Raw genomic sequence first — 144,179 nt, 5'->3', positions numbered from 1 at the left:
TATGCTTTGCATATGTCTTTGAGTCCTAACAAACAAGCTGAATGCATTAGAGAAGGCAATTTTCTGCACAGTTTCTTCATGGAAAGATTTTTATTCTTGGAACTGGTATGGTTCACATTGGCAAACATTTTTCTTTCTTCCCGCCATTTGCTTGCACATTGCTGTTTCTTGGCGCAGTGGCACCACCAACTCTTGACTTTATCCACTCCTGCTTTCAATCCTGCTTTCAGGCTAACTGTACTGTGCTGTTTCTTTCAAAATAGCACAGGATTATCAAGCAAAAACCTGGATGACCGTTTGCCGGACTGTAACCGTCATTTGGCAATGTGGTGGCAAATCAAATACAATCGAATGTATGCAAGCACATATTCTTGGTAGGTTACTTTGTAAAATGAATGCTGTATTTCTATTGTTATGTCATGCAGGAAGATAAAATAGTTTCAGATGTAATAACTTTCCACAGCAGTAAAATCCTTCTTCATAATATTATAAACGTCTGTGCAGTATTTTGACACCTTCAACCTTAAAACTCATGGATCTGTTGCGTGACATTGACTTTGTGGGTGCAGGGCTGTTTTCGGTCTGAATGTCCATGCAATTTCTCATCTGCATCTTGTCTGACCTGTTTGTCTTCTTAGTGTTTTGTGGCTTGCACACACAACACATTTGCATGCACCACACACCCTCTGCAGTCATCAAGAATATGTATTGAGTCACCCACATCCTACTGTGTGTGCCAGTAGAGCAACATGCTTATCAAAACATTGCATCATAGTGCCGCCATAGGGTACCTTTAGTTTACTTTTTATATGTATGTGTACATATGTTGTCTGACCATGGCAGCATGAAGCAGAGAGGCTGCTCTTATAATCTCTCAGACAGTTGCCAAACCAGACTTTGGTTGATGGCAGGTCATGACGTCAGGCTGACCAACTATGCCTATGTCAATAGCCCTGTACTCCTTCCCCATAACACCTTCACTATCACCATATCTGTTACACTCTTCTCTATATTCTCTTGCTGTCACTGGGTACAGTTTCCTCTCTCTGTTGCCCTCTCTTGACACTCACCACTCACTCCTTCCTCTGCTCTCTCTTTCCTCTTTCCCTCCTTGTGTTCTTTCGCTCCACGAGGGGGGAACTTCCACTGCAGCTTCTATCCAGGAACAGGCTTCCACTTTGGAAACACAGCTACATAACACTGCTCCAATTCGCTTTCCACACCAAGCTAGGCTTTGTGTAACTGCATCGGTACACGCACAGACACACACAAATTTCCACAAATTTCCACAAATTCATGTGTACACAATACACACATACATCTCTCTTTTGTGACTCCCAAAATGCTGTGACATTATTCTTTTTGTTGCATAATTTTTTTGTTGTTGTTACCGTGCAAAATAATATAAAATATCTTGGCACCCTGTGATTTTATGGACATTAGAGGAAAGATCCTGTTTTATCTCAGTATCAATCATTAGCGACACTCCCATTCAAATGTTCAACATCCAGTGAACAACTGAAAATGACTGCAGCATGCAAAACAGAAGTCTATATCTGTCACCGTGTGCGTGTTATCTTGGATTTTCTCCCGAAAGACATGTGCTATAATTGGCTACTTATCAGCATTAATGGATAGACAAGACACGAAGGTAGGTGATTTAGAAAGAACACACACATGCATACACACACCCAGGAAACGCAAGGAGAGTCATCATATTCAAAGCAGACAGGAATAGAAACAGACTACATGAGGTAACCACAGTGGCGTAAGCAGTAGCCATTACCTCAACAATGACCATGACCAGTAGTAACCTTCATTGTGTCTTTGTATGTGTGTCTGAGGGTGCGTGTGTGTATGCCGGCATATAGTATGTGGCTGTCCAAGATGCCTTTTCCATGGTCAAGATATTCCTTTTCACCATGAACATCTCTGATCTATGCCTGGGACTTACATAATTCTTGGCACTTTAAGTTTCTGTGTGTGTATATGTGGAAAGCTTGTGGAATTGCAATTTTCTGTGTATGTGTGTGTCCCCGACACCTCGGAAGCTCTCCTGGCCAGACCTGTGGAAATGCTCCACTGCCCCACTCTGCTCATTGGAGTCCCTGGTTGGAGAGGCGGATGGATGGATGGATGAATGAATGATTGGGGAATGGGGGCTTTGATGGTTGGATTAAGAATAGGAGCTATTAATCTGTGGCACTGCCAGAAAGACAATGGCAAAATGAGAGGCGGAAAGTTTGGCTTATTCCCACGTTTTGTGTCACTTGGCTTCAGGGTTTGACAGACTTATGTCATGTGATTATCACAGTTCCTTATGTGTTCTTGTATTTTGTTTTGCGTCTGTTTGCCTCGTTACATATCAAACAGTGCAACATGGTGCTATATAACTAGTCAAAACAAGCAGACTGAACTTCAAACTCTCTTATTGAGAGGCTATATATACTGTGAATTATGATTTTTAGTGGTTGGTCCACCAGTTTAGTCGAGACTGAAATATTTTCAGCAACTATTGGATGGATTTCCTCTAGCAGCACCATGAGGTTGCCACATTTGATTGTTAGTGATACGTCTTTGCCATTAACTTTGTACAGATATCCATGGTGCCCAGAGGAAGAATTCATTTAACTTTTGTAATACCCTGAATTTTCCTCCAGTGCCACCAGCAGGTCAAAGTTTTCACTTATTCAGTGAAAATATTTCAACATCTACGGCATGGATTGACATAAAATTTGGTACAGACATTTATGGTTCCCAGTCGAAATATCCTAATGACTTTGGTGATTCCCTGACCTTTCCTCTAGCGCCACCGTGTGTGTGTGTGTCTTTACAACTATTGGAAGGATTAGCGTGAGATTTGGTGCAGACACTCCGGATGAATTGTGAAAACTTGTATCATCATCAGATCAAAATTTTAATACGTCTAATACTTTAGTTTATGGCCAAATACCTGCAAGACAAATGACGTTCCCATCAGTTGTGCTTTGTGTTTAGTGCTAATCGGCAAATGTTGGTGGATGGCTTGTGTACACTGGAGGACAGTTTGTTCTTTTTGAATAAACAGTAGGTTTGTAAGTTTAAAGTGTTTCGATTATGAAAGGTCTCAGTAAATGTTTAACTAATCCAATGCAGTATGTAAATGTAAAAAATTAAAAATAGTTATGTGTATTTGTAATAGTTCCTCAATACTTTTTTTTGTGTGTTTGAAGTACATTATCTACTTAGTACTATACTTGCTGTGAGTCTCGTGGCAAGTCATATGACCTTGCCCTACTGAAATGTAAATAAAATATTTGATTAACTGCATTCAATTTTCTCTCTTATCTTCTGTTTGATGAAGCATGATGACCTTGAAACTCAAAATTTAGGTGTTAATATATTCATATATTTCAGTGAGCAGAAGTAACTTTTTCTTCTGTATCGGAGGGACTGCCCTCACTTTGCATTATGGGAAGCCCCATTTGGAGCTGCGTATCGGTAGGGATTTGCATGTTAGGTACAGGCTGCAGTAATATGAGCTAGTCAACTGTTACAAACTGCCTGATTTAGTGCTTACCTGCCACTCTTCATGACACTAATATACCAATAGGTTATTAGTTGTCAGAGTGTCTGTGCTGTGCCTCTCTTAAGTCCTTGTCTTCTGTTTCCCATAGTACATTAGATAGGAATTTATCCCGAGAGGCAGCATGTGTGTGTGTGTGTGTGTGTCTTACTTGTAGTGGAAACTCTTCGGGAATCTGTGCCATGGAATGTCTGGGCAGGATTCCCTCTTTTCCCCAGCGGAGTGGACCATTCACACACCACTATCTGTATGCAACATGAACACGTAGCACTGCACAGCATGGAAACACATGTCGTTTTGTGTGGACTTAAACTAATCGCACAGTCAATGAGATCTTTGCTTAAGGCTACTCAGTCCAAAATTTGATTTACATGTTACTGAGGATGTGTTACCAGATCACTAAAACATAAACTGCCTCTGTCTGTCTGCCTTTCCCCCTTCTCTGTCTGACTTCTGTCTTCTTCGCTCTCACTTTCTCTGACTTGTTCTTTTCTTCTCTCTTCCTCTTCTTCCCCCTGCAATGGAATGTAGCTTCAGTTTGACCTCGTGACTCATCTCTCCCACGCTGACCACACCAGTGCTGTCTGTCCTATACAGACGCAGTCCTGACCTAGACTCTCATACGGAACACACATGCCAACACATACGTACACACACACACACTTCTACACACACACACACACACAGACACACGCACGCACACACACTGTTGCGTCACCCTCCTGTGGTGTGGCCTGTAACTACTAGACAGCTGTTCCTGCTTAGCTGTCATGTCAGCCATGATGTCAGAGCTTTGTTGTGTGTGATTGGCTGACGTCTGATTGTGTCCTCTGTATGTGGGAGAAACTATGTGGGAGACTGTCACTCTTTGTGCCACAGAGAGTCGTGGTCGCAGACCAAATGGTCAACTTCTCTGCGACCTCTTACCCTACAGTGGAACACTTACGTCTTTCTTGTCACCACAGTGTGAAAATGTGTTACAGTTCTGTCACAGAGGCAAGTTACACTCCGGCAGATACACTAGTGACCCAGAACTCACGTAGGCATGTGTGCAATAAGATGAAAACATTGTGCTTTAAAGTTGAACCCAGTGCTGTCTGTAGCCTTAAAGATGAAAGATCAGAACACAGGAGAGAATGTTAAACCTACCGTTAGGTTTTGTTTTCCAGTTTCATACAATTTGGGGCTCATTTTGTAATTTTGGCTATAATTTATATCAGTCATGGTAAAATTGTACTCACTAAAGTAATTTCTGAGTAATTTCTTTGGTAATTGGTGACATTGCTCTCATGAAACCTGATCAGACAATCAGACAGGTTGCAAAAAAAGCCAGTTGTTTAACCAAATTGTCTAAACCTCTTCATCAGGATGTAAAAGAATGCTCCAACAATTTAGCATTGCAGTCATATAACATTGTCATGATAGACAGTTAAAAAGGATCAAAATTGATGCAGCACAACCAGATATATCAGCTTTGTTCATTCTTTTTACTCATAAAAACCTGGCGCCTACATTACCCTGAGTGAAACGCAATCAGTGACAGTTTGGTTGGAGATAAGGGTGTGGTATTATAGTATTAGATAATATAGCCTCGAGCCAATAGCCTCAAGCATGAAGAGATGAGGAGTGGGCTACAGAGGTCTGGTTACTTCGCTTCTTTCTAACTCCACACTCCTGGATTTTTTTCATTGGCAAACTTGTCTTCTACTCTTCTGACCAGCCACCAATTAAAGAGCAGCTGTGTTGAAAGGAGCAGCAGCATTGTATGTGCCATTTTCCCCTGCACCTCAAACTTTAAACTCTGTGATCAAAGCTGATAGTGAGTCCACTTGGATCCACTCAGGTACTAGATTGATACACACAGACCTGAAACCGCAGCAATACAATGGGATCCAATTAGGCTCAGAATAATTTGGACCTGGCTCTGACTCTGGTCCTGGGTCAGGTGTCCATAACTAGGAGCTGAGTGGGCCAGTTAAAACCTCCAATTCATACCCAAAGGTTTATATTAAAAGCAGCTTTTAATCAGGGTTTTTTTTTAAATATCAGTGGTAGCTACTGAAGTAGCAGGAGCTATTTTGACAAAAAAGGGGCACTGCTTTGTGGCTGCCCTTCTGCATTCTCACGCTTGGCATTTGTGTGTGTGTTTTTTAGTGTTTCATCATGTTGTTTATATGTATGTGAATGCTTTTTACCCCACACCTTGTCCACACTGAAGTATCAACCATGGATTTCGCTTCATGGTGCGTGATTGAACGGTTTGAATTGATTTTAAACACCTTTCTTACCGAAGGACACAACCATGGCTATGTTGCTAGCAGTGTAACCTGCGAAAACCAGTATAGTGGAGAATTTTTACTGCTGTTATACAATCACATATCATCGGACTATACAACCATTATAGACTAAATACTTAATTGTCTTAAAACACATCCAAAGATAGGTACCACATCGACGAAATGATAATGCGGATGTAATGGAGGTATTCGTCTGAACTGAAGAGGTTGAAAAAACAAACTCCCCCTGTTTACTATCCTGCTCATCAATGCACAGTCCCTGAGAGCAAAGACAGATGAGTTGTCAGCCAACACTCACTACCTGTATGAGTATGGGAGTGCTCTTGTCTTGGCAATCACTGAGACGTGGCTAGACAGCAACATCGTGTCCAGTGAGGTGGAGCCTTCAGGCTTCTCAGCGTTTAGGACTGACCGAGACCCCAACATCACCGGGAAGACTCGTGCTGGCAGCAATGTCTCCTCATCAGGGACAATTGTTGTTGGGAAGTTGGGGTGAGAGAGCACCTGTGTACACATGACATTGAGCTTCTGTGTGTCTCTCTCCTTTCTATCGACCGAGGGAGTTTCCTCAAATTTCCTCACTCTGGTAGGCCTTGGTGAGTCTCCTGTATGATGGAGAGGAGGAGCATGGGCCGGTTCTTGAATACTTGTTAAACTGGTCTGAGAAGTCAAACCTTCTCCTAAACACCACTAAAACAAAGGGAATGTCCATTGATTTTAGAAAGCTGCAATCCTAATACCCTACCTACATCAATGGGGAACCAATACAAATTAAAAGGACCTTGGCATTGTGCTAGATCATAAGCTCAAATGGGACCTGTGGACTGACCTAATAAGCACTAAGACACACGAAGAATGTACTTTTTAAAAAAAGGGTTTCTCTTTAATTTCCACATCAAAATGCTTCAAATGTTCTCTTGTGCTTTTATTGAAAGTGTCTCAGCCTTTTGCATCATCTGCCCGTTTGGCAATGCCACTGAGACACAGAAAAAGTCTGTCAAATACAGAGATGTAAATAAAAATAACAACAGCCAGTAAAATGTTACCAAGTATGGAATGCATTGACAAAGGCAGACTGATGAAAAAGGCAAACAACACTGTGGGTGACAAGAGGCACCCCCTTGCCTCTTCATTGAATCCGTTGCAATTTGGACGACATTATTGTCCCCCTCTAGTCAGCAAAAACAGATCTAAATTTTTATTTGTTCCACACACCATTACATTTAAAAAAAAGTAATGCACATTATAATTAAGCAGGATGTCCCGCTGGTCTGGCCAGACTTCTTTGGTGCAAGGTGCAAGACATGGGTATGGGTGCATGTGTGAGTATGTCTATTGGTATGTCTTTTGCTGACTCTTTATGTGTGTGTCTATGTGTATGAGGATTGATGAGTATGTGATAGTGGTTCTGTGATTTTCAGATAAAATGCTTTGTGATTATGCTGCAAACCAATTTCCGCAAAGGGAAAAATAACTATCTATTTTTGTTTTCTTCTTTAAAAAATGGGTCAGAGACAAAAGTCAGAGACAAATTTCATTATTTAATATTACATCATATAAAAGTAATTAAAGATTGTGTGTGTGTGTGTGTGTGTGTGTCCATGGTCAAGTCAGTGAAAAAAAAGTAAAAACGTCACAACATCAAACAATCAACAGCCATGTTAAACAAAAAAACAAAAAATCTCCATCTCTCATCACACACCACACACATTCACATGCACACACACAGCGCGCGCACACACGCACACACACAAAATAAAGACACCCACACGCACAACGACGTATACAACAGATTTAAAACTGAGTGTCAAAATAGAGTTACTTGTTTATGAGATAAAATTAGTGCGTTGTTAACCCTGCTCAGACTGATGTAGGAAATGAGAGGTCCTGAAATACAGCTGTTTTGGCTTCTTTTTTATGTAGGTTTTTTATGCTGTTTCTTTAATAAACAGCATAAAAACTTGTTAATGTAGGCATTAATAGAATATTAATCAAAAGCCAAAAGATAATAATTCAGAATATTTGAAAAAAGGCTGTTTTTGTCTTCAAAACACATCAAACTTTAAGAGAGAAGTACTAGCAGCATGTGCCTGAAGGTGATGACATCCTGGAGGCTCTCTCCACCAGCTCACCCCAGTCATCTTTAAACACACAAACACAAACACACACACACACACACACACACACACACACACACACACACACACACACACACACACACACACACACACACACACGCATACACACCCTGCCCCCGGCATGTACACTGCTCGATGATCAAGATAGAAGCCCCCCGCTCCCCATCCATTCCTGTATCTGACCCATTTTTCTGTGCATACCGTAGACGCTGGTGAGCAGCACTGCCAACCACCCCTCCTTGTTTCCACTGGGGTGGAAAACACTAGTGGAGTGAGAAAAAGAGGGAAGTGGGAGGAGAGGGGCAGTGGAAGATGAGCTGAAGGGAAGAGGAAAGTATCAGGGTGAGTGACTATGTCCATTTACCCTCCCAGAGGAACACCCCAGGGGTGCTAGGGGATTGGCCCTTGTGCTTGTGCTAAATGTGTGTGTGTGTGTGTGTGTGTGTGTGTTTATGTACGTTTGCTTACATGTTAGTGGAAGATTGGAGTTGGTTCTGAAAAAATGCAGTTCTACATTGAAAACATCCTCTCTCTCTCTCTCTGTCTGTCTTCTGTGCCCAGAACATTAGAAATCCCCTCTATTCAGAACACCCCAGTGTCCTCTTTACTTCTATTGGTATCACCTTGTTGGCTACTAACTTACATTCTACATTCTGCTGTTATTCATGTTTTACTCCATTAAAGTGAATAGTCCAGCGATTTAGAAGTTTGGGTCCCTGTGTGAAAAAGATTTTTAAAAATGAATGGTCAAAATTGTTGCAGAAGAGACTGAGATATTATGAATTTTAGTCCTGAGTCTGTGTTAAGATACCATAAAACTTTGTCCTACATTTCCCATAATGCAGCTAGATAGTGTCATTCATTAGACCCTTTATGCCTGGTAAAACCCCAGGTCTTTCAAACTCCTGGTTTGTTATGCAGGCTTTTAGTCTCCAAGCCCAAGCCGAGATACTCATGTTAGGTCACTTAAGTAATTTTTCTCAGACTTGACAAAGCTCCCCCAGAGCCACAGAGACTTATACAACTGTTTCCACAGGCTGCATGGGTACTCTCCATGTTGCTTAAGTTTAATTTTTTTTCCATTTATTTCGTTATGCTAAAAAAAAAAATCACCTCTGGTTTCTTAGATGTCAGAGCTTCCTTGAATGCAGTATACAGACCATTTGAAACAGAATCTGCTTGGAACTCTGCTACCAGCCAATCTTTACTTTGAAAAAGACAGAAAAATAGTTTAATTTTTATTGTAATAAATTACCTGTAGTACGTAGGGCAAATAAAGACAATTTGATTTTCCTTTTGTCTTGAAATAAATGGAAACAAATGGCTGTGTAGCAAGCAGGAAATTGATCTGAAAAATATAGTATGCTTTGACAGAAGCTCTTCAACAATTAAAGAATACGTGATTGGGACAGCAGATGAAGGCCTAAAACACGGTGTGGTCCTTTTTTAAACAATAACAAGGCACCATTCAGTGCATTATTGAAGCAGAAAGTTGAACTGTATTTTTTTCTTCTAACGCTAACATTAAGTTTTGAGTTTCAGTGGAAAATGAAAACAATGAACAGACTGGATACCACCTACGTTTCACAAATCACTTTGTGTGAGAACCTAAGCCAATTCTATCGATGCTCACACAGTCCTGTGGGAATTGAGGTTTAAACTTTGGGACTGCGATTGCCCCGACAATGTGCCATCTTTTTCTCACATAGTGAGCAGGTTTGTGGTCCATTGATCAAGGTAGTGAAAACGACACCCACTTGTATCTCACTTGATGGTTTCATCACCATGTGATGTAAATGGAAGTGAAAACACCTACACTCTTCTCAGTGCCATGACTATCATATGACATCAGTATTGCAATGACACAGCTTTACTATCACCTGGATTGTCCTGCGAGCCATTTCAGAAGGCAGTGTTAAAAAGTTTCTGATTGGCTGGTTAGGCGATGGAGATTTGAAACCGTGTGTGGGTTTGTCTCTGTTTAGCTACACATGGAAGCAAGCTACTGTACCTCATGACCTTATATACAGTATGACATATTGACTTGTTTTCACCTCTTAACTACATGAAATACATTTTGCTGTTCTGCCTTATGAATGAAATGAGTGGAAGTTTGTTGGCTGCAAGTCTACACACTGTTGGAAGGACATTACCTGCAAGTGATGATTTTGTTTTTTATTTAAAACTTCTACACATGGTATCAGACCTACCACTGTGTGCCACTGGAAGACTGTGTGGGTGTTTGTAGAAAGGAAGTGTGCACTTCCACCGGCTCTGTGTGTGTGTGTGTGTGTGTGTGTGTGTGTGTGTGTGTGTGTGTGTGAGTGTGTGTGTGTCTATATTTTGTGTATGTGCCAATCCTGGAAAGAGAAGTGAGATGGACACTTACGCTCTTTTCTAAAAATAGACCTTCCATTGCAGCTTGCATCACTTCCTCTTTCTGACACACTATGCACTCACTCACACACACACACACACACACACACACACACACACACACACACACACACACACACGTATACATGCATGTAACATAACAATGCTTAACAATTTTGTCATCTGGCATTGCCTGGTAACCATGTTGTGTGTGCGTTTGATTGTGAGTTTGTTTGTTTGCGTGCACACGCGCGTGCGTGTGTGTACATGTGTGTGTGTTTCTGTGCGTGTGAGTGGAAAGTGGTTTGGTGTAATGGCACGACGTGTGGGCTGGCTAACAGCTGGTGAATCTAGTTAACGTGCATCGATGCATAGAGCCCTATCTTGCAAAGGCTTACTATGTATATATATCCTTGATAGCACATATGCATTTACATTTATGATTGTGTGTGTTAGTGTGTGTATGTATCATTGTGTGTTTGAATTACTGAGAAAGAGTGAGAGTTGGAAAGTGGTGTCTCACCATGGGACGTAGGTTTCTGGTGTTTTCCAAACCAAATAAGTGGAACCAGCAGTGACGAGTATGTGATGTCATCATCAGGCTTTCTTTCTCACTCGAGCTGTGGCCCCGCATCTCAAGCTACTCTTTTGTCACTTTCTTGTTGTCCATGTCTATATTTCCGTCGATCTTTGTGTCTGTCTGCGTGCAGTATCTGTCTCGCTGTGCAATTGTCTGTCTCTTTCTCTCCCCGTCTCTATCTCTTGCTTCCCCGGTCGTTACATTGTAGGGGAGTAGGCGTTCACTGTCTGATTTTTTTTTTATTTTTATGAATGGGATGTGTTGTTTACTCTCTGACAGAGCTATTTCTGTCAGTGCTGATGATGAACACATAGAGTGTGACCACACTAACTTCCTCCTCTATCGCCCTCCTTCCTCTGATTGGCTAAGGATTTCCTCTCAATGGCAAAGGCTGTGTGTCTTTGAGGTAGCTTTGAATGTGTATTTCTTTGTGGGTGTATTTGTGCTTGTATGTGTGTGATTGTGTGCATGTGGGCCAGAGTTTACAGGGGTCTCAGCTCTTAGCAGGCTTCTTTTCAGAGATAATTGATATAAAACATCCTGTTTCCAGGGGAGAGAGAAACAGTTCATTTTTTTTCCAAATGATGTCACGCAGCCCACACCAAAAAGAACAAATTTATATTTCAAAGTATGAATGCACAGCCTCAAAGTTATGAAGTGATTTGCGTTTTTCTTGATAAAAGGAACAGATATTTTCACCTAGACAAAAAACATTACATTTTGCAACCATGAAAAAAAATTCAAGCGCTGTTGTTTTTTGACTGTATGCTTTTCCCTGTTGCAAATTTAAGGTTGGTTGTCTTCTTTTTTCCCAATTCTCACTGAAAAAACTTTTTCTAAATTTTTTAAATGGGGATTCTTTTAAATTGATTTTCATCTAGATTTTATGTTCCCAATTTAGCATTTGTTGTTTCCTGCAGCAATAAGACACTGTTCTTGTAAACTGCATCACAAGGTCATCTTGGGCCATTATTGCCAAAGTGTTTGAGAAAAAAACCAGCAGGTGAGGTTTGTCCTCTAAATTGTTTTTTTTTATCCAACTTTGACTAGGAATTTTTTTTTTTTAATTTGACTTTCACCTATGTTTATTTTCGTATTCTAAATAAATGAGTTCTTAGCTTTCCTATTTTCCTGTTGTACTCATGAATCTGACATGGTTTGGATAATGCATGCATGCAGAGCCAGGGGCTGTAATTTTTTGGATGAGATTATCAAAAGACAGGTGCAGTCCTGTACCTAATTACCCATGTACTGTAATTTCGCACATGAATCGTGTGCTTGTGTGTGGGTGTGTACGGTAGCCGTCTGCCTTGGAGGATGTATATGATTGATGTGTGAATGAGTGGGGCTTGTAGGGTTGGATTTAAAGGAAGAGTAAACGATTCTGGAGAAAGACTAATGATATTTGAACTTTTCACCAAATCAAATACCCCCTTCCTTCAGTGCTCTTTCAGAAGCGCCACCCCTCAAATTCATGGATGTGTATTACCAAGGCAATGACATAATGGCAGAATCCAGAGTGTCTTATACAGCATGGAAGTGGATAATCTCTCTCATAACTGGAGCAAAACAAACATTATAATATAAAACTTGATAAAACAAATGACATGCACACAAACACAGCATCCAAAACACAATGGAGTAAAAACTAGCAAGAGTTACTTGTTTACATTATTCTTACAAAACTACAGTGACAGAAGAAAGGACAGTAGGTTTGTAGCTAAGCTAACGAGGAAATTCATGTTGCTTGGCATAGCATTTCGAATTATGCATCAATCCAAATAATCCCGCTGTGAGAGCACACCTCGCACGTTTACAGACAAATGCCCTGATATAGAGCAAACAACGAGACAACCAACTGTCGCTACAGTTGCTGCTGTGAAGCTAATATGCAGAGAGGATGAGACAGTTTCCCAGAGCCAGCACACCAGCTAGAGACAGTGATACTCACAACCCTCCCGCTACTATAGCTAACATCACAACAACACCATATGAGGGGTGTAAGGGGTATAAGTTTGTGGCCTAAGGTAGAAGGAGTCAATTTTTGAAGACCTAGCTCATTTATTTTTCAACACAGTACCCTCCTTCATTTACACATTTGGTCTAGCAATGGAGAGTATAGATCCCGTCAAGATCATGTCATTGATCTTGTCAATGGTCTCCTTTGTGGTGATGGAGGCTTCCAGGATCAGGGGTCCAGGGTTCCAGGCTCATGTTCCAGGCTCTCTCTCTGCCACATTTGACTTCAGCAGCCCACTTCTTCACCATGTGGTAAGAAGGGGCACCATCCTTGGGTGATAAGCCCTTAAGACCGAGGTAGTGGCTGACTGCACGAAGGCCCATGATTTGACTGTGCTGACTTGCAATTTTCAATTACCCAAAAAAGAAAATACCACAAAAGTTATTAACTTCAAGCTTTCTGCATAATCACTTAAAGAATTGAACTGCACGATCATGTAACAAGAGCCGTATAACTCATGTCCTTCTACCTTAGGCCACAAACATATCTATCACCCATCGTAACTTGGCAAACTAGAAAGTAGGCCGAATGTCTGTGGGCAAAAAAATTTTGCGTTACCGGAAACACAAATGTGACACAGGTACTTGCTTAATAGCTAACCAATTGGGATTAGCTATCACAACCATTAGTAAACAGGACAAAAAAAAACTGACCTATTGGCTCTGTGAAACATAGTAAAACTAATATTTTATCCACCCCTCAAGCAGAAACAGAATAACTTCTGCATCCGTCTTCATGTCTTTCAAATCTTGGTTGGTAAGCCTCATCGATGTTAATGTGGCTCTTTGCCCTTATATGATCATACCACTTCTTTTACAGTTTTCTTTCTTCTGACCTTCTGCTTTTTGGCTGTTTCTCAGCCATCTCTCCTTCTTGACAATGCGATTATGTTGTCGAATATATGCCGCCATCATGCTTCTGCCGATAGGTGTTCCGTCCGTGCATTCGCCCCGCTGGTCTCTTGTCTGCAGTCCCAACCAATCCCATTCAAATCTCAACATGGTCTTCTGCTTCCCCTAGTAATTCTTAAATTGGCACTCTCCATTAGTATGTGCCAGATTTCGCATCTCTCGCTCCCACCGTCCCCTTTTTGCCATCTCCCCTCCTCTCCTTCTTCCTTCTCTTGTCCTGTGCACCATCAGAAACACCCCCTGTTGCTAAATGGCTGGGATAGCCACTTTGTTTGTTTCCCATTTACAGAGCCGAGGCTGTATAGGAGCACCAGATTTTTTTTCAGCACACACACACAAAACGGACAGGTAGCAGACTATGAAGAGATATTCACTGAATCTGACAAAAACCATATTGGATTAGAATTACTTACTATACCTTTAAAATGTCAGAAGTTTTGTCAGAGGGTGTGGCTGTCATGGTGACATTGAGTTGATCCTTTTGTAATATGACTCTGATGAAGTGTAATATGTTGAAAATCAAAGCCTCATGTTTGAATTCCCCATTGTGAGATGTTGCTTCATGGATGGTTCAGATGAAGAGCTGAATGTTTAATTAGTATGCCATGAAAGATCTGTGGTAACAAGCCACATTCAGCGCTTCAAAACAAAAACACACACATGAGCACACGTGCAAACTCACACAATGAAGCTCTCAATACTCTAACCGGTGTCGTCTTCTGTTCTATGATCCTGCAATCACAATTTGTTCTATTGTGAACAAACACTCTTCTATATTTATTTTGTGTCAGTGTGTCCTGAAGAGGTTAGTACAATGCTGTGTCCAAACAATAGTTAAACTGCACATTTACTGAGTGTTGTAAGATGTAATTTTAAAGGGTTATTTCACCCAACTTACAAAAAACGCATTTAGATAGTTTTAGTTTGTTTTCCCAGGGTTTTATATCTGTATCTGCCTCTGAGATCTGAGATGGTGAAAGACTAGTCCCTGTGACAACTGTTAATCGTGTCATCTGTGGATTAACCAGAGTGACAGTTTCAGCAAGCACCTTGAAATTACATATGTTTACCTTTAAGTGACAAAGCCCTGCAGTGGACAAAGTAATTATGAGGAAAGAGAAAGCAGGAAGGAGGAAAGGCACTTTAGCACAGAGTGACAAAGTCAATGATAAAGTCAACAAAACATGGGATTGTTGTTTTTGTTTCCTGTTTCCAATTGAAAGTCAACTTTGGTTTTTCTTTAAGCATGATCAGGATTGTTCCCTAACCTTAACCAAGTCTTTATTATTGTAACCATGATGATGAAGCTCCCCTAACCTTAACAATGTACTTATTTTAACCCAAACAATGATCTTTCTCTAAACCTAACCAATTTGTTTTGTGCCTAAACCTTATAAAACCTTAACCATAGTGTTGTCAGGACATAAAACAGATGTACTGTATTTTGCAGCAGTCATTTGCAGTGGCTTTGGAATACACAGAGAAACGATGTTTTCCTGCCGACAGGGGCATCAGATCAGATAATGCGTTGTTCTGGATGGCATGGACAAATGGCGTGTATTATCATTTAATTTGAAAGGACTTTTTGGTACTGGGGTGGAGGCAGAAATTTCATGTGTGGATATTTCCAGGATCTATCAAGAGAGCTGGATATGGTGTAGCCAGTTAGTCTTGCTGCCAGTTTAACTCAGGTTCCCACCGGCCCAAACAACATTTTCCCCAAAGACCACCATTGTATCAGAGGCGTCTGTAAGATTTTTGACATGACACCTCCAACAGCTAATAAGATCATCCTTCGTATAATTATTTTTTATACCATGAAGGATGTATTTATGCAAAACTTTCCAAGAACTTAGAAAAGCTATTCTTATGTGCATGACATCACCCCAATGTAAAGAATAAGGGTTGAGCTGGGGCCAGAGGAGTGGGAGAAACAATAATGTACATGTGCACAGAGGATGGAAGCAAAACGAGGAGCAAAAAAAATTTTTTTGGGCTTATGTGCTGGGCCAGCAATTTTCATTCAAATGCCTGTGCCTCATTCAAATGACTGAGTCCAGCATCCAGTTCTAATAGTACATCCATGATATATCCCAAATGGTGAGCAAAACTGCATGGCCAGATACCATAAAAGGTCAGTGAGAAAATGTGTTTTGTTTTCTTTTGGTGAGTTGACCCTTTAACACAATCTATTCTATCCCTCGCCTGTTGGAAGTCTTTGCTAAAAGTTATAAACTTAGTCAAATGGTTAGGTAAATATTTCACTTAACAAACACTCAAAGGCTGCAGTACCAAGTTGTGATGAACAGTAGAAATCACGCAGCTACTTATTAACGAGGGAAATGCTTGTAGCGAGCTAACAGTTGCATGTCTGTTATCCCTGATAATTGACTGCTTATGTAAAGCCCAATATAATTACTATCTATCAGTTATGAATATTTAATGCATGTCACTATGTTTGATAAAATTAATGAAAACTATGTGATGAAGTTTTATGATTTTTTTTTTTTTATCAAGTTCTCTTACTCCGTCTCCCATTCAATGCACTCTCAGACATTTCTATTTCCAAAATTCAGTATTGACATCTCCGCCTGCCTGCTGCGTGTATTTGAACTGCTCTGAGGACATCCAGTTTGAGTATTTCTCCTCCAATGCTCTTTCTGGTTGAGGAACAGTAGTTCTTCTGTCGATGGGGCTTATGGATTGGCACATTCAGTATCCCTGCCCCCTCTCATTCGCCCACACATGCAAACACTAGAGGAACAAACTCGATTTACTTTATTGCATTGGTCAGGTGACAGAGGGGAGACTTTTTGAGTTAAAACATTATGGCATATCCAAGGAACTGTTTTATTGTTGGGCTTTACATTGTAGAGAACATAAGGACAGACACAGAGAGAGCTCTTTCACATAAACCCTAATGTATCATGCACATCAGGGTTGCACATGTTCTTTGTACTTGTGCAAGGGTGCCGAGTTTTTAATAATCAAGAGACATAACTTAAGGCCTCGAAATAAGCTTAAGCCTTAACTAACAATTCTTTAGTTGTGGACTAGAAGAACATGCTCTCTTCCCAGGAACATCGTCAATATTGATACCACACCCTATCAGTGATGCATAAGAACAGTCAGTGTTAGATGGCACTTTGTTGGAAAATAGTTTCAGCACTCAGAGACTAAATTTGTCTGTGGCAGGTAGAATTGAAATTACTGAAATTGTGAGTTCATGTGTTGAATTACTAAATTCTTTTCTCAGCGATGCATAAAGCTAAATTCACACATGAATTCAGGATTCAGTAATGGAAGACTAGTTTGCTAGATGCCTGGGTGAGAAGCAGGGTACAACCTTTAGAATTAAGTCACAGGTTTAACACATACAGTGCATTCAGAGAGTATTCAGACTCCTTCACTTTTTTAAAATTTTGTTATGTCGCAGCCTTACGCTAAAATCGTTTAAATTCATTTTTCCTCATCAATCTGCACTCAGTACCCAATAGTGACAATGTGAAAACAGAATTTGAGAAATTTTTGCAAATTTATTAAAAAAAAAACTTCAGAAAAAATTCAGATCCTTTACTTGGTACTTAGTTGAAGCACCTTTGGCAGTGATTACAGCCTTGACTCTTCTCGGGTATGATACAACAAGCTTTGCAGACCTGGATAAGGGGATTTTTCTGCCATTCGCCACTGCAGATCATCTCAAGCTCTGTCAGGTTGAATGGGGACTGTCAGTGGACAGCCATTTTCAGGTCTCTCAAGAGATGTTCGATTCGTTTTAAGTAAGGGCTCTGGCTGGGTCGGTCAAAGACATTCACAGAGTTGTCCCGAAGCCACTCTTGCATTGTCTTAGCTGTGTGCTTAGGGTCATTGTTCTATTGGAAGGTGAACCTTTAGCCCAGTCTGATGTCATGAGCACTCTGGACCAGGTTTTCATTAGAGGTATCTTTATACTTTGCTCCATTCAGCTTTCCCTCAACCCTGACCATTCTACCTGTCTCTGCTGCTGAAAAACACCCCCACAGCATAGTGCTGCCACCATCAGGCTTCACTGTTGGGATGGTATTGGGCAAGTGATGACCGGTGCCTGGTTTCCTCCAGACATGATGCTTAGAACTGATGCCAAACAGCTAAATCTTGGTTTCATCAGACCAGAAAATATTGTTTCAATCAGTGTGAGAGTGCTTAGGTGCTTTTTGGCAAACAGGTTGTCATGTGTCTTTCACTGAGGAGAGGCTTCCGTCTGGCCAGTCTGCCATAAAGACCAGATCGGTGGAGTGTTGCAGTGATGATGGTTGTCCTTCTGAAAGTTTCTCCCATCTCCACACAGGATCTCTGGAGCTCAGCCAGAGTGACCATCGGGTTCTTGGTCACTACTGTTACCAAGGGCCTTGTTCGCCGATTGCTCAGTTTAGCCGGGCGGGCCAGCTCTAGGAAGAGTCGTGGTTGTTCCAAACCTCTTCCATTGGAGAATTGTGGACGCGACTGTGCTCTTGGGATCCTTCAATGCAGCATCATTTTTTTTTTAGCCTTCAGCAGATCCTTGCTCGACACAATCCTGTCCTTGAGCTCTGCAGGAAGTTCCTTCGACCTCATGGCTTAGTTTTTGCTATGATATGCATTGTTAGGTGTGAGAGCTTATATAGAGAATTGTGTGCCTTTCCAAAACATGTCCAAGCAGTTGAATTTATCACAGGTGGACTCCAATCAAGTTGTAGAAACAGCTTGAAGATGAAGAGAAATGGGAGGTACCTGAGCTAAATTTCAAGTGACAAAGTAAAGGGTCTGAATACTTACGTCAATGTGAGATTTCAGTTTTTCCCTTTTAATAAATTTGTCAAAAATGTCAAAAATTCAGTTTTTGCTTTGTTAATATGGGGTAGATTGAGTGTAGATTGATGAGGGTTATTTTTAATTTTAGTATAAGGCTGCAACATAACAAAATGTGAAAAAAATGAAATTGTCTGAATACTTACTGACTGCAGTATATATTGATGCCCAAGAAAATCAATCCATCCATAGGTCTGGAACCTATCCTGGCTAAAACAGGGTGAGAGGCAGGGTACACACTGGACAGGTTGCCAGTCTTTTAGAGATCTAAGAAATATAGACAACCGTTCACATTCTGATTCACACCTAGAGTATGGGTAATTTAGAGGCACAAGTTAACCTAACCTGCATGTCTTTTGACTGTTGGAAGAAACCAAAAGTACTTGGAGAACCCAGGAACTTATCATAATGAGATAACCCACTAAACTACAAGGGTACTACCCAACGATCCAGCCTGGTGCCATAGAGACCACTTGACTTAATGACTGAGTTACGTAATCCCCTTGTAACAAAGTCAGTTTCTTGCGTTTTGTGGGGTTTTTGGGACTGTTCCACACAGCAGGCTCCATCCCCTCCTGTCAGAAACTCATTAACAGCTTGATCTGTTGGATCCTGTCAGGTCAATTAGTCTTTTCTTCTGTCTTTCCTCTTCTCGCCCAGTGACGTCATGCGAGTGTTACTGATGGAATCTCTGGCTTGGCAGCAGGAAAAAACACAATTCATTGGGTCACACCGTTGACCGGACAACTGTCTTAGAGAGTGACGTCACACGCACGTCTTACTCCAGAAGCTTTACTACACACTGGGGACGCGGGAGGCCGGGGAAACCCTCTCACCCACACACACACACACACACACACACACACACACACACACACACACACACACACACACACACACACACACACACACACACACACACACACACACACACAGCCACAGTCACTCATCCAATTAGGATATTAGTTAGTAGCAGTCTGGCCTGGACCTCTGCGGACACATGTTGATCCACTTATTACTGGATGGATAGGCTGGGCAATCCCAGTGTTTCCCAGCTCTAAGGTGCTTAAGTGGCACTGTGCCACCACATTAGGAGGACACCTCATACGCACAAAGGATTCCCCTGCTATTTTTGTAGACATACATACTGCCTGCCCCGTGAGTCAACAAAGACGAGGAAGAGGCCAAGAAGTGACTTCCACTCAGTCAGCAGAGTTGCAGAGAGTGAACCGGAAACCCAGAGCTTAGCCAGGGTAAGACACTTTTCCCCTACGCACGGCCCTGTCTGCACAAAACTCCTAATCACATGCCAGGAATAGTCACGGACATATACACTCTGGAAATTATTAGCAGGAATGAAGAACAATCAGCAGATGGAAGGCCTTGGGATGCTGCTTTCATCCACCAAACATGCACTCCATTTCCATGTGCCAGAAAACCATTGACACCATTTGTAGTGAGTGTGTCTGTGTGGAAATGTGTATTTTCTGAGAGCCTCTTCATTAAACAACACACCAGAATGAGGCATACTCCAAACAAGGCCACAAGTCCATACAGAGGCTCTTACCTAACACTCACAGTGTAGTGTGGCTCAGCAGAGCTGTTATATTCTCTTTTACTCTCCTCTACACCGAAAAAAAAACACACGTACACGCTCTGCATACCGTATTGACAACTGTCTCAGGCAGTGTGATTGAGCACAATGGCCTATCCTTTTTTTCCCCCTGATGACCTCTGCTTTGGATGTTGAAGTCAGGCATTCACATGCTTATGCCACATAAACAGATAATTAAAAAAAAAACATGCCTGAGGCGGGAAAAAGATGTGATTGCTGCGTTTGGTGGAAGAAAGATCATTAAAAGGTGACAGAGCGAAAGCAAGTGAGTTGTGTCTGTCATGCGACATGTCAGGCCCACCCTTATGCTAATGAACTATTCATCTGTGTCATAGAACGATAATGACTCTCAGCGCAGAGAGGCCGCTGAAGCACTCAGACACGGAGTAAAGCTCTGCTGTCCACTCCACAGTCAGCCTCTCTGTCCGTATGCTCCACTGTTTCTGTCTTTTCCACTGTTTCTCTTTATTTGTCTGTCTCTGTTTCTACACTTCTCTGTTTCTGTCTGCCTGTCTCTGTGTTTGTTTCCCTGTTTACCTTTGTCTTTCATTTCCATCTTTGTCCCTGTGCATCACCAATTTTTCGTTTATACCAAGAAATCAAACATTTTTATTTTACTCAGTGTGAAACCTTTTTATTTTTACTTCTAGGAAAACCAGTACATCTAAAGTGTTTCCTCATGGTGGTAAAAATCCACACCACAATATACAAATTTACCATCGTGTTTTTTCCACCCTGCATACTGTGAGGATCGTTATTTTTTGATTAAAAAAAAAAAAATTCTGGGAATTTTTCAGCCTTTATTTTTTATAATTAAAAATGTAGAATGGAGAAGTTTGATTAAAAAATCTAAAATCTGTGTGACAATCTGGTTTTAAGAACAACATTTGCAGAAGAAAACACTCATTGTTTATTTGTTTATTTATTATTTGTTTATTGTCAATTGTGTATTTGCTCTATTTTCTTCCTACGTTTCTATAACTGGTTTATAGAAGTTTTCAGAGTCACAAGGACACATTATTTAGTATAAACTCTTGTGTTCAGTGTGTTTTTTAAGCAAGCAACACAACTTTTGGGTGTGTAGGGTCATAAAATCTTAAACAAAATCTGCAGCATTTTAAAAATCTGAGCACTGTTTTTCGTGAAAGAGAGTTTTAAAAAAAAAGGAAAACAGTGAGACTTATGTATACTTTAGTTTGTCTGCAAAGAATATGTGTGTGTTAGGAAGTATCTCATCCAGTCCCAGACAGCTCCCTGTGTTTCCCAGGCAAGCAGCATATGCTAGCAGTTGTCCAGTGTGAGTGAATGGCCTGTCTCACATGGAAAGGGTTGAGAGAGACTGAGGTTTCAGCTCAAGGGGACGTGGGGGGATAGCACATAGCCCTGGGGAAGTTTAACGATGTACAATTCGAGTGTGTGTGTGTGTGTGTTGTCTGCCTGAGGTGAACTAGAGGATGTTGATGCTGATGTGTTCTGATGGACTCACACACAGACACAGACCCTGCCTGTGACTCACAGACGAGACGCACGTATCCCCTCTGGGACAGCCCGAGGAACACACACATACACACACACACACACACACACACACACACACACACACACACACACACACACACACACACACACACACACACACATGCTTGCCAGGTTAGATATCTGCCGGAGCCACTCATGGATCTTGTTCTAGCAGGAGAGAGGGAGTGGGGAGGGGAGTGTGGGATTGTTGGGACGTTTGACTGCAGTTCTTCAGAGACTGAAGCTGCAGTTGAAACATCTCATTGTGTCTCTGCTAATTTTTTCTGCAGTGAATTTCTCTGTGAAATTAGATTGGCACTTCTTGGGGTTTCTTGCTCACCTCTGGCTCACCCTTACATTGATATAAATGTGTGTAAGCACAATGTTCTGTTCTGTTACTGCCTATAGTGTGGGCCATGAATAGTCCTTATTGAGCAGCTGTGCGGAGTGCGAGGGAGTTTTCTGGGTGCATGGCTGACTTCTCTCAGGGCATTGTGCACAGAAGTTTAGGACAGCAACCGGAGGGTGCAGGCTTGATAAAGATGGATCATGAGGCTAGATGAAGAGAGCGAGGCAGTACTCAAGTCATAGCTCTGAGCCAAAGACTTTGCCTCATTCTCTCCCTGACTCACTGCACATAATCAGACATTAAAACATGAGTAAAACACTTACATTAGCCATCGCTTCGCTGTGGATGAGGACGCTCGCATGCTTACATAGAAATGTGTGCGTACATTTGGAAAGATAGAAAAGAAGATACAAACGCACAATCTTGCAGACACAGAAAGACCCAAAGGGTTAATATGAGCTGTGTGTGACGCCAACCGTATGCTCGTTATAATAGCGCTGGGAGCCTCCAAGTGACAGATATCACACACGCACACACACTCATACACACATATGTACACAATGGATGATCAGTAGGTCATTTTGAGATCAAACTATTCGTCACAAGTGACTGCCCATTAATAAGGAGAAACAGAAAATGACCTTGGTATCAGCGCAGCTGTTAGACATTGCATTCACTCTTCTGAACACTTGAACCCATTGAGTTCTTCGAATCTCTGAAGTAATCTTGAATCTCTCAAAAGATAAATGGTTAGAGTTTTCAGTTAGCCACATATTAGTGTCTTTGCTTTGTCAGGAGGAAACAAGATGTAGAAACAAAAATTAACTGGGGCCTCAGGCAAAAATTAACTTGAAGGCTCTTGACTGTGAATTTATAGCACAGCAATTTAGGGGCATCCTTTCACCCCGTTCACAAGTTTTCAGTAAGCTGCCAGCTATTCATTCTTGAATGCATCTATTGTCCCCCATGGGCCACTGTAGGTGATTTGTGGGAGCTGGTGACGGAAGAATTCTTTCCAAAACATTCTGGGTGTGAAAAAATTGATTTAATGGTGATTTACTCTGAATTGGGAAGAAAAAAAAAACACGCTGCTAAAAGTAGAGTCGTAGAATATATATTTGCACCATAAAGCCAGCAGTAGGAGAAAATGGCAAAAAATAAAAAAGGACCTCAAGGACAATGTTCTCTTCTTCTGCGAGTTTCCAGCAGTGGGAAACAAGCATGAATGTATGCCATATTATGATTTGCAACAAATCAGAGTTGGAGAAATGGAGGGTTTCTTTCCCAAATTGCAGTAAAAATGTATTATGTCTCTTTTCTGACTCTGGCATTATGCAGATATGAAGTTAAGTAAGTGTGTGTGTGTGTGTGTGTGTTGGGCGGAGAGGCTGCCCCTTGCTCACAGTGGAGATGAGGAATGCCCACAACTGCACATCTTGGCTGATCTCCCATTACCCCTGTGTTTTGTGTGTGTGTGTGTGTTAGAGGTATGTGTCATGTTCTTTCTAGCTTAACCGCTCTAACGTTGCACAAGGTGTGCCTCTGCGGCCCCTCTGGCATTATTTTAATATCAGTTCCTGATGTGCCTGCCTGGTGACCTGATCCCTGTCCATTGTCTCAGCTTCTGACAAAAATCACAATAGAAGGACAGATACACACTAACAAACAGATAATGAAAACAGGGGCAGAGTTGATCCAAACCGTGTGTTAAAGGATAATTATGGTTTATTAAAATTTGGGTATTATTTTCATAGTTTTGGCCATCATTTCTATTGGTAATTATAAGATCGTACTCCCCAAGTTAAAGGGATACTCCATTGATTTTATGCATAAAGATCAGTTTACAAGTCCTTGTTAGTACTCCTAACTATGAAAACAGTTGTTTAATATCTTCTGTGTCTCTGGAGGAGCTTTGTAAAGTCTTAGAAAATAACATTGATGGTGTCGTCACAGTCACAGTTTTCTCAGCTTGGGCTATGAAAATGCCCCAAATTTTTAAAAATAAACTGGCACCGCCTAGTTCGACAGATGTGGACATTTACCAGCCATGAGAGGTGCAGGATCAAGCTTTTTTAAGAGCTTGATCCATACTATAGACTAAAAGTCAGGATATTTTGGCTTCTGCTGAATGACTTTTGAACTTTCTATGTTAGCTTGTCTTCTGAAGCACTGAAGAGTCAACACACATAGTTTTTTCTGTGGAATGACAGATTACTACTGCCATTCTAGGTGCACTCACTTTCTTCTGCGTCCAAATAAAGTTTTTTTCCTTGTTTTAACAAACTTCACCATGGTGATATTAAGATGTCATACTTTGAGTATGAGATCTGATACTTTGGTTTGTAAAAATACTTTGGTAATCTGGTGTGTAAATGTTATCATAATTCTTAAAAACATTGACCACAGCTATGAAAATAAGAAGTTTTAATAAACTGGAATCATCCTTTAAGGCATGGTTTTGTAGTTTGGTTGAATATTCTTGTGTTAACATTTGTCTGTCTCTGGTGTCAACACTCTGTAAATGGATTTTGAAGTAATAGCTGTGGTGGTAACAGGGATGAAGAAAGAATGTGTGACTGCTCTAACAGATTCAGCCTCTGTCCCTCTCTTCATTTTTCCCCTGCATTCCTTTCATCTGCGAACCTGTTTCTTTTTTCCTCTGCATGACTTCATGATTGCAGTGGCGAATCATTGATTTTGTTTTATTGCACTTCGGACTGCCCTTAGGTAAATGTCTTCAACACTTGTCTATAGTGAGGAATAAACCTGACCAGTTAGGTATCTGAGGAATCCACAGCATCATCACATTCTGGTCTGATAACAGTGGAACAGCCTGATTCCTATCACCTGCAATGTTGTAACTGTCTCTCTCTGTGTGTGTGTTTGTGTGTGTGGGAGTGAGACGTGTTGTGTCCTCATACCATAATAGGCTTCTCCGAATAACTGTCCCATAATTCTAGTCTCGTGAGTAGATACAGCCGGCTCTGGCCTCAAAAGGAAGAGAGAGAGAGGGGAAGATAGTAGCTGTAACTCTCACTTTCACTCTCTGTTTCAAACACACACACACACACACACACACACACACACACACACACACACACACACACACACACACACACACACACACACACACACACACACACACACACACACAAAAGCTGGACTCTAATTCACCCTCTATGTCAGACATCAAGGTTTCCGGAAGGAATTCCAGGCATCCCGGGAACTATCTTCCTGATTCCTAAAGGCTTAGGCTTATGCTCATCCTGTCTAGGTCCTCAGCCAAGAAACACATACACACACACACACACACACACACACACACACACACCAACAAGCCTCGATATCCACTTGAAGGGGCTGAATTTATGTCGTGACTGAGCAGCAGGGAATGCTGCTGTAATCCTTGCTTTGCCGAACCACAAGTGATTTATTCCATTGGTGATGCTGAGCTGGCACACACACTCGCTCACCAACGGGAATACCAGGAAGGCAACAGAAAATGCACCAATATGTTCAGGAGAGATCACAGGAAGAAAGTGTAGAAGACGGTGTCGCACTTAACTCAAATACGTGCTTTGGAGATGAGAGGCAGGCTTTCACCACGGCTGCTCTTACCCTCACACTGCTCTCATGCTCTAAGGTTCATTTTTCCGATGTGTGAGGGTAAAGTGAGGGTCTTCACTCCTCTGTGTTCAGACAACGCAGGGTCAGCTGTGACAAGGAACTCCTGAGGTCTTGATTCAGTAGGGGTGGCAGGTACAATACACGGCCAAAAGTAAGTGGACACCCAAACATTACACCAAAATGTGATTATTGAATATCTCATTCTAAAACCACGGGCATTCGTTTGCAGCTGTATCAGCGTCCACTCTTCTGGTCTCAGGCTTTCTACCAGATTTTGGAACCCGGCTGCGGGGACCGATGTACCATCTCTTAATGGACCTGGCTTTTTGTAGAGGGGCTTTGTCATATTTAAACAGGAAAATGTCTCCCCAAACTGTTGCCACAAAGTTGGAAGCACACTTTCATCCTATGTATCACTGAATGCAGTAGTATTAATACTTTGCTCAACTGGAACTAAGCGGACTAGCCCAAATCATGGGTCAACAAACATCGAGCAGTCCCATACCAGAGTAGATGAGTGTCATACTTTTATACATATAAGTACATTGTGTGTTTACATAAAAGCATGTAAAAGCATACCGTATATACTTTTGGCCATGTGTAGTTTAGATTTGTGAATTAATGTGCAGGCTCATGACAAATTGAAGGAAAAAACTAGATAACTGGGTGTAGGAACATAACAAACGCAGATGCTTTCATACAGGACATGACAGATCTCTAAATGGTTTGATGAGCACAATGTGAATTTTATGCCGTGGCTTTCGCAGTCATTGTTTTCAGACTGAAAACAGCACTGTGTTTGATTGTTGGGGATGTGTTGTTTCAGCTACCAGTGAGATAATAAAATATGAAAAGGCCAATTTGAGTGGTAGATCCATGAGTTTGAAGGCTTGGATCAGCTGCCACAACACTGAACAGGGGTTGATAATAACATGACAAAGTATGATGTAGTACAAAGTATTGTATATTAAAGAGTAGTCTATCAGAGAAGTGGCTTCCATGTATTTGATGTGCCAACTTCTCCAACATCTTTCTGAAGATGGCTTTAGACAGTGCTCTCATGCTAAGGAGCACTGAAGCTGCTCTGGCAGTTTGTGGTTTTTCGTGGGTTTTGCCATTAATTTGTCACCCAACTGTATGTGTACGCTGAGCATTTTTCATGTGCTCATTCTGTTGCGGCAGCTGATTTTCAGTGTTTTGAGTGTCGACCATCTGAATATAATCAGAGATATTTCACACTCATCGCCAATTCCCGCTCGCTCATTTGCTCAAATTTGAGATCTCGCACTCCATAGTGGACGATGGGTGAGTGAGTGCTTTGGAGTGCGCGTGAGTGTGCAGCCGGTGGAGTGCTGTGTCCATGAAAGACTCTTCTTCCCCCCACTCGGCGGGAAGAGAAGAGCGGGCTACCGTGGAATTGAGAACCCTCATCCCCTTCACTACAGTGTGAGAGTGCCACTGGGTCCGTGCTAAGAGCTGCTGGGCACTGTTACTGTGAAAAGGACCCCTCTCTAGGGTGTTCTTTCAAGTATCTGCTGAACGGGACACTTACAAGAGCCATGGCCAACTAGTGTGTGTATGTATGTATGTGTGTGTGTGTGTGTGTGTGTGTCTACATGTGTAGGCCAGTGTAGTCACTTGTATAATGTGTTGCTGGGAAGGTTTGTGCAGCTGAAACTAGATCAGGTATGTGTGACAGCCACCGCGTGAGTGTGCATTTATAGAGCAGGGCATGTGTGTGCCAGGTTACAGTATTAATAGATGGCAGTGTGTTTTTACAGGCCACTAATAGCCACATGGCTAATATTAGTGGATCAATTTCTATCACACTCTGTGGCGTAGAAGCGCCTGATTCAGCAGGTGTCCCCCCGAATGTCCTCGCTGTTCTCTGGTTGCTTGGAAATTGTCTCAGTGTCCTGAGGAGGGTTTGCCTTGTGATGTGGCCTGACCGCTGACCTGCCGGGGGTCACACATAACTGTTTTTACACTCAACAGGATGTGGCTGAGGCTCTGGAGGCACTGGAGAGCCTTGCAATTTATTAAATGATATATCATCCACGTATTCCATTAATAGAGCGATAAAATCGCAAAGGGATACAAACACCTAATATATAGATAAATAAAAATGTGTAATATGTCACTGTACCTTAATCAAGTTTTAAAAATTAAATTAAATACTGAAATTATCAATAACCATAAAATTTTAAAAGGGATGTTTGCCATCTTATTCTTTTTTTTTTTTAACAGACAAAAACAACCTCAACCCAGTCCAAAAATAAAAAAAAAACAGAAAAATTAAATAAGAAGAAATAACATGATGTTAAAATTAATACGAAAGGGATACTTAAAGGCAGAGTCTTCTTTCAATTTTCTGCTTTACCAGTTGGCTCTCTATTTCCTTTCCATTTGCCACCTTTATTAGCATTGTAGAACTCTGGGGTCTTGTTGTGGCAAAGCTTTGCTAATCCACTGTGAAAGCTCTCACTGGGTATCATCTGTGCTTGTCGGCAACATGCACTCTTGAAACCTTCAGTATGGCAGAGATTCATTTGTGTCTGAGGTGTTTTTTGGAGTAGACGCTAATAGAGAAGGGAAGGGATCTCAGAGTAAATAGACAAAGCTAATTAAGTGTGTCTTGAGTTATTTGTACCATGTTCCTCAATTGGTAAAATATGGCACAGTGAAGGGTTTTGAATCCCTGTGAGGGTGTCCATGAAGGAAATGTAAGCACCCCTGGTACTTGCAGGATAATTTACCTAGTTTGGATGGAAATTTGCCAGGAGGCGCACCAGTGCTGTCAGATGAGAGCCTGCTATTTGATTATCAAAATTTCAAATATCAAGTTTTCTAAAGGATCCGAAGCATCATTATATATTTTATAGTTGCTGTAGCAAGAGTTTCTTTTTTTTATCACCGGAAGGAGGAAAACAACATATGTTTATCCTCGTTAGGCCTTCGTCAGCATCAGCATGACCTTTTATCCTCAATAGTGCTGCCTTGTTAACACCCAAACTTCTCTGTGCTGTGGAATAAGAAATACTATGTGTCCTGCATTGTTTTCCGCTTGACCACCATGCATTTTTGAGTTTATATACCGTTATTGGTTTTGTAAAGTAGTCCTAAATTTAAGGGTCATAGAGCCCATTGTAGTTTTTCAATTGACAGTTGTAACATTTTATAATGCCAAATCTATAAATTGTCATGAAATGTTCAGCTGACAGTGATGACATGGGGCGTATTGGGGAGAGTCAGGAAGTAACACCGTGAGAACAGAAAGTCTCCACAATTTATGAGGAGTTATGAAGACTTTGACGAGTTTTATCTGGGTCCCGTAATTTGTGGAGGATCATGTTTCCGTGTGCAGCAGTAAAATGACAGGTGGTGTGACCATGTGTGTGGCACATATGTGTGTGTGTGCTCATATAGACATGGGTGTTACACAAGCCAACAATTTCACTGTCAGGAGGAGGCTGAGTGGAATAATATACACATGAATACAGTATGGGAGTGCACATACGTGTAGACACACACAGACACACACACACCTTACTTAAACAGCATCGTGAGTTGGCAGTGGGCTCCTTTTCCACCTCAGGTCAGGCTTAGTTCATGCACAAAGAGTGAGTGTGTGTGTACGTGTTTTTGTTACGTCTCTGGGACCTTTTCCGGTATAAACACCGACCTTGTTGGGACTAGTAGTCCTCATGAGGACCAAAGCGCGATCCTAACGAGGAAAAACGTCATTTCAAAAGGTCCTGGTTAAGGCTAGGGTTAGGCATGAATTGGTTATGGTTAAGGTTAGGGGTAGGGTTGGGGTTGGGCTGTCCACAATGAATGGAAGTCAATGCAATGTCCTAGCAAGGATAGCTGTGCAAACTTGTCTGTGTGTGTGTGTGTGTGTGTGTGTGTGTGTGTGTGTGTGTGTGTGTGTGTGTGTGTGTGTGTGTGTGTGGTAACCCTGCTCCAGTTTTATTTTTAAAGTGAGCTCAGACAAAGGCCTCCAGTCAGACTGCTCTGAGAACAGGACCTTGGGAACATGACCAGTGGCTGGTGTGTCACAGTGTGTGTGTATGTGTTTGTGTGTGTGTGTGTGTGTGTGTGTTTGTGTGTGCGTGTGTGTTTGAGAGAGTGTATCCGACTTTACTCTTGTAAAGAAGTCGCTTGTTCAAGCTGAAAAGGAACAGAGAGGAAAAACCTCTTGAAAATCCTTGCCAGATGTGCAAGAGCACAACCACGAAGACACACACTAACATTGTGCCCTTGAAAGCTGGCTTGGTGGACATTTGAATGTCAAGGGACGTCACTGTGTGATGTCATAGGAGGGATTTTATTTGCGATAGGAGTAATTTACTGACACACAAACACACACACACACACACACACACACACACACACACACACACACACACACACACACACACACACACACACACACACACACACACACACAAAGTGTTAAAGCACAGTGGACACAGTGAGTAGAGTTTGCCTACACACAGACCACACCGCAACCAGCAAAGCACTTTCTCAACAGGTTGGTGGAAAGGAAAAGAAAGAAAGAACGGAAGAGAAGAAAGAAGAGACAAGAGGATGGAAGGGAGGAGAGAGGACGATAGGAAAGAAAGGAGATGAGGGGAGAGTGTGTGTAGAAGAAATTAGAAAAGATTGGGAGAAGTGAGGAGAGGAAACATGAGGAGAGGAGATGAAATGAAAAAAGAGAGGTAACAAGAGAAGAGGAGAGGACAGGAGAAGAAAGAAAGGAGTATAGTAGAATACAAATGCGGTCAGAGGACAGAAGATGAAAGGAAAGGAGATGAGAGAAGTAAGGAGAAAAGAAGAGAACAGGGAATAGAAAAGATGAGAGAGGAGAATCCATAAGGCGAGAGGAGAGGCAAGAAGATGGAAGGGAGAAGAGAGGATGAGAACAAGATCGGGAGAGGAGGGAAAGAAAGGAGGAGAGAATCACATCCTTCTTAATACTTCTCTGTTCTCTTGTACTGCTGAAGCTTCTCAGACCTACAGACACCAGAGAACTCGGGGAAGCCTGGCCTCAGTTACATCACACACACACACACACGCACACAACTTGAGCGTAATCTGTCCCATAACTACACCGCTGCCAGCCCCCGTCTTTCCTTTCTTTCTTTCTCCCTTTCTTCCTGTGTTTTCAAGTCTTTTTTTTCCAGCGCTCATGACGCACTCTGGTACAATGAAACTGTTAAAAGGAGTCTGGTAGAAGCTGGGGCTGAGACCAAGAGGGAGGGGGGTGGGGGGGGTGGTGGTGGTGTAAAGTGACACCACACCAGGGCACTATATTTACAACGTGCCTCTTTAACACACTGCCTATTTATAGCTGCCAGATCTTTTCTCAGCGTCTGCCGCACACTGTTGCACCGTCACAAACACGGGCATCAAATGGCACTGGTGGATTCACACTGCACTCGTTGCCAAAGGGAACACACCTTATCCTTTAGCATGTTCATGCGCAAACCCGACCTCACCTCGCTCTAGCCACCTACCAGCCATCACACTCACACATTCAGGACATTCCCTCCTCACCGTTCTGTGAGCTTTCGGTCTTTTCCTCCCTGTCTGTCACAAATCTCTCCTTTCTTAAGATGAAAGGAGAGAAGAGGGACTAAACCCTTCTCTGTCCCGGCCTGACTTTGCTGTTAGACAGGAAAGGAAGACAGGAAAAACAGACAAGATAACTGGAGAGTTTTAAATGTTGTTAAGAATTGTGTGTGCACACACAAACATGCACACCTGACCAGTGGTGGAGGAAGTAATCACATCCTTTACTTAAGAAAAACTAGTAATACTGCAACATAAAAATACTTTATCACATGTACAGTAAAAGTGCTGCATTGAAAATATTACCAGTAAAGTTACGGAAATATTATCAGCAAAATGTACTTAAAGTACATTTTGCTGATAATGCGGATAAAATTGCCCTAGTGATTGTTATTATGCGTTCATTTTTAAGGACCATTTTACTGTTGTAGTTGGTTGTGGCGGAGCTTATTCTAACTGTTTCATATACTTTGGGTTGTTTAACTAACAACAGTGCATCACATTTTATAAGGTGATCATATATATGTTTGTATTTAAAATCTCAATATGTGAAGTAAAATAAATGTAGTGGAGTAGAAGTGAAAAGTAGGGTTTTAACCCTGTCTGTGTCATGGCTTGACTTTACTATGAGGCGGGACAGAAAGATAGGGGAAAAAAAAAAAAGGCAACATAAGTAAAAGGGGTTTAAATGTGTTTGAGAATTATACACATTCATATGCAGCATTTTTGTATTTGTACACACAAACACACATACACACACATTTGACTCTCACTTTTCTGGTGCAGGAGTGGAATTCATTCATAGTATCATGACTGCCCCCTCTGGACTGTTTCACTGAGCCTCTGTTTCTGTGAACAAACATCACTGACACATCAAGACACACGCACTTAAGTAAAAAACCAAACTACGCATTTGGTCACATTTACTCACAAAAAGAAACAAAAAAAAAAAAAAATGTTCTCGGAATTTTTCAGAACACATGCAATAAATTCGTACTGTGCCCAGAAAGATTTTCACATCTAAGTCTGACGTCCCACGCTCAGTGTTTTCATGAGCCTGTGGCCTGAGGGGAGATACTAAAATTAAGTGTCCTTCACACCATTACAAAATCCCATCGTGCGCTTCATGTGAGAATATTTAACATTTTTTCCTCTCTAAGTAAATTTTTTTTTTTTTGCCTCAATACACTGTTTTTATATTCAGCCTTTTGTAATCTCCCTGCCTGCAGCTCACAGCAGTTCACTGTTCCTTACAGAGACACTGTTGTGTGTGTTGTCAGAGAGAACAAACAAGGTTAATATCCTCGTATAGATGAGATTAAATAGATTTCTTTAACCTAAAGACTCATTTTATCTAGAGGGATTAGTTTACAGAAAACTTCTATTTTTACATTGCTATTAAATATATAGATCCATAATTTTCACTATGTTTAGTTTGACCTCAGGGTTTCGTGGGAGCATAGACATTAAAAGATGTTCACTGATTTTAATTGAAGTTAAAAAAAAAAACACAACCTGAGGTGGTGTAAGTGTTTGGTAGCTTGTTGTAATATGGTTTCATTCTCCAAAAACCTTGGTTTGTTAGAGTATGAGTGCTTTAGCTACGTCTGGGTGACCAACTGGACAAACAGACCCCCAGGGGTCTCTTAAGCCCCTGGTTCACTGCATGTCAATTGGTTTTGATATACAGTAACTTCAGAAAGTATTCAGACCCCTTCACTTTTTGCACACTTTATTAGGTTGTAGACTTAATTGTAAATGTATAAAGCTGCCATTTTGCCCATCAATAAAAACTCAGTAATCCTTAATGACAAAGTGAAAACATGTTTTTTTAAGAAATGTAGGCACATTTACAAATAAAATCAAAAACTGAAATCTCTCATTTACAAAAGTCTTCAGACCCTTAATTCAATACTTTGTAGAAGTTTTGTCTCATCAGACCAAAAAATTTTTGGTCTGATGAGACAAAACTTCTACTTTAATGCCCTTTGACAAATTTAAAGCGGGCTGCTAAGAGGGTCGTCCTCTCAGCAGGTTCTTCCATCTCTGCAGAGGACTTGTGAAGCTCTGTTAGAGGGACCATTGCGTTCTTGGTCACCTCCCTGACCAAGGCCTTTCTTGCGCGGTGACTCAGTTTGGCCGGACGACCAACTCCAGGAAGAGTCCTGGTGGTTCCAAACTTCTTCCGTTTCCCAGTGATTGAGGTCACTGTGTCTCCTGAGAAAAGCCGAAGCTTTAGAAATGGTTTTATATCCTTACTCTGATCTATGCCTCAACATAATTTTATCGGGAAGGTCTAGAGTTCATGCCTTGGATTTGGCAGAATGAATTGTGGGACCTTATGTACACAGGCTTGTGCCCTTCCAAACTATGTCAGATCAATTCAGTTTGCCACAGGTGGACTCCAATCAAATTATAGACACATCTCAAGGAAAATTAAAGCAAGGAGGATGCACCTGACCACACTTTGCAGTGCCACAGCAAAGGGTCTTTATACTTTTGTAAATGTGAGATTTCAGTTTTTTATTTTTAATAAATTTGCAAAAATTCTAAAATCTAATTTTCCCTCTGTCATTATGAGTGTAGATTGATGGGCAAAAATGGCATTACTTGCTGAGGCCACTGTGTGTAACAAATCACTTTATTTGTCTTCAAAGTGCAATTGGTTGCACACCAGTAAAACAAAGACACAAGCTAAAAACACAAAGCCCACATTGTATAAATACAAAACAGTAATGGGTAAAAACAGATTACACAAATTAAAGCAGTTTAAAAATATGTTAAATTATGGATAAAAATAGAAAATCATAAAACATTCAGGATTGAGGTATACATGCTCACGTCAGCTTATCCTTACAGAGTTGAGAGATAAATGGAATGAAGAATCAACAGGGTACATACTATATACAGAGGACTGGATTGGTGGTCAGGGCGTTGAATAGGGGACCAACAGAATTTTTTTTTGCCCTGGGCTCCAAAACAGGTTCATCTGATCATGGCTTTGGCCACATTGAGTTTCATAGTTTTTTTAATCGTTAATCAGCATTTTACATAAGACTTGGCTTTGAGTGTGAGAGCAAGACCAAGAGGGAGCGAGATTTTATTTTCTTGGTGTGACCTGTGTCTCTCTGCGTCTTTCCCTGTGGGGCATGACAGTGAACTGTGTTGACAATCTGAGGCTGTTAAACCATAATACAGGTATGTGCTGTTGTGTTTAGTGGATGTATGTGTGTGAAAGCTGTAGCGAGGCTGCCCTGAACCCTGAACTGGCGCTGTTTGTTGGGCCTGTTGCCGTTAACCAGACGGCTGTAGACGGAGCTGAGGTGCCTGTAGGCATCTGAGTGTGCAGGGGCTGTCGTACGTCGCTGCGATGGTGTGAGTTAGGTTGTGTGTTTACTCAACAGGGTGTTAACGTCAGTCAAGGAAATCGATGTTTATCCTCACACGTGTCAAGAGAGAAGCATGTGAGTGTGTGTACATCACTTTGCTTTGCCATCATCTCTCCACTGTCCCCAAACACACAAAGATACACACACATACAGAGACTAATGTGTCCTGACTCAGCCTTTATTGAGCCAGTGTTAGTGGATATACCCACCAGCTGGCCAGTATAACCATAGGACAACTCTATGGTAGTTTTCCATGTGTGTGTCGGAGGGCAGAGCGAGGATACTGGGTACAGTCAATCAGTAGCTTGGGCTTTCCATTGTAATATCTATGGTGAGCGGTGTGAGAGCGTCACTGCTGCTTCCTGTGCGCAGTGCTAAACATGCACACGCACACACACAAGAGTCATACAGACACAAGATGATTTTAGTGACTGCGTAGAACAATGTGGCACACAGAAAATGAGAACAGCATCACAATACATCCACTAATAACATGCTGCAGTTGGGGTCGTCCCCTATCTGTTTCTCACTGAGTCCTTTGGGGGGAGGTTTGTGGCCACTTTCCCAGCTCTCCCTCGGGAGTCCATTCCAGCTGCTGCAACTCCACACGGTCCCAAACCTCAACCCGACTTCGCTGACCACGGCCGCAGCCTGTGTGCTGACATCACTGTCCAGGCGTCCACGCACAGGCAGCTCAGACCAGCACATATGCACGCCAGCTGAGACGTCACAGCCAGGACGACTGACACACAGACACACTGCTGTCTTTCTGTGGAAGTTGTAGTTCCCAGGGCCTCTGAGCTGTAGTTCTCAGGGGTAAAGCATTATGGGTACTGGACTTTAAAACACTTATGAATTGCTATGAAACACTGAGGTCTAACAGGTCTTATTAAAGGCTTATTTACACCGGTTTAGTCTGCTAACATTCGTAACTTTTGTGTTAAACATTACAAAGTTTGGTTGGTACATAATGTCAACATGTCCACTAGAATGTATCTACTAAAATCATTTGTATTCCACTTTGATTTGCAGTTCTAAAAGCACATATGGCACACATGGCTTGGGCCTATAAGAAATTTTGTGCATCATACAATAACAACTGAGATACTGCATGAAAGGATATTTGGATATTTGACCTCAGTACCTTTTGTGTAACATCTGAAATGTATCCATAGCATTGAGTATGGAAAACTGTCACTTACTGAGAGTTGACATCAAATTTTTGGGTAGTTTTTTGTCTGGTTAGCATATTATTTGATCTAGATTAAAAAATCATGAAGTATAAGAGTAGAGCTCCGCCAAATCAGCCAGAATAAGTGAAAGCAGCTGTGTGAGTGTGAAGGGCCTTTAAGACTTGAAAGACATATGTATTTAGAATTTCTGCGTGTTTTGTTCAGTAAAAAAAATAAAAAGAAAACTTGAAAAACATGATACTTTTCCTCATAGTAAGGTATTGAAAATTTGTTTTGGTGTCAGTACCAGAACGCATGTATGACATCAGCACCATTATCTGAAAATCTGAGAAATTGGAACACGGAAGACATTTTGACGTATCCCAGAAGCAAAAGCACAGGCAAAACATTAAAATTTGTTGATGACTGAATTCAATTTAGCTGCTTGAGTTTCAGGGTCCTGGCAGTGTGCATGCTGAACTGAGAACTGAGCCATTGTAAGTGAAACTCCTGTGCTTTTCCTACTGGGATAAGTCAAAATGTTACATGTGAAGAAGGGACACAGTGAGGGTCCCCCTTACAGTGCTTGTTGAGTGCTGGAGGATTTGTGGAAAGGGTCATCAGGATTTACTTTTACTGTATATTTTGCATTGTTCTTTCTTCCATCTGAGTACTGGACATTTAGTTGTCAGTTGTCTCCATTAAGACTATTTCTTGTATTTGTTACAGTGTAAAACAGTTTAAAGTGAACTTTTTAGACCATAAAGCATTTAAAAACTAGAAATTGTAAGTTGAATGAACTTGAACATAATCAAACTTATATGTTTACATTATGTTAATGATAAAAGATTAGTTGATTCCACTAAATTCATGTACAATTTTTTACCAGAATACCAAGTGATCTGTATTCATTTTGGCCATTTTATTCCGTATAATTTGATGGTAAAAAGGTGTAAAATGAAAAAATAAACTAAAGATGTTGTGTTCATATAGATTACTTCATGATACAAAAACCTGCGAAGTTTCAGTTCAGTTTGCGAATAACGCAACACTGCACTACACTACACCCGTCAGTGATGCATAGTGATGATGGCAAATAAATGTCTGAAAGCTTCATTTACTGCTCACCATAGAGTTAACTACAAGTATATGATGAGGGAAATAGTGAATGAGTGTCCAAAGAGAGATTTCGGACACTGCCTAGGAAGTGTGGGACACGTAGCACAAGTTCACACTTCCTTGGTCATTGTTGGGCGTCTGACACTTACCCACCCCGGTGCCACTACAACCTATCACCTTGTTTTCTTCTCCTTTCTTGCGCCTTTTCCCCCTCTCTTCTCCCCTATTTTGCCTCTGGCTTCACAGCCCTGTCAGTCGAGGTGTCAGAGGCACCGGAGTCCGCCTCGCTGTCTCTCACTGGCTGTCATCCCTTGAGGTGAACACTCTCAGTTTTCATGTTCACAACTCTCACAACTCAATGTCAGCAGAAAAGAGTACAGTGAGGGGAAAATAATCTTCCGAGAAATATTGAGGAGTAAGGATGGAAGGATGGAGGGATGGAGGGATGGGGGCGAAGAGCCTGAGGGGGAGAGGTTGTGAATCAGGCCTGGTTGAATCTCAACATTGATCTCATGAATAATAGAGCTCCAGTGGCCATGCGACGATATTAAACGTGACATCTGAAGACAACCTGGATCCACCTCTCCTCGGAACAGCACACACATGCGCACACACACTCTTGCACATGCGTACATTTGTGTGTAACCTTGTAAATCTGTGACTAATCCAGTTTTAACCGTCAAACTGTGAGAACATTTAAAATGACAGTATCCAAAAGGTCATTGTTACGTACCTGTAACCTGAGGTTGATTTAAGTTATTTCTGTTTGTCTGTAAATCACTGACTCACAACAGTCATCAATATGAAACGCCCTCATAAAAGAGTAACAAGTTGCCTGCTAAACAAGACGTGCTCCTGTATTGCCTTATATTTCTCACCTTCTAAATAATACATAGAGAAACAGCTAAAGTCCAGTGCTCACAGCTAACACACACACACACACACGCTGCTGTCATGTTTACTCGTGTTTACTGTCTGTCCCCGCTCATCAGTCATTCACCGTGACAAAACTCTGTGTGAAGAATCTGCAAGTCTGCATTTTTCACCCTCTGCGGACTGTATCTTGGAGTTCGTTTTACCTGTTTTTCTTTTCATCCACTTATTCATGCGAGCAACTGGTGAACGTCAGGGAGAAGCGGGAACCCAGAGCAGGTGAAGTGAACAGGCGAGGAGGAGGAAACCAGTGATTGAACGTAATAACTTGAGATGGAGTGTTTTACAGGACTGCACCAGTACTTTCACTTAGATAAAAGTGATGAGTAAGGGAAAGGTTTAAGAGGGGTCAGGTAAACACAGATAGAAGAAGAAGCTCCACTCATTTTTTACCCTGACACAGCCCCCACCCAAAAACACACACCTCACCCTGAGGCTTCTGGAGGATTATAATTGCAGGACTGGTCTGTCATTATGTTATTATCCTCTTTATCACCTTTGGCTTTGACATGTGTATGGTCGCACACGTGCAGCCAAACTCATGCACCCCCCCCAATGAAGAATTGAGCATTATGAGGGAATTCCCTGCTCAGGCCATCTATCTATCTCTCTTTAGGGGGTAGGAAGCTGAGAGATAAAGATAGATGAGCAGTTATCCCAGGATTATAGTATGGTATGTGCCCATTCAACACAAAAGAGCAAGGAAACGTAGGAGCCAACTGGACTAATATGCAAATTCTTGAATCTCGTAAGCAAAAAGAAAGGCTTACATAACCGGTTAGGAGCATGTGTAAGTCAGGGCAGTGTGTCAAGACTGCAGCTGGTGCTTGTCAGGTCACAGCCACGGCCACAAAGACACTAGGGGAGAGGTTAAAGGATTGCTGTCATTGTCGTAAGGAGAATTGTAAATGAAAGTATCGTCTGAAAAGAAGTCACACAAACACTCTTTGCCCCTGCATGTGTTAAACTGACTCACAGCTCACAGCAAAATGCAAGAAACACTCTACGCTTACGCTACTATGATATTATGATATTTTACACAAACACATCAGCTGCAAAGTCATGAGAGTCCTCCACAGATATGACTTGGCCGGAGTATGCTTTCTGTAAGAAATCAGTTGACTCCCTGAACACTTAAGATTGCCTAATGCACCTTCACCTGCCACTTTCACATACACAGGACACATGCATTGACATGCCCTGACAGCTCTGCGAAGAAGGAATGAATATACCTTAGAACAGAAGGAACACATGCTATGTGCAAATCAAACAGCCACTATATGCAAATCCAGTGACCTTGGCGGTTATACAACATGCTTTAAAATGTTTTTAAAATAATTACAGAATCCTCTTTGCATAACATAGAACTGTTTACATAATGTGTAGGTGGGGAAAGATATGATGTGCGTAGACACAATCAGGATATTTGCTGTTGAGGGAAGATAAACAGACTTGGCCTCTGACTCATTAATCTTTAATGCTGCTATAATTGGTATTTTTTTATTATAACAGATAAATTAGCATATACTGTATAATGGGCCAGGTGCCGCTCGTAGTGATGAATCCACAGAGAATTATCACCTGAATTTGCAGCTTCAGTCCCTTCACAGCATCTTTCAGCCCATTGTTTTGGTTTCGTGCCGGCAACTTTTCTGTTTTGGTTCATTCTCACAGCTCCTCTGTGGCATAATTATAGTTAATAGTGGACATTCATCAGTTGGACACAAACACAACTCCAAATGCTAATGTTGCTCTGTATCTGCTGTCAGTGTAAACAGGCCTTGGTTTGCTAATAGTTTTACGATATGTCAGCACTTTGTTCACAACATGTTTCCGCTGCCCCCAAGTGACCAAAAAAAAAAATAAATCAAGTATTTCAGATTTAAATCAAGAGGAAACCCAGTGACTGTTCTTGTTACAGCCCTTTAGGGAAGAATTTAGCTGAATGGTAAGCACAGCAGCCGAGGGAGATGTTAAATCATTCATTACTCTATTCAGTTGTCAGCAGTGAGTGATGATATGTATTAGTTTATATAAAAAGCATCATGTTCCATGTCTGTCCATCAGACATGTGAGTGAAAGCTGCTGTTATTGTTTCTGACAGCCGTTCATTGTGTGGAAAGCTTGTGAAATCAAAAACCACAGCTGCCACACCTGTAGTCTATATGCTGGTTGGCATGGTGCAGAGAAAGAGAGAGAGAGAGAGCGAGAGAGGGCGATATTCTGAGTGTTGCTATTCATTAATGCAACATCTCTTAATAAACAATGGAGAAACTATTCCCTTAAGAAAGAATCTCCAGCTACCACACCCAATTCATGCATCTGTAATATGTGCATACACACACACACACACACACACACACACACACACACACACACACACACACACACACACACACACACACACACAAAATTACATTTGCTGTGCTAACGGTCCTCACAGAAAAACTGAATATTTAATTTCATACAAGAGAAACAAGAGCTTTTCCACATCATAAGGAATAGATTCTTCAGCTCCCAAACCATAACTTTCCTGTCAGTCACAAATCTGACATCAAATGTCTTGGAGAGAAAATATATTTTATATCATCCCATTCAACACTTCTATAGGATGTTTGGCAAGGTCCTGAGTTAGTCTGTGCCAACAGTTAATTTTGCTCTTTCACATTCAGGATATTGATCTCAGAATATCGTTTTATTTGTATGTAGTTTAGGAAGTATTTGATTTGGGAGCACAGCACAGACGAATGAGCAAAGAAAATGATAAATATGACTCAGAAATTCCGAAATAAAAGCTTTTTACTTTATCTTATAATAAAAACCTGAAAAGAAGGACTATTTATGTAATTGTTTGGATTTTTTGACTGAATGAAATCTAGAAAGCCAAGCAAGGATTGTTACAAATCTTGCAACAATTTGCAGAGAATTATGTGAAAACACAAACTGGAAGCATGCTCAAATGGCTTTCAATTACATCAATAATCATATAATTACTTCAGTGAGGACCATACTTATGTAAGAGCCAGGAGATCCCCAGATTCACAGTACAAACCACCATCTGCCTCACCTCTCCCTTCCGCTGCGGCCCTGGAGAGCTGCACAAGGAGTGGAAAATACAGTCACCTAAAAATACACTGCACATAAACAACACACTTACAAACACATGGGTACACTGCACACACACCCTTGCACACACAGGCCAAGTGTCTTTAATATTAGAAAGCACAAGGCTGACACCTGAGACACTCAGCGCAGCGGTGTCACCCTCCTCACCCCCTCCCGCTTAGTCCAGTAGTGGCATGCATGTCCCTGAGGGTCCAGTCTGATCTGCTCTGCTGCAGGCTGGCAGCGAGCGAGGGGGGGGTTTGTTGGTGGTGGTGGTGGTGGTGGTTATGGTGGTGTGTGTGTGTGTGTGTGTGTGTGTGTGTGTGTGTGTTTGGGGGGAGGGGTCCACACGCTCGCAGTTGGCCCTGCATGCCTGTGGCATCACTAGGCCTGATGTAGCCTCACTGCTTGATGGGAGAGGGGTCCTAGGGACCAGCGTGGCCGTCATCCCAGAATTCTCCCTATCATAACTCCCCCCATGCACACACTATGGCATGTATACACACATAGAACACTCAATCAGGTCTGGCATTTATGGTATATTTTTCTATATAAAGCTCAGTATGTGATATATTTTTGTCTTTTAACGGATCCCACGCCCTGTGCTTGCTGTCCTCTCATCAAAATGCAAAACTGTGTTATTTGGTTTCCTCTACTGTTCCTTTTAGGTTTTATTCAGCTCTCATCTTTGTCTTTACTTGAGCCTCCACATTGTTCCACGTTCCACGTATCACTATAGACCTGTTAAATTACTTTTGGTTTTCTCCCACCATCAACTGTCTCCACTTGTTTCCATCTCCCTGTAGTTATTCATAGCTTTCTCTCTCCAGCGCCTTATGTTTCTTCCTCTCTCTTTGTTTTACCCCTTGTTTCTGCTCTATATCTTTCAACTCTCCGTATATTTGTTTTCTTTCCTTTGTGCTTTTAACCTCAACCGTTGGAGCTATATCCTTCTTCAAGATCTTAATTTCCATTTCTATTTAACTTGTCATTCTATTTTTAAACAACTTCTTCTCTTGTCAGTTTTTTTTTGTTTGTACATTTTTCTTCTCTCCCTTTATTTCCTCTTTGTTTTGATACATTTGTGTTTCTTTATGTATCTCCTCTGTCTCATCTGATCATATCCTTCAGCTCAACTGAAATACACTGGACCTGATGCATTTGTTGTTTATTGTGATTCCTTAAAATGTTAGATTGGATAATATGTTCAAAAGATATTTAAATGTAGGCTTCCAAAATAATGCTTTGAATATTTCCATATCTTTTTTTCGAACCACCAATCAAATGACCTTTTGGGTTTAAACTGATGGAAATGTCCTGTTTTGTGAAAGAGCTCTGAAAATGATTTCACATAGAGATAGTGTGAATTTTATCCACTCTTAAGGAAATATTATTTTGCAGGCTATTATAAACTATATGGGCAAACATGAGTTTCCATTGTCCATTTAATATCCATAAAAAAACAGGGTAACTGAGAATACAGACTTGGCAGCTTTCTAGACTCACTCCTATATGACATTAGTTTGCCAAACACAACTGCTACGGGAATTTTGTATTAACTTGATGGGGGAAGTCATGGTGGTCAGATAATTTTTTTGGTGACTGTACCTCGTAATAATGACTTATTAATATCTAACAGTATTTGTTTGAATGGGCGTAAGTCTTGAATTTAACAAAGTCATGTGGGGTACCACTTACTCTGAAGGGCAGTTACAAGCTGAGATAGACATATTCTCAGAGTGGTGTACGGAGAATTGCATTAATGCCTCCAAGACCAAGGCGCTGGTCATTGATTTCCGCCATGGACAGTTAACCATCCCTACACTGGGTGTCAAGGGCAGGGGATTTAGGGAGAGTGGACACATACAAATACCTTGGCACCATAACTGACCAAAAACTCACCTTCAAACCTAACAGTGAATTCGTTTTCTAAGAAATGTCAGCAATGCCTCTTCTTTCTGAGGAAGCGCCGTAAACTCCAGGTCCACCGATCAGTTCTACTAGCTTTCTACAGGTGCTGCATTGAATCCATCATCACCTACAACATAACAGCCTGGTTTAGTGCTTTGAGTAACATCCACCTTATTCCTCTCAACAAAAGTATCAGATTGAGCTAGAGCAGACAGACTAAAATGAAAGGACTACAAATAGCCTCGGGTACCACACACACACAGCACAACCAATACAGCTACCTACCTTCAGGCCATTACTCACATTCACGACCGAGCAGGCCATGCCAAGCTTTGTGCTTACGTCCATCAGACTCATTAATGACTGACCTACCTTGAGGCTTGACCTTATTAATTTATTACTATTTATCTATGGACATTTTTAAACAGAGTTAACATTTTTATCTTAAATTTTTTTTAAACTGTCTTAAATGGTACTTGATTATTGCCTACTCTGTGTTTGTCTTTTGTCTGGCTACATGTTGTATATGCACATTTGCTTTTAAACATGAGACACAATGAAATTCCTAATGGATAAATAAAGTTACTTTGAATTTGAATTTGAATTGAATTAGGTTGTGAATGGTGCAGATGTAGACAAACCCACTGTAAATATTTGATCTGAAGATTTAGAACTTGATCTTTGACATTGATGGGCATTATAACCATCAATGAGCCACTCGTGTTTAAGTACTGTAGTTAAAAATACTACAATAATGGTTTAAATAATATTGGCAAAGAAACAATAAAAATTTCTTCCGCCGTGCATGTTCTGTTATCAACATAGATATGTTAATATTTGAAAATTAAAATATCGCAAGTAGATTTCTTATAACTTTTACAAGTTAAATTTGGGACACGTGTTTCTAACTTACTAGAACTAAATTATCACAAATCTGTTGGAACGCATAATGGGCAGATGGAATATAACTTTATTGAAATGTAAGCAGTTATTCAGACTTTTATTTCCTATAACAGTGACACGTCTTATTTGAATGGGCTTCACACTTTTCATCTTTCATGCATAAAGCATGAGGTGAGTCACATAGAGAGAGAGAAATGGGGTACTGATAATGCAGACTCAGCTTTGGCTCCAACTCTGACTCTCTTGTTTCTATCTGAAAGAGGATCCAATTCCAGAAAGATCAGGGAGCCTCCAGCTGGCACACACACACACACACACACACACACACACACACATTCTCTCTCTGTGTCCCAGCTCCCTGCGACCCTCTTGACCCACATACAGGACATATGACAGCGACCATGTGATCTGGATGGCAGAATATGGAGACAGATTATTTTACAGTGAACAAGCTCTCACCTCTCAGCAGATCAGCCTGTACAGATCACTGGCCATTAACAGAGTATTGCACCAATTGGCTGCTATGCTACTCAATAACCACTGCCTGATCTCTGGTCTTATGATTACGGTGACCGGACCGACATGAGAACATATAATCACCAAGAATGCTAAAGATTTAAACATGAATACGATGCTGTACATTATCTTCAGTGTTCTTAATGTCAGGGGTGGAAAGTAACAGCAACTAAAAGTATACATTGTATTTAATAACTATATTTTGGTAGAAATTGGAGGCACTGGTATAAATAATTTGAGTAATATTGTTAAACAGATCTCTGTAAATTACATTAGTTGGCTGATGGGCCTTGTGCACAGCATTTATACCATTTCACAATGTAGATCCTATCACTGGTGGCTCCACATCCGTTCCACCAGCCCTCGTTTTTCGGGACATCCCTCAGGACGCACTTGGTCAGTGAGTGAGGATCGATTCCGCTCGTCTGTCCATTCATTCCACGCTTTACCAACCGTGTGATCTGTTCAAAAACACAGACACACACACTTGAAATACGTGTATGCAAGACTGGGTGCTCACACTCATCTAAAGAAAGAATAGTCTGCATAGTCTCTGACAGGAAAGAAGATTTTGAAATCACAAGCCCTCTGCTGCAACTGATATCCTGATAGCTGTGGGCATAAACGTGTGTGAGATGGATGAGTGAGAAAGTGACATAGCCATTGAGAGGAGAGAGAGAGAGAGAGAGAGAGAGAGAGAGAGAGAGAGAGAGAGAGAGAGACTGACTTAAACAGTTTCTTTTTCCTGCTAGACCAAAGAGCAACATGTGTCATGTAGAAAAGAAAATACATTTGACCTATTTACAGGTCTTCTCAAGAGTGTTTGTGTGTGTGTGTGTGTGTGTGTGTGCACATGAGCATGCTCACCTCTATCTGTGTAAGGGACCATCCCCTGTAAAAGCATGTGGTTTCTTCACAGGATGTGGGTTTCTGGTGAAAAAGACAGAGAGGAAGCGCTCTAAAGAAAGCTTATCGTCTTTTCTTTCTCTCTGCTCCTATCTCTCACTCCGGTCTTTTTTTTCTACAAGACAAACATTATCTCACATTTGAATGTTCAAAGAAAAATAGGCTTCGTTTGTCTGGTAACGTAACATGCACGTTGATGAAATCTCTTCTGATGCAGCTTTGATGTAGTGGAAAGGAATATGTATCCAGACACCTTTTGCCTAATAATCTCATCTGCAGGGGGTAACAGATCACTCGCATGTAAATTCCAGTTTAAACAAAGACAAGCAGTTTCTTAAGAAACATTCTCAATCCGGTTAGTTGACTTGACAAACTGAAAAGTCAAAGTTGCAGCTCGATTCATTAACTCATCCTCCTCTGTTTTTTTTCAATGTCTTTTTTAATCTAAAAAAATGTTATAGACCTTTTAATGTAATTTTTTGTGTATAACTTTGAATGAAAGCAATGTTCTCTCTATGTCACCTGTATGAATAATGCTTACTGAATAAACTGCTGAAGAATTAAAGGAAACACTAACCTGTTTTAGTGAAGTTCTGGCACACAGCAAAGAAAGGAATAGAAAAGTCGCACGCTCATAACTCAGATGCAGTCATTTATTTCAGGGTAAAATACCACTTTTTAAACTAACTATAAGACAGGTGTTTCAAATTATTGCTCTCAGGGCAGCATGAAGGACACAGAAACAGAGTCCTTAAGAAGCCTGCAACTAAAACATTTCCACACATCTAAAAACCAGCAAGCACAAAGTAGAGAACCACAGCGAAAGAAGAGATAGGAAACAGTTTGGTGCTAACATTTGACAGCATTATTGATGCCTCTGTCCGTCTGTCCAAAACACAGAGATTGAGGACTCTGGTCCCAGCATTAGGAAGTAAAAATTTCTACCTCATTTTTCTACCCCGTGATGAATTACCGAGTTGACTTGTATAGACAGTGTCAAGAGGAGTTTGGAACTACAGGTTGCAGCAGTGTGGAGGGTCACAACACTGCACACGCTGCCTGGGCCTGTTTGACTCTCCTACACCGAGGGACAGCTTCACCACGGCTCCTTCATATTTAATTGTAATGTTGAATTATTCTGGCTCAGTGCCGTGTTGTGCCACCGTGAATTGGGTCGTGGAGTTTGTGAGTGCATCTCAGTGTGTGTGTGTGTGTGTGTGTGTGTGTGTTTGTGTGTGTGTGACAGGGACAAGAGGGAAAGTGATGTGGCAGTAGTGCCTGAGTCTGCCACGAACACTGGAGGCCAGTGGGAAAGCAGAGCCATAGCAACAGAATAAATTAATGAACAGGATCCGAATGCTACATTTAAAACAAGGTACAGGATACACACACACGCGCACACACACACACACACACACACACACACACACACACACACACACACACACACACACACAGACACACACACAAGCAAAAACCTTGCCAGCTGGTGGTTTCATATTCAACACAGATAGGCTGGTGATGCAGGTTGGGCCAGAACTACTTCTACAACTCCAAAACATCCAGCCAGCAGCTCGCAGCAGCGGCCATTACACGGAGCATCATGTTTTAAATTTTTCTGAAGGTAACACACAGTTTAACCTTATGTAAACAAATCAATTCTGACGCTTTTTCTCATCCCTTAAATATAGCTCCACTCAGCCCTGTTTGAGTGACTTTCATCTAAAATTAACTCCCTCGACATGAAAAAGTGTGGTTATGGGGCACCTCGATATCAAACAGGCTTTATCACATTATTGTGTTGTCGTAGCGAGTGTGGTTATACATATATGTTATACATACATGTTGCACCACATAGTATTTGACTAAGTGAAGAAAATCACCACAGGGAACATGTGCTCATGCCTGTTCCGGCCAGGCATGAGAGAGAGAGAGAGAGAGAGCAAGAGACAGAGTTAGATCCCGATATCCTCTGAGCCAGTGATCTTCAGAAAGTAGTCTGCAGCGCCCCCCTCAGGAGAAGAAAGAAAAACACCTGGGCAAAATTCAAATGACAAACATTCAGGATAGGTTTTCAGTGATCATACAGGAAGACCTCGTGTAAGTGCGCACAGTATTCCTTTCATTATGCAAATCAGCCTTTTGATTAACATCAAAACCAATTGCAAGCCAGTCTTTTTTTTTGGCACAAAAAAGTGAAATAAAATTTGTTTTGAAGAATATTATAAGGATGTCTTGATTTGATAGGTTTAGAGTGATTTAACTAAATTAAAACTATTCTTGTGCTTTGGATATACTGTATGTAGGCATATGCTTTCCAAGAACATCAGCTGATTGTTCTAGCGCTAGATATAGTCAACCAGATTTGCAAGGAAGGTCAGGATGAAAGGGGAAAAAATAATATACAGTAAAATGGCATTTAGTATTTAGTACAGTAGACATAAGTAACACATTTCTGATGTTCTGCATATTGTATGCGTTCTGGTACTACTCTCACACTATGGAGACGTTACTTGCTACTTTTTAAAAACTAATTTTACTTGTCTGCAATTATACCACGGGGGCAGTCCGTGCTGGAGACCGCTGCTTTTGAACCTCTATAGACACATTCTTACTGAGAAGTTAACGCTTTCATCTTTTGAACTTTAGTTTAAAACAGCTGATTTACATATGTATAGACAAGTCTGGGCTTTCCTGCTCATGCAGATAAGATACTACACAGTGAGTGTGTGCTGTGTAACCTTGTTAAGCTCAACATGGAGAGCCATAGGACGACATGATTAGTTTGACAATTAAGGTTGATTTACATGATGAGTATACAACCAATTTTAGGTGCAAACTAAGATTGAACAAATGAAAAAGAACAGATACGATTACTGAGAGAGGTGTTACATAAACCTCAGTCAAATAAGTTGCAAGTAGCCGGAATTTGTTTAAACCAACTGTCTGAACTGTCAATGATGCTGAAGCTTGACACTTCACATTTTTCTAGCTTTCCTTTCTAATATACAGGTGGATTTTATGAGTTGTTCTGCCTCGAAGCATAAGCATCCAGTGTAATTTCTGTTAAACAAAAGGTTTGTAAAAAGGTTTGGAAAAATGTACAGCTTTCAATATTGTGGTAGTAGTTGCAAAAGGTTTAAAGTGAGAAAACTACCTCACATTTTCTCCTCACCGAAGACACAAAATACTTTTTCTCAACATCAAAAAAGGGTTCACAAACTGAAATGAGGTTAAATTTCAAACCCAGACGCATTGATTTTTTCTTTTTTTTTTACTTTTTATAAATTGTACAATATTACAATCACATTTTGTACAAATGCTGTTAACAAAAAAAATGTAATTCAGGCTACAAGAAAAAATGTTTGCTGAGGGCCTGAAAATATCAGTGTCTTTGAGCACAGCACTGAATCTTCATGCAGTAGTGGAGGGAACACATGCTGCTGCTGCTTGGAGGGAGGGCTACACACAGACAAAGACATCACATCTGAAGTGTGCTAGTGTGGCTTCCTCCCGGTCACCCGATTAGATGTTCAAAACATGGGTGGACGAAAACAACAAGGTGGTTACCAACATCAGATACAGATGAAGATCATGTACTGAAATGGTTGCATAAAAATCCAGTTTGTGTGTCTGTGTGTTGTAATGATAGTGGAGAAGGGAGCTAGGGGCATAAGGTTGTTGTTCAATTCTTGTTTGGTCCAGGTCCAATGTGTTAAGAAGCCGAGGTGCAGGGTCAGAGGTCATCAGGTAGGGTTTAAGAGCGGGTGTACTTCCCCCAGATGTGCAGCATGAAGACTGAAGCAATGAAGAGCAGACTCATCACCAGCACTGGCACCGGGCCGCTGTCACAACAAAGAGACAACAATTAACACACAAACACGTACATGTGGGTGCGCTCACACACGCACGCACACACGCACAAAATCTCATCACACTTGGTGTAACCCCACCCAGAATGAGAGTCTTAGTGGAGTGGCTGATTTTATTGATGAGCTTTGGAAACAAGGGGGGGCTCTCATCTCTCAAAGAGGGACTGAGTGGGGGGAGGGGTGGAGGGACGCATTGCTAAGTAGCGGCATTGCCATGCCAACCGTCTCCTCCGCGGCCCCCTCCTCCTCCTGTCAGAAGGCTGTAATTGAGTTGACCTTTCAGAGTGGATCCTTTAATGAAGCTATGAGGCCGGCGTCTACACAGGAACAAACATGCACTCGATATACAGCACTGTATGGCGAGTCTGCCCTCCTTCGACTGCAGGAGAGACACATTCAATAACCACCACAGCACCATCGATTAACCACGGCCGGCTATGGCCAGAAGACAGGATGCCTTCTCTAATATTCGGGGCGAGAGAGTTTTTCTTAATTTGTGCTTTCCTAACACACATAATTGTGTGTGTGTATATAGACAGACAGACAGACAGACACACTTAAATCACGCTGATCCACAGCTCAGAAATGATTTGTTTTACCACAGCAGCACGCCTGCCCAATTTCCCTGCATTAAACATTCCTCCCATTCTACCTGATGGAAATAATGATATTAAGGATAGCCTGTGTCGGAAATCCTGAGAATTAGTGTGTATTTTTGAGTGGATGCAAGTTAAAATATCAAAGGCTAAACTTGTTTGTAAGTGTGTATGTTGTTGAGTGTGTGTATGGGTTTAACTACTTTACAGCAGCTGCTTTTGTAAACTGCACTTACACTTTGAGGCCTGGCGAGTCTTCTGTGTAGAAGCGCCACATGCCACCAGTGCCAGCTGATCCTGTGGTCCTGCCGCCGCTGCGTGTACCACTGCTGGTAGCTTTCCTGTGGAACACACACACACACACACCATGTCAAGAATATGTGCGTGCAGTAAAGTAACCATAGTAACACCGATACAGTATTTGTTTGAAGAAATTTATCTCATTATTAAGGGCTTCACAAGACAACTAATTTTATTTCCAACTGTCCAAATGCCTCCTTAATGAAATAATGGCCTTGTTTTTTAGAACACTTGCCTTAACATGTTATAAAATACTTTATAAAATGAACAAGACACTGAGATTGGAAAAAAAAAAAAAAGCCACAATTTGTGAAATTCAATTTTTAAAAAAAAACTCATTCAGCAATTTCTCAAATCAGAACTTTATGATCACACTAACAGTAACATCTACCAAACTTTACAAAATCAAGCCTCTAAACCAACTCAAAATAATTTTAAGATCAATAAATTTGAATTTGAGCAAGCCATTTAAAAAAAAAATCTTTGCCGGTATACACTGTATTCAGAGTGTAACTCCAACTACAGTGGCTGGTGATGAAAGAGCAGAGGTGATGCATGGCTGCTTCACTCATGTGATGAGATTAAATGGAGGTTAATGAGGTAATGAAGAGGATGATCGTAACGGGAAATAATGAGAAGGTAACAGTGAGCCTCTGATTACACACTGATTAACACACATCTATCTGCTGCTCCAATCTACGGAGGGCACACAAATATACAGGGAAGGGCTATCTGAAATTCATCAATCACTCTTTACAGTGTGATGACATGAGCAGGCAGGGTCAATGTTGAGGGTATTTGGAAAATAATTCGGGCCGAGAAAACTGCACAACTTAACCATCATGTTTGATGTGAAGTGGCCATCAATAGCTTTAACTTCAGTCAGTATGCTTAACATACAGTTGTGTGCCAAAAAAAAAGAAAAGGTAAAGTTTCTCAGTAAAGTGTTGGGCTACTACTAGCCTTTCAACTCTACTTAAGTGATGAACACCATTCTTCCAAAATGTATTTCCTAATTGGGTGTTTTGATAGTGGTAGTAAAGAACACCGTCTAACTAAGCGGTCCAAAATCTTTAATCACAGGTGCTGAAATGGATCAAGGTGTGAGGACTCTGAGGGCAATCTTGTATGATTCACATGATTTCATACTTCTCAAACCATTCAGACAAAACTCTTGACCTGTGTAGAGGCATCTTCAGGTTTTTCGTTTTATTTGTCGTCCATCTGTGTGTAGTATAAACTTGCTAAAACTTGACCAACTGTATCTGTCTTCTTGGACTGAATGCAGACAGATACAGTTTAACACTGAAAGTTTGGAGGTCAGATTATCAATGTGAATGTGAATGTGAATGTGTGTCACTGTGTGTGTCACTGTGTGTGTACCTCTGCCTGACTGTGGAGCCTGCTGCGCGGGGAGCCACTGTCTTACTGGGGGAACGGCCAGACGCCCCAACATTGGTTGCACTTGCTGCTGGTCCAGGCTGAAAGGGAGACAGCAGATTTAAAAATGTATAAATGGGATTCAACTCCATTAAACCAGATCTCTGTCACTCCACGCATAAATAAATATGTACACATTCACAGTAAATTAACCTACAACATTCGGATAATGAGACCTAACAATGATTCATGGGTATCTAATTTACATTTGATTCTGAACTATAACAGTATTTTTAATGTCAGAGACTGGTGGCAAAGGCCTTGACTGTCCACACTGTTCATTACTTGCATTTAGTGTTCACATGCAGAGTCTCCACCAAATGTGTTCACATACATATTTAAGTAATTCATTCAGTGCTGGACTACCTTAAAATGTGTTTTTGGACTATTTGAGCAGCTGAAAAACAGCCACGTCTACAAATGATGAGCTAACATTAGCAAACGTGCTAACAGATAGCTAAACGTTGGCGCAGGTCTGAATGAGAGCAATAAAGCTGCTTAGCTTAACAGCTGTAACAGTTATGAGATGGAGCTAAAAGTCTTACCATTTTGTTTTATTTGTCCTAATGCAAGCTGAAACCCCGAGTCCCTCTTCAAGCCGATGTCCACGTCAAATGAGCAGCAGCAGTCAGTGTGTGAACGGCTCAAAACTTGTCAAGAGAACTCACAAAGCTGACGCTCGTCTGAAAAGGACACGAATACAGAACACAAGACCAGCGTAGGCGACTGAGCAGAAGCCTGACCGGCTGATCGCCTCCAACACAAAACAAATGACACAAGCAAAATTTTAGGAGCTTATTTTTGTGATACTTGAATTTAATATATATTTTCAAAAACAAATTTATCTTAGGGTATTGAATTTAGATATGTATTTTCACTTTAATTCAAAGGCAAATTAATGATACGCTTTGACTCTGAAGGAGACGTGTCCCCTATACCTCGGGGAAACAGGCGCCATTGTGGTTCAACCACGAAGTGAGATTAGCCTGATCACAACGGTTGATTTGAGCCAACATGGCACCCGACCGATAGAGTTTCATGGCGGATAGTCTTGCTGCTACTGGCAGCCAGACGAGCCTAACCACAGGTTTCAGAGCTTGGACAAGGTAGTGAAGAGATCCAAAGGTAAACATGTATTATATTTCAATTGTAACGTGATTGTGGTTTAGTAACAAAGACAACTGTCCACCAAGTTGTCAATCCAAAACGGGTCACAATTTCATTAGCTACAGGCTATTTATTATCAATAATGTATCTCTGTAGCTAAACACACTTATGTTACCTTCCCTAAAACAAACAGCTATCTAACTCAGAAGTCTCATTTGTGTGTTTACCTGCAATTCAGTGCCAGCCAAGAGGTCTTCCTTAAAGTACATGAGACAGTATTTAGAAACACAGCAGCCCGGGTTGCTTTGCAGACAGTAGATGTGTGTACTTTTTCTGTTAAACAGTCGAGGCATGAAGTGAAAGTTACAAATTAAATTACGTTACAAAACCACAAGGACAGATTCTTTAAGTTTGTCAGCCATGCAGCTTTGAAAAGTTTCTTTCTCGGCATCAGAGAGTAGATTCATGAATTTCTTCTGTTGGAGAGATTTATCTGTTTTCGCCAACATCAAGTTTAAGATTGTTTGAATGCCGCTGAAAATGAATTTTCTCTTTGAATTGTCTCACAGGTTAAGGTGGTCACTCCTATAAGTGCCAACTGTTGTGAACATAAGCTTTATACTCCTGATTTGGCCATCACTTGCACTGTCTACTGGCTGTCTGTGCTCGTAGTCATCAGTTTATCTGTCATTCTACATGATAGAGAGATGTTTCATGTGTTTTAGTGTATTTCAAACTTTTTTTGCGAATCAGCATTATTTTTTTGGAAAATATACTCCAGATTCACTTGATCCATTCTTGCGTGCAGGATGGCACGGGTGGTGTTCCTCCATCCAGACCTGGGTATTGGTGGAGCAGAGCGACTGGTGGTCGATGCTGCTGTCGCACTTAAGTCTCAGGGATGTAGCGTTCAGATCTGGACGGCCCATTATGATCCAACACACTGCTTCTCTGAAACCCTGGACCCAGACCTGCCTGTGGTACATTAACACACACCTTACTACATAATATTGTCCCTCGAACAACACACAACAAAAAGACAAAGAATAAGTTATGTAAAATGCTGCATCTATGAAAGCTGTGTTTTCATCATTTCTGTTACTCTTCTAATAGATATGTGTGGGTGACTGGCTTCCCACTGCTGTGTTTGGCTACCTACATGCCCTGTGTGCCTACCTGAGGATGATCTATGTGGCCCTGTACCTGGTCTTCCTCAGCGGGGTGGAGTATGATGTCATCTTCTGTGATCAGGTGAATTGTGTCATATGGTAACTCTCTGTCTGTTTGCTCGTCACTTATTTGACTTTTTTCTGAGTCGTCTGCATCTCATAACTGACACAGCTGCTCAGAGAATAGCTTCCATTGTGTCTCCTTTTTTGTGTCACAAAAGTGACTATCAGCCAAAACATATCAGGCAAAGGTAACAAAGAGCTTTTACAGCATTTTTCTCCAACATTTTTTAGCATTTAAATAGTGTATGTTTTATATTTAGTGCCAACATGTACTGTATTTGTAAATATTTAACTAGGGTTTTACATTTTTATCTGTTTGTTTTATTCTGTCTCCATATGTGTGAAATGATACATCACATTACTCTGGCATTTTTCAAAATTATTGCTGTGTAACACCTCAAAACTGCCATACCTGTTGCCGATTAGCCACGAGGAGAGGATCATTTTTGGTAGAACACACAAGTATTTTTGTTAAAACAACTTTCATTCCAACCCAGGTTTCAGTGTGTATCCCCGTGCTGCGACTGTCCCGTCACAGGAAGAAGGTTCTGTTTTACTGTCACTTCCCAGACCAGCTGCTGACCCAGAGGAAGTCCCCTCTGAAGAAGCTTTACCGTGCCCCCATCGACTGGCTGGAGGAACGCACCACAGGCATGGCTGATATGGTGCGTAACGGCTGAGGGTGGGAAGCTGGATCATACATCAGGTTGTTATGGTCTGATTACAGGACAAGACTGTTACGTTTTATTTCATTCAGACGAAAAAAAAAAAAAAAAGCATATTTTGAAAAAGTGGTAAGGAATGCTAAGCAAGCAGTAAAGCAAAAGCAAATATATACAGTATAAAAATGATATTAATTAAGACAAGTTAAAAATGTAAGAATAAAACTTTTTTAATAATATCCTTGAGATTTGATCTCTTGAGTTCCTCGGGTGTTGTGTTTTAAGGGTGCTGACAGTAAATTCTGTCTGGTCTTTAGCTCAGATTTGAGAATGGCCAGAGGGTCCTCCCTGAGAGGCTGAGTCTGCAGGAGAGTCAAGGGCTAAACCTGTGCATGTCTTGTGGGAATTCAGTAAAATATTAAAATGAATTATTAAAACTAATAGGATAATATTAATGATTTGTTCCATTTTATGTTAAAGCCTTGCTGATGCATTTTGTGCAGCTTGTTGGCAATAAATTGATTTCTGATTATAACTGTAGTAACAAGTGATACAAAATACATTTTTGTGAATGTATGTAGAGGAAATTATGTTTCTGCAAATGTAGCTGATGACATACTGCATTCTTAAGGCACAGAAAACATCAGCTGCGTAACAATATATTTTACACATAAGCCATGCCTTGCAATCATGAGAAGATGTAGTTGATACTGCACTTCATACAAACCTGTAATTAACAACCCAGAAATAGATTCAGGTCTCAACTGAAATTTGTTTGCCTACAAACAAATTTGACTGCAATTACATGTTATCAAGTACTGCTCCATTAAAAACAGTCGATTTGAGTTGATTTTCTCAGAATTATTTTTATCTCACTGACAGGTTGTCTGACTATTTAACAGGACTCTTCCTGACAGACTTGAGTTTGGCTTTTGAAAACTACAGTGTCATTGCAACCAATCGATGATTAAAACTATAGTGTAATAGAGTAAATTAAAAATACAAGCTGTATTATTTTGACTTAAACAGCTTGAGTAAACCAAAGTAATTATTCAAAATGTGAAACAGCCTGATCTCCACAGACAGCCTTTTGTAAAAGCTCAGGGCTCTGATAGAAATGAAAAGACATTTCAATTTTAGTCTACACTTGAGGATAATCAAATACCTCAGGCTGCTGTCCAACTCATAGGGGCCTCTGATATATGTGAGATCCTTATGAACTAATCTCCATGTACTTCCTCTTAGATTCTGGTGAACAGCCAATTCACTGCGGGCATCTTCAGAGAGACCTTTCATAGTCTAAGCAGAGTCCAGACAGATGTCCTCTATCCCTCCCTCAACACGCGTAACTTTGATCAGCCGTCCACTGAAGCACAAGGCCTGGAAGGGCTGCTCCCTGAGGGATCCTCCTACCTGTTTCTCTCTCTGAACCGATATGAGAGAAAGAAGAATCTGGGCCTGGCTCTGGAGGCTCTGGCAGCCTTGAGGAGCAGCCTTCCTTCAGGCCAGAGAGCAGGCGTTCACCTGGTGGTGGCGGGGGGCTACGATGACCGAGTTACTGAGAATGTTCAACATTACATTGAACTGAAAGAGTTGGCAGCGCAGCTCCACTTGGAGGACTGTGTCACTTTCCTGCGCTCCCCCTCCGATTCACTGAAGGTGGCGCTGCTGCGGGGCAGCACCGCCGTACTCTACACCCCAAGCAGAGAGCATTTTGGAATAGTTCCCGTAGAGGCCATGTACTGCTGCTGTCCTGTTATCGCTGTGAACTCTGGGGGCCCCCTGGAGAGCGTGGTAGATGGGGAAACGGGCTTCTTGTGCGAGCCCACAGCTGAGGCCTTCTCTCAGGCCATGGACAGGCTCGTCAGGGAGCCGCAGCTCCGCAGGGACATGGGACAAGCTGGGAAGAGGAGGGTACAAGATAAGTTCTCTCTACAGGCCTTCTCAGACCAGCTGTATGGGTGCATTGTCAGACTGAGCCAGTGATGTGAAGGCTGGAGGAGAGTCAAGAGGAAACCAGTGGAATTGAGGAAAAATAAGCCTCTAGTGAACTGTGAAAATGACTGGATGACTGGGGTCTGTACAGAGTTGAAGTAGATGTCTTCTAACAGAGAATGTATGGGCATACGTGCGGGGGGGTGGGGGTATTATGAGGACTTAGAGGACAATTAATCCGCATTCCCTTGGAGGGGTTGCTGAGAGGAAAAAAGGATGGAATCTCTATACTAATTAAGAAAAGAGTAACAAGTTTACCTACCCTATCTCTGGAAAAATACCACCCCTGCAAGTGTGTACGTGAGTGTGTGTGTGTAACCTTGCATGTGCAGCAGCGTGGCAACCAAGAGCCTAGTAAATGAGTGTACCACAAGGATTGATTGTTAGAGTGAAATGTTTTGCACTGTGTATGTATTTTTCTTGCTTTTCTACACTAGTCTTTGTCTTTGTGTGTTTCGGGGATGAAGAAGAAGAAGAATGCAGTTACAACCATGTGCCATCAGGCAGTACACAGTCCCAGATCGATAAACAAGATGCTTTCCACAACTTCCTGTCCACCCAGAGCTTAGTTCCCCTCCTTGCATTCACACGACGCTGGCCTGTCCATGACTCTTGCTGCTGCGTGGAGGTTATTAGAAAATGACAGAGTGTTTGGCTTTATTAGAGGTCTGGCTGATGGGCAATGTGCCTGTGTCAGGGTCATTATCAACAAGGAGAATAGCAGAAGGTCATTGTGTCTGCGCGCTGGCCTCCTCAGCCCTCCTACTGTATAGAAATGCTCTTATTGACATTCCTGAAGTCTTAATAAACAAGAGGACAAATAGTTTCCCGACTCTTATGGGTTTTTCTTTGTTGGTAAGTTTTTTTTGGCCTTTTAATATGGTTTGCTAAGGATTTTGTGGGTGAGTCTAGAGACACAGAAATATTGTTAATGCTGTGGACATCTTTGATTGTGCCTTGAGTTGTTAAATGAAACATTCTCAAAGTAGCAGTGACAGATTTTTTTATTTTCCAAACTATCAAAGTTAGTGTGGCAGAAGTACATAAGAGGATCTCAAGTTTCTGTCTCCATCCGCTGCTGCATTATCATTTGCAGAGTCTGAGTTGTATCCAGATGCACTTCATTGTTTTTCTTAAAGGGAATCTAAAAAAAGAATTATTTTCATTATTGATTGATCTGCTGATTATTTTCTGGTTTAATCATCTGGGCTATAAAAGATCAGAAAAAAGTGAAAAATGCCCATTACAATATCCCAGAGACGAGGTGATTTCATCAAATGTTTTGTTTTGTCCAACCAGCAGTCCATACACCAAAATATATTTATATATATGAGGAATAGCAGCAAATTCTAATGCAAAATGTGGCATTTTTGCGTGAAAAATCACTTTAATTTATATCAGTGAGCGAAATAGTTGCCGATTAATTTTCTTTCAATGTACTAATCATCGCAGCTCTACAATAAATTACAGGTTGACTAGTTATAGACCTAACATCATCACACATCACTCAATCACTGTCACTTAAGTATGGATAAACTCACCTGGGTGCACACAGCGTGGCCGTATCGAACAAATGTGGCAAAATGCTCACTGTTGAAGTTCATCAGGTCGTATTTGAACTCCTGGTGCAGAAAAGTTTCATAGCGATGCCTCATCGTCTCCTGTGGCGATGGAACCAGATTGTGTTTGTTGTTGTTGACCCTGATTTGAGTGCCTATAGGTACTTTGATATCCGTAATAGGCTGCATGCAGATTCTGGTCTTCTTCAGAAGATGATCACCATTCGAGTTTGGAACCATTTGTTGAAGGAAGCTGCGGCAGGCTTTCTGTGTCATGTTCTCATCTAGAACAGAAATACGAAAACGATGTACTCCCAGTAAAATAAATCTTGTGTTTTTTAGTTTTCAGAGTAACATTTTTTAAAAAGAAAATTCAAATGAAGCGAGTAGCAGAGAAAATCTGTACCTAAGAAAAAATAATTGGTTAAAATGAAGTCACACTTCATTTTCTTACCTCCCACCCCAAAATGGATAACATGGCCCTCTCCAACATAAACACCCCAAAGAGACAATCCCAGCCACATGTTCACAAACTCAATCAAGTCTCCAATCTCTGCTGTGGACATGCTCTGATCAATCTGTAGAGCAAAAGATTAAAGTAAGAGCAGTTTACCGTGTCACCATACCCTTTTTTTTCTTTCCACTTGATTTACACATTGAATTCAAGTGAAAAAGCCATGCCTCAAATGGAAAAAATTGATATTTATGATGGAAATCTGGGAATTAAAAAGAGGATAGACATGAAATCACAATTTGACTTTTGGAGAGTTTCCTGTAACAATAAAGGACATTACAAGAGAAGAAAAATGAGTGAGATAATGTTCAGCGATCAATACCGAGCTGCAGCATTAATGAAGATTTTAAAATAACTAGACTCAGTGTCTAATAAAACTATATTCTTACTGTGTGGTTTAAGAATATAGTTTAGAATAATAGATTATTACACATAATATTAGAACTATATGAGTTGTTTAAGTGCTTGCACCTGTTTATACCACCTCTTACATTAGAAAACATGGTCAACAAACATAAACATGCATATATCTTATCAGGACTGTAGGCAGGTATGGCTGCCTTAAGATAAAATTTTCTGGATATGTTAATTAATGCTCACCTGTCGACATGTCATTTGAGAAAAAACGCTGTTCCAGTTTCCTGAAAGAGCCATTGTTGCTCTGAGCAAAAGTCGACAGACGGACTAAAGTGCGTTATCCAATTTTTAGGACGCTGTAACCAGGTTGTATAATAGTTAAAACGCCTTCATTAGGCACACATGGCCTTGACTAACTGTTTCAAGATGATAGGCAGCCTAATATGTCACCTATTAATCTAATATGTGCTCTAATATTCTATCAGTCTCAGGCAGACACCATGAACCTCAGCCATATTCCATATTCAGAGATGTTTTTTTTCTGTCATTTGTCTCAATTTGTTTTCAAATGTGTGGCTCACCTGCACTGAGTTTTCAATTCCCACATCTCATATTGATTCCGACATTTCTTCAGAGTCAATTTCAAAAGCTGAAATGCAAAGAAACCAACACAAACACCGCTTGTTTTTCAGAACTATAAATTATTTGTCCCTATAGGTCCAATTAGTGTCGATGGCCTTGGTTTAATTTAAAATGGATAGTAAGGTCTAGCATTTGTAATATCACAGATATGTGTCTGTCAATTTATGTATGTTATCGTGATTTTTTTATGCATGAAAATAGAATAAAAAAACATATCTTGATTGAATATTAAGGATCTGCTCAGGCCAGAAAATCCCAGTCCTATGTACTTATAACTGTGACATTTGTTTTGTTGTCGGTTGTTTGATCTGTAGCTGCTTGGCCTTTAAATAATAGACAAAGATTAATTGTTGATAATCTATCACATGAATAAATAAGATACAAATCAGATACCCAATTGCCATTTTATGGTAGTTTTTAGGAATCTGCCTTGTGAGCCCATATAAAAATAAAGCAACAAACCTAAGACATAAAATGTGTTAAACGCATAAACATTGAAAAAGAAAAAGTTGTGCATAAAACATATTTTAAGAAAATATGTGGTTGTAGTATTAGTGATTTATCTAGCTCTGTGGTCACAGTTCATAAAATAGAGGAAATGTGCCAAATGCAATGTTTTCTTCATGTCCCAAGGAAATCCACCTTGCCATTGTTTTAAACTAAAGAGCCCAGGATGTGTGATTTTCATATTAAATTTCCGTTATAAAAATATTTATGGATTACAAGGCCTTTTATGGACCACAAATATAACAGAGCTTTTGCTTTTGAAACCCTTAATGAAACACAGTTGGATAGATTAAAGAAAATACACTGTACTCGAAAAGAAAACCAGTTGTTTTCCACAGTACACAATATACAGTGTATACTTTTCAAGTAAAAAATGGGAAGATTGAAGAATGGGGGCTCACAGTAATCAACCATGCTACTCATTTATAGACAGTTTTAAGAATACAAAATGCTATTAGAACAAAAATAAAAGCAGATGTGTCTATGTGTGTGCATTTCCGCAGGGTTTCCACATGCAGAGGTGCTAAGTGTAGATGAAGAGGAGGGTGTTCCTGCAGTGATTTAGGGGTCTTGCTAGGCCAGATGATAAAAAAGGCCCCGCGGAGATTGTAAGGGAGGGAAAGACACACAAACAAAAACACACAGCAGTAAACACTCATCAGGATCCTCTGTATTAGTTCAGTGTAAACGTGTCCCACTTTACCACCTACACAGAAAGATGATGTCTGAAGCCTCCTTTCTTTCTTTTCTTGTCTTAACCATAAAGTTGTGAAAGAAGAATCGATGCCCCTTCCCTCCCGTCCGCCCCTGTCTCCCCTCTCTCTCTCTCTCTCTCGCGCTCTCTCTCTCTCTCTCTCTCTCTCTCTCTCTCTCAGTGCCCTGTGGTGGGCTGGTTATTGAGATCACGGTGTGTCTGAGTGGCAGTGATAACCGGTACCCAGGTGCCACTGGCACATGGTGTTTAATTAATTAATGAGACCGCGGGGTTGGTTTTCTAATTCCACCTAACCAGCACCTGGGTGTGAGGGAGATAGCTGTGAAATGTTTAGGGTGTGTGTTTTCAGGCAAGGAAAGGAGAGATGTATGTGGGAGTGTGTGTGTGTTATGGGTGTATATCTATTTTGTTGGCAGTTTGGGAGCTGGTTTCCTTGTTAGTGGAATATTAAATATGTATGGAATATTTTTACCCTGACTTTTAATCACGCCTTGTGATTGGGAGTTAATCATGGGCTAAATGAAGCTGATGATGGGAGAAACACAGTTAGTGTTAATACATCAATCTGAACCCTTCCTCCTATATCAGTAACCAGGTCATGGACTCATTGCCCTGAAAACAGAAAAAATGTACATGAAATGTATTCACAACACAAGAACTGGATGGTGCTTAGGGCAGTGTATAGTATGTGTTATGCAGGTTTAAATGTAATGAACTGGGTGATGAAGATGTAAGATTGTTAGAAGAAATATAACAAAACCTTTGTGTTTCTTCTTTTATTGTTAGTGAGATTCTTGTAACATTTTAGCAAATCTAATACAAAACAAATTAGATACAAAATTGTTTCTATCTAAGCTTTTTAAATTACATTTAGCGCCAGCAGTCGGAGAGCAAGAATAAGAATTAAACATTATAAAAAAATAAAACAGTAAAACCTTCTAAGTACTCAAATATACCAAAAGGTTACCGACAGTTTGTCAAAAAAAAAAGAAGTCCAACTTGCACGGCTCGTCTCCACCATACCATGTTTTATTCCCCAAACAATTTTGGTGACCTTGCATTCATCAGCTTGGTTTCTGGTCTCTTTATATTGTAAACTGTCTATCAGTTAGTCGCGTGACCTTAAAAAAGAAATATATCAATCATAATGAATACGAGATACATACACAATTTACTCCATTGCTTCAAAGGTTTATAGGAAAGACATTTATAAAGATAAACACAGCGTTAAAACCTTTTCTCAGCATTTTTTACACAGTATAAACTTTCTTTCGAAATTCAAGATTCAAAGCTTAATTGTCACAACAATAAAATTCTTGTTGTCCTCTCTGATTTCCATCAATAGAGCAGTAACACTTTATTACTTAAAATTTTTAAAAAAATGGATGAGAACTGGAGAACCCACTGAATTAGGGAAGAAATTGCTTAACTAAACATAAAAATATATAGTATAAATGTTACAAAAACAGATCTACAACAACAGTCCATTGTACAGCAGTAGTGACATTTTTGAAGACCGACATGTAACACTTGTGTACAATATGTAGTATAAGTCTGTATAGTGCAGTTGTATGATGAATAACATGTACAATTCTGTATTCTGGATACGTAATACGGAGTTCAGTTCAGGTATAAGTCTTTGGATATATGGCAGCAGCAAAAATGGGTTTGGTGTGCGTCAAATCTTAATTTTACAATACAGAATTCTATGTTCTTACACCCTACTTTTTCAAAACACAGCAACCAAATATACTCTGTTTCATTACAGAAAATCTATCAAACCCAAACATACAAAAATTACATTTCTTATAGATGTCATGAAAGGTGTTTTAATCAGTGATCATTGAAAAGTGCATCTAAAAAAAAAAATTCAAAACCCAAACTTTAAGATTATATTCCTCAATTTTCTCTTATGCATTGGGATATACATGTACATATATTGCATTCCCACTGGCTCCAAATATTTCACAAATTCTATACAGATGATAGGAGGAGTTTTACTGTGAGAGAGAGCGCAGAGAGGAGAAAGAGCCTTCCTGCTCATGAATGATAGAATATGCTTAAACAGTAGGAAAATCTGCATTGGTATTCACAGCTCATCTTTAAGAGCTGTTATACATGGTACATGCTAGCAAATTATGTATTTCACACTTTACTGCTTCCATAAACTATTCAAATATATTAGCTCACACCTCATAAATGTTAAGACTGCACAACTCTTATACTCACACTGGCAAACAGTCGTTGGAACTGGTATCACAAAGGAAAGGAATGATTTACTAAAGCTACATAAAACTCATCTCTCTGTGGGAGATCACAATAAAACATCTATAATCTCTGATACCAGAATATTATAGATAGCCTCTATAAAAATAGCTTTATGGTGTGGAAAAGAGAAGCATTACGACTTGTTCTACCCTGTGTTTTCTGGTTTAAACCATCCTTATAGCTTAAAGATAAATGAGTCCATAGATTTCATACATCAATTATTTCACATCATTTAATTCACACTAGGCTTATCAATAAAAATGTTAGGAGTCTTGTTTCAAATGTAAAGTTATGAGGCAATGTCTAGCCGCATTGATAGAGTACAGCCAGATAAGAAACAACACAAGATATCAGGAAGAAAAAACAAAAGAAGTTGGTTGCACTCTGTTCTGATAAAAGATTATGTACCTTACTGATACAATTAAATAGTCACCAAAGTTTCCATAAATCAATGGTTTGCCTCTCGATGTTTATTGTTTAGACTGAGACTACACACATAGATTTTCTGGTGTTGTGAATATTATTTTATTCTGTCAAATTGTTACCTACCTGGTTTTAATTTTTTCTACATCCCAACTCCAGATACTTTGCTGATGCTCTCATTTACAACAAAAACATCAGGGTGTATTAGCATTAACCGGGACTGTTTGTACAATTTCATAGCTTAAGGCAGCCTGACAGTATTATAAATCCACTCCACAATTGGTACCCCAAACCCTCCTTGCTGTTTAGTAATGAAGGTAATGTCAGTGGTGGTACGCATGTTTAAACCAAAGCACTTGTAACTACTTTTTCACGTAGCCCATTCAAAACTTTAAAAAGCTAGAAGGACACTTGAAGGTAAAAAATATTACTTGGCGAACAACTGTTAGTACAGACAGAAGCTGGAGAATAAACTCCAGCAGAAAAACATCAGGGACATGTGGATGGGCATGAAGTAGATTACAGGCTTCAACATCAAAAACTGCAGGGTGGCAGCCCAGACAGAGCCCATGAGCCCATTCAGCACTGGACCCCCAGCTGTGCCTTCCTATACAGGACCGGTTTTTACACCCTCTCTACACCAAAATATCCCCTTCCCACCCCCCCTTGCTTAGCACCTCTGGTCACAACCTCCCGACTCCAACCTTCACAGATATGACTATGCTCTATGGAATGACTGTGACGACCAGCCAGGTTACGAGACAGCTGAAGAGACTCCACCAAGGCAAGGCTGCAGGTCCTGATCAGTCCCAGTGTCCTCAAGCCCTGTGTGACCCACCTGTCTAGTATGCAAGATATTTTCAACCTGAGTCTGAGGTAGGAAAGGATACCAGTGCTATGGAAGACATCCTGCTTGGTACCAGTACCCAAGAAGGCCATCCCATTTTCCCCAATGGTGTCACACATCAGGGTACGGGAGGTACTGGAGACATTGGTGCTGGCCTACCTTGGATCACAGGTCAAATCTGCTCTGGACCCTCCTCAGTGTTTCTACCAGCCTAATGTGGGAGTGGACAATGCTGTCATCTACGTGGTTCAGCAGGCTCACTCTCACCTGGCTGGAAGTGGTGACACTGAAAATTGTGTGTTTTGATTTTCCCAGTGCTTTCAACACCATCCAACCAGTTGTTTTGTGTGAGAAGCTGCTAAGGATGGATGTCTGTGGGTCTACTATGTCCTGGATCTCTGATTGTGTGTTGGATAGGCCCCAGTTTGTTTCAGCTAGGGAGCTCCCTGTCTGATGTGGTGGTTAGTAGCACAGGAACGCCAAAGGGGACTGTCTTGTCTCCATTTCTCTTCACTCTGTACACCTCAGATTTCCAGTATAACTCTGAAGCATGCCACCTGCAGAAGTTCACTGAGCTAGAGTACAGAGAACTTTGTGGAGTGGTGCAGCAGGAATTACCTCTCCTATATGTGGACATGACCAAGGAGATGGTCAACTTTAGGAGGATGAGAATTACGATGAAGCCCATTGTTGTAATGGGTGAGGAGATAGGAGTTGTGGAGAACTACAAGTACTTGAGTGTTCACTTGAGCAGCAGACTGTACTGGAGGACCAACACTGACGCTTTGTACAGGAAGGGGATGAGCAGACTGAGGAAGCTCAGATCTTTCAATGTATGCAGCAAGATGCTTGAGATCTTCTACCATTCTGTGGTGACAAGTGTCATCTACTGTGCTATGGTCTGCTGCAGGAGCAGCATCTGTGCCACAGATGCCAACAGGAACAATGAACTCTTTCACAAGGCCAGGACCATCACTAGTCGGAACCTGGAGACGTTTGAGTCAGTTGCCTCTTATAAACAGAGATCCTGCTATATTGCCGTTAAGGTGACCCCTCATTATGCCATCTTTGCTTGTTTAAACCGAACCAAACAAAGCGGGCATAATGCCATCCCCGCGTGTGATTTTAGGTAGAATGCAGGCTCTCCCTTTTATACAGACATTGATCTGACTCTGTAACTGCCTCCACTGCTGGCGTATTGTTAGACCAACAATGCCCGCCCCATTCCATGTTTGTACCTTTTATACAAAATGGTATGGCGGAATAAAGGCGCAACATTCCCGCCTTGAACAGGCTGTACAAAAGGGGCTAGTGAGGAGCAGGAGGTCACTGAACAAACTGCTTTCCATCATGGAACCCCCCCCACAAAGTACTGCAGAGACAGCAGAACTCATTTAGCTCCGCTGTCACAAAGAACGTTAAAGGAAAGGAAATAATTTCTACCGTTCACCACAAAACTGTACAACAGCTCACCTCTGTGTGACAGCAGGATACATTGCCACACTACCATCTGTACACTGTCTATATCATACTTATACTGTATATATTATACACTGCCATTTTGCAGTTCTTATTGAGCTACAACCTTTCCTAAAAGTTTTTTTGACTTATTTATGGCTAATGCTGTTTTTGATTTATACTTTGTATATTTTTGATGCCGCGTTCACGTCTTATCAGTCAGACCTTAGCTACGATTGAGACACACTGTTCATGTTATTCTCTTAGTTGTCATTCCAAGTCAGACGTACTGGAAATTTCTGACAGTGACAATATCTCCCACTTACTGAAAAGAACTATAAGACTGGCAAACTGGTGACAAAATTGCTTCAAAGCCACCATCACTGGCAGTGACTTCAAAATTAAATTAATTATTAACACCAGTATATGCAATTAAGCTAATTAAAAAGGAGCTTTACACTATTTGTTTCAATTGTTAATGAACTGCTCCAAATATGCAACACCACGAAAGTAGTTAATTTATGCAAATTAAATGACTTGACTACAAGGCTAGAATCAGGGGTAACCATGTCGAAAATATGTGTAAACTCTCCTAAGTCAGAATAACTGGAGGTTTTCCTGTCCCCATTCTGCTGACATTCTGTGAATGCAGAATAGTGTGAATGTCATCTTCCTACATAGCTAAGTAGTTAACTCGCTACATGGATGAAAAATAATGACAGAAAAATAGTAACCAGAGTAGATTATATCAATGCCACTGTACAAGTCGTTGTAACTACATATACAAAAATAGAGGCTCTTAAATAGACATATTTATTGAGTTTTTTTTCAATGTGAAGAACATTAGGTTAACTACTACTAGCAACCGCTATTGCAGCTTGACTTTGGCGGGGCAGATTCGTAACTCACTACTGATTGGTTAGGACAAAACAAAACAGATTACCTCTACTATGTCAGGATGAATAAAGGAAGTGAAATGAACTGGCAATTTAGCATGATTATCAGGAAAGTGGTATCGATTTTCTCATTTAACTCTCAAAAAGAAAGCAAAGCTTCTTTCCGAAAGTGCTGAACTATACCTTTAAGACAGGTCAACATGCTGAATATCCTTCAATATAATCAATAATGGTAGTGTTGAACTATCAATCAGGTCTAGCATAGATGTGAATTCATAAATTATATCATGAAATTTCTGCTTTAATTCATCTGCTATGTTAAATTTATGTCCAAGATAAGCCTACATCTGATCACACACAAACACATGCAAATATCCTGGCTCCCTGGTTGCTCTTCCTGGAGCAGCAGGGTGATGCAGGAGGAGGAGGAAGGGGGACGAGGGATGAATGAGAGGGAAGAAAGAGAAAGAGGCAACAGGATAACATACCTCCCATTGAACGGGGCTCGCTTCCAGCACTCATTCACCCAGTAATCAGCTGTAAGTCAGTCAGTCATACTGGCTTTAAACAAACACATTAACATTTGAGCGAACATTACAGAAATGCCCACTTACGCATGCACAAACACATGCTGACATCACATCTTAATGCACCCACACCCACCCTTACACACACACACACACACACACACACACACACACACACACACACACGGCACAGTTTAGCTCCCTGGGTGTTTCTGCTGCACTCTTATCTGCTGTATTTTTCTGATTTTTGCGCTTTTCGCCCACAGACAAGAGTAGTGTTTTGTTTGTTCAAAGACATTGGCCTCAGGGGTGCGTTTGGTGAAGAGCTGGTGGGGAATGGCTTAGGGCAACCACAGAAAGGGGTCTTTAATGATGAGGGCGGAGGGTTGAGATACGCAGCAGTGCATTTGTGGGGCATTAATGTGCAGACAGATGTAGAGAGAGAGGCTGGCTTGGCACACCATGATCAAGGGGCACCATCGCCCACCTATGGCCCATAAGGAACTCTCACTCCCCTGCGGGTAAGACGCCACAGCACAGTGCAGGAGAAGATGAGCAGACCACCACACAGCTGGGGAGGATAACCTCCGGTGATTACACTCACAGGGGTGAATGTCAATCACGCTGTCTGCCTGAATGTGTGTGTGTGTGTGTGTGTCTGCATGTGTGAGACAATGCCCCTCGATTGTTGATGCAAGTGGGCTTTATGTACAACTATGCATTCTTAATGTGTGTGTGTGTGTGTGTGTGTGTGTGCCCAGTGCCCAGTGATGGCCTGTTAGATTGAGCTGTCAGTCGGCAGGCAGCAGATGAAGATTAATGGAGCAAGCAAACAATAAGAGGCTGGCAATGATCATAAATATGCTAATGGCCATTATCAATACACACTCACTGACATGCATAAAAGTGTGTATGTGTTGGTGTGTATGTGTGTTTGAGTGTGTACAGTATTCATGCAGAGATTTGAGATAGGGGGTGATTCAGGTTACTGAGTTAAAATCATCCTCCCTCCCCTCGGGATACATGCCAAAAAGCCATGCACACACACACACACACACACACACACACACACACACACACACACACACACACACACACACACACACACACTCATATTTTTAGACCTGCAGTGTGTTGGCTGACTGATGGACAGGAGAGATGGGCATCCCATGTGTTATGTTTGGGTTGTGGGCTACAAGAGGGAGGGGAGGGGGAGGGCTCATTGAGAAGATGACATGATTGGTGTCGCATTAAAATATGTTTATTTAGCGTTTGTGCGTGTGTGTGTAGGCATGTGAGAAGGGCAGTGGATAGCGATGATGTGCCAAGTGCCAAGCCTCTGATTAAGACTACAGGTTCAGCTAATGGCACAATGAGAGGCTGATTAAGAGAGGAAGAGATGGTGGAAAAAAAGAGCAGAGGGAGATAAAAGGGATAGATAGACAGATCTATTCACTAAACTGATGATGGGGCTCTTTGTTGTCTCATCCCATTCTGTGGTTCTCTGGGGTCCTTCAAGTTTCTGCAGCATACACTCATTTGTTAAATGAAAAGCCTCTTTCTTTTACTCTCTCTGCCTCCCACTCCTTCCTCTTTTTCTCCCTTGCCGCCCATCTGGGTCACACAGCACAAAAGAGCAGTACAGGGGCCCCGAACTGGAACCTGGTTGTCCACTTCATCACCTGAAAACACACTTCTTAACCACCCTCTGCCTATTTCTCACCTCCAGTTGTCTCCTGTCCTGCTCCCTCTGTCTGCAAAGTCCGCTGGGAAATGTTGGGGGCTCATGGGGCTTCTTCGACCTTCCTTGTCCTTTAAATACACATGCACTCCTACAGTCACAGACACACACACTATCCATCCGATCCTGATGGAGAGTGTAATTTGTGTGTGGCAGGGTAGCGATGGATGGAGCGTGTAAAGTAGATATAGGGAAGTGGTTATGATTGAGGCTAATGAGCTCACAGGGGACACTGGGTTAGAGGAGGCTGGCCAATGGCAAGCCTGGCTCGGATACATCTCTCTGGAGGATACCTGCTGAGCTGAGGCCCCATGTGTCCCCATGGGTATCTGTTTGTGTATGAGTGTGTGTGTTTGGGTAGTTCCTGTTTGAAAACCCAACAGTCCCTGTGGTCATTATACACTCATTCTGCTGAACTGGTTGTTACTGCACTCCATGGACAGGGGTAGTTAAGCATTTAGATGTTGAATCACATCAGTCATTAAGTCAGGGTCACGGCCAACTGGTACGACTCAGAGGGACTCGCTTGTTTTTGGAGTGTTATTGAGCATAATACACTGCTTTTGGAAGAAGAGCAGAGCAACTCATAAACACTCAGCGATGATTGCCAGCACCGCATCAGTGGCAAGTGTGGGTGTGTGCGAACAGGTGTGGGTGACAGTGTGTCATTCTGTGTGTGTCTCATTACCATGCATTGTGTGTCAGTGTTGTCCTGGAGGCTGAGCCTCCGCATGGTGCTCTAGGGGAGAGTTATAGATTACTGGCTGGAGCAGTCAGAGGCCATGGGAGCTGCTGGAGACCAGACCCTAGAACTGTAGGCTGGGCACGGCTCTTAGCTCATCAGCCTGTCTCTTGAGGCTGCGGAGCTTAACCTGGAGCAAGGCTCTGATTAACCAGACTAATGACAGTGCAGCCCCCAGCTCCCACTGCCCAACACCATAATCACTGCTTAAGGCCCGGGCCAGTCGGTGTGTCTATATGGAGAGAGACCAGTGCCACAGCTTAATGGATAAGTCTACTGACTACAAGCATTTTAAGTCAGCTGTCAATACGAGCTTTGAGAGTCACTCACATGGCAGGGGGCCGATGAGTGCGAGCTGGAATGAGATCAAACACATTCAGAGCTTAAATACATTTTTCTGTTTGTCAACTGTACCTGCAGGTGTGCATGTAGTGTGTAAATGTGAATGTGTGGCTCTGTGTTTGTATACGTGTGCATGAGTGGGTCACCCCAGTTGGAGGTGTTTAATGAGTGCTGATCGATGTCTCATCTGTGCCTCCTTATCTCTAAAGCAAACATTTCATCAGCACAATGGAACCTTTCAGCCTTTGGTACACACAGAGACCCCAACAGACAAACTACACGAACCAAAAGAGATGTGCAAATAAGACAAAGACAGACAGACATGCTTTTGTTCATATTCCATTGTCACAGACAATTACCCAGTAAGAGTGGTAAGTGTACACCTGTAGAGATGTGTGTCTTTTTATTGTCTTTGTGAGTGTGAAGGTGGGAGGGGTGGGGTGGAGGTGCACTTGCTCTGAAGACAGAAGAACGTGCCAATATTGCTTACTGTCTCCTATGAGTAAAGTGATTTCTGACAACTCTTAAATGAAGCCCTGGTAGGGAGGCCTGGAGCTAGATCACAGACCTGCTTTATGACTGTTTGTGTGTGTGAGAGAGTTAGAGACAGAGGTAATAGCTTGGCGTTGTAAGCGGGCTTGAGTCGATAAGTGATCTAGCTACTGTCCAGCAGAGATTGAGGTGGGAGGTATCCAACACATAGTTAAGACACCAAAAAAAACAAAAAAACAAAAAACCCCACAGGTTTACTTCTGCAGTTCTATGAGGGAATAAATGATACCTCTGCAATTCTTCTACAAATACATTATAAGCCATGAGCAACTAAATAGAACAGAAGGAAGGAAGAGTGGTTAAATATTTTTGACTACAGGAGATGCAGTATACAGTGACAAGGTTTGGGTACCCCTGGTCAAAATTTCTGTTACAGTGAATAGCGAGAAGATGACCTGATTTCCAAAAGGCACATAGTTAAAGATGACACATTTCTTTAATATTTTAAGCAAGATTACTTTTTTATTTCCATCCTTTACAGTTTCAAAAATAACAAAAAAGGAAAAGGGCCTGAAACACAAGTTTGGACATCATGCATTGTCAGTATCTGGTAGCACCCCCTTTGGCATTATCACAGCTTGTAAAGGCTTTTTATAGCAGCTAAAAGTCTTTCGGTTTTTGTTTGGATGATTTTTGCCCAATATTCCTTGCAAAAGGCTTCTAGTTCTGTGAGATTCTTGTACCATCTTGCATGCACTACTCTTCTGTGGTCTAGCCACAGATTTTCTATGACAAGGGACTGTGAGGGCCATGGAGAAACTTTCAGCTTGCACCTCTTGAGGTAGTCCATTGTGGATTTTGAGGTGCGTTTAGGATCATTATCCTTTTGTAGAAGCCATCCTCTTTTCACCTTCAGCTTTTTTACAGACAGTGGGATACTTGCTCCTAGAATTTGCTGGTATTTAATTGAATCCATTCCTCCTTCTACCAGTGAAATGTTCCCCATGCCAATGGCTGCAACACAAGCCCAAAACCTGATCGATCCACCCCCGTGCTTAACAGTCGGAGTGGTGTCCTTTTCATGAAATCCTGCACCCTTTTTTCTTCAAGCATACCTTTGCTCATTGTGGCCAAAAAGTTCTATTGTAAAGTCCAAATAACTTTTTTCCACAGTGCTTTAGGCTTGTTTAAATGCTCCTTTGCAGACCTCTGACACAGAATTTTGTGGTGAGGATGCAGGAAAGGATTTCTTCTTATGACTCTTCCATGAAGGTCATATTTATGCATATTTGTGTCGCTGCACAGTAGAACAGTGCACCACCACTCCAGAGTACTTGCAGTCAAATGGGAGGTTTGAGTTGCCTTCCTAGCAATCCTACGAGCACATCTCTGAAAATTTTCTTGGTCTTCCAGACCTCATCTTGACCTCCACTATTCCTGTTAACTGCCATTTAACTGCCATAAATTACATTGAGAACTCAAGGAACAGCTACCTGAAAATGCTTTGCTATCTTCTTACAACCTTCTCTTGCTTTGTGGATCAGTTATTTTAATTTTCAGAGTGCTGGGCAGCTGCTTAGAGGAACCCATGGTTGCTGATTATTGGGCTAAGGTTGGGGGAGTCAAAAGCTTTTGTAAAGCTTTGAAATTTGCATCACTTGGCCTTTCCTAGTGATGACTGTGAGCAAGCCGTAGCCCTAACAAGCTAATTAAGGTCTGAGACCTTGGTTATATGAAAGCTTAAATCTCTTGGGGTGCCCAAAGTTTTGTACGGTGCTCCTTTCCTTTTTTTAACTCTAAACTTGTACAAGACAAAAATAATACACTTATCTTGCTAAATGTGGAAAAGAATGATACATCTTTAACTTTTTGCCTTTTGGAAATCAGTTCATCATCTACTTACTTAACTATTCACAATAACAGAAATTTTGACCAGAGTGACCAAACTTTTTCATGCCACTATAGATAGAAAGAGGAGGGAGACCTGGGTTTAAGGATGAGCCTAGAGTTGTTCTATATTTTTTTTATTGTCAACACATCCCATGAAAGGACCGAAACCAAAAATACATTAGTCTGTGATTGATCAATTCATTGCTGGTTTTGTTCGCCTTCACAGGATTTCTTGACAATAACAAAAATTTTGACTATTGCAAGCGTTATCTCTGTAGGGGACAGAGGGAAGAGAAGAGGCAGCAGCATAGAAGATATGAGTACGCAGGACTTATGTTCAATTTGCCAGTTTACATGAGTCTGCAGGGGCTGTTATTGACTGACAGCCCTGACTAAGCCATCCACATTGCTACTGATCCCCCATAACATCCAGGGCTTACCCTGTGTGTCCCGACGCACAATTGTGTGTGGCTGTATTTGTACCAGGAATGCATTTTTCTATTACTGTGTGTGTGTGTGTGTGCGCGCGCGTGTGTGTGTGTTCAATTCGGCCTTTATAAGTGCTGGTTGATGGCTAAGCAGACGACAAATCCAGGCATGCACTCATAGCAGCTGTGTTTCTGAATGGATCCAGCGGCCATTGTTCTCCTGTCACTAACTCGTCTCTCAGACCCAGGAGACACACCGCTGACATTTAGCAGACTACCCCCCCCCCAACGGTGTGCCTCACCCTCTCTTCATTGCTTCTCTCCCACCATCCCCTTCCTTTCCTCTCCTGTCTCACTCTCTCTTTCTGTCACTCCATCTCTCTCTATGGCATGATGTGCTTGGACAGATGTATGTGGACATGTGTGTGTGTGTGTGTGTGTGTGTGTGTGTGTGTGTGTGTGTGTGTGTGTGTGTGTGTGTGTGTGTGTGTGTGTGTGTGTGTGTGTGTGTGTGTGTGTGTGTGTGTGTGTGTGCTTGTGTGCGTGTGTGTGTGTGTGTGTGTGTGCGTGCGTGTGTGTGCGTGTGTGCGAGACGGAGTGAGTGTTTGTGTTAATGAGTGGCCCTTTAAGGCTATTAAGATAAGATTGGTACGCCCAGTATCCCTCATCACCCAGCAGGCATTGCTCCCTACATGGAATGGTAATTGGGAAGGAGAGAGAGAGAGGGAGAGAGAGAGAGAGAGAGACAGGGTCGGAAGAAGTGGAAATAATAGGAGGATAAACGAGGGATAATTGGGTGGATTGAGAATAAGAGGAGTGATTGATCAGGTTGATTTGTGTCTGCAGAGAGAGATGGTGTGAAGAGAGGAGGGGTTAAAGGTCACACACTCTCGTATGTGCGCACACGTATGCGTCCATGCGTGATACAAAAAACACACGTTTTACATGCATGAGTGGATGTTCTTTAGACCTGGACACAGTCCAATGGCGGCGTAAAAGCACAGACGCACACATGCAAACATGCAAACATGCACGCAAACGTGCTGGAACATGCATGAAAACTCAGAGTGCAAAAGTGATCTTTCTTTGGTTTATAATCATAAGGGTGTGATTATTGTATTATTTCCTATCAAACTTTGTACAGATGGTCACCAGACTTCCTGTGTTTGGGCTGTTTTTAAACCACTTACATTGCTAGACTGTATGTTTGAGTGTGTTTGTTTGTGTGTGATTATGGATGTCAGTCAGCCTTTAATCTCTCTGACAGTTATTGTTGTCTGTTTACACTTTTGGTCTCTTTCCCACAGTGAAACAACAGCATCACCTACAGGACGCAGATATCAACAGCCTTATTCACGCATTCCTCAACTTCTGTCCCCGCTAAAAATCTGAAACTCCCAGGACTTCTGACACTTTGGTACCTTTTTGGCCAAATACTTAACAAAAGTAAACGATAAAGTAACTTGTTGTATTGTATAGTTTTATCAATTAGGTTTTTTATATTATAGGTTCTTTTTTTAAAGTTTTTAAATAAATACAATTTCATATTTTAGTAATTTAACCAAAATCAGCAGTCTAAATTTGCACTATTTTGTAAATAAATGTGTGTGATAATACATTAAATATGTTGTCTACTGTCTGCACAATTTATTATAAAACCAATTTAATATTCCGTATTAGAATTATTGCAAGCAATCTTATGATTTCTATAGAAAATAAGATTCTGATGCAAATTTAAATTTCCTCGAGCTGTTGTGTTAAGCTTGAATGCCGTGTTATATTTTCAAAGTCTGTTTGCAGTTCCGAGAGTGTAGACTAAATGGAGATGTGAAATATCAAAGTATTAAAAATATTAATTTCACTGTCACCCTTGTGTGTCTTAATGAGTCAAAGGCATTTGTCAGTCTGTAACAATCTATTTTAGCAAGGGGCACAGTGATAGTTTATCACCTGGCTACAGATGCTTAAGATTCTCTGGATTTTTTTTTTTTTGTACTTCCAAACTGTGGAGATGAAGTAGTACTTTCATGATTTAATCAGCTCTTCCTAAATAAGACAAAAGCCCACGGAGGTGACTGAAATCCTTACAAATGTGTAGGTAAAACTTAGGAGTAGGACAAAAATGTTGATGAGACAACAGGTCAACCAGTGACAGTGTAAGATACCGCACTGGTGTTTTCTGGGATATAATGGAACAAAAGTGAAAGTGGAACAGATAGATGTCAGTCTAACACGAGACCCTCCATGCAGACCTGAAGATGAAGTTACAACCGTGGATTTATATCACCATCAAGTGGCAGGACTGTGTACAACCACCGAGAGAGACAGGATGGAACAAACAGCTGATGGATGTAAGCACCGACGGTCCGATGATATTTACGAGAAGAGTTGCCCTTTTTGTCCATTTGAAACAAGGCCCATTCAAATGCTCTTCACAATCCTGTCAACCCGCGTGCTGTTTATGAGTTTAGACAAATTCACCTGTACTGCAGTGTTCCCAAAGCAGCCGGGATAAGACTCACGGGGACATTGCGACGCGAGTTCACAAGTTAAAGCTGCGCTGCTCAGCGAGGGCCTACAAGGCTGCACAATCCGTTATAAATTTTTAAATTGCATTTAGATCTGCATGAAAATACACATATTATTAGTTGTGGAGAACATGTGCCAGATTATTTTTTTTTTTTTCACTTAACAAGATGCGGTAGGAACTGAGGGATAATTTAATGATGCGATGATCAGGGCAGTAGCTACCACTGAGACCCTGTACATTCAAATTTAGCCACTTTTAGTCCAACAAAGATGAATAATAGATTTGCTCAAGCAGAATTTTACTCCTGGCAGAAAATGTTAGAAAATAACATTTACAGAAAATACAGTCAAATAGATAAGTGACAAAAAAAAAATAATCTGAAAAAAGTGATGTATTATGGTCATCTTAGCAACTTTCTTCTTGTTGTCTCAGAGGTGGGTGGCCGAGTGCTGGGGGGGGACTAAAATCCTGTCTGTGGCCCTGACAATGATTTTATTTCCAACCAACTATAGGCCTGTATGTGTTTTTGATCTATCCAAATCTCTTTTTTGTTAGGCTGTTTATTTGAACCTGGTCATGGTTTTGTTTATACAAAATCAATGGATACGATCCCTATAGGATACTCCAAGCATGTGACATACTGTGTGTCAAAACCACCTCTTTAACGGCAGTGTCTATGGGGCATAATCCCCAATTGATCAATCCTGATAGCCGCACGTATCGGCTCCTCATTGGACGTTACCGTGACTGAAGACTGAGGAGAGAGAGGAGAGGAGAGGGAGGCCGGGCGAAACCATTCATGCAGCCAGTGCTCCCACCGAGAAACATGTAAAGATTAATGAGCACTAGTCGGCCTCCAGATTCGGATTTCCAAGAGGATCATGGGCGTGCAGGTGAATTAGGTGGTAAGATTACGAATCCGTGTAAATTAAGAGTTGGATTAGCCTCTTAATCACCCGGTCAACGGCGCCGGATCCCCCCCACATCCCTGCGAATGAACAGCCGAGCAGGCAATTAGGATGCGGAGATGGTGCCTGTGACGCTGCGAAGATGCCGAAGTGAAAACCAAAATGCGGATCCCATTCGATATCGGGCTGGCTTAGTAGTTTGATTTCGCTGCTTTTTGAATTGCTGGCCATGATCCTGCCGCGGAGGCTCGTGCAGCTCTTGGTGCTGCTGGCCCAGAGCGGACGGTGGGGGGTCGCGCCGAGCCCCACCGACGAGGGAGCGCTCCGGGCCGGACACGGGGAGCACGGAGAGCCGGGACACCAGGAGCCACACAAGGACTCCTACAGCACCTTCGCCTCCGAGTTCCTGGAGTCCAGATATCTGTCCGATGACGGTAAGGATCTAGTTGAGTTTGACTAAGATTCCGAGGTAGAGGATTTTGTGGACATGTCGTTTATATGCGGACAAACTTAAAACATACAGGCATATAACATAGTCTAGAGACAAACAAACAGAGGCTGGAAGCAGAAACCGATCATGTGCTGTTTATTTTGTCTTGCATCCAACCTGTGTTCTCTGGACAGGGCCTTTCAGCACCCGGGCCAGCTCCCCGGTGGTAGCTCCCCACCCCCTTTTCCTCACACAAACACACACACACACACACACACACACACACACACACACACACACACACTCACACACACTCACATGTACAGCGCAGATGGCCTCCCCCTTGTTGGCCCTTTGACTGCCTTGAAAACAAGTTGCTTTGTTGTGGAACCAACTGAGTTGCTGATGTTGCATTTCGCAGGATATCCGTTCCCCACGGCCCCACCAGTGGATCCCTTTGCCAAGATCAAAGTCAGCGACTGCGGAGTAACCAAAGGCTGCATAAGGTCAGAGAAGGATGCACCTTCTGCCGGCTCTCTCGTTCTGAAAACAGAGCTCCAGAGCAGCTGTATTCTCCGGGGCGGCTTTATCCTAGATACTGTGGCCTAACTTCACAGAGCTGGAGCTAAACATGGAAACTCTCCACTGTCTAGTCTTTGTCATCTGAAACCTGGATTTAAATTCATTGAAATAGTGCTCTACTTTAGCTCTTTGATTACTATAATATTCTGAATATTGTGAACACATTTTCTCCACTGAGCTCTTTTCGATAGTGTAATCTTCTGAAGGGAGTGTTTGTATTTTGTCTACGTCCAGGTACGGGAAGCCAGGGTGTGATGCAGAGACGTGTGACTACTTTCTGAGTTATCGTCGCATTGGAACAGACGTGGAGTATGAGATGAGCGCAGACACAGACGGTTGGGTGGCCGTAGGGTTTTCCTCTGACAAGAAAATGGTGAGCCGCTGCATAACCTCTCTGAGACTGTCAAGAAATTCCTGTGTCTAAACGCATATTTTTTGTGGTATGCTTTAACAGAACTAATTTGACTTGAATGTGCTGTATCAGACCAAGTTACTGGAAATGTACGCTCAATCAGAATCAGAATCAATAATCCATAATCATACACATAGATATGTTGAAAATTATGCAACTTTTTAAGAGCTTGAAGTCAGTTAATTCTGAAACTGCATCATTAACTAGACAAAAATTAAGTTTGAAGGCTCTTATTCCAAAAATAATAGTCCACTGTTTACACAATGTGAGGCTTTTTTTTTTCTAAATTTGTTGGCATGAATGTTACAAGCTTTATATACAGTGTGATAAGAAATTTAATGGTAAGCATAGAGTTTAGACATCATATTTAAAGGCAGTGGGGGATCACAATGTAAATATGAGTGGTCACAAGATGATTAAAATAATAAATAATAAAGGTACATGTTTCAGTTCAGTTACATTATTTTGAGTTTTCTTTTTTCCTCTGAAATACTGGACATTTTCACCTCTTTTGGACCTATAGCAATTCTTTAAATGAAACAATCAGAGAAGGAAAAATCACTCTTTGGCTGAACTGATTAGACTTCATGTCCACACTAAGGTCATAACTTGTGATGTTGGGTCACAAATAGACATTACTTCATTATGATGGCTCACAGGCTGAGGAACTTGGGAACCACTCTCTTAATGTGTTTAATTTACACTACAGATAATTGATACAATTTACACTAAAACATTTTATTTAACATTAGTTGTTTATTTGCAATGACGTATGTTTGAGATTTTTTTTTTTAACTTGCTATCAGTCAATATCTATATCCATACAATCAAATGCTTAGAGCCTCATAATGAAGGCTCTATCCAAATATTTTATTGTCTGATATCTACATGAGCTTGGACATATCTGCCAGCTAAAGATGAGTTTGACATCCAGCTAAGTCCATTGTGATAATTTTTCAGGTAATAGGGTGATCTACAGTATATCAATATTAAAAGAGGATTGGCCAGCTATTGTTGTTGGTGTTTATTTTCCTATATTGGCTATCCCTACAGGAAAAACATGGGCTCATGTTTTTTTTTTTTTTGGGGGGGGGGGGGGGGGTTGGTTGGTTGGTGCATTTTGGAATAAAGCTCTTCATTCCTTGTTATTTCCTATCCATATCCACAGGGAGGAGATGATGTCATGGGCTGCGTCCATGATGATAACGGTCGTGTGCGGATTCATCACTTCTACAACGTCGGCCAGTGGGCCAAGGAGATTAAGAGGAACCCGGCCAGAGATGAGGAGGGCATTTTTGAGAACAATCGGGTGACCTGCCGTTTCAAACGGCCGCTGTACGTCCCCAGAGAGGAAACACTTGTGGACTTACACCTGTCGTGGTATTACCTGTTTGCATGGGGTCCTGCCATTCAAGGTGAGTTGTCAAGCATCAGCATAAAGTCGGCTCTTTTTGTGTTTTTCTGCCTTTCAGCCGTCTCACATTGTCTTACCTTTTCCAACAGGTTCCATCACGAGGCATGACATCGACAGTCCGCCAGTCAGCGACCACATGATCAGTATCTATAAGTATGAAGACATCTTCATGCCTTCCACAGCTTACCAGACCTTCAACTCTCCCCTCTGCTTACTGCTCATAGTAGCTCTCACCTTCTACCTACTAATGGGAACACCATAATCAAGGATCGCAGAGCACAGAGTGGAGAAAAAAAGGGGAACAGAAGATGAGGCAGCAATAAAAAAAAGTTGCCATTTTTGTTAGATGCCACATTCAAGTGTGCACTTTGCACAAATAGACACAGTATTAGATATATTAAAAAATGATAGAGAATGTACTGTATATTCATTACTCTGATCTCATACAGAGGCACTTGACAAATTATTAAGATCTATATTGTAGAGGTGTCCTGTACTGGTGTCAGTACAAAAGCATTATAGTATAAATAGGCCAATTATTTTCAGTATTTATGATAGCTAGTATTTTAAAAAATATTAGGAGTACACATGCCAATAAATAAATCTCATAAGTCTTCGAAAACACTGCATGCACTGGAAAATCTGGGAATGATTTCAAAAATCCACTGTTCACTGATGGCGAGAAGACAGTGCCTCATGTTGAACTTGGCTAAAAGACAAAGGTTTTCTGAGGACAAAAGAAACCAAACAGCTCCCAGCCTTTTGCACACACTCTTCCTGTCCCTTTACTCATGCTTAAAAAGAAAAAATGATGTTTATTTGCTGGTTTGTAACATTAAAATGTAGTTTCCAAGGTTTGAGGAACCGGCCACTGTATGCATTTACCATTTAGAGATTTTCATTAACTTTTTAGTTGTTTTTATTTTTGTTTGGCTCAACTTACTTTTCCTTAAAGAGCTTTTTTCCCACCTTTCCCCCCACAGTGGCTCTTGGGTTAGTTTATCAGTACTGTGGCACTGTGACTGTGTTGAACAAACAGAGAGAGACTGCTACATGAGTGACTATTGCCTAAACAGGCAACAACACACGGAACAGGAACAAACTGGGGACTGAAGAACATTTTGCTTGGGCTTTGGACAAATTTTTTCCCCAGGTTGTTATTGTAGCCTTTTGATCTGTATTAAAAATGACTGGATATGTTAAAATGCCTCCCACTGAAACAATCTGCCATGATTGTGTTTATTATCAATAAACATTTTAAGAAAATACAATACAGTATATACACAAAAATACAGATCTTGCTGTGCGTGAATAGTTAGCTCTCCCAGTCAAACAGTATAAAGCCATAGGACATATTTTTAATAGAATTAAAAGTGGTTATATTTAGGGCTGGGACACTGAAGTCTTGTCCCTGGTGTTTTGAGGGTGCCTGTTACTATGAGTATCTTAAATTTTTGCGGACATCAGGCGTGGCAAATAGTCTTACAGGTCAACAATCGGTAACTACCTCAACTTACATTTGAAAAACTTTAAAAACCAAATTTTTGAAAATATAAAAAAACTAAATTAAAATTTTGGTCTCACCTAGAACAGAAACCTTTTTTAGTATTGTTGAAAGAAAGAAGGTCACATAAGATGAGCTGAAACTTTATCGATCCCCACAGAAGAAGTTCACTTGTTACAGCAGCTTAAAAGTAGAAGAAATATACTGACATAAATAAAAACGATATACACCTATCACATATTTAGATATGAATATAAGCCATATATTATTAATAAAATTAAAATTGTATAATACAGTTTACATCAGTGATTTTTTTAGGGGCCTGCTTTCTTTGTCTCTACAAACACATTTTTAGTAACATTTATAAATTAAACCTGTTTATAAAACCGTCTTGTAACAGTCAAATAGTAGCTGTAACCACAAGCGTACGGTACCACGGCACCAAAACACTTTACTTTAAACACTGGTTGTTGCCCTTTTTATAATAAAGCCACTGTTGTGTAAAAATCTGATTGTGATTAGATCATCTTTCAAATTGTTCTGATGGCACAGCTGATATGCCTTCCTGTCTTCCACAGTGTTGTTTTTTTTTAATGCTAACACTGTGAAGCACCAAAACCTGAAATGAAAAATTTCTACACATAATGGATTTAAAACAATAGACTTAATACATTATGCAGTGTCATGCCTAAAAAGAACAACAAGAACATTATTTGTTTATTTAGATTCATTGTTGAATAAATAATAATAATAATAATAATAATAATAATAATAATGAATTGTAACGGCAGTATATTAACAATATAGCAACAAACAAAAACATAAAATGCAAAAAAACAAGAACAACAGAATTGTATGAAATAAAAATAAAAAAACTACAAACAGGAAGTGATTGTTTATTCGTATACACTGCATTGCCCATGGTGCCCTTGGGTATTTCGTTAGTGCTACGTCACATGTTTTCCTCCCTCACGCGGCGGCAGTGCATCTCAGGGTAGACTACCGCAGCGGAGACCGGGAACATGGCAGACGAGGAGGACTCGGCGCCGGAGCCCGCCGCCCTCTCCCCGCCGGAGAGCCCTCGCACTGGGCGGCCTCCCTCTGTGTCTTTCTCCGAGAGCGTCCAGCCGGCCGTCGGGATGGTGAGCCAGCTGCTAACCCAGCCCTCCTCCCTCAAATTTGATAAAAACATCAAACAGGCCTTCTACAATACGGGGGCGATGATCTTTGTGGCAATCTGCTGCGGGGCAGCTGTCCTGGTCTACTTCATCCTGGAGGCCTTCCTCCGCCCGCTGCTCTGGGCAGTGCTCTGCGGGACATTCCTCCACCCCTTCAAATACTCCCTGGCCCGGGTGGGCCGCTCGTGGCTAAGCGGCCTGCAGCACACGGGGACGCCCATCGTGTTGGGCACCCTGCTAGTCCCGGTGTGGTGTGTGAACTACGGGGTGGAGGCGATGGGCAGGCTAGTGCTGGAGAGGCTCACGGTGCTGCTGGTGATTGGGGCCGGGGCTCCGCTGGTTTACTTCCTCTACCTTTTCTGGAGCGTCATCGGCATGCAGGTGATCCTCGGGCACGTCTGTGGGATCATCGGGGCTGCGCTTGACTGTTTCCACGCTCTGTGGGTGAGCGAATGGACACGGACACGGACACACCCACCCACACACACACATACACACACACGCACACGCACACACTCCCCCGTCCCCTTAACGATGACACAAGTTCCTCTGTGTCAGCCAGTGTGGATGCTACCGAGTGGGCGAGGTCAGCTCTGTCAACTGAGTCACCCTTAACAGTCTGCAACTCGGCCCGGAGCCGGGTCTTATTAGATTAGATTCAGATCAGTGTCACTATATTTTTTCCCCACTATTTTCTACTGTATCTGTATGACAAATGTATGCAGAATGACGTGAGTCTCAAATTGACAGAGAACCATGTACCCCTGCTTTCTGTAAGATTCAGACATGTAAAACAAGAACCTCATTACAGAGCTAAAACAACCTAGAAAATTAATTAGGAAAAAGTTTGTAGACCGATTTATCTTTTGTCCTTTTTTTTAAGTAAAAATGCCTGAAATTCACTAGTTCCAGCTTCTCCAGGCTGAATATCTGCTGGTTTTCAAAGATTTAGGATGATTTAAAACAAAACCAAAAAAATGCTCTGTTCTCACACGTGAGAAGCTGGAACTATGGAATGCTTGGCTTTTTTTGCTTGAAAAATTACTTGAATAATTAATCGACTATCAAAACTAGTTGCCAATTGTATTTTAATAGTAATCAGCTCTGCTTTAAATGTGAAAAGCAAAGCCTGCAATAACGCAGGGTTTTAGCTTCTAATGAAATGCTGCTTGGAACCATTTACTTGGAAAGCAGCATTATTGTAAAACAACACAAAAGGACTGTCTTTTGTTATCCTTTGTTTCTTCTCAGGTGTGCACGGTGGTGTTTGGCTACTTGTTGGTGGTTTGTTTCAAGTGGAGTCCCCAAACTGAGCGCTACCTGAAGGCCCTGGCCCTTCCTGTCTGGGCCGTCCTGCTCTTCTACATTGGTGAGTGGGGAGACGAGAGGAAGCCTGGAGAGCCTGTTCACATGTGTTGGTTATCATTTCGTACTTTCATGCAAACTCCCTCTTTGCCCCTGGGAATACTTCTTCAAATTTTGCCTACTTTTGAGGGGAGATAAGGGAGATGTCTCTAAAGGTCAGCAAGTCAATTAGACAGAGGTCCTGCAGAGTGACATAGTAAGATGAGGAAGTATTTTTAGCACACACAAGGCGTGCCGAAAAGAAGTGCTGACCTTTACTCGTGAAATGTTAAAAGTTACTGAGAGCTAACAAGAATGAGTTCTGCTCAAGAGAAGAATAAGCAGGGGCCCTCACAATAATGTTATCATACAAATGATCAATGTCATCGTGTTAATTATTTGTCGCTTATTTTAACCCATATTTTGTGGCAAAGCGTGTTTACATATATGCTTCAGCTGGTCCCAGAAGACAAAGTAGTGCCCCAGATGTCAACATTTCCACCGATATAATGTCAACAGTAATGTCAACAAAACAGCATGCGTTTTAAAAAACGAGTTTCTCCACAGCAGAGAGGAGATGCATAGCTATCACCCTGATTTCTGCATCTGTTTTTAGTGTCTCTGACCGGCTCATGGAGAGTCCCCATATTTGTGGTTGTGGTTACACTCCTCATCGTGGGCTCCCAAGAGAAACCACCTGTCCCTGGCAGAGGTGAAGAATTATGGACACACACATATTTACAATTTACCACAGTAAGAAGCCTTAACTCCTCATCAACTGGGCACTCACACATATGGTTAAAAAAAAAAAAAAAAAAGCACAGGTAAATGTTTTTAGTATGGAATAAACAATTGAGATATAATGTGCTGTTAAAAAGTGCTTGTAGGTGGATTTAGTTCCATTAAGATAGAATCAGGCTAGCTGTTCCCCCCTGTTTCCAGTCTTGATGCCAAGCTAAGCTGGCTGTAGTTTCATATTTATCCTACAGATATGAGACTGGTATCAGTCTTCTCATGTACTGTAAGTCTCGGCGAGAGAGCGTCTAGCCGTATCTCCCAGAGTGTTGAACTACTGCTTTAAAACTCAAATGGGTCAAATAAGCTTATAAAAACTAGCATATCTACCATAGTCTATCCAGCTATCATCCTTTTAACTCAACTGTGGAAAAGCAAACCTCCTGAAATGACAGTTTTTATGGTTTCTTATCCCTCAACCTCAACCAGCACTTAGATTAAGTTACATCTTGCCTCAATTTTTCTTTGCCCTTTGTGGCTCGGTTTTCTTTTTCCCTACAACATAACGACGACGGTTTGTCTTTGAAACACTGGACTCGTGTTAGGAACATCAGACCATATGGGGAACACACACAAAGAGTGTTGCTTTTTTGCTCCTGACACCCTCTGCCTCTGTGAGTTACTGTTGTTATCTGTGTCTCTTCATTTCCCCAGGAGAGCTGTCAGGGCAGGTGTTGTCTTTCGCTGCTAATACTATTTACATGGCAATCTCCTGTAGCAACCTTCAGCTGAAAACTGAGGCCAGTGAAAAATCTACTACAGGTAAGATAGCTTAGGTTTATTCAACTCAGCGCCTTACAGAAGCTTTTATTACAGGTACAACGCATAGGCTACAGACTAATACGGAGGAAGTGTCTTTGTGACTCCGGATTTGGCTTTCTCAGTTACTGGAGCGAGAGAAAAGGCAGAGTGGAGGAAGGCTCAATGAAGCTGATTTGTGATAACCGATCAGTAACCACCATGGTTAATTAAGCAAACAGGCCCTAAAACACACTGTTTGACAAGCTTTTATATATATTGGACATTAACCTGAAAGGCACCATAGAGATTTACATAAGAAGAGGTCAAATTAACTATTGACTATTAAGTTTCTAACTTTGAGCACCCATTTGAGGAAATGCAGCTCAAGAAACTTCAGCTTTGGCTTCCCCATTTAGCCACGGTGGTTAGCACTTGGTACAGCTAACCAGTATCCATCCTCATTGCTTTGTAATTTCTTTATTTTCCTCTTATATGCTTCCTATACCCTCTCCCTCTCATCTCCTCCAAGATGGTGGGCAGTCTGTGGGCTGCCCTCCTGCCACCCCTGGGTTCCCTCAGGGCTCTCGTTCACTACCAGCCGGCCTCTTCCAGAAAGAGAAAAGCTCCCACAGAGCCAGTGATATCTACTTTATACTACTGGTGTGGGCCATAGTTCTGGTTCAGGTCTGGCTCAACCTCTGGATCCTTCAACTGCTGCCTATCCCTGTGGCTGGTAACACACATTTGCAGACATACGTGAATACACACACCCCTTGACATGCTTCTTCATATATTATACTAAGGCTCATGTTGCATTGATACTTCAGTGTGGGTGCTGAAGAAGCTGGTGGTCCACTTTGGCCTGAAGAGCTTTGCAGAGCGGACTCTTACCTCGTGGTGGATGGTGCTAGAGAAGTTTGGACGTGAGCGAGAGGAGGCCCTGCTGCCTGGACCAATCAGAGGCCTGGCTCAGTTCCTGCTTCGTATCGACACCAAGGTAACATCTCTGACCGATCTACAGGTGCCGCTGGTGCAGCTGCTGGTCTTATTTCCTCTATCTTTGATTGCACACATCCTCAGCCGGGAACACAGAGGTTTCCTGTTACACTATCTTACACTGTCCTCATTAAACACCGTCAGTGGCTAGCAGGGCTGTCAGTTACATGAACAGGATATCAACAGGTCATTAAGGATTCTGTAAAAGTATTAAAATAATACGGCCAAAAATGAAATGAAGTTGAATAAAAAACTTTAAATCCGTCTGTAGGGATTTTAGATATATTTGGTTCTAGTAACATATGATTAAAAAAGGATCCCACACACTATTTGAAGCTTGCAACTAAAATATTTTCACTGACAAACGGACAATTTTACTTGTTGTATCAGTTTCAGGTAGTTTGAGGGATGCTTCCTCCGTCGTTTGTCCCTAATCCATACTTTTATGTTAACAATAGATTAACCGATATGTGTAATGTGTAAGGTATCAGTCATAGTGACGAGCCCACGAAGAATCATCACCAGACTCAACAGTTCTCCTCAGCTCCATGGAGCGTTTTAGCATCTTTCCGTTAATTGTTTTGGATTTCAACTTCGTTGTTCTGGCTCAGTTTCACTGCTCCCCTCGGCGTCTTTTCCAGCAGCAGCAGGTAGCTGTTTTCACAGAAAAAGCTCTGACAAACAAATGTTACCCAGCACCAACGTGCAGACAGAAACAGAAGCATTTAGCAGCGAAGAGCCAGAGAGAACAAATTTGTAAAGTGATAATGTCATTGTTGTTTTTACAGCTTCTCATGCTGCCCTTACTGTCCAAAATCAATGAATAATGCTTTAAAAAGACTTTAAAACATATTAAACAGAATTTTCTGATACCAGCAACTCTTGGCCTAACTAGAGGTGTGTCTTAGAATGACTGATAAGTCTACTGCTACATAAATCACAATCCTCAGGTTTAATATAATTATTATAGTATAATATACTAATTACCTCACTGCTGACACCTTTCACACTAAAATATGTCTTTGTTCTGAAGGTTTTGGGATGTAGTTATGTTTGTAATCACAGTGATTTGCATCACACACTCACTGTATGGTCAGTAGTTAAATCCTGCCTGCCTTTTCTGATCCCTCACTGCCTTTACCCAAACAGAAGTTGTGTTGTCGTTGCATGGGTACGTGTGATGACTGCTGCACAGATCCTTCCAATAATAATCTTCCCAATGTCTCTTTGTCTCCTCCCAAGCTCTGGCATTGGCTTAACAAGCAGGTAATGATTTCGAGGAGCAGAGTGCTGAGAGAAAGAGAGACTGACAGAAAGAGTGTGTATATATGAGAAAAAGTTAAGAGACGAAGATAAAGAAATCACCTGGATATATGTGTGGGTGTGTTTGTGTGTGAAGGCGTGAGCACACCTCGTAGTAGCTTGAACTGGCGCTTTACTCATCCACTGTCATCACCCCCTCATGCTGTCTATATGTCTGTCCTCCCGCTGCTTTCCCTGCTCCGTGCTTTTATTTAATGTTTTTTTTTTTTGGTTTTGTTTTGTTTTTTACAGGAAGCTACATTCGGGGGAGGTGGGAGTCTTTGATCCCCCAGCCCCGTCTGTACCTTTCCTGCTATGATCTGACTGGCAAGTTTGGCTTGAGAGTGTCAGAGCTGCATGGAGAGGAGGTTGATGTAGACAGAGCAGAGCAGAGTGGGAGAAGAGGGCAGTGCTTCTGAAAATCGTTGATGAAACAGCCTGATTTTAAGTTGAAGTTGTTAATGCAGATGTAGGAGAAACACTGCCCATGGTCTCCCAGAAACAACTCTTTGAAAGATGTGATTACACTTGTGGAGATTTTATGGGTGAGCAGGACAAAACAATGGAAACACCAAACAGTTTGTGAATCCTAAAAGAAATTTGGCCAATTTTTACCTTTAGAGGAGCTTTATTTCTCTTTGTGGTCATGTCATCTGGGGCCTGAACTGTCTATAGTAGGATATTAGATGTTTCCTCATGAAGCTCCAGTTTTCTGGGACAAAGAATGTACCCTAGCATCAACTTTGCTTAAAAGATAAAGTTGAAATATTCTATACATTTCTTAGTATCAACAAATCCCATGAAAAAACCAAAACCATCAATAAATTAATCCCACTATTAACTATTGTCTGTGTAACCAAAGCCTGGTATTGTCTTCGAAAAACTATTGGAAACACATCAGTGAACCATAACATTGTACTGGATGACATGTTCCTTCATTACCATGAAGATAGACACTGTGGTTTATTCTGAATCCCGAATCCTGCTGTCATAAACACTCACTCAGTCACCAGATGTGTGTTCATCTGTGCTTGAAAGTAGTCTCCAGCCAATGCACAATTTACTTCTGTTTGAATCAGTTTTGCTGAAAACTGGAAAGTACCCAGAGATGGACTAACACATTGTTGGTTTTGGTCTTGACAGTAAGAAACATATAAACATATATAATGCAAGCTTTACGCATAAAAGGTTGAATTAAGTTTGGAGTTTGAGCCCTGCGATGGGCATGGTAGACATTTGACATGAAACCCATCTTGAATGGTGGTATAGCATTACATGGCTCACAGTGGTATTGCAGGCATTTGACCTTATCACTTGTACAAGATGGCTGCTGTGGGTTCACCACAATGTTAAAGCAGCCCGAGGCAGAGGTGCATTAATGGTTTCCTCTGGCATGAAATAATGTAGGTGCAGGAAGATCCAAAAAGGTGACTCATAACATTGTTTTGATTTGTTTGTGCTCCTCAGACAACAATTTGTTCATGTGTCCTCGCTTTCAAAGGAATGTTAATTTAAGAAGCTTTTGTTGTGGTTTTAGTCGATACAGTGTCACAGAGGCAGTGGTGCAAGTCAGAGATTTCTTTTTAGTTAGTTTGTAACATGTATTTTGTTCTTACTCATGATTAAAAAAAAATGCAGCGCTTGTAAGCAATGCAATGACTGTGTGGCCTATTTGAAACTTTATTAGTGAACTCATGTTGCATTCAGCGGTGGTGATTATCAGAACTCTTTTAAACCAGACCCCTACTTCTAATTGGTATTCAACTTATCAATTTGCCCGTTGAATTGCCTTATTTAGTTTTTTCAAAATAAAGTCAGTTTCGATGTGGTGTTTCCATTTTTTTGTTTGTACTGGATTTAATGCACATAAGTCAGCCTGCTAAGTATCATTCTTCTCTTTAAGGTAAGGCTACATTCTTGTAGATGTTTAAAAAAAAATACACCCTCAACTTTACCTACTTGACCTGTACTGACTGCCATATCCGTCACCATCCATGTAATGACAAAACCTTAGGGCACGGTCTTATGAGAAAGAGATGTCCACTAACAGAGCATCTTCCAGTAACTTGCCATCAGTTTCAGTAACTTGATTTTAACACATGGGCACAAACACATACAAATGGAGACTAATGCTGTTATAAATTGGCTGTCGATGCAGTTTTGGAGCATTGAGAAACCTGAGTTAAGAACTGTGCCACCTTTCAACAGAATGTGACCTTTGAAAAACTGATGGGTATGCTCACAGTACTTCCAAAATAAAAGATCCTGACAGTAAGATAAGTCACGCACACAGCATGTTTCAGTGCTGAAGTGCAAAGACGTGTGCAGATGTCCTGGCTTTTGGTTCACTCAGTCAACTACCTTATTGTCCTCAGGGCCCAAGGGGGCAGCTTTTAGATTCAAAATGGCCTCTTCCCATGGAAAGGACGCAGGTTTCTCCATGTGTCTGATCACTGTAGTGTTCAGTCCCTTCAGAACAGTGCTGACTTTGTTTCTACTCTACCACCTCTCGACCCCCCCCCCTTCTATTTCTTTGTGTCTGTCTTCTCCCGCCTCTTCGTGCAGATGATCGTTTGGTTGGAGCGATCTCTGGATAAAATCATCAGCATCTTCATCATCTTCCTCCTGGTCACAGGGACCCTGCTCATGGCTCTGCTGCTGACAGCTATGGTACTGGTTTTGTTCTGCTGAATGACTTCACTGCCTTTCGGTGGCGCTGACATCGTCTTGGATAACAAAGTAACTTTTATCTTTCTAGGTTCATCATGAGAGTGTTCACATCATCGAGGTAACCAGTAACCTCATCAACGAGACTGTGTCTAACCATCCAGAATGGGCCAAGTAGGACAGTTTAATCTCTTTTAGACCACTTTTGCCTTTTTTGCATTTGGAGATATGGTTTCTCACGTTCTGAACACCTTTCTTTCTTTCTGATACTGTCCTCCTCTAGTTGGCTTCCAGAGGCTCGCGTGGTCCAAAAGGCTCTGAATTCAGCCGCTACTAATGTTTATCAACATGGGAGAGAATGGATAACACAGAAGGTGGGAATCATAACTGTCTATGATTTATTTCACATCCACTATGAATAGAGTGTAAATAGTTTGACAGCCAGTTATGCAACACATCTTTCTGTGTTTCTTTTCCTGTGTGCAGCTTCATAAGATGTTAGGAGACAAGGTGAACCACACAGCAGTGATTGAGAAACAAGTTTTGGAGCTTTGGGACCGACTGTACCACTCCTGGTTTGTGAAGGTAGTATTAGGACATTGGAGGTCGGGCCAGTCCATTTAACCTCTTGATGTTAAGGAAGTATCTTTACAGTGGCTTAAAATGTCAAAGTCATAAAATATTCCATGCATTTTCCAGAATGTGACCCACTCCGGACGCCACCGTGGTCAGAAGATAATGGTTCAGAGACAGAACAGCTGGTTAGTAGACATCCTGGACTGGAAGGATATCGCCTCGTTTCTGCAGGAAAATATTGAGACTCTGCTGTCTGTAAGTATGGATGTGCTTTTACACTATCTTATGTATGATGCAGAGGATTTGCATATGTTTTGCTTTGATTAATATGTCAGTCCATCATCAAATGCAATATTACAGACACCCATGGGGGTGGGGTGCTACATCCTTTGTTTTCCTTTTATCAAAATGGTATTTCAGAGAATCAGTGAACGGATTTTAATAAAACATTTTTGGAACACTGTACTGTATGTCAGCACTGCCTCAATTGGCCTCTAATAAAAACTGCAGGTCACAAATCACTGAAATATTTATAACTTTGTGTCTCAAAGGGGTGTACAGTTTTCCTGTGGATGACATGTTTACTGTTTCCTTGTTGTTTTGTAGATCCTGGAGTCTCTGTGGGTAGTAATGAGTAGGAATGTTGGCCTCCTCATCTCCACCACAACCACCCTCTTCACTGTCTTGTTCCACAGCGGCACGGCTCTGCTCAACTTCGCTCTGAGTCTGGTATGAAACACTGACAGTTATAAACCATCTCGCTCAAAATGACATGGAGTGGTTTTGTTTGGTTTGTTGGCAACATTAGGAAGAATTGCCTTGCTCACCCTTGTTTACCTGGTGTGTTGAAACCAGCAAAATCTGCACTTCCAGCTGAGGTAAAACCGGTTTGCACTCAGAACAAAAATTAGTCTGTGCTGTAATGCAGAAGAGTCGCAACACAGATTCAACAATATATTTATAAAACAACATGTTGTATGTCCTGTAATCTGCAGTTAATTTTCTCAGTTGCTTTGTCTATGAAATGTTAAAAAATAGTAAAAAAATTGGCATTCAAAATTTCTCAGATCCCAAGGTGAGGTCTACAGTTTGCTTGTTTTGTCTGACTAACAGTCAATACCCCAAGATATTCAATTTACTGTCATAATTGACAAAGAAAAACAAAAAAAACAGCAAATCTTCACATTTGACAATGAATTAAAAAATTAACTGATTTTCAAAGTAGTTGCCAATTAATTTTCTTTCTGTCGACAACTCATTGCAGCTCTAATTTCCTGGGTTTCTTTCCATTGTTGTACCCTGGTGTCCACACAGTCTACCAACTTCTACACACCTTATTTTAATATGTTCTTGGTTAAAATGATTATAACCAATGAACTAATTTTACCTGTCTATTCTGATGAATCATTTTGGTGCTGTTTCTTGTGTGTATGCAGGTGATTTTCTTGACCACTCTTTTCTACCTGCTGAGCTCCAGTGGTGAATATTACAAACCTGTCAAATGGGTGATCAGCCTGACCCCTCTCTCACAGCCCGGACCTTCCTCCAATATCATAGGCCAGTCTGTAGAAGAGGCCATCAGGTAGTCACATGCACAAAATCATCTTAAGTATCTACAAAATCTATAAATATATGTCATCGAGATTATTTTTGACTGTGTGTGTGTGTGTGTGTGTGTGTGTGTGTGTGTGTGTGTGTGTGTGTGTGTGTGTGTGTGTGTGTGTGTGTGTGTGTGTGTGTGTGTGTGTGTGTGTGTGTGTGTGTGTGTGTGTGTGTGTACTGAAGAGGAGTGTTTGACGCCTCTCTGAAAATGGCCGGCTTCTACGGCCTGTACACTTGGCTCACTCACACCATCTTTGGCATCAACATTGTCTTCATTCCTTCTGGTGAGTCAGTGTGTACACAGCAGATCATGCTGGCACTGCATGTGCACCTGCCAAGCCACACTCGGTGTTCTCTCACTCTCTGACTCCCTCTCTCCTGGGCTGAAGCTCTGGCTGCCATTCTGGGTGCTGTGCCGTTCCTGGGGACCTACTGGGCAGCGGTGCCAGCAGTGTGTGACTTGTGGTTGGCGCAGGGCGAAGGCGTCAAGGCTGTGCTGCTGCTGATCTGCCATCTGCTTCCGACATATTTTGTAGATACAGCCATCTACTCTGATATTTCTGGGTAGGTATGTTTGTCACCGTTGCTACCGGCTTTGTGTGTTTGTGTGTGTTTGTGTGTGTGTGGTTTTTGAGCTTCCCCTTGTTGCACTGCAACATTTGCCCAACACATTTCAACATCCCCCTGTGACTGTTAGTATAACACATTCAAGCCTTGTTGGTACCCTAAAACGGCTATGAGAGGAAACCCTGCTGTTGGTGAAATCTATTAACATTGTCTCCATTTGCCTCAGCCAGTTTCATCAACTGTTGGGTGTAGGAGATAGACCTAATGAAAACAACACGAGACAGAGGGCCAGAAAATACTCATTCTCAGCTCTTCATGGCAGCCTGGCCTCCTGTCGAAGCCTGCTTCCCTTGGAATAGTGTTTCCCACAGTGCTGCCCTCATAGTTGTGGTTAGGAATTTATTTACGGATTATGGTTAAATGTTTCAGAAATAACTTGTTGGGTTAGGCTTAGGGTAAAGGGAAATATAAACCTATGGGAAAGCAGACTTTTATATAACTATAAAAATGCATACCGAAGTTCAGCTGAAGCTAATATTAGGTATCAGCAGCGGGTAATCTCGTTAAAACCTGTCCTTTAAGGAGCAGAAATATAGTTCTGTAAGTATCGCTTGACACCATTTCTTGCCTCTGTGTCTCAGGGGTGGACACCCGTACCTAACAGGTCTGGCAGTGGCAGGTGGAGCGTACTATCTGGGACTGGAAGGCGCCATCATCGGGCCCATTCTCCTCTGCATCCTGGTGGTGGCAGCCAACATCTACAGTGCCATGTTAATGAGCCCCAGTTCTGCAGTGCCCACACCGGTGCAGTCGACCTGGCCTCTCCACCCCATCAGGTAACACAACGCCTGAAACACATGAAGACAGCTGATCAAATCTTCACATAAACGCAACCACACCGTCATAGTTCTCTTGCTTGTCCCTTTCAGGACCTTCACGGACTCCAGCCCCTCGGTCTTGAAGAAAACCAGTGAGTGAGAGCGCGAGAGCGTGTCCCTGTGGAAACGTCATCCGGCTACCTATTGGCTGATTCCTCAGGGGAAGTGCTCTCTTCTCTGAAGCTCCTCCCTACGGCGTCCGGCTCTACAGGAGTCAGCCCCGACCAAGAAGAGATGGCGGTGTAATGACTGATCACCCATGATGCCATCTGCTTACCAGAGCTGTTTCTCTGAGCGATATGGGACCAACTGCTCTCATTCAAGACCCTTAACTCACAAGTGTGAGCCTACATCCAGATCCCAAACACTGACCGACGACATCACAGTGGTCTTTATGATTATGAACGGTGGAGACATTGTTGCTAATCACATTATCTTTCAGAACTCAGTGCCTACATTGATTTTGTAATATTGAGAAATGCCTAAAATTATCCTGTGGTTTGTGAATCGTAAGATGATGTATTTTATCTTCAAGGCCCCTGAAAACCACCCCGCACACCCTGGCTGTGTTTAAACCACGGAATGTGGTCACGCAGTATTTCTACTCCCTACCTCTCTCCTTATGGAGTTTGTAGTTAAGGCCGGCTTTGAACACTTCTCCCCACAGAAGTCCCCACGCCAGGCTCAAGAGAACAAGTTATTGACCGTTCTTAGTTTAACTTAAAGTGTCATTCATGTTTCAGTGGTGTTAGCTTTGAGTCTGCAACACTAGATCTCTGCTTTAGCAAAGACATACACTCCTGCTCTCCTGGACCAGGCTTTGTTAGTACTGTTTTTTTAGTATCAGTACAGTTGAATGTTCGCAAATGTTCTTGCTTATTTTTTTTTAATGGCCACAGTTTTAGACTGACAATGATTTCTTTAGTGGATCAGATTAGACGACCTGCATCCAGGGAATCAGGCTTGAGTCCGAGACACACAGGATTGCTGAGGGATTCAGTTTTTTTGTTTTTTTTTTTTTTAATTCATGTCAAAGTTAAGTTTTTTTTTTTTTTCACACTGTGAGGGCAAATACACGCAACCAAGCTTTTCATTTTTTAACACACTTAGCCGATCTGTCAGTATTGAAGGATGTTTACAGAGGATGTTGACATTGACAAATGTGACTGAGTATTTTTGTGAGCACTTTTCAACTTTTGGTATGGCTGTGATTTCATCTGTAGTTTAGATCTCACACACCTCACATCCCTTACAAATGTCTGATATATATAATTTCTACTCACCTCCTCCACTCTTGCACTTGTCCACCCCATATTTTAAGTACAGTCAGAGCACTTTTCTGAAAGGACAGTATGAAGTAGTTTACATCACGTGAAGCTTTAATAAATGGGCTGTACAGATTAATCGTGTATGTAATGCGACACATTGATTATTGACGGCTACTGTGTTGGCTACTGTGTTAGCTACTGGAGGGGGGGGGGGTGATGTGGTCTGGGTTGGAACAAGCATGTGATTTAGCAACGGTTTCACTGTTTGACTAAAATACTATACTTTTATTTGATGCTGTTGCTGTTTTTGTGTGTGCTTTTTTTAATAACTGGATATGCACTGACAATAAACATTTTCATTTGAACTGCTGTGTCTTTGTTGGGTAACTCGTCTGTAGCAACTATTGCTTATTTTCATTGTCTTTTTAAAAAAAAAATTAATTTATTGAATGTTTTGTCTATAAATCTTAAGAAAAAGTGAAGAATGCTCGTTACAATTTCCCAGAGTAGATGTTCTGTTAGACCAACCATCTAAAACCCAAAGATATTGAATTTACAATGAAACAGATAAGTTTTTTTAGTCCTCCTCAAGTAGAACTAAAAATTGTCCATTTAAGTAAAAGTCTTGTACTTAAAATCTTACTCAGTGAATGGCTGCTGAAAATATTTGGCTTTTTTGCTTTAAATGTAGGACTATAAAAATATTATCAAAAATGTTGTCAGTTAATTTTCTATGGATCGATTCATTGACTGCTCTTTTAAGCTCTCAGCTGAAGAGGGTTTTATCCTCTCTTTGAAGGAAAATATTTACTTTGGCCCTTTTCACTGTCATGGTTACAAAATCAGTCCATGCAAACCCTAAACAGGTTGGTCTGGAGATTGGTGTGTTTACTCAATGACATAAAGGAAAAAAGACAAAAAGCAAAGCATCTTATCTGCTGCTAAACTGCTAATATATTTTCCATAGACTTATTAAAGTAGTGCATAAGGTTCTAATCCTGGAACAGAATAATGTTCTGTGTCAAATTAACATGAGAACCAATCACGGGCAATGACTCAGTGGGGGGCTATTGTTGAACAGTGTGGATATAAGAGGCTACAAACTAAGAAAAAAAAAGTCTAACTTTCCCTGGATGAATTAAAGTTAAAGCTTCCCTCTGTGTTTGTGGGAGTTGAGTCAGACGGTGTCATCTGTTCTGTGAAGGCTTTACAGATTGTCAATGTGTCAGCGACGCTCGGGACAGATGGACAGAATAAACATCAAATCCAAGGAAATCTATGGTGTAGCTGAAGCCAGGCATCTTTCCTCTCAATTTAGATATAACTACTTTATTTTCAACTAGCTAAAGTCTATTTGATCTATATCGTGTCAGTGCTGAATGCCTGAAGCTTGTTATTTGTAAGTTTTTTGTATTCATATTTATGTATTCAACATAAACGTAAAATAATACAGTTAACATCATGAAGTGTTTGCAGTTCACAGTGAGTTCATAAAGCACAGAAAATATTATCCTCCTACCCAAGAACTGAAACCATGGCTTTCCAGGTAACTTCATGCACTGACAATCTGTAAAAAACAAAAACAAAACAAAAAATAAAAAAAACAAAAACCCAACGCAAAGGAGATTTTATTGTTAGAATGGCTTCAGTTTCATGTTCACACTCTTTGACATCTGCGTTCTCTGCCTTTCTGACCACTGAATATGTCTAAACAATGCAACTTTTAGAGCCTGATGTTTGGTCTTATTTCAGCTGGAATGATTGGTAATCTCTGTAATGAGAAGCTGTGTTGGAACATCCCAATACCTTATTTACTATACAGGAGATGCAATCAGAAAACAAATGCAGATGCATCAATGTGTAATATTAAAGATCTGTATGCAAAACACTGTTGTGTAATATGTCTTCCTTATGGCTCTTGTGGGCTTAATCCTGACTAATGAATAATTCAACAGATCAAGTCACAGAGTTTGAATAATCCACTGTTCACAAAACATGTACTCAGTCTGCTGCCCGACTCGATTACCTGCCCGCTGCTCCATGCTGATGATTAAAAAGACAGACAACAGTCCCATTCCCCCACAAGACTGATCTAGCTTCTTACCACTTAGTTTTACTCTGCCTCTTTGTTTTAAAAACTGATCTCTTCAAGCAGCAGGGCGTCTGGTTTAGCAGCTAAGAATTACATATTAGTGATCAATTAGAGCCAGACTGACAAATCAGCCAATATATCAGTTGATATGAGCTCCTCACACACACAGTATATTGGTATCAGCTTATATTTCAGCCTATAAGTAACATATATCCATCAACTATAGAATATCCTGATCAGTATATATCACAATTCTTGAGACAACAAATTTAATCATTGAGAAAACAATTTCTACTCAAGGTCCACTTACTTGTTTGTTCTGGAGCTTTTGATTGTGTCACAGTTCCCATCAATGGATAGACCTGCTCAGTTGTGATGGAATTGTAGCTGCTCAAACTTTACATTATTCAGGGTACTTTAGGACTTCTTTGAGCTTCACCATCGAGCTTGACAGTTCATTTTCGACCTTGAAAAACAGCAGTTGACCAAAAAAAAAAAAGAAAAAGAAAAAGAAAAAAAACCTCCACTCAAGGTCCACTTACTCACTTGTTCTGGAGCTTCCAACTGGATCACACAGGATGAACCAAGTAAGTGGATCTTAAAGGTAACCCGTGGTAACACTAGTAGACAATGGATCAATGTTTTTACAAATGGGTCCTTATATTGTTTGTATAGCGCACGCTCACGAGGATGCACAGTCATTAGCAAAAGCATGCTGGCAATGCAAGGAACGTCTTGCAGTTGGTTTCACGCTAGGCCACTGATTACGTTTTTTGGTCAATGTAATTCACCGACAAAGGCAGTGAAGAAGAGGACTGCAAGCTAGTAAACATGCATGTAAACAATGGATGATTTCAAACATTAAATAAAATTTTTTTCAATTGATTTATGATGAATTAAATGCATTCACTTGTCAGGCCTCAAGGATAAACATGTCGCATGAATGTAAACATAACTTTTGTTTGTTTACAAGAAAACGCCACAGAGCACCTTTAAGTGGAGATTGTTTGGTTAACTACTGTTTTCCGAGGTCAAGAAAAGAACGTCAACCTCAAATTTAACAATCCTCATGTGATTACAGTATGTGTTTATGAAAAAATAGAAAGTAGCAGACATACAGTACTGATTTAATGTTTTTTAAACTCTCAAATATTGATATTGACCAGCTGGGCTATGTACTTAATCATCAGGTTAAAATCAAACTTAACTCACATTTTTGTGAAATAATTAGCTTATCTTCACGCAGGAGAGTTGTTGTCTTTGACCTTTGTGCACTGCTAGTGTTCCTGACTGAAGAGAGCGTGTGTGTTTTATGAGCATTTATGCAGACAGAGTCAGAAAACAACATTGTCCTTGTATTGTTCTGTAAACCTTTTCACCTTTATTTTCTACATTTGGATCAGCTCAGTGTGGAAGCCTGGAACAATCGATACCCCCCGTGTCACAATCAAACCACGTTCACATCTTTACCACAGTCACTCACTCAGATATGGGAAAAAAGAAAAAAAGTCGACGGCCTCCTCTCACTACCATGTCCACAACAAAGATGAACCAATGATGTGTTAAATGTGTAAACCCTTCCTCCACTGGAGGAAGCTTAAATGGTTAAAACCTTTATGAAATCATCTCTCCTGCCCTGACTTGCAGCTGCAAGAGTGATACAAAAAAAAGTATAAAGAAAGCATGATGGTTGAAATGACACTGATGTAACTGTTCAACCTGTTTGGCTAACTGAGATGTGAATAGTGAAATACTGCAGGTGAGCTTGCAGAGTGAGATATGCAGTTATGGATTAAGATATGTCATTTGCTGCTGCTGTGCTCTTTGTGATCCACAGTTAAACCCTTTACCTACCTTCAGCTCTCTACAATTATAATTCTGTCCCTGATTAATTCTCCTAAACACACCTCAGCGACGTCTCTGTGATATAACAACCTCTTTCCAGGCATTGTTGTCCTGCTGTAGATATGTCCTCAAGAGAGTGCAGGGGCTTGGCTCTGTCCAGCAAATAAAAGCAGCTCGTTTTGTACAACGGAAGCAGGAATACACTGATCTGCTCTCAATCTATGCTACGGGCTCTCGGTTGTCCAACAGCGAGGATTCTGAGAGCTGTTTGTTCTAGTAAACAGGGAGCTGATGGACTGGGATTAGTACTGAATACGCACACTCACACCCACACCGATACATCCATCCACACACTCCACTGGAGTTAAGAAGCCCTTGGAGTGTATTTTTTGAGAGGTCATTGAGAAGAAGATACGCCAAAATGGATTTAAGTATGAGGCCAGTGCAGCCTTTTTCCTATATGTATACAGGGCGTGTGTGTGTGTGTGTGTGTGTGTGTGTGTGTGTGTGTGTGTGTGTGTGTGTGTGTGTGTGTGTGCGCGTGTTTTCTGACTATGTAGTGCCTTATGGGAGAGTTCCCTATTGTTTAACACTAGATTAGGCAGTGAACATCAGTTACATATGGAGAGTCCTCTGTGTGTGTGTGTGTGTGTGTGTGTGTGTGTGTGTGTGTGTGTGTGTGTGTGTGTGTGTGTGTGTGTTAGCTCTATGTTAAACATCTTTAAAGACAAGAGAGACGGACAGACAGACTAGGGTTACTGCTCTGTGGCACTCTCACAGGACTGTAGAAACAGACAAAAGCCATGTAAAAACTGGACATAGAAATCTCAAGATATCACAAACATCATTTTTCTCTATCACTAGATTTCTGCTGATGGCAGAAGTAGGGTCCTCGTTCTCGGTCTTCATTTTTTTGTTTTTTGTTTTTTTAATGTGCAGTCCCTTGGAAAATTCCTCAGTGTGGAGGCTTCAGTCTGTATGATGAAATGCTGAGGAGTAACACCAGAGGGAGACACACACTGCTGCAAGACTGTAGGAGGGGTTCAGACACATGCATACATGACAGTCTCACACATACACACACACACGCTCACGTACTCATGCACCCTTCTTCATTGGAGTTCACTAGAGTTCATTTTCAAAATCCATTACAAAATTAAATTAAAAAAAAAGAAAAAGAAAAAAAAAAAAACTCAACAAGGAATTCAGCCCTCTTCTCAAAGCATACATTCATCTCAGAGTACACACACCCATTCACACACACACTCACATAAGTGCACACATCTCTCTAATAAGAGGCAGTCAGTAAACCTTAAGTGATGAGTTGAGGGGTGAACTGCTTTGTCCAGGGAAGCTGTGAGTGCAGAACCTCGACACCACCAGCCAGTCTCATATTCACACCCAAGAGCGAGTCACTCTGCGCGGTTAAAATCTTTAAAAATAAAACAAAAAACAAGAAAAACCCAAAAAACAAAACAAAAAAAAACACAAAAGAAATGTAGAACAGCCATCCTCTCCTAGAGGGAGTCTTTCCTCTCTTCCCACTGTGAGGAGGGTCAAACACACTCCTCCCTCTGATCCGTGGCAGAGGTAGTACCGACCAATCCGTCCTCCTCTCTTCCTGAGTCCCCTCATGGGAAGTCTTTCCTTTCCCGGTGCCCAATTTTAATAAACGTCCATTCCCCTCATTGCTTACTCTGGGCCGCTGTGTGTGTGAGTGTGTGTGTTTGTGAGTGTGCAGAGTGTGGTCAGAAGACCTCCGGTAGTGTGACGTTGCGGAGCAGCCACTGTTGAGAGCGCGTGTGTGTGCAGTCTCTGACGCTGGGCACCTGGCTGTCCTCCTCACTGGCCTTGTCCAGACACTGGTTACTGTTAACGTGGACCAGAGTCAGCTTCTGCACAGCATGGAGACACAGAGCGCGTGTGTGTGAGAGGATGCAAATCAGGCTTTTGACCGGTTAATTTGAATTCACACGAGCATGTAAATAAATCTATATTAAATTGGAAATCTGTACACAAGGTTCCTAGTTTAATTTTCTATCTCGAAATTCCTTGGGTTTCATTTTGTAATTTTTTTGTTTAATGACAAAAACATATATTTCCTTTTAAGTTGTTTCACTATTTTGCCTTTTTTTTTTGTCTCCTTTATTGTTTTCATTTCATCCATGTTATTGTTGTTTTTTTATTTATACTAATTTCAAATAGAATAAAGCAAACAAAACATGAATAGCTTTGGGAATATATACATTTTGAGGTTTCTCTGGTCTGAATCAACAACCTAATTTTCTGTACCTGTCTGACCTGCATGAGAACCAATTGTAGGTGTAAAATCACTGTACTTGTGAATCCGTATGTTTATTATGTCCTCCCATGCCGGTAACATGTATATTTTCATAATTCATTTCATAATTTCTTCCACTCACCACAGGGTCGTATTCCCAGAGCTGGTTGCCTTTGAGGTGGTGGCACTTGAGCATCATGACGGGTCCGTTAAGCTTGGACACGTCTAGACACAAGTCGTCTGTCCTGATCTCCTTATTGGCCGTGTAGGAGAAAACCTGCATGTCACATGAACAGATTCCAGCTTTTAAAACAAATCTTTTGCATTTTTATTCTCCTAAACACTTCTACTAGCGCCTCTCTTTTATGATTAACTCCATGAATGACTGCAATGGGGCTGCAGCTAAGTGTTAACGGTTTACGTAAACACAGTTCATTTCTTATTTTCTGTTTGTATTTGTTTCTTTATGTTGTTTTTTGCTCTGTCTTGGTCCAATGTTACCTGGTTGCCTCCCATGCCGTGGCAGTTGAAAATGCCGACCTTCTCATTCTCCTTGCGGGCCATGTTGTCCAGGCACTGGTTGGTCTCCACATTGCGTATCTGAGCCGAACACACACAGAAACCACAGTAATCAACACCGTTAAAACATAAAACCACACCTTTTAATTCAAAATGATTTAGATGCTTTGTATCCTCTTGGTTTTCAAACAGTCTTACAGTGAATGACAGTGTCTTAAATGTTGTGAGTCAGATAGTGTTGTTTGTGTGCGTGTGTGTGTGTGTGTATGTTTATGTGTTTGTGTGTGTGTGTGTTTGTTTGTATGTGAGTGTACCTCTCCCAGGGAGTAATAGTGCCTGGGGATCTGGGAGTCAGGGTAGACATTCTCCAAGTACCAACTGAAGGGTTTACATTGAAGCTTTTGTCTCAAAGCAGTGCGAGATGTGATGTCACCGTAGTCCACTTTGGTCACACCTGTACACAGACACACGGACACGGACACGCACACGCACGCACACACACACACACACGGACACGCACACACACACGGACACGCACACACACATGGACACGCACACACACACACACACACACACACACACACACACACACACACACACACACACAAACATAAAGGTCAGTGACTATGGCACCAAACTACACTCATGTAGTCCTGGGTTTGTTGTTGCACGGCTTTTAAATGCATTTTTCCATACAGTATAATCCTTATTTAAAGGCTGTTGTTGGTAAAGTAGAACAAGGCCACACATTGATTTGAAGCACCCAAACACACACCCAATATCACTGAATTGCAGAGCTCACTTGACAGATGGTCAGGTGCTTGAAAAAGCCTAATGTTGAAGGGCTACTCCAACAAAAATCTGAATTTGTTGAGTATGAAATCATCTTTAAACTAGGTGGGGCTGGCTCCTTTGCAGAGGGCAGCGTCCTTAGTTGGCGTGAATCCATGACTCATGATTCCAATAAAAACGTAGTTTCAGGAGAAAAAAAAAAAGTCTAAACACTTCAACCCAGTCTCGCAAGATAATCCACTTCTTACTTGCCACTTTGTGAGCTATGACAGAGAAGGAGCAGAAACAGGCACTTTAACGTGTCTAAATAATAAAACTTTATTTATACGGCATAGTTTATACAAACACATGCAAATACAATGTGCTTCACAAAACAAAATTTAAAAAACAAAACAAATAGGAACATTAAAAAAATTAACAGAAAGGATTTCTTTTGCAAAGAGACAGTCATACATATTAAGTTTTTGTGCGATTTCAATACGCTTCGTAGCATGAAATTACTCGCCGCCCCCAGTCCTGCACTGCTGGGTCGCAACTACAATATCACACTGTCACTGGGTTAATGGATGGATCACACCTGCCAGAAAGATTAACCTCCACACATGAGCACATACATGCATACTTGCATGAGCTCATACACACAAATACACACACTTATTCACACTCTCTCTCACACACACACACACACACACACACACACACACACACACACACACACACACACACACACACACACACACACACACACACACACACACACACACACACACACACACACACACACACACACACACACAGTAATAGTGTGTCTCACTCACCAGGAGAGATGATATAGAAGAAGTTTTTAAATTCATCCATCCAGACTTCTGCCAGGCGTCGGTTGTTTTTGTTGATGATCTGTCCCGTTCCTCCGGGAAACGTGTAGGGTGTTGCCTTTCTGAACACGTGACCCACATGAGAGCATGTGACAATTTCTAGAGTCCCACCGCACTGCCAGATCTGTGAAGACCAACAGGCAAACACGTACAGTATACTGTGTAGGATGCAGACACTGTAAGGCTTGCTCGCTGAATGAACACAGGCTGACCAGGGAACTCTGCTGGGAGATGGATGACGCAGACTGGTCCTGTCTGTGTTGTGACAGTCTGAATAAGTTTGATTGAGAGCCAGTCAGGATGACGCCTGACAAAGTATTAGTCAAGTCAACAATTTAGTCAGAGTGGTCAAACTCACAAGTCTGACGTGTAGGTATGTCTCTGAACACAAGCAGACACTCGTCAAATCCTGGCAGTGAATGGAAGAATAAAGTCATGTCAGGTGTGTTCACTCACTCTGAAAGAGATTTCCAGGTTCTCCCCACCCCAGATGTCCATGCCTGCGTCATACGTGCCGATCTCCTGAAAATAATCTCTGTCTATGGAGAACAAGCCACCTGCCATGGTGGGAGTCCTAGAGATAGATGAGAAGAGGGTAAATTAAGAGTGAGATGAGTTAGTGCCAAATAATTCACTTAAGGCCTGCTTTCTAAAGGTCGCACTATCTACAGATTCCATCAGAGTTTTATATTTCGCAGCTCCCATCCCCCCTTCTTTGCTAATTTCCTGTTTGTTCATTTTTTGTTTTTCTGCTCGCTTCTCTGTTGTTGTGACGGTCGTGTCAGTGTTTAATGGCCTCAAGGCTGTCCTCCCATTTCTCTCCCTTACAGAATGGTTTCCTCTTTTGTACATCAGGCTTATTTTCCTTGCTGCCTGTTTTTGCTTTCATTTAACATCCAAGTTCACTTATCAACACACAATACCTTGCATACACACAAAGGAAAACAGATGAAACACATCCTGAGAGCAAATGGGGTGATGGTTTGTTTGCAGCATTTAGCAGAGACTCGGAAATAATAAGCAACACAGAAGTAGAGAAAAACAAATACTCACTTGTTAAATAATACACAGATGTTATTTAACATCCACAGATAGTAACAGTAGAGCTAAAAGTAGGGAATTATGGCAATATTATTTATATGTGTCTGTACTTTTCTTTTTACTGTAACATATCAAAGCCTTCTAACTCACCCTACAATTAAAATCACTATTTTTACAAGACTCAAACACATCACAGTAAAGCAAACAAAACCTACTGATTTACAGTGAATCTTTAACATGTACAGTGTTGGAAAAAAAATGTCTAATTAAAACCATTTATATAAACAGTGAGTGTTTATCACTTAACAATACTGTTTATTACCAAAAAACACCCTGAAACTGAAATAAACACAAACACTGCTACAATAAATAAAGAAAGTGACACAAACTATAAATAAAAGGTTGGTGTTTTGTACTGAGAATGTAAAACTGATCGATTTTTCTATGGGAGACTACCGTGTTTTTTTTTTTTTTTTTTTCTTCCGGTCCTATGGTAAATATTTTCTGGAGTATTAACAGCATCTAATTAACACAAGGTAATTTAAAATGTTCAGAGGATTTTTCACAAGTCTTCCTTAGACCTTGGATACTTGGTGTGTTTTTTCTGTCCAATTGCTGTGAAGAAATCTTTCCAAGTGACCTCAGACTTTTGCACAGAACTGTAAATTACAAGGTAGATGAGCCCATAACAGCCAGTTTAGCTGCAAAGGTTTCCTCTTTCACTCTCTGAGGCCTCTCAGTGTGTGACAGTAACAGGCTTGTAGCTTGCTGTGGACTGGCTAATGTAGGACAGTTCACTTGATAACCATATTGACAGCCATCTAACACCAAATGCACATTTGACGAGTTGAAATCACACCAGTGTAGTCTATTGATTTCCCACTGGCACATTTTCTACTATTTGAACTATATCAGTGCTAAACCGAAAGCCAATACACAAGATTCCTTCCAAAATCTCTTGTTATTTATGTGCAATAGCTTCCCAATAATGTGCAACTGCTCCGTGACAAGGTTTATGTCAATTGTGTCATTAGTGTAAAGTACTTCTGAATTTCCTTCCCTGATACTACAACCCACTTTTTGTTTTTTAGGCCACTTACAAGTCACCCTTAGGAAAATTTTGTCACGTAGCACTGTGAAAAACAACCGAAAAACAGGGGCGAAGAGTGTTACATAAGATATATTATGTGTGTGACCTCGAATAATGGCGTCAAGCATGCTTGGAAACAAGAGCAGGAAGAAGAGATGATAGACAGGCAGAAATAAGCTCCTGGTATAACTTCCAAGGCCTGGGCCATGAGAAATGGTACATGGATCAGAATTACACAGAATCCTACATAAACATCTTGACTTTAACTACAAAAGAAAGTTAACTATATTCTGTCAGTATTCCTGCCTTTACAAAATTTTATGATTATTAACTTGAAAATTAAATGGTAAAGTATGATTATGCTGCATACATGAATTGTAAATGCCTATCAGTAACACTAAAGCTCGAAGCATTTTTTTAATAGCTCACTGACACAGCAAGTGAGTATGATCATGTGTGCCTGCCAGTAATACTGACATGATTCAGGTCTGGTTCCTGTACGGAAATTCTTTTTGCTTGACCCATCAGAGCGGACAGAGGTCAGGGTCTGCTGAACAACAGCAGCCCTTGAGCTGGTAGAGGTTGAAAAACTTGCTGAGGGACACTTAAATACCGCAAGCCAGACCCAGATGATTCAGTTAATGGTTCGTCCCGCTGTATCACCCACCTGACTGGCAGTGTGCGGTCTCCTTTGCGGCGGTCCATCTCTCTCTGGGGTACAGGGTACCAGCGGAAGTTGAGCTTCCAGTTGAAGCCTCCGTATGTCATGTCGGATCCTGCCATGTACTCGAACGTATCATCACTGATCACGTCGATGATGGGGCACACCACCGTTTTCCTACAGTAAACAAAAACACAAACATACAAACCTTATGTGTTTCTCTGTGTATGTTAGTACCTGCTTGTCGGGAGCAGTAAACAGAATGAGTAATTAAGCATCAAATAAACACATGGACAAGCCCCCTGCAGGCTCAACAACAGTTTATCGATTTTTTTTAATGCTTGCCAACGGTGTGTGAGTCTTTTCTATATGTGTGGCTTACTTGTCTTGCTTGATGCGGGCGAGAAGAGGCTCTAGCCACCCTGTTGTACATTCACAATGAGCATCCAGGAAGGTTATAACCTAGAAACATGGGGACAAAACATTAGACAAATCCAACAGTGCACACAACATATGGAGAACAGGTCACTGAGTAGTGTATGTTACGTGTGTGCATGTACCCACACACACGAGCACACGCACGCACGCACACATACACACCTGGCCAGTGGAGATGGACGCCCCTTTGAGACGAGCACGGATAAGTCCAGACCGCTGCTCCATCCTTACCACCCTGACAGGGACTTCAAGCCTTCTGACATATTGCTCCAATGGCCGCTTTAGGAAATCTGAAACACACAAATAAACACATATATGAATTAAAAGGGATACAATACACACACATAAACCCACACACAAGACAGAAAACAACACTCACTGCAGAGGCTGGCTTACAAGCAACTCTTCCAATGTATTCGGTATGTACCAGCAGAGATCAAAGGTAAGTTTGTGCTTGTGTTTTTGCTTGCGTGCAGGTGCCTTAGCATGCCTGCCAACATCCCTCTACCTGCAGAGAGAAGCAACACACACACACACACATACACTGACTTGCACCATCAAACCTGAGGTCCCATAGGGTGTAGTGGTGCTGAAAGGGGGGGGGGGGGGATTGAGGGTAATAACAGAGTGTAATCCCTGCGGCTGGCAAATTAAAGACCTAATCTCCCCCAAACAGGGATTAACAGCATTGCAAAGGGTGGAGTGGCACACGCAGCACATATATGCTGACTGGCTGCTGGGCACAGACACACACACAAACACAACTACACACGCAGACACCCAGCAAAATCATACGCTCTCTAAAAAAATAGGCTAAGCCTCAAACAAGAGGCAGTGAAGGAATTATTTGCAGTGTACATACCTCTCTCGCTGGCATCGTCCACCAGGACAATCTCCTCTAGCAGTGTGTGTGGGGAGCGGTCGATCACAGAGTGGACGGTTCGCAGCAGTGTGCTCCACGCCTCATTGTGAAATACAATCACCACGCTGGTACGAGGAAGATTATCGGGGTACAACTTGTTCTTGCACCTATGCAGATAATACACAGCAATCAGAATAAAATCTTTAATGACAAAACCTGCTCTCAATGTGGAATAACACAAAAAGATACTTAATGCAACTATACACCTGATTATTCCAATACTGAAATGACAAGTCAAATGTCACATGTCAAAACAACAAAACTTCACAAGGTACAACAAGAGAAAATGTGAGAGTTGCATCTAAAACTAACACAGACATAGTTGGACAAAAAGACAACTACATGTGGAATAAGTGAAGTTGAAGGCTGTGAACACAGACAAAACTGAGCTGACAGAGACAGAGGGAGAGAAGAGAAAAACACTCTAGTGGAGACATCACAATCCAGCTCCTATCTGATTGTAAGAGACTGCTACAGACAGAGCTGCAGCTAAAGTGAGTCTACACAAGAGAGCTATATGAGGGAATTACTGGGACTTAAAAAAAAATCAAGTAAACTGCATCAGTCAGGGATGGAATCACTGCGTTAATTAAATCATCATTTATGGCCTTGTTAAAAGTCATATTTTTAATCGACTTCAAACAAAGAAAGCTGAGGGTGAATAATGAGTGAGCAACCAAGGATATATGAATCCCCAAATTTAGACATTTAAATAGTTCTCCAAACTATTCCCGGAGAAACAGTCTGTTTTAAATGATTATACTAGTTAGTTTGCATCGTTTAGTCGTTTAAATTATGCCTGACAACTTCCTAAAACATTTTTAGGGTTTTAAGGTTGATTTTCAACGTTCCAGGCAGCCATTGATTAATGTTTATTTTATTTTAGTAAGAAAATCAGCTTGCAGAGATTTGAAACTTGCTTGGCGTAGCTGGCCTATCACAATGAACCTCCACAGGTGTTGGATTTATTTTTTCAAAAAAGGTCTGTCACTGTTTTATGGTAAAACAGTACACATCCCGGTCAGGTTATGTTATCTATTATAGGATTTTCAAGTGCATTTTCAGAAAATCTACTGCTCTTTTTGATATTTATCACTTTTGGGATACATGATATTCTGTAACAGAAAAGTGTATCCTCAACACCCATCCCTAACTTGCAGCTTGTAAACACTTTTATCAGTTTGGCCAACAAAATCAGTTTTGTGGGTTACAAGAAATACTATCTTTTAATTTGTGGGTTCCTACAAAAGAGTGATTGATGGCATTTCAGGCAGTTTTATTTCAGTGCTATGCAGACTACAGTAGATGCTGCAGAGATTAGTGCACATTCATATAATACACTGCAATACTCATGCATAAAACACATCTCTAAATAGCCACAAGTGTCACCAAGAAGTACATCGCCATTTTGAGAAGGCTTTACAAAAGTTCGTCACATCATATCCACTTTTTCTTACAGTATATCAGTCTTTTATAATCCTCGCACCAAACAAAAACAAACAATTAATTTTCTAGGAAACAGCTTTAAAAGCATGCTCTAACCATTGAGAATAACAGATATAACAGATGGATTGATTTACACAACAGATGGCACAAAACATACACACATCCAATTCAAAATGAATGCTAAATGTTGCTCTCTAATTTAAAAAAAAAAAAAAAAAAAAAAAATCAATGCACATTAGAATGAAAGGGAAAGGAGGCACTCATCTGTAGTTCAAGAAACACTGCAGCCCACCATGTTACCTGCATGCAAGCTGTCTGACATTTCACTGCCTGATAGTGAAAGAGTCTTCTCAAAAGAACCTGCTATCTGTTAATGACAAATCTGAAACCAAACTGTGACTTCCTCCCTCTGACAGATTCAGCTCTCACAATAGCCAAATAGAATACGATCTCTCTTCCTCTATCCTCTTAACTCCCTCCCTCCCTGTAATCATCCAGAGCACTGGAACGCTTCCTCTCTCTCTGCTGCTAATTCTGACGGAGGGAATGTAACAGCAACAGAGGAGACAAGGTCAAAAATACTCTCCATCCTTCAGCTGCCTCTGGAGCATGTTAAAGAACACACAGTGATTCTTAGGCCGCGGTGTGCATGCTCATACCATCTGCAAGGAAGGGAGGTTGATGAGCGCACAAGATGATTCACTATAAAAACAGAGACACCCTTGGAGTCTTTAGAGTTTTATACATGTCAGTTCATCATTTGCATCTCCTCTGTTTCACAAACACAAACAAAACAACCAAGATTTTCCACTCACTGGACATGACCTTTGCTGTGCAGCCGATGGAAAACAAGACCTCTGTGTTTCCACCAAACCAACAAGCACTGACACATGCACGCACACACATGTCAGCGTGTCACATGATGAGGATTTTAAAAACTGAAGACTCGTTGTGAGTTCTGTGTATCCCCACAGTCGGGGTGGTGGAGCAACATTTGGCAACAGCAAAGCAGAGTAATGAGCTACAGACTGTTTCTCCAGCCAGTGAATTGTGGGGATAGTTAGGATGGGTGGGCAAACTGGTCCTGATTAAAGCAACATTACACACACACAAACAAACACACACACACACACACACATACTTATACATATATGTTCTCATAATGTTGCCATCAGGATCTAAAAAAAAAAAAAAAAGAAAATGTCAAGTTTTCTGAAAGGCGTGGTCATGGAAAATGTTCCACACAACTACACACACTCGTGCACATACACACGCACACACACACACACAAAAACACAGCCGTAAAGACAGACACACACAGGCTTGACTCTAATGTCAGAATAACTTTTCCTCTCAATAATTTTTAATTTTTTTTTTTTTTTTTTTTTTACATCCAATGGCTGTACTGCTGACAATAATGAAAATAAACCATCAGTGAATTTCCGCTTCAAAGTGTCAGCTAATGGCGACCTGTTTAGCTATGATGAATTCATTCACAGAGTCTCCCTAAAAACCTGCCAATCCACGCACGCACACACACCCACCCACACACTCGTGCATACACAGATATAAACATAAATGTATGCCTGCCTACACACACAGGCACACATTCCCTTGCTCGATATTGACTCTGTCTTATCTCCTAATTGGAAAAGCAGATAGACGGAGAGAGGGCTGAGTGAAAACACACCTCGTAATCAACTCTCGCTCAAAGACTAAAACCCATTTCACGGATCAATGTCCTCTTTTTTTCCTGCCTGTCTAGTGTGCATGTGCCCCTGCCCGTCAGTCTTGCATCTGTCAGTCAGTCTTTCTGTCTATCTACCTGAAAACCTTCATTACTGGTATATGCATGTTCATCTACTGAAGCGAAAAAGGGGCAAAGAGGGATGGAGGGCTGAACCAGTTTCCACCTGCTTGAACTAACCTTAACATATCTTCCAAGCCACTGGCTGGATGCATGTCTGTCTGTTGTTCTGCCTGCCTCTCCGTCAGCCTCCCTGTCTGAAGACTGAACAACCTGCAGCCACTGGTACTGACAAGACACTTAAGTAACACTAAAATCCTCATTATAGACAAGAAGGACTTCTGAATTGCACATATAACCTAGTATTACTAGTGTAAAATTAAAGAGGCAGCACAAAACTGTCTACTTTCTCATTATTACCATTAAAACTGTATAATGTTTTCTTTTTTGTTTGGTTTTGATTTTCTTTACATCTTAGTAAAACTGCAAGGCAGTTAGCTTGAGGCATGGTACACCAGAGCTCAATGTGTGCTGTTATCTTCAAGGTCTCATGAAATGGTGTCATTACTTCCTTAATGTCATGTATTTCCTGTTGAAACAGGGCAGTGAGGGATCAGCCTTTAGGGTGAACCAATGGGCTGTTAGTTATTGAGAAAAAAGCAGCTTGATTTGATAAGACAAGCAGAAAGGCGGAATTGTTGATAAATCTGTCATCATTTTATTGGTTGGACCTTTTAGTAACACCCACTAGTGCAGCATGAGGTCACCAACTAGCTGTGTCCCAGTTCCGTAGTACTTTATATACTAATTCTAAGAAGGTTTTGACTATGTAGGGTGTTCACACTGACAATGTAACAAAGTAATGATACTCAAAACAGTCCATATGCATACTAAGGGGGCTTTCACACCTTTATTTTGGGTCATTTGGTCCAGAGCAAGGGATAAACACAATTCTTTGTTGCCTTTTAATTCTGTTGCTGTTTGTGTTCAAATTGAATTTTTAAAATGAACCAAGAGGCGTTAATATGAAGCTATACAGATTGGAAGGTAACTCAATCGTTGGACAGTTTTGGCAAGCTATATGCAGCCATATTGGGGAATAAAACTTAATTGCTTGTTATGTGTTAATTTATGTTCTCTGGTGTCAAAAAGAGCAGTACTTCGTCTCAGTTTACATACTGTGTGCACAGATTTGTAAACCGAAAGTATATTATCACATGGCTCTAATGTTTTTTCTCAGCTTACCCGCGGGCGGTTCCATACAATAGCCAGCTTTCACACCAACAGAAGAAATTGCACTTAATGGGCAAATGCACCAAGGTTCCTTTTAACTGGTGTGAAAGCAGCCCCCAAAAAAGTGTTCTGAAATGAATTGTGGATGATAGTGAAACAGCTGTGTAAATGACCACAGAAAAGAAACTAATAAATCTTTGGAAAACATTGTGCTGTCTGAGTTCAATTGGCAGTGGTATTTCAAAACTGCAGCTAGACAGACATGCATTGGTGCGTGTATTGTATCATTTCCTGTTAGTACAGTATAAAAAGATACGTTGATTTATTTGTATACTAACTGCAGGACAGTATACGTAGACAGTTAGTATTTTGTACAAACTGCTTATATGGTATGGAATTAGGACCCGCTTACTGTTAAAGTGCCCATGGGATACTTCAGGCCACCACACTCTGTCTAATTCACTGTCTAACTGCGTATGACAGTTTAATCACTTCTTAAAACCTACTTGTTTGTGTTTTTATCATATTTATAGTCTTACCAATACTGCCATTTTATAAGACTTGCACGTTTTTTCATTCTATTTCTATATTGTGTATATTTTATGTCCTTTAATAAAACACTTGCAGATTAATATAGTTTTGAAATATAATTATAATTGTTGTTGTTGGTAATCTTCTCTCCCCTGAGTGATGTATCCATATATCTGTCTCCCTCTGTCTCAGTGGCTCGCTGTGTAACTGATTGTGCAGGTTTCAGGCCAGACTCCTGGCCTGTAGTTAATAACAGAATACCACTGTGGACTATCATTATCAACAATGAATCCCAATGAGAGCCATTTTAAGGAGAACTCTCTAAGCAGAGTAAGAGAAAGTGACAGGACAGATGATTATCTGTAGGGAGGCTACACACCCTTCCAGGCGGACGTCAGGCAGTGAACGATTGAGGGCAATCATCTCAGACGCCATGAGGTTGAACTGGTTGATCTTAAACATCTCCTTCATCTTCTCCTGGTTCTCCTTAGGGATCACAACAGGCTTCCCCCCTTCCCCGGGCCCGTCCCGCGGCCTGGTGAGGGCGTCTGGAATAGATACACAAACACGGTTGATCAGAGAGGATGCTTGAGGATGTGACAGTATCTGTCACGTCTCTTTGATCACATGTATAAGTGTATCAATATACACTCACCGTCTCTCCCAGGCAGTCCTCTCTCCTTCTTGTCATCACACTTGTTGCACTCGCTGAAGTAGAGCAGAATGAACATATCCAGCATCACCCACACCAGAGAGGTGGCTAAAACCACCTTACAATAGGCGAACCTCCGCATCCTAAAAATGTAATGAAAGGAATGGAAGACAAAAATATTAAAGCTCTGGCTGAGATGAGGAGTGATGGTAACCCTGAGCTGCAAACACAATTACAGCCTTTTCCAAAGCTCTGCTCTCCATTTCTTCTCATATCTGCCTTCTTTTTTCCTCATTCCCTTCTACAGCTGTGTGCCTGAGTACCATCTCAACACATCCATCTGTCCTTCCCCCTGACTGTCTGACTGACTGACTCTCAGCTCTTATCTATCAGCTGTTTATTAATGCCTCTCCAAATGGTCACCTCAACACTCAGAGAGAGCCTCAAAATGGACATTGTAAATTGTTAGATTTTTGCCTTACATCATTCCACAAGAAAAACAGTAAATCTACGAGGGCATTTGTGAAGGTTTATCGATTAAGTTAGTATCTGGCGCCATTACAAACACACTGAACAGTGACATTTGTGTTTTGGAGTGGATGTTTCACTGTATCTAAGCGATGCTTTAGTTGCTTTCCAGTGTCAAGCAAAGTTACACGGCAGAAACAGGCATCTATTGTATCAGAATTCCCAAATACCCTGCAGTGTACAAGCCAATCTACCTTTTGTACATTTAACATACCAAATCCCCGTGTGCTTAAATGCAGTCACACACACACCCCCGCAGGTAAGGGTACACACACACAGACACACACAGACACACACAGAGCAGTGTGAGGAGCTCTGATAGTAATTGCTTTTCTTTGGCAGGCAGCAAGAGACGGACACAGCCACATTAAAATTCCTCTGCTCCCCTTTCCTTCTCTCCTCCAGCACCATCTCTCCTCTCTTTGAATGATTCTCTGCCTCAATGATCCCTCAGGTTGCAGCAGCAGAAGGGAGAAAATTAATTTGGCCATGGTGTTTTCTCTCGTGCCTCTGGGAGGAAAAAAGGTGCTTGTGCATAGCTAGCTTAGCTTAGCTTAGTTTAGCTTTGCTTAGCAGCCACGGAGGATAGAGAACTGCAGAGCAGGATTTCTAAATTCCCCCCGATAGGATTCTGGTAGCATAAAGTCCTGTGAACAGCAGAAAACAAGAGTGAAAATTTGTCTGTTCTTTCAAAGTTTTTCTTTTCTCAGACTTTTGTGCCTGCAGAGTCAAATTGTTTCAATGTCCTGACGAGGTGGTAGTTTGACCAGTTCTACCAAGTTAAAGCTTTGTACTGTAAGTATCTACTCTGCTGCAGAGCATAAAATCCTTACCAATATATATGTTTATGCAGTTATAAATTCTCTCTGGGTAGAAATATCAAATAAAATTGGTAAACATAATATTGAATGGGGCTCCACCACAAATAGCCACAATTATCATGTTAATTGTAGTAACTACTTGTTCTACTGTTCTCAGATGCAAAGCTGATCCCAGATGGAAAATTAAATTTCATAGCTCTTGTAAAGCTTGTCATGCAATTCACTGTTGTTTTGTAACCTTGCAAGATTTTAGTCTCAGGCTGACAATGAGACACTGGTGCAGAGAAACCACCAGTAGATGAATGCAATACTGTGATCTCTAGTTCCCCCGAGAAGAAAAAAATTATTCACATCAATTAAACTACAGCAATGAGTAGCTATGGGTGAAAGTAAGCAAGGGCATACACATTAAAAATCCCCACCCTGGCACTCAGTAAGCAGTAAATCAAATCAAATTTAAAAATCTGGCCCCTGGTTTACAAGTCTCTGGGTGAACTGGCATCTACATGAAGAACCATGCATGTCAGATTATTGACAGACACTGGCCTTTAAAGATTGTCAGCGTTTAGCTTTGCTGTCTCTGACCTCTGGAAATACCTCCTAAACAATCTCAGATGCACTGAAACACGAGAAGGTTTAAAAAGAAAATTAAACCTCTTGATATGTTTTAAAAACATTTCTACCACCTGTTTAAAGAATGGGAAAACAGGATCTTGAGTTTAGATGAGTTTTTAATCTAAGATGTTCTAATGATACACAACACACTGTCTACAACACAGCTTCACACCAATACATGTTTTGCATTTATATCATTATCATTTCATCTCTATCATATTCATAAAGTATTTTGAGCAACTGAAATGTAGTTGGGTTATAATCAAATCTTAAAAGAAGGCAAATGTGAACAAAATTTCAAAGTCTAAATTGTCCTTTTTTCCCCTCATAAAATAGTTCTTGTTTTCATTTATAAAGGTTGATTGTAGTCCGAAACACTAATACATATTTATTTATAGTTTCACGAGAACCTCATACAATAGGTGAGGATTTGAATTGGCATCCTGGCGTGTGCGTGTGTGGAGGAGAGGGAATTAGCTCACTAGGTTCTGTAGTGTCATCGTATTGAGTGTTATCAGAGCAGAATGAACAAACCACTGACATGTCCAAGTTGCCTTTGAGTCTAGAGAGTAGTGTACACATTGTAGCCGGTTCTCCCTCAAAGTGCACTGTCGCCAACTGGTTTATCCAACTAATTTGTGCAGGGGTGACCCAATTATAACTTCCAACACAGTGGCTCAGGAGCAGATGGATCTCGCTGAGATAATAGCTCCCAAAGCTGAAGCTGCACCAAGCTGGGGGTGATCAGCTCGACTTTATCAACCTGTTGCCCCAGGAATCAGCTGGGCCCAGCTTAACGGCAGGTCAGCTGGATTGTCTGGAGAGGTGATGCTTCAGACGTTGGATCGAAACTCCTCATGACCGTCGAGGATGACAGTGAAGACTTCAATGGCGCTGTCGGGCCAGGTTGCAAAACCCAAAACCTCAGAGGTGGCTCCAGCGGGAAACCGGAGCTTGACTTCCCCCATGTTGGACTCTAACTTGCAGGATGTGTGCAAGCATACTGCTTCTAAGCTCAAAATCCAGTGGCCTGAAGTTCAGGCTGAGATGACGTACTCTTGTTATGACAGGAAAAAGCTGCTGAAAGTGAAGAGGTGGGAAAATCAACAACCCGATTTTTCCAGGATTACTGGAAGGATTTGCTGTCTCTTGGTGCAAAAAAAAAGTACAGAAAGTAGCATCCTGTGGCATGCCTCTTTGTGCTGGACTCTGAGGGGAATGGAGAGCCACGATTTTAGCAACATGCCCCCAGTGGAGCCCGTGGTGGCGGCTCACCTCCACCTGAAAACATCCCTGTCATCAGTGGGGTCTGTTCTCCCTTCCAATCCAGCCTAACAGACTGGGCATACAAGGCAGCTGTACTGTCGGTCCGGGCCCTAAATTACACTTCTCTCTTGTTGGAATACCAGGCCGAGCTGGAGGAGGAGATGATGGCCCTGCATGTGAATCATTACCAACCACTGTCTCCACCTGCACAAGGCGGCGATCCATTAACAGGGCAGAACCATGGGGTTGATGGTCCTGCAGGAGAGAGCCAGAGTCTCACCACCCTGTCAACCAAGGAGAAGGAAGACTTCCTCAACACCCCAATAACACCCCAGGGTCTCTTTGATGCAGAGGTCACATCAATGCAGTAGAGGTGTGAAGAGAGAAAGAGGGAGGGTGAAGCCCTGAAGCTGTGTCTGCCAAGAAGGGTCCCCTCTGCCACCCCACCTGCCGATGGCCAATCCTTCACCCAGGCAGTGGCGCAGCCACATCCCGCTTACAGAAACCCCATGCTGCCCAAACCTCAGACAGCCCCTCAGGCTCCACCGAGGGCATCAGCTTTGAAGGGTCCATGGCAGAAAAAGTCTTTCCCTCGGGATGTGACTTGAGTGTGACCAACCGCCCCCCATCTCGTCTTTCTGTACCGCTCTTTTGCAAAGACCTCTTTGCAAAGTGGAAGAACACTCAATGTCCTCTGTTTTTCTCCATTCACGATGAGAATGCACCTCTGTGGGTGGACGTAGTAGCTCATCAGGGACCTCATGCTCTTTTGCATACATTTCCTCCAATAGGTCTGATCTCCCCAACTCTAGCCAAGGTGTGGGAGGAGGGCCTGTCAATGATTCTCATAGCTCCTTACTGGCCCGTCAAAGTACTAGCTCACAGACTCTGCTCCTTTACCAGGAGCCATGGCATCTGCCAATACACAGTGACCTGCTGTCTCAGGGGTGCAGAGAAATATTTCATTCCCACCCAGAGAGGCTGGTTCTTTGGGCCTGGCCTGTGAGTGGTTCAATCTGAGGACCTTGGGCCTCCCTCTGGCCGTAATTGAGACCATCCAGAATGATAGGGGCCCCTTCAACGAGGTTCCTTTATGAGAGCAAATTATCAAGTTTTTAGAAATTGTGCTCAGACTTACAGGAATTTCCCTTTCAGTGTCCGGTGGCTTTGATCTTGGCTTTCTTACAAGACATGATGGACAAAGGTAAGACTTTCAGCTATGTCTGCCTGCCATATTGGTTTTGAGGGGAAGGCTGTTGGGCAGCATCCCTTGGTCTGCCGCATCACAAGGGGCCCATTCTCTAAGCTCCTAGTTTCTAAACCACTGACTCCATCCTGGGGCCTTCCTACCATTTCAGATGCCCTCTCGCTTCCACTTTTAAACCACTGGAACAGGCGGACTTGAAAATGGCGACTTTGAAGACAGCTTTGTTGCTGTCTCTTTCTTCAGCTAAACGAGTGGGGGAGATTCATGCTCTTTCAGTACACCAAACATGTACAAAGTTCTCGTTCAGGGAATTTAAGGGTGACTTACAACCTAACCCTGTCTCTACAACTAAGGTGTTAGGTTCATATTCCCCAATTGACCATGTGTCCTCCTATCCCCTGCCATTCTCCTCAGATGAGCATCAGCGGTTAAATATGTTTTGCCCGTTGTAGGCATTATGCATCTACATGATAGAACCAAAAGCTGCAGGACAAGTGACCATGTTTTTGTGTCATGTGCAAAGAACCAAATGGGGAAGCCAATCTCAAAGGAGCGGCTGTCTCACTGGATTATGGGGGCTATTGCTTTAGTTTAGAGCTCTAGGGGTTGCAGCCACCAGAGGGGCTTTGTGCACATTCTACCAGGGGCCTCACCACCTCGTGGGCCCTTTTCAGAGGAATCTCCATCCAGGAGATTTGCACCGCTGCAAGTTGGGCCTCCTCACACACCTTTGCTAGGTTCTACAGGCTTGATGTCACAGCCCCATTAGCACATTTGGTGCTTTGTATGGCTAAACCTCAGTAAACCTAATTTTGGAACAGTTGGTACCCAGGAAAATTCCGCTCAGCAATCCAGGAGTCCGTATTTCCTAATGTGAAACACGAATTGAATGCCATGAAAGAGAACTTTAGCTTACTGGTCTGGTGAGACACTCACTCATGCTACTCAGAGAACCAGGGTGACGCAAGTAACCTAAAGTTATGGTTCACACACAAAGGTATTACTCTTAGTGCATTAAGTTTTGAGGGAGCACATGGGTGATGACTGAGTGCTATAACAAATTGTCACGCTAGACTGTATGTTAATGTATCTCTTCATGGCTCTGACCCTTGCTTTTTTTATAAATCTGCTTTCTTTGATATATAATCTCTGTATTTTTCTGTAAGCCACAGCAGAGCACCAATGTTTTCTCAATTTTTCTGTGCTCCCACCACATCCCTCACACAAGTAAAATTCAAGGACAGTCAGGAAAACAGCTGAAAACCAACATAAAATAAAATAAACACAACATAGTAGTTACAAAACCCAGAAAATTCACTGATCCGCCTGGATATCCTCAAAGCAATCATCAAATTGCTTGTCTCACTTTTTGGATCACTCCTCTCAAAATTCTTGAAATTCCAGGACCAGTGGGAAGCCTAATATTCAGTCCTCATTCTCCCATCTCTCTCCCCTCTGCTTCTCTGACCACTGCGGGATTGTATCGGCCTTGCTTGACCTCCACACAGTAACATGAAACAATCTGGTAACATCGCAGAAGATTGGATAAATCTATCTTTTCGCCTTTCTTGGTGCACAGACAGAGCTAGACACGTATGCAAAACATATAAAAGCACACTCAGAGACCAACATGGAAGTACTCTGTCAGAGAGAGAGAGAGAGACGTACATATATTCCATTTCACAAAGTCGTGTCAAAATGCTGTCAGAGGGATGTCAACCAGTTTCCCCGAATGCTATTTGATCAGAGCGAATGGAAAAGAAGTAGACAGCAGCGCTCCAAGCAGCAGCACGTACACACACACTTCCATTGCTGTCTCTCAGCCATGCCTCTCCACTCACTATATTTCTAATCAGGCATGGCAGAGGACACCTCAGGTCTCCTCTGTGCTCACGGCAGCCCTGGGCCCTTCTTCTCAGTGTGTGTTGCATGTGTGTGAGTGTGCATCAGTTTAATTTATGTTGGGTGCTAGTCTCTTTGAAGTCTCTTTTAAACAGCTTGGCTCCCTATGACATTAAACAGACACAGTGCTCCATCCCTACATCTCCATGCTCTTTCCCTAATCCATTAACATATCACATTCCCTCCATCTTCCTTTTATATCTCCATCCTGGGCATCTAACTCTCTCTCTCTCAGCCACCCCATCCCCACTCCCCTGTTCGTCTCTTAGTGATGTCGTCTCCTTTCAAGAGCGGTTGCCATCACTACGTTCCTACAAGAACACAATTTCCCCCTTCATATCCTTCTCTGTGTCTCTCTTAATATCCCCTCCTCCTCTCTTCTCCACAGGCTTAATCCCCCTTTAGAGATTGCACAACCAGTGTTTCACAAAATCACTGAGAAAAACTCTGCAGAGCAAGAGGATCCAGAGCTTCACTTGCTTCAAAATTTATGACTAAGATCGAGGACCCTCCCCTCTGGGGATTTCATGTTTTTATCTGTAAAAGAAAATTAAAAGGAAAAGAGAGAGACAGTATTTATATGATTGCCAAGGATTGAGAAGGATTTGTGTGTTATTAATCAAGAGTCTGTGCTGCTAATTCATATAATAAACTACAAACATTTGTTTTCTCTCTGTACAGCCTAGTTTATCCTTTATTCTACGAAACCAGGTGGCTTTTATTCCAACCACTTTCTCCAACATAGACAAGCATGTAAAAATGCATGTTGCAGTTTGACACATCTTCAAAGGGGAAAACCAGAGATGATGCTATTCAAGGTGCAAGGTGTCCTTGGGTCATGTGAGCTCGATAAGCTTGACAGTTTCCAAGACAACACTGATGGGAGCAATGATTTTCTGAACAGTCATAATGCCTGTCTCAACTGGAGAAGAACAAGGCACAGGCTAATATTAGGGAAGTGAAACAGAAGAAGCTGGCCTGAAGCCCTGTTTCCATTTCCCTCTCTGTAGTAGCTGAGGTACAAAGCCGCTCCTGGCAAAAAGGCTGGGGTCACTTAATTTCCAGGTCATAACCTTGACTGCAAAACATAGAGTGGTCCCATAGAAGAAGGAGAGCAAGACAAGGACTTGGACAGAAAACGACAGAGAGAAAGACCGCCATCAGTTCATAGAGAGAAAGTCAGAGAGAATATACAGGGTATACTAGTGTCTGTATTCAAATGTACAGAATATAATATAGTAAACATATAATCATATTTATGTGATGTATCCAACTACAGGGTTTCCCGCAATATTTTATAGCACAGGTGGGTCACTTTGCCTTAAACAAAGACCACCACCACATTACAAAAGTTATTACACTTTTATGAAATAAAACATTACCTTTCAGTGAAAAAGAGCACAGACGTTGTTTCCCACAGCAAATACCATACACAGTTATTTCATGAGTCTGTCTATTGTTTAAGCTGTAATCTGTAACTAAATCGATCACATACCAAGATGGTAGGCCACAAGCCAGGACCTGCGTGGTTTACCACCTTAGCTAAACATTTTCATGGAAGAAACCCTGATTTGTGCATGTTATATTTTTCCATCTTGACTCATTGCTGATATTGAATATTAGGGCTTTCCCTGGAAACGTTAATGATTTGAATCATCAGTTTAGACACACCCCACCCTAAAATCAAATGTCATTCAATTTTTTTTTTTTCCTTGTAAGTGCCGTCATTGTGGTCAGAGAAACTGTTGAGTGTTCTCTTAAAAAATGATCTCACTACAAAACTAACTGTAATGGAAATAGAGAAGGGTGATGGAAACACAGAGCAGCACAACTCGTTTCAGTTGGCTGCGCCTATGCTTTTGGGTGTGCTGCTGAATGTTAGCGAATTCGGCAAAACTACTTTTGAACCAGATGCAGTTACGATGTCCTTCACTGCCGCCCAGTGTGATGACTCTTCAACTCAGTGCATTAAGATATAATAACTGAACTATGATCAGGTCGCACACTTTTTATTTCTTTGACAGTGTGGAAATCTGATATTTTCTGATCACAGGTGATGAACTAAGGCATTAATACATCTAAAACAAGTGACTAATGTCAGCTGTTATAGCAGTTTAGAGTGGGGCAGCTGCTCTGGACTGTACTGTTAACTCGGGGGAGATCAGGAATAATACATTTCTCATATTTGTGGGTGAGGTTTACAGACATATCTTGAGTTGATCGTTTTGTCAAAGTACTTTTTCCAAGGTCAAGAATGAACTTTAATTCTGAGATTAGAGTCCTGAAGAATTGTTGGCACCATCATTAATATAGAGTTTATTCTAAAATTTAAGGGATGCTTCTCAAAAGTGCCCCAACCCTAAAATATTAATATTTGTAATGGCCTCAAAAATCAAGTATTGGTCAGACTCTAATACACTTGTACTCTCTTTTGCTAATACCATTTTTTGTCAGAGAGAGACAGACGGGAGAGAGAGAAAACAAAGTTTAAATATTCAGTATAAAAAAAAGGCAAAAAATAAAACAGATAGAACTGCCCATGGCAGTGTAAAAGTCCCAGCTGAAATTGATTACAGGTTCAAAGCTTGGCACAAGCACAAAGTAGAATTAAACACTTCAATCTCTAATCACTCGAGCATTTTCAGCTAAAATCAATACACATTACGGTCACAGAGGGTGTTCCCTTGACAGTTAGAGAGAGCACAGCTGCATGGCTACATTAGCATACCATGTATAAACAAGCAGCACGCAGCACATGTAAAAATAAAAAAAAATAAAAAATTACAACAGACATAGGAACACAAAACCACAGCATCATGCCTCTTGCTCTGTGTGACACTAGTGTGTTGTAATTGCTCTTTTAACAACTCATAATCCCACATTTTACCTCCACTCACACTCTCACACTCTCACACTCTCTCACACACACACACACACACACACACACACACACACACACACACACACACACACACACACACACACACACACACACACACACACACACACACACACACACACACACACACACACACACACACACACACACACAGATCAAATCACAATACATACAGTCTGAGCTGTTTGACCCAGCAGGTTTGTGTTTCTGGCCTCTGCTGTGTGTCAGCTGCTCTCTGCTCTGCAATTCCTTCTGCTACTCATGCCAACCAGGCAGGATTTACAAGGCTCTGGCATCACAGCAGGGTTTCCCTGCAGACTAACCACTTTAACAGTCTGCTTTAATTTTTTTTTTTTAACATAATAATGTGAAAGACATTACATTGTGCTTTTAGTTTCAAGACACTAATTAGTTCTGATGCAACCATAGTATTTTGTGGCTATTTAAATACAAATCTTTTTAAAGTACCATGAGCAAATAGGGGCAATGTTCCTGACTCTAAATCCAGTATTCTTGATATCTCAAATGATTATTTATTATTTATTTATAGAAGTTATTTAAAAAGTTTTTTCTTCATTAATCGTTTAGTAGTACTTGCAGTGGCAAGGCTTTGAGGAGAGAAAAGAGAGAGCGCTATGGCCCAGTAGAAAAAACTTTTGCTTTCCAGGCAGCCATTGGTTAACATTCATTTCAACACAGTATGAAAATCAACTTGCAGAGACATGAAACTGGATTCAACTTATTAATCCTTTAGAGTAATCATGTTTAGCTTTTGTCAAAGTTATGCATGACCCTTTAACACTTAAATCCCGGGAAAAAAAATGCAGAATAACCAAACACAAGGATAGTGTGGTTTTGACTGCTCCTTGTATTAAAAAAATGGCTCTGTTCGGCAGTCAAGTATTGTTTTACTGTTGTTAATCTGAATCATTATACTATGATAAATCATAACAGAACAAGGGGTTTATATCAGTATGCCAACCACAACCACCCACACTGGATTTTATCCAAATCTGTCTCGATACAAACATACAAAATTAAACAACACTAACAACACTGAACCTGGCAGCGTTATTTCATCTACTCTCATCAATCACCTGCATGAAATCTCTCTTGAAAATGGTGCCTCCTTGTTTGGGCTTTCTATACAGCATCCAAAAACCATACTTTTTGTTGTGTACACTTTGGAGAACACTCAACCCTATATACAACCTAATAATGTCCCTACCGACTATAAGAAGTTAGGAAAACTAAAAGAACATGCCTGATTAACACAGTCCAACAACTGCAGCTACTGGGTAATCTATAAACCCTCTCTGCGCACAGACAAGCTGCTGCAAGATCGACATCTTATCAAGAATTGACACGGACAGTTTAATTCTCAACTAGCAGGGCTGCAAAGTGAGAACAGAGATCATCCTTAAACTTGAGGCCCCACATTCAAGACACTGGTCAGCAAGGATCTGCAATGTGCCAAAGACCCGAGGAAAACAGTTAATCACTATCTATGGATTTGGTTTGCACTGTATATGACATCTTAACCATCTTGAAATACAGCTAGAGTATTAACAATCACTATACTGAGTCTATCTTCCACGCAATGAGTTGTTGGCAATCAAAGAACATTGTAGTAATAAATAAAATTAGAACCAAGATTGACAGGTGAATAGATGAATAATACTTGTTGTTGACCAATTTTTGGGCTCTGCTTTTTAAGGGAGCTGTTAAAGAACCTGAAAAACAGTGAGGACTCTTCTGGGAAAAGTAATCCCCGACCATAACGACAAACGAACCATATGCAGAAGTCAGAGATGGTTTTAAACATACATGGACAATATTAACAATTTCAACACTAACAAGAGCGTCAACACACAAGGAGAGGTTTGGGACAGTGGAGTGAGCTACAGCAGCAAGTTGTTGTTTGTATGATGATACTAGCAGAATAATAGTAGTGACCATCAGGCTATGTTTGACTCATCAACTCATTAAAGTAATTTATATCACCTTTCATTGTAATGGCAAGGGTCAAGTTAGCGGATGGGTTCATCTTTTTTTGTAAGTCTCTTTTAAAATAATACACCTATGCCTGTTTGTACACTGACAGAGTTTTCGGTCAGTGTATTTGTTCCTCCTGTTCATACTGGTCACCAGGGGACCCCTCTTACAGACATTTCAGTGTAAGTGATGGGGCACAGGATCTATAGTCTTAATTCTGTGCAAAAAGGCATTGTGATATTTGTCTTTTTCAAAAGTTACAATCTTATTAATACAAAATTCTCTCTTTGTGTTGCTATTCCTCCACTGCAGCTCAGCAAGATAAATACTGTCCTGGGAAACAAAAGGAGGGATTTTTTTTTACCAAAAACACTGTAACTTTGGAAGATACTCCTTTGATTCATCTAACTCAAACTTTGCTGAAATCTCATATTATCTACAGGTGAACGTCTTTCAAGTACATATAGGCATGTGTGTATGACTCAGCTACACTCATAAAAGCCCTCTGCTCTTTACACTTGAATATGACTGGATGTCAAAAGCCAGCTGGGAGCTGTTTAGCTGATACGTCAATGAGCTACTGAGGCTGAAACATGACAGAAACAACTGACAGCAGATGAGCTGATGCAAACGACTTCAGTGTCGACTTCAGCCTGAACTAACATGTTGCTTCATTTCATAAAGCCCCATCATTCCTCCACACATACCTGTCTAAATGAATAAAGGGGTCTCTGGTCAGATCTGCAGGGTGCTCCACCAGCAGAGGGGGCGGAGCGTCAGAGATCCCACTTCCTATTTTGCTCGTCACTCAAACATGCTCCTTAAAGAGACAAGAGAGAAACAGACACAGACTGAACATTAGGTTAGCCACAAACGTGAAAAAGCAGCACGCACATGAGGCAGTTGCAGAGATATGTGTGGTGTGGTTTGATCTGAAAGATGCAAGTCAGGAATACTCTAAATGAGTCTTTCCCTGTTCATTTCTCTCTCATGCATTCTAGTTACAGTATGTGGACTGGGGTATGTGGTTTTTCCAAACGGCCTGGCAAAGACGCAGAGAGTGTTCTCACATCTTGGGGATGCAAAACCTCAATGTAACCACATGAAGACCTGAGACAAGCTCAACGGCCTCCAACACACTTCCTAGCTGTGCATGCACAATAATAACGCTCATCTATCTCACATAATAACACAGTCAGAGTCACAATGTCACCGAGCATGTTCCCAGTTATGCCAACACTTCCTGGTATTAGTGGAAATGCATCATCAAACATGACTGAAAAGCAGACTTTGGAAAGCTGTCAGTCATTTGCAAAATTGTCGGTACAGCTCTGTATCTCTCTGTATTTTGTTATAAATCCATCATCCTCACTCCTTCCACACCCACCCAAAGGTTAAACATAGCCAAAAGCACTCTGCCAGCCTTGGAGCAGGATAAAAAGAGTGGGAGTGAGGAGAAGACAGAGGGATGAAGGGGGAGGGCAATAGGGATGGACATCTGACGGATTCTCAGAACTGCTCATTTCACTGGATTAATCTGCTATTTTTGAAAAATCCGCAGAGAATTAAGATGAGAGTGAATACGACTCAGTGTGTGTGTGTGTATGTACTTGTGAAGACCAGTTCGATTTTTAGACCTTGGGTGTGAGAACATTTTGGAAAAGAAGACATTTTGACCGGTCCTCACAAATTTAAAGGGCTGTTTGAGGGTTAAGACTTGGTTTTAGGTTTCAGGTTAGAATTAAGGTTAGGGTTAGGCATTTAGTTGTAATGGTTGAGGTTTAGGTTAAGGGGCTAGGGAATGCATGAGTGAATCAATGAGTGTCCTCACAAAGATAGAAGTACAAGAATGTGTGTGTGTGGGTGTGTCCTTCAATCTAGTCCTTGGCCTACTTTAAAGCCAAGTCATCTTTCTGGTCTGCTAGGACTTCACATTGCCAGCTATTGTATGAGTGTGTATTAAGAGTTTGTATTAAAAGAACAGCTGTAACATAAATCTCTTCCTGTTAGCCCATACGCTCAAGCGTTAGCGAGTATGAGGAGGCTATACTGCAGTGCAGGTAAACTTAAGTATGTGAAGGGTCTTGGCCACCAAAGGTGTCTGCCTGTCTCCTCTTGGGTGAGTCATCATTCCTCATCTCCTCCCTGCTTTCTCTCTCTCTCTTCCTCTCTCTGTCTTATACACACACATCACGAACTGTCTTTCGTCCCATCCCTCTTTTCTGTCCTTTTATCTTTCACACACCTCCACAGTTTTAGTGGACTGTAATCCATCTGCAAATTGGAAGCAGGACAAGCATGAGCTGCTATAAATACTCATCAGATTCCCCTGACAATCACAAAATAAACCTACAGAACCACACACATCACCACAGTGCAAATAGCGACCCATCTCTGTCTCTGCCTCCAGAGCAAATCTCTTCCTATCCCCATTTCATGCTCTATCCCTTGCATGAGTGAAGTATGTCGAAGACGAAAAAGTACAAGAGAGCAACCACAAAGAGCAAGAGAGACAGACAACATCTTTACTGTCTGTCTTTAAAGAATGAGAGAGTAAACACTGTACAACATGGTTTGGAAATACTGTAGTTAATTATTGTCGTGCTATTAAACCAAACTTGAATTTGAAAATTTGAAAGTGAAAGAGACTCAATGTATTTGTGTTTTACTGAGCTCCTGTCCAGCTGTGCAGCAAAATTGGGAGGTCTTCCAACATATGCAGCTATGTCAGATTTTCCTACACCTGGGCATTAATGATTATCTTATAATTTGTAAACCCTGACCTTGTACCGTTAAAAACACAAAAACCTGATACAATAGCTACTGCTGTTCTAAGACAGACATGATTTCAATATCACACAAGTATGCTGGCTTTCAACACAAAGAAGCACACAGCTCATGCACCTCATACATCAAGATGTGATGTCTCAGTGATTAGGTTAACACATGGACACTTCCTCAGATGTGCAATGCAGAGTAAGTGAGCAGAGGTGGACTTAGTGAGCTGTGCCAGTGGAAGATGACATTATTTAGGCCAAGACTGCACTGACATAATTGTCCGTAGACCAGGAACAATATACTCTGTGTGTGTCCACTTTGTTGCAGTTTAAGAGGGTAGGTGTTGTTGTGAGGACCAGTAACTCTCAAACATCTATATGTCAGTCATATGATGATCACCACTCTTACTATTACGGATGCCTCTTCCTCAATCCCAAAACACCCATTATCTGTAGGAATCAGGTATAAGTGCTAGTACTAACCTAATTAAGGAGATCAGATATTAGCCAGATGTGATTGATCCATATTAACGTAGCTTTCTGCTCTGCTCCATTCATTTGCTGCAGTAGGCTTATTGTGATGCATTAAACCCTCAACTCAGGACATGGCACAATTTAACTTGTGTTGATGCATTGTAAGTATAAAACCTCACAAACTGTCAAGCAGACGATAATTAAAGCACGCACAAAAAACTAACATTTGAACATCCAAAATGACAGTATAACACTTACAGTTCTGCGCGGTGAGGCAGTGTTATATTGATTTTAAATTTGGGAAAAGAGACAAGTCTCTGAGTTGGTATTTGGAGAAAAAAAAAAAGTTCTCCTCGTTCCAGTTGTGACCAGCCACCCTACTCTTGCCTGTATCTCTGACCCTACTGAACACTTCCTGTTATTAATCTGCAAAGTCTAACTGTCTCTTCTCCCACACAGGCTTCCATTCCATTCAGTCTGAGTCAAGGTAATTCTTGTCATAAATCCAAAAGACCAGTGACTGAGCTAGACTAACAATGCAGAGGTTAGGATGAGCTCATGGGTGGACTAATGAAGAAATCTCTGCTAGCAAGCACAAGTCCTCTTTCAGCAAACAGAAATCACACATCATGTGGTTTATGCATGTCTGCACCCAAATAACACCTTGTAAGCTAAAGTTGTATTGATAAGGCTTGAGGGCTCTGTGGCTTCAAAGCAGGACTGGAGCCAAAAAGGTTGAGGAGCTCAGAAACAACCTTTGTTCTGGACAATTTAGAGGGTGGTGTGGGCTGAGCTAAAGCTAACAGACAGTCAAATCAGTATTTCACAATTCCCCAAGCTAAGAGGGAACACACTGTGACTAACCAGCCATGGCCAAGCATTAAGCCTAACTGTTCTGCTCTCTCTCTAAAGACTGCCAAAGAAAAACACTTCGGAGAGCTGACCTTGGTTAGACAGAAAGAAAGGTCTCTTTTTTTAAGACCCTGTGATAGCTTGCTATGAGCGTGTGTGTGTAATGTGTGTGTGTTTGATTCCCAGCCAGGCTTTCTGTATGTGTTATGTGACTCTGTTTGTAGCGTATGTTGTACCAGAGGGAGTCCAAAGATGACATCTTTGGACTCAGAAACAACAAACAGTTCTGTGCCAATCCTGTGCCAACCCTCCACCTCCTTCCAGCCCTCCCTCCAAACTCCTGCTTTGTCAAATACCTCCTGTCTCCAGTGGTGTGGGAAAGGAAGGCCCTCAGGGGCCTGTAGCACCTCATGCACGCACAAACTCCAAATCCATGCTAAACAGAGACTAGAGGAAAGGCAACAAAGATGACAACAACAGTATCACAGGGAACTGTAGCTGTAGCTCACCATTTCTGACAGCTTTCCAGGGGAAGCCCAGGGAGGAAAAACAGGAATGCCAGGAATAGAGCAAGGAGAAAATAGGTACAAAGCAGCTGGTCCAACCCCCCTGGACACGCCACTATGTCACACTTATCCTGGATGAAACGGCTCACACAACAGCCTGTTTTGCTTTACATAACAAGAACGTGCTCTGGGAGCTTGTCACTTTCTAGTTATACTGTATGTACTCACAGAGGGAGGCACGGTAGGAAGAGGAAGAAAAAGGGACCAAAGAACAGACAGAAAAGTACAGATAAAAGGAGAGAGTCACAGAGAGAAAGACAGAGATCTGCTTCCTGTTTATGGAGAATAGGGAGCACAGGAAACAGAACAGCAGGCCGTTAGACCACTGTTAACGGGAATGACAGTGATGACAATACACACACCACACAGACACATACATACTCACTACCTTCCCTCTTCTGTGTCCTGAGTGATTACACAGAACAGATTTAGCTCAAAACTTTCCCGTCTACCTCTGTATGTCCTGGCAACATCTGGAGACTTGCAATTTGTTCTTGGTTCTGTATCTCCCTGCTGTCCCTGTTCTGGCAAGCAGGCGTGTTAACAGGATCAAGCTTAAGTGCGTGCATGCCCCCAGCTGTGTGCTCAAACGCTCCCGGCAACATTCCCAATCCAGGACAGAATTCTTAGCAATTCTATGCAGCAAGTAATCTCCTTCTATTTTGATGTAGTGTCAAAAAGTGGATTCAACACATTGTGAATACAAGAGAAGCTGTTGACAAAGGGAACACACAGAAGACGTAAACATACAGAACACAAACAAAAATGAAGTTGAAAGGGGAGTAAAAACAAAACAATTACATAAATTCAAGACCACTGCACACAAGAGATCACGACATACAGCTGGTATGACTGACACTGCTCACACCCTAGAATAATAAGTTCCTCTCACTGCAAGTCAGTTTATAGCTATACCACAGGAAAAAACAATAGCAGTTTTTTTCCTTTAATATTAACCCAAACACTGCAAGTGTGTACAGTATCCAATGCTTCAGCCTCCAACAAAAAGCAAATCTGTTGTTCTTTCACAGGAGAGAGAGAGATGTTTTTCATCTCACTGTTCACACAGTGCCATTAAAATTGACTTATCAACAAATAAAGACATCCTCTATTATCTACTGTCTGTCATTGGCAGTCAGGAGCATCATATAACCTCTACCTGTCTGCATGCTCAGTCCTCATTCATCCTGCTATTTAACACTACTGGACTAGTTCAAGTGGTTTTGTCTATGAGAGCATATTTCAGAAAACAGACACTCAATAGCCTATTGGCTGCTGCAAAATGCACAATCGATCACTGGGCAAAGATCTAAATGTACACATACAACTCAACTCACATATGCACGCGCGCACACACACACATACTTCCTAACCAAGCTATTACCATCAATATTTCATTTAAGCAGCTCTGTCATGAGGTCAATAGCCTCTATACACGCGCACGCGCACACACACGCGCATACACACACACACGCACACACACACACACACACACACACACACACACACACACACACACACACACACACACACACACACACACACACACACACACACACTCCTAGTCACACTACATAACCTCCAATAAGCTTTCATTGTGAGTTCCAAATGTTCAGCAATAACTTTGGCTTAATGACTGCAGGTGAAATTCACTAGGAGCCCCAGGCATGACTAATGTGGCAATCCTCTTCCCAATCTAGCCTTATTAAGAAGTCACACAGATTTTGATCTGTATTTCTATCACTGTGCCTCTGTAGATCCTATTCTAATAAGGCTAGCTCTAAACAGTTTTAGTTACCCATGTTTGATATTTTGAACACATCTATCTAAGCACGCAGACAAAAAAAAATGCAAGAATGACTATAACAGCGAAAGCTTTATGTTTCAGCATGTGCGAAAATGCACAGAAAATGCACAAATTAAAAACAGTCAAATTTCAAGCACAGGCTGGCCCCTGCTTCACTTTGCATTGTTGTGAAGCATTTTTTTTAGACAGGCAAGTCCCCTATAATAAGTATAGAAGTAGTATCCTGCTTCTGTCTTTCCCCGCAGAGGTCCAGCCACACTGACCCACATCCCAGCCTCTGCCAGATTACACTGCAGCACATACGACACACATGCACAGATTCCCAAGAAACATGAGCGTGGTGCCCCTGACATTTGTGGCTTGTAGAAATGAAATTTCTGATGGCTTAGCATGTACGCCCACAAACACACACACACACACACTCAGAAAAACAATGGGCCTGTTGTTCTGCAGTCCATCAGCTAGGAGTAACTGTTTATATGGCTATCAGTGTGACTGGGACAGAAAACCTCCATTCAAAGAGTCCTCAGACACAAACACAGACCCACATACAGACACTCTGGACCAGCCCAGTAGCAGATAAGAGCATGTCCTGAAGGGGGTGCTGTACCTTGGTCACAGTGAGCCCGGGGCAGATAAGTCGCTCTGTCACACAACTATGACAGAGCAAAGAGGTGCCACAGCAGGGAACTATCCTTTCTGCCCTCCTCTGGTTCTCTTCTTTCTTCTGTATCAAAAAAGCTAAAGATACACACTTTTCTACACTGCTCAAAAAAATTAAAGGAACACTTTTTAATCAGAGTATTGCATCAAGTCAATTAAACTTCTGGGATATTGATCTGGTCACTTAAGTAGCAGAGGGGGTTGTTAATCAGTTTCAGCTGCTTTGCTTTTAATGAAATTAATAACAGGTGCACTAGAGGGGCAACAATGAGACGACCCCCAAAACAGGAATGGTTTCCCAGGTGGAGGCCACTGATATTTTTCCCCTCCTCATCTTTTCTGACGGTTTTTCACTAGTTTTACATTTGGCTGGAGTAAGTGTCACTACTGGTAGCATGAGGCAATGACCAAACTATCAGAAACAGACTTCATGAGGGTGGCCTGAGGGCCCGACGTCCTCTTGTGGGCCCTGTGCTCACTGCCTGGCACCCTGGAGCTCAATTGGCATTTGCCATAAAACACCAGAATTGGCAGGTCCGCCAATGGCGTCCTGTGCTTTTCAAAGGTGAGAGCAGGTTCACCTTGAGCACATGTGACAGACGTGAAAGGGTCTGGAGAAGCCGTGGTGAACGTTACGCTGCCTGTCACATCGTTCAGCATGACTGGTTTGGTGGTGGGTCAGTGATGGTCTGGGGAGGCACTATCCATGGAGGGACGCACAGACCTCTACGGGCTAGACAACGGCACCCTGACTGCCATTAAGTATCGGGACCAAATCCTTGGACCCATATTCAGACCCTGCACTGGTGCAGTGGGTCCTGGGTTCCTCCTGGGGCACGACAATGCCCGGCCTCATGTGGCGAGAGTATACAGGCAGTTCCTGGAGGATGAAGATATTGATACCATTGACTGGCCCCCACGCTCGCCTGACCTAAATCCGATAGAACACCTTTGGGACATTATGTTTCGGTCCATCCGACACCGCCAGGTTGCCCCTCAGACTATCCAGGAGCTCAGTTATGCCCTGTTCCAGATCTGGGAGGAGATTAACCAGGACACCATCCATCGTCTCATTAGGAGCATGCCCCGATGTTGTCAGGCATTCATACAAGCACGTGAGGGCAATACAGAGTACTGAGTACCATTTTGAGTTGCTGCAACGGATCTTCAGCAAAATGGATTAGCCTGCTGCATCATTTTTTCACTTTGATTTTCGGGGTGTCTTTGAATTCAGCCCTCTGTAGGTTGATAATTTTCCTTTCCACCAAACGATGTGGCATCCTTTCGTTCCTAAAACATTACCCAGTCCATATCAGTATAGATATCCAGCATGATTTTTTCCCCATTGAGATCTTATGTGTTTTCAAAGTGTTCCTTCAATTTTTTTGAGCAGTGTATTTGGGAAACAAATTACCTCAGGTCTTGTTTGTAACATTTAATGATCTAAACAACCTTTAGAGTGCAGTGATACCTTTGACAGTGTATTCAAACTTCTGAATTATTTTCTTTGTAGAAAAAATTTACTATTTTGTTAGTTGTTTCGTCCTCAGGGTCTCAGGGTGCTGGACTTGGGGTGAAACCCTCCATGCATTGTGAGGAGCTTTCTTGTCTTGATATCAGTGGCCTCCATCTCCTTTGGCCAGCTTATTATACCAGCGGGGTATCTGATGACTGGCAGGGCGTACATGTTGATGGCCTGTATCTTGTTCTTCCCATTCAGCCAACTTTTCAGGACCTGCCTTACTCTGTGTAGGTATTTGGCTGTAGCTGACTTCCTTACGGCGTCCTCAAGGTTCCCATTTGCCTGCCCGAACCCCAAGGTATTTGTAGCTGTCCTGAACATCTGCAATTCTGCCTTCTGGTAGTTCAACCCCCTCCGTTCTGATCATCTTCCCTCTCTTCGATACCATCCGACCACACTTATCTAGTCCGAATGACATTCTGATGTTGTTGCTGTAGATCCTGGTGAGGTGGATCAGTGAGTCGATGTCTCCCTCATTCCTGGCATACAGCTTGATGTCATCCATATAGAGGAGGTGACTGATGGTTGTTCCGCATCGAAACTGGTACCCGTAGCCACTCTTGAGAGATGATCTGGCTGAGGGGGTTCAGGCCTATGCAGAACAGCAGCTGGGATAGTGCATCTCCTTTGTATATGCCGCACTTGATGGTAACTTGTGCAATTGGCTTTGAGTTGGCCTCCAGAGTTGTTTTCCACAGCCCCACTGAGTTCTTGATGAAGGCTCTTAGTGTCCTGTTGATGCTGTACTTGTCCGAGCATTCCAGTATCCATGTGTGTGGCATTGAGTCATAGGCCTTCTTGTAGTCACTCCAGGCGGTTCACAATTTAGTTGTATCTTTTTGTAGCTCTGAGAATTGACTAACTTCTCTCCGTGTTGCCTTGATCTTGGCCTCCAGCCTCCTTCTCTATGGGGGGTAATGCTCTTTGTGGCTTATGGTGTTCATCTTGTAGCCAAGCATCTCTAGGATCACTGTTGCTGTGGTGTATATCAGCTGATTGGTCTCAATTACGTTTCTAGTAGGGATAGTACGTAGTGCTGCATTCACATCTTCTAGCAGACTTTCAGAGGGTACTTTGTCACTTAGCCTTGGTAATCGGCTCCAGGGGTGCCGGGTGTCCATTTTATACATGATAGACATTCGTAGGTCAGTTGCCCTTGTGTTAAGGTCGTAAGGGCTTGTTGGGGCTTGGTACCCAATCTCGGAGTGTGGGAAGGATGATGATATCTCCCCTCTGACCTGTCGTCTTGGCTCCCCCTTGCCGTAGCATGTTTCATCAATCTCTAGTTGCGAACACTGAGCTAGTAGTTTTTTCCTTTCCAGCTTAGATGTTGTTATATATATACACATATACACGTATACATATATATATATATATACACATATACACATATACACATATAAATATACACATATACACATATACATATACACATATACATATACACACATACATACACACACATACATACACACACACACACATATACATATACACATATATATACACACACATATACACATATATATACACACATATACATATACACATATATATACACACATATACATATACACACATATATATACACACATATACATATACACATATATATACACATATATATACACACATATACATATATACATATATACACATACACACATACATACACACATACACACACATACATACACACACATACACACATACATACATACACACATACACATACACATACATACACATATATACACACATACACATACATACACATACATATATACACCTACATACACACACATATACACATATATACATACACACACATATACACATATATACATACACACACATATACACATACACACATAGGCAGCGACTGAGCTTGGTCATTCTTAGGGAAGTTAAAAAGGCAAATGTATTAACTCTTTGACCTGAAATTCATTTAAAAAAAACATACTATGTCAAAAAGGTCTTTTTTTGTTTGGAAAATGATGGTTACATTTCTGAACTTCTTCTTTCTTTTCTCAGCACATTTTTTCCACGGTGGCAAGTCAGCAACTGAAAACTACTAAGCTATGGGTTAAGTGACAAAAATTCCTGTTATTTAAGCCATTGAAACATTTTTATGCCTTTATTTTTTCTTGCCATAAAACAGTCCTGCTCAGTAGTATGCAAAAATAGTCACAATGGCCTAATATATATAGACTTATTAAAGGTCTAAATACCAAAGTAAAATCAGTACAGTGAAAATCTCTGAGAGCAGACACATTTATATTGCCTCATGGTACATATTACCATATCCCCCACCCCTAATGACATAAGAGAAATTAATAAACTACACGGCACCAACATATCAAGCATATTTGGCAGTCCTTTCACCTCTGAAAAGTAATATTGTTTCATCCATCAGCTTATTATGAGTATATCTTAAAAATCTTAATCTGGGACAATACTAATGAACATCATGCAAGACTCAAGGTCCTTTCTTTTAACAGTGCTTTAAGTAGTGAAGGAGCACTGTGAACAAACACCCATTAAGGGCTGTCATCTAGGTACAAGGAGTTCTCTCTTTTTTAGATGAAAGCAGAGAGAATTGAGTCTGAAATCTCTATAAATCCTCTCTGGGCTTTTCTAGATTTAGCAGCTCTGTGGATACAGTGGTTCCGTGGCTCAGTGTTTAGCAGTGCTGCCTCAAATCAAGAAGATCCTGGGTCTGCACCCTACTACTAGCCTATTACTAGGGCTGACGGTAAGGCAGAGGTTTCAGAACTGGAGTTAAACCTGTGAAATGCACAGTGGCTCCCTGCTGCTCCTTAACGGTAAGGTTGACTCAAATGCATAGAATGAGTATCCCTACAGATATCACTGAAGTGTTACTGAGCAAGACCACCATGCAAACACAAAATACCCTCCTTTAAATGACAGGTACTGCATAAAGTACAGTTTAAAACAAACATTAAGAAAAATGGTATTGAAAATTCCCATGACGTTCAAGTTTTATAAAACAGGTGTCCAAAGCTGGATAGAGAAGCCAAAATACTGCACACTCACGAAAACAGTATGAAACACATTAATAAGACACAATTACTCCAGGCCAGAGTGAGGAGAGACATCTGTGTGTTAGTGTGTGTCACACAATTGTTTCTCCATGAGTCAGCAGAAATTGGACATATTCCACCTCCTCATATGGCGGGTGTGGGGGTGATGGGCAAGGAGCATGGCTGTCAGCATGGGAACTATGTCTTTTCCTGTCAGGTCATATCTCAGACTGAGACAGATGATGTGAGCAACATACAGACACATGAACAGCACCCTCTTACAAAGAAAGTAATTGTTGGAGCTAAGCTAAACATAGCGTATAGGGTTACTCAATGCTACCAAGCGAGCTCTTTACATCAATATTATTTCGCTCTATTCAGTTGTTCAAGGTGACTCTTAAAACTTCGTACTATCCAAGAACAACATCTGTTTATGAAGTAAACCCTGTCATACAATAACTAGCAGTACAGTACAGTACAATACGTCAAAGCCAACTAGACTTGCAAAAGCAAGTCACTTCTAATTGCAGATCCAGTTGGATTGTGTTCAGACTAACAAAGTTTCATTGACATGTCCAGGTGTAAAAGTAATGTGGAAAATTACATCCCATCCTGATGTGACAAATGATAGTAGGGTTCAGCACTGACATGTGTATCCTGTATACACATTGAAATCAGCTTTTCCCTTGTCTTTCTCCTCACAAAAGCCAGATTTAAGCGCATTTTACTCACACTCATAATAATAACGTCCCCAAAACAGGCACTCAACTCACATGTACACAATCACAGTAATTCAGCTGCCTCTGATCTTTTTAATTTGTGTAGTTATCACTGATCAACACCATCAGGATTGGCAATTTCCTGCTGATCACAGATTAGGTTTTATTCTTAAACGAAACAATACCTAATTTTTTTTTGCAGTTTTGGGGAAGTTGTGAACACAAAACTAACATATTACCACCTTTTAAGTAAATATAACAAACTCATCAGCAGACATTTTCCAGTTTACACTTCCAGTAGATATCGAGCAACATTAGCATTCATTTGGAATTGTGTTTCTGGCTACCTAGTGAATGTAAGTCCAATATTAACACTCCTTTTAGCTAGTGCTAACACTTTTAGTCTGTCATTTGGTGCTGGGCAGGTAGCGTAAAGTTGGTTTCTAGAGCTGTCTGACAGTGATAAGAGTGAACCAAAGAAACAAAGACGTTGCATCCCATTAAAAACCAAAACAATGAGCTGAAAGAAGCAATAGAGCTCCATAAAGCTGAGGGGAACAGCAGGGTTGACTGATAATTCTCTGGGGGTTCAACACCCCAAACAACCCATTTTACATTGCACATGGTCATTTGTACCAATGTTATGAGAAAAATACAGATTATAGCCACTTGAAACATTTTTTAAGTGGCTATAATCACATCGCAAAACACATCGCTTTTCGTGTTAAAAACAGAGTGCAACACTATGAACGTCTTCCAGGAAAGACTGTCTGAAAATATGTGCTGTTATTCCAATATTTAAACAATACTGTGTCTTTCACCTCTCTGTGATGGCTGGATTTTCAACCCGCCTTCAAGTTGAGCCATTCGGAAAAACTACAAACACTTTTGATTTCTGATGTGGTTGGACAACACGTCACAAGAACTAATTCTGATTATACCCCGGCTGCTGAATACTGGGCTAAATCCTATTTCCTTATCATTAAGCAAGCAGAAACACTGTGTCCATCCAGCTGAGACACACTGTCACACTGAGTGTGACAGGCTCTGAATCATCTGTAGAGGCCCTATATGCAGTCTGAATATACTGAGCCATGGCTTAGGCTTGCTGTTCTTTATGCCTTCCAGCTTTACAATATTTCTGTTTCCAGCAAAGCTGTTTATGAGGAGTCAAAGTACAGTTAACCAAGCCAGGACATGTCAATGAATGACAAACAGCAGACAAACAAAAGATGACACTCTTCACACTCTGTGTGTCTGTATAAAACACACGCATCAATAGTTAAAACTCACAAACAATGCATACAAATAAACTGAGCACACAAGCACACAACTAAGGTTTATGTGTTTGTGTTGGCTTTTAGTTGGTTCCAGACTGAGAGGGAGCAAGGAGCTGGCAAGACTCCCTGGTGGCACTAGCTGACCCACTTCTATGCAACTCTATCCCCAATATGACCTGTTGGAAAGCCAGAGGACATGAACATGCATAGGCAAACGCACATGCACACATATACACAGACAACTGAAACTGCCTGACTACAAACCCTGGAGGACTGAGAAGCAGAAAGAAAAAAAAAAAAACTGCTAAATGCTGCTGAGGCTAACTCTCTCCTTCTCAACCCTCTCTGTTTTCTGTTTCTCTCACTTTGTTTGAAGATCAGCCATTTGGTTACTGTTATCTGATCTCGCTAAACTAGCTACAACATCTGGAGTGAGTTTCTTTTACCATTAAATTACGCTGCCAGTTTGAAGTAGAAAAGTTGATTTGATAATGCTAAACAGGAAGAACAGGTAGCACACCCAAGCTGTTTCAATTTAAAAATTTATAAATGGAGCTTATGAATATAAGTAACAACAGCGTCTCTGGATCGAGTCAAACAAGGTACCTTTCTTGCCCCAAAAATACCTTTGTCAAGATATGAAATTTAACCAAATGAAATTTAAACAAAAAATGAGACCACTCACACCGAATGCTAGTTCCACAACTCTAAACAAACAAGGTATATTTGTGTTAATGTGGCTCTTCATTGTTAAGATTATTATAAGTGGTGGTTAAGAAACTTTATAAAGGGTGGATCTGTGAGAAGCAAATCTGCTTTTATCTGCACTGCCACATTATCGAAACCAACCGATGCAAAGTGTGGATATAATTCTGTTTTATGTGTCTGGAAAGTAGTCAGTTATCAGATGTCTTACTGACAGCTGATGTTTGTGCAATGTTTTCTTGTGAGAGGGAGATTTGATTAAAAAGACAACAGCAAAGTAAAAAAAAGTCAAACTGCGGTTTCGGCAGCTAGAACAGATGTAACAGCAGAGGTACCGCTACGCTTGCTCTAGTCTGTATGACAATATATATCCATATCAATAAGTTAACAATAAATTCACAGTTCTTAATGTTTCACTGCATTTTGGCATACAAGCAACAGTTATTTCATGATTAATTAATCTGTTAATAATTTTTTTTGATTAATCAGTTAATTGATTGGTCTAGAAAATGACTGACAATAGTAAAAACTGCTCATTAAAATTGTTCAGAGCCCAAGGTGATGTTTTCAAACTGCTTGTTTTGTTCGACCAACAACAAAAACTCAGTTTGCAATTTTTCTTGATAAATTACTAAAATGATTAACTGCTTCTCAGCTTTGCTGTTGATCAATTTTCTGTCAGTCAACTAGCTCAGTGATTGATTGACCAATTGTTTAAGCACTAGTGACATTTTTCAACAACTTCTCACTCACTCACTTCACATGCCTGTTTTAAGTCTTTAGCGTTGTCGATTATCATCTAAGTTAAACAACAGAACAAAGAGTGGAACTACAATAAGTTCAGCTCATATTTACAGTACTTTGCAAATAAAAATACTAACCAGCCACTTAGACAAGCAAGTTGCTCTGCTGCTCATGTCAGGTCTCAGTGGGTGCGCATGCACAGGCCTGATGTTTCACTGTTTATTTATGTAACCAATGGCAATGTAACTAAACAGGGTGCCCTAAGTTTTGGGGGATAGGAAGGCTGGTATGAGCTCCTCTTGCATCTTGTGTACTAAATGTGTATACATGCACGTGTCTGTTTATGTGCATGTGTGTGTGTTTCCATGTGTGGCTGATCCGGCCATAGTCTTGAAGGAGGAACAATGGCATTCCTGTGCTCTGAGCTCCAGGTGGCTGTGGAAACCCAATCCCAAACCAAGCCTTGCTGGCACACAGAGTGCCGGGAACACCGAATGCTGCTGCCTCCCTCCGGAGACATGGGCCAGAATAGAGCTATTGTTCCAGATCAGCTCGGAGCAATAAATGCACCACAGCCACCCTCGATGACAAACACAGACACCCACAAATACCAATACACACACAGAGTGGACATCTTTCACTTTCAATTTCATATACTGAGAAGCAAAAATTTTAAAATTTTATTATTAACCAAATACTCACCTCTAACAAAATGATACACAAGAGTGGCCAAAATGTTCCTAATTTGCAAAATCTCAAATCACCCCTCACAAATAAGGAAAAAGTGGGACACATACACGAAAGCGGGCCCATCTGCTGAGGCCTGAATACACAGTCAACACACACAGGGCAGGAAAAGCATCATGCCAACTCCATGGCCTTGAAATGAGGAACATGATTCATTTCCTTTCAGTGCTAGACAGTCATGCCTTAACACAGGGCTGAGTTCAGATATACAGCTGTGGGGCAAGGTCCTAGATATGACACATGCAACACAGGTCCGGAAACCGCATGTACTGAGAACTTAAATGCCACATGTACTGAATGCATGTACTGCATTATTGCAATATTACCAATGCAAAATTTTTGAATACTGACCTACGTAGTCAAGTCAGTGCCTCATTTATTTAGTTCAGCTGTACCACACAGATATTCATGCCCAAAACATGATCAAAGTTATCAGCTCATGTTCAGGCACAAAACAACCAATGCTACAGGTAGCACAAAGGTACCGCAGCTTCCGTCTAGCAACACAGCTTATACTCCTACTACACACACACACACACACACACACACACACACACACACACACACACACACACACACACACACACAGGCAGGGGATAAGTAATACTCTCTCCTCTTTTCTCTCCTTTTTACGAACATGACAGATTAATTTAACTGGTTCCCTGTCAATCCTACATTTTCATCTGCTCTGCTCTGCAACTGTCGCCTCTTGCAGGATTGATAGTGAATCCATTTTCTTATCTCTCAAGATAATTACAGCATTGTTAATGCATGCTCACTCGTGCGCGCTCATTCTCTCTTCTTTCACTCACTCAGTGAGTCTCTCTTCCACACAGACAGACAGACACACACAGGTCAGGCCCCACATGCTTCAACCAAACCCTATAAAAGGTCTTTTAGTGATTGAATTATATGAAATGTGATTAACATCTGCTTAACAGAAGAGGAGGAGGAGGGCCCTAAAAATCTGCAGTCCAAAAGAGAAGGGAAGAGGTTAATTGTGGTTACTAGTTTTTGTTCTCCCTATTTGTATCAAGCTAAGCTAAATCATCTGACCTCTATCAGGACACAGAAGACACAACAAGCACCAACCAGGGGTTAAATTCCGAGTGTACAGCTCGTCTTTCCAGGTTGTGATGCAACACTGAAGCTTTGAAATGTAAAGAGATAGATGCGGAAGGCTACATCTACAGTCCATTTTAACCATTTTAACCAACTTTAAACATGAAATGCTTCAGAATGCTTTGAATGGTTATATCCTGGCCGATAAGTCAAGGCAGGCTATCCGTTAACTGTCTCAACACACAGTCCATTTGAATAAACCATTAGGAAAACTGGCTGCAGTCAAATGCGGCAAGTGAGAGATCATGTTAATCTGGCAGTAGCCCATTCAACATAAATCGACAGTCAAGAGTGAACGCTAACATGATGACTATGAAAGTATTAACGAGCTTCATTTTCGACAAAACTGGTTTTCTTTCGTTAAGCATGTTTCAGACTGGTTTTGGAACCACATCTGCCGGCAAATTAGCGAAGTGAAGTGACAATTTGGGTGTTAAACGATGAGTTGCATCACATCTCCGTTGCTTGGCTGCTTCTGTCAACAAGAACCCGTCTGCCATAGCGCCAGTCCGCTCATACTAGATAACGTTACTGGTTCACCGGCCAGAAACAACCCTGCGGTGGATAATTTGGCTGGAAACAACAACAGTACGAGGTTTTACACATATATTATTCGCTTACCTAGAGTGACGAGGCACCTCTATCCTCGGCTGTAGTGCAAGAGACGGCAGGCTAGCTAGGAGGCAGAAAACTGAAGCCGATACGGAATAAAGTGTCACAGCTAAGTTAGCGGGCTAGCTAGCTTAGGGAGCTAACGACGGTGGTTTGTGTGTGGGGGGGTGGGGGTGAGGGGATGAGGGGCTGAGGAGGAGTGTGGTCCTCTCCGTGTCGTCGAGACGAACCAGTTACCTCAAAAACCGATCCGGAGATGAGGTGTTTCTCACGTTGAACGCGGCTTCAAGTGCGCCGTCAGTGTCAAAAGGCGGTGTCAGAGGAGACATCCATTTGGAAAGACCGTGAATGTGACTGTCGGTTCAGTCGGCAGCAACGCTATGCGCTTTGAGCTCCCCCTCTCTCCGGACGGACGTGCTACCTCTGCCTCGTTCTGTCTGACTGAGGGAGAGGAGCTCTGCTGCTGATGTGCGGAGCAAAGAGAGGCAGCATCACTGCTCATCTCTCCCGTCACTACCTCAACCCGGAAGAAATACTATGACCGATCCCGTACCGTTTTAAATAGTCTCAAAGTGTTACAACTGCACCCAAATGTGTCTAGAGCTGCAGCGTGAAACGAGGTAGCCGAAATTAGTCTTGGCCAGCGGTTTCGAAAATAGTGAACTCAACGATCTTATAGAAGCCACAGAGCAAAATAAATATATTTTTGTATACATTATTAGATTAATTAAACGTTTTGACAGAAAAGCTGTACAAAAAGAGAATGATGTAGCCTCAGCTCAACAGCGTCGGTAACAGACTAACATATAGACTAACAATTTACCACAGGTCATACCAAGGGCCAAGTCAGAATAAAAGAAAAAGCCATCAAAGTCAAACAGCAAAATCTTACACAGTATTTGCATTATGTCTATAATTATAGATCACACATTATAATTCACCATAGGGTAAACCTTGCAGTTTATCTCGTTTGAAGCAAAGTGGGAACCGCTTAAACTGCAGTCACATGTGACCCTCAGGGAAGCTGCTGCCCCACATTTACAAGACAGGAATTTCAACTAGCACTCTCTGTGCTAAAGCTGATTGTTTACTATGAGAAAAAGAAAAGACAATGTAGACAGAATAGCTATTCAAAATGATTTACTGGGACCTAAGTGTTGTTAAAGAGTAAGTAAACAATATGGGTAGCAGAGTAATGTTATAATTTGAGACTAATTTGTTGAGCAAATCATACCTATATCCAAGTAAAATAACGATACTTGTCATCCACATTTTAGTAATGGTCACACAGAATTAAGTATTAAGAAAGACTTTTATGAGATTATATCACTGGTGGCTAAAAGGCCTAGTTTATCCTGTTTTAATCAAAAAAGGAAATCTTAAACAGCAACACTTTGAACCTCAGGGAAGTGGCTTATTTTCATGCAGAAAACCAGAATTTCAACACACACATTCCAAAATGTTAGCTATTTTTATTTCATAAGTGGAAAAAGACAGAAGATATTGAGACTAAACATCATTAAAACATGCCCTCTGACCCTGATGTAGCCTTTATCAAGTAGTATCACACTTGATTGTGTGAAGATTTAACACCTCAATCTCCTCCTATATGTGTTAAGTGTCTGTTTTTCAAAAAGCCTTGCAAATGAAGGCTTCTTTTTAAATTTGAGGGTATTGAGATTCAAGTCTTCTAGAAAGTTTGGGATACTTGATTGCCTACAAAAAACAGAATTTTAAAAGTGGCTCCTGTACCTGACATCCTTGTCCTATTTTTTCTATTCTTACTGATCCAGCTTTCTGTCTCCTGAAACGTATCAGACTGTATTTATCAAAGCTGCTTGTGTTCCCTAAATTTGATCAGGTCATCAGATGATACAACCTTGATAGTGCAAAAAGTTTGATGTCTGAATTCCCTGGGAAACATACCTTTTGACCATTTTTAATTGCCACTACTTGCAAACATACCATTAATCCAGTAAGACGTCAAATGCAGTTAAGGGCTTTTCATATTGGGTATTGCTATATATTAAAAATTGGACTGAAAAGGAAGAAAAAGTAGAGAAAAGAGAATGGAAAAGAAAATGGTCTCCTCTTTTCCACCACAAGGAAAAGGAGAACTATTTATGGCAAATGGGATACTCTTGGTTACGAGAAGCTATAAATAAGATGTCAACAGTATTGCTCACTATTACCTGTTCTGTCAGTTGAGTGTTTAAATGTCTTCACTGCAGGCATAACCTTTTTTTCGTTGCAATTTAGTACCAGAATAAGAAAAGCACTTGGGAGTGCTCAGACCGTTGCCAGTGCCGGGCAGAGCTAGCTGCCTGTCTCAGTGAGTTCATTTTCTTCAGTTGATACCAATTTATTAACTGCTCATTCACAGAGGTGGTTAATTCTTTTTCTGATTGGCAGTGGAGTCCTGGGTGTAATTCTGAGAAAGCTTCACCGTGGCCAATATATGATGTGCAAGATATGGTGCCAGTCCACTTTCTCAGAGTTGCACATGTAAATTGGTTTGTGTCAGCATCGCCGCCAAACTCCTGTTGCACA

The 144,179-nt window shown here is 41.4% G+C and overlaps 6 protein-coding genes across 10 annotated transcripts; 3 read left to right on the top strand and 3 right to left on the bottom strand.

The window, feature by feature from the left end:
• Positions 1-48,616: 48,616 nt before the first annotated feature.
• sec61b (SEC61 translocon subunit beta) lies at positions 48,617-52,256 on the bottom strand. Its single transcript, XM_040117963.1, has 4 exons — positions 52,105-52,256; positions 51,503-51,600; positions 50,056-50,160; positions 48,617-49,196 (listed from the first exon to the last, which is right to left on the bottom strand). The coding sequence occupies exons 1-4, from the start codon at positions 52,105-52,107 to the stop codon at positions 49,109-49,111; spliced, it is 294 nt and encodes a 97-aa protein (XP_039973897.1). The 5' UTR covers positions 52,108-52,256; the 3' UTR covers positions 48,617-49,108.
• alg2 (ALG2 alpha-1,3/1,6-mannosyltransferase) lies at positions 52,188-59,941 on the top strand. Its single transcript, XM_040117962.1, has 5 exons — positions 52,188-52,684; positions 53,475-53,646; positions 53,780-53,917; positions 54,396-54,563; positions 55,806-59,941. The coding sequence occupies exons 2-5, from the start codon at positions 53,476-53,478 to the stop codon at positions 56,544-56,546; spliced, it is 1,218 nt and encodes a 405-aa protein (XP_039973896.1). The 5' UTR covers positions 52,188-52,684; position 53,475; the 3' UTR covers positions 56,547-59,941.
• LOC120783980 (phospholipase A and acyltransferase 4-like) lies at positions 57,610-58,680 on the bottom strand. The gene is made up of 3 exons (XM_040117385.1): positions 58,569-58,680; positions 58,097-58,398; positions 57,610-57,699 (listed from the first exon to the last, which is right to left on the bottom strand). Exons 1-3 carry the CDS (start codon positions 58,678-58,680, stop codon positions 57,610-57,612), a joined length of 504 nt encoding a protein of 167 aa, XP_039973319.1.
• A 16,589-nt stretch (positions 59,942-76,530) lies between the features above and the next one.
• On the top strand, positions 76,531-80,354 carry LOC120784477 (DOMON domain-containing protein FRRS1L). The gene is made up of 5 exons (XM_040118327.1): positions 76,531-76,775; positions 77,193-77,277; positions 77,588-77,726; positions 78,934-79,180; positions 79,269-80,354. The coding sequence occupies exons 1-5, from the start codon at positions 76,571-76,573 to the stop codon at positions 79,439-79,441; spliced, it is 849 nt and encodes a 282-aa protein (XP_039974261.1). The 5' UTR covers positions 76,531-76,570; the 3' UTR covers positions 79,442-80,354.
• A 1,277-nt stretch (positions 80,355-81,631) lies between these two features.
• On the top strand, positions 81,632-94,936 carry tmem245 (transmembrane protein 245). Its single transcript, XM_040118011.1, has 17 exons — positions 81,632-82,305; positions 83,113-83,230; positions 83,822-83,917; positions 84,655-84,762; positions 85,271-85,474; positions 85,569-85,738; positions 89,605-89,709; positions 89,798-89,880; positions 89,990-90,080; positions 90,193-90,291; positions 90,406-90,537; positions 90,889-91,011; positions 91,719-91,864; positions 92,068-92,168; positions 92,274-92,448; positions 93,093-93,287; positions 93,381-94,936. Exons 1-17 carry the CDS (start codon positions 81,706-81,708, stop codon positions 93,427-93,429), a joined length of 2,595 nt encoding a protein of 864 aa, XP_039973945.1. The 5' UTR covers positions 81,632-81,705; the 3' UTR covers positions 93,430-94,936.
• A 1,331-nt stretch (positions 94,937-96,267) lies between these two features.
• galnt1 (UDP-N-acetyl-alpha-D-galactosamine:polypeptide N-acetylgalactosaminyltransferase 1) lies at positions 96,268-142,132 on the bottom strand. 5 transcript variants are annotated; one of them, XM_040117849.1, is made up of 14 exons: positions 141,867-142,132; positions 124,703-124,815; positions 112,766-112,905; positions 112,490-112,658; positions 107,094-107,260; positions 106,394-106,521; positions 106,176-106,255; positions 105,800-105,970; positions 103,458-103,575; positions 102,945-103,125; positions 101,649-101,788; positions 101,317-101,415; positions 100,958-101,092; positions 97,584-100,429 (listed from the first exon to the last, which is right to left on the bottom strand). In XM_040117849.1, the coding sequence occupies exons 3-14, from the start codon at positions 112,902-112,904 to the stop codon at positions 100,283-100,285; spliced, it is 1,674 nt and encodes a 557-aa protein (XP_039973783.1). In that variant the 5' UTR covers position 112,905; positions 124,703-124,815; positions 141,867-142,132; the 3' UTR covers positions 97,584-100,282. The 5 variants fall into 5 exon arrangements, with proteins under 5 accessions (XP_039973782.1, XP_039973786.1, XP_039973783.1 ...); XM_040117850.1 differs by lacking the exon at positions 141,867-142,132 and adding an exon at positions 141,639-141,835; XM_040117851.1 differs by lacking the exon at positions 141,867-142,132 and adding an exon at positions 131,082-131,292.
• Between the last annotated feature and the right edge of the window lie 2,047 nt (positions 142,133-144,179).

Source organism: Xiphias gladius, chromosome 22, assembly GCF_016859285.1.
Source record: "Xiphias gladius isolate SHS-SW01 ecotype Sanya breed wild chromosome 22, ASM1685928v1, whole genome shotgun sequence".
Taxonomy (NCBI): Eukaryota; Metazoa; Chordata; class Actinopteri; order Istiophoriformes; family Xiphiidae; genus Xiphias; species Xiphias gladius.
The sequence above is the reverse complement of the archived record's forward strand: the minus strand, read 5'-3'. Positions and strand labels throughout refer to the sequence as shown.

Bases quoted from the DNA above. Each gene is read 5' to 3' on its own strand.
- LOC120784477 (XM_040118327.1), top strand. From the start codon at position 76,571: ATGATCCTGCCGCGGAGGCTCGTGCAGCTCTTGGTGCTGCTGGCCCAG. The intron at 76,776-77,192 runs GTAAGGATCTAG...TGCATTTCGCAG, and splicing joins CAGATATCTGTCCGATGACG to GATATCCGTTCCCCACGGCC. The intron at 77,727-78,933 runs GTGAGCCGCTGC...CCATATCCACAG, and splicing joins TTTCCTCTGACAAGAAAATG to GGAGGAGATGATGTCATGGG.
- sec61b (XM_040117963.1), bottom strand. The intron at 50,161-51,502 runs GTACACACACAG...TGTGTTCCACAG, and splicing joins GGCTCCACAGTCAGGCAGAG to GAAAGCTACCAGCAGTGGTA. The intron at 49,197-50,055 runs GTAAGTGCAGTT...TTGTTGTGACAG, and splicing joins GACTCGCCAGGCCTCAAAGT to CGGCCCGGTGCCAGTGCTGG.
- galnt1 (XM_040117848.1), bottom strand. From the start codon at position 141,958: ATGTCTCCTCTGACACCGCCTTTTGACACTGACGGCGCACTTGAAGCC. The intron at 105,971-106,175 runs GTAAGCCACACA...TGTTTACTGTAG, and splicing joins GCCCGCATCAAGCAAGACAA to GAAAACGGTGGTGTGCCCCA. The intron at 103,576-105,799 runs GTGGGTGATACA...ATCTATCTCTAG, and splicing joins GACCGCACACTGCCAGTCAG to GACTCCCACCATGGCAGGTG.
- LOC120783980 (XM_040117385.1), bottom strand. From the start codon at position 58,680: ATGTCCACAGCAGAGATTGGAGACTTGATTGAGTTTGTGAACATGTGG. The intron at 58,399-58,568 runs GTAAGAAAATGA...TTTCTGTTCTAG, and splicing joins TATCCATTTTGGGGTGGGAG to ATGAGAACATGACACAGAAA. The intron at 57,700-58,096 runs GTGAGTTTATCC...TTCTTTTTTTAG, and splicing joins GCCACGCTGTGTGCACCCAG to ATTCCCTTTAAGAAAAACAA.
- alg2 (XM_040117962.1), top strand. From the start codon at position 53,476: ATGGCACGGGTGGTGTTCCTCCATCCAGACCTGGGTATTGGTGGAGCA. The intron at 53,918-54,395 runs GTGAATTGTGTC...ATTCCAACCCAG, and splicing joins ATGTCATCTTCTGTGATCAG to GTTTCAGTGTGTATCCCCGT. The intron at 54,564-55,805 runs GTGCGTAACGGC...ACTTCCTCTTAG, and splicing joins CCACAGGCATGGCTGATATG to ATTCTGGTGAACAGCCAATT.
- tmem245 (XM_040118011.1), top strand. From the start codon at position 81,706: ATGGCAGACGAGGAGGACTCGGCGCCGGAGCCCGCCGCCCTCTCCCCG. The intron at 83,918-84,654 runs GTGAAGAATTAT...TCATTTCCCCAG, and splicing joins ACCACCTGTCCCTGGCAGAG to GAGAGCTGTCAGGGCAGGTG. The intron at 90,081-90,192 runs GTGGGAATCATA...TCCTGTGTGCAG, and splicing joins GAGAATGGATAACACAGAAG to CTTCATAAGATGTTAGGAGA.